Source organism: Alligator mississippiensis, chromosome 3, assembly GCF_030867095.1.
Source record: "Alligator mississippiensis isolate rAllMis1 chromosome 3, rAllMis1, whole genome shotgun sequence".
Lineage (NCBI taxonomy): Eukaryota > Metazoa > Chordata > Crocodylia > Alligatoridae > Alligator > Alligator mississippiensis.
In genome coordinates, this window is record NC_081826.1 from 126,608,811 (window position 1) to 126,752,989 (window position 144,179).

Below are 144,179 nucleotides of genomic sequence, written 5' to 3' on the forward strand. Positions count from 1 at the left end.
TGCACTCAAAACAGGGGCATGTGCTCACAAGTCTCAGAGAAATTTATTCTTTGATAGCATCATGGTCAGACTATCGGATGAAAATTCCTCAGGTTGGAGTTCACTTACTCAATGCATCTACAGCACAGCAAGTGAAGAGTCAAAAGAAATGGTATTTAGATGGGAGGAGGGGAAGAAATGTGTCAAGCACACTGAAGATAGATCCTGAAAGTGGCTGTAGGAGAGTACACACAGATTGGCTTCCCTGCTGCATTTCTGGGCTTGCTGTATAGGAGCCAAAGGAGCGGGGATGAGGAGGTAGGGCATAATCAAGTGCATCTTTGACCAGAAACATCAAGGTGATAGGGCACATGCCCCTAGAACAGGGGTGTCAAAAATACAGCCTGCAGAACACCATTATCTAGCTCTAGTGCTGCCCCACATTGCATACATGGTGCCTGCCCCAGCTGATTTGGGTCAGGTGCTACATGCAGAATGGGTCTTGGACTGACTGCTGAATGCAGTGCAGTCCCAGATTGGCTTGGTTGAGTGCCATATGCTGGATCCAGCCTGGGTCTGTAGGCCCAATCTGGTCTCCAGGGCCAGCCATGCACCAATTTATCCAGCTCATGGACCAACCCCACACCACTCATCTGGCCCATGGGCCCAGTTGAATTCTAACACCCCTAACCTAGATAGTCTATTAAAAGTTCCTGGAACATACTGGGAACAAGGAAGTAGAAGAGAAAATAGAAGAAAATATAGGGGAAATCTGCTTTTAGATTCGGTTCCAGCAGGGTGGAACTGGATGAAAATCTTAAGTAGTGGAAAGTAACTTGAGTAGAAGTGATAATACAAAGCTCAGCATTCTACGAAAAAGAGAGAGCAGAATTAAAACAACCAACCAACCAAACCAGACCCACAACAAAACTCAGGGAACTGGTAGGTAGAGTCTCCTGGGAAGATGATCAAAAGGATAAGAAGTTGGCTATACACAGCTGTATGTAGAAAATTCAGACCTCCAGTCTACAGTAAGTCTGTTTTTGGATTTCCAAACCATTCTTTAAAACTTTTAGTATGACCATATTCATTCACATACTACACTGTCAGCTTTTCAGAAAACCTTCAATCTAGAACTGGAGGGTGTGTGTTGTAAATGGAGATGTTCATGCTAGAATTGAGGCCATGGAGATGCCATAATGGCCTTAGGGAGCTGTGTTGCCCTCTTTTCCCTTCCTGGGAAAGGAAGGGGAGACTCAGTTGCTGCCAAATTTGTAGCAGGTTTTTTGCAAAGCAGACACCAATACCACAGCAGTTATTATGGAGTTAAAATTTGAGCAGCAAACTTTGCACAGAAAGAGCAAGTGATGCCGAAGAGTAGACTCTACTCCTGCTTCATGCAGCCTCATTCAGCCACAACTCTTGAAGAAAATCTGTCTTTAATTTGCCTTCCCAAAACAAAGTGCATCTTATTTGGGGGTGCATGGTATGATAGAAAATATGGTATTCCATAAAAACATACTAGCTTGCTTCTAAAGTACTAATACACAAATTTGAGCCAACATTTTGTGGTAGTTGAATGTGTTACTACTTCACCAATTTTGTTCCTGTTAAATGTTCAAAACCCTAAAACGCTGTCCAATTTTTAGGATCATTTTCATTTGCTTTTATGACTAGTGAATAATAACCCACTTATTGCACCTTGAAAAATATCTGAGTGTAAAAGGCTGCAGGGAAACACAAAAACCAACTGTATTAACACATATTCAAGTCACAACATAAGGTACCCCAAGGTTTGCAAATTTAGAATTCAGGTCATCTGGACAATCTTAAGTGCACTCCTTTTTGCATCTACATTATGATACTGTCTTCAAATTACATGACCACATATTTTTCCATGAAACCCATCTTATTCAATGGAGCCCCCCAAAAGCTGTTGGAGTGGTTACAAGTATTTAGTACAGCTTAATTTAATGAATGTGTTCCATACCAACCAATTTAACAGAGAACAAACCAACCTTATTTCACTAAGCGCACTGTTCCATTTGAGGGAAAAGATCTTCTGTGAAAAAAAATAAATGAGGTATTCCAAATGAATTGACCACTGAAGTTTGAATTATACCAAGTCTAAGACTGTCTTGTATGTTAATATGAAGCTAAATCAAGTCATACTTCATACCTTATGTTGGATGTATGGTCAATTATCTTTCCTAGCACATGGAGAACTTTAACTTCTAATAGTCTAAGCAATCAAACATAATCCTTCATAGACTTAAAGTTACTTTAGCTATGAACCTGTAGTTTAAAACTGAAAGCTTAAGAAACACAAAAATATTGTTTTATTCCTTATTTGTACTTCACAAAATTAAAATCAGCTGATTACATTTTGAAATCTTATGTTTCATTTCTTCCAATATTTCCTTCTAGAAAAAAAAAAAAAAAATCACTGAAAAGTTATTTCTGTAGGTTGAAGTCTGATACTTTGAACACTACTGTTTATTTGCAATATTATTTCCCACACATTACATGCCAGTGGGTTTTTTTCTGAGGATTGAAGAGTCCAGCTACTGTGTGATATACAGATATATAGACAGCGTGAGATGTATATCACACACTAGCTGGACATATCTATATAATGCCAACTTTGCCAATCTACCCCATATTGCTTAAATCCATTTTCATTTTTTACAACAGAACACCCGAGCTGTTTACAGATACAGCAAAATATTACATACAGAACCTTTCCCACAACTGAGCAAACAAAAGGTTACTCAAGTTTGACAGGTATGCATTTTTATTCTAACGCATTAAACAAGATTAAGGGATTAACAGAGTTGAACTAATGGTGACCCGCTAATGGTGATCCAGAATAAATGGGTCTCCCCAAGGATAAATCTCTGAGAACCCTAGGATTATTACAATAGGGACCTTAGTTTCAAATTAAATCAAAGTTGCAAATATTTGGAATTATGAACACAAGGTGCAATAGAAAGCCAAGGCATGCGTGTCACAGCTGAGTATACATAGGAAGGAATAGTGGGTGTATGCAACACTAGAAATAAACTCTTGGTATTATGTGGCTTACAAGAGAAATCTTTACCCGATTACTTCTGTATAATATCATACTGCAGAAAAGTTAACTGTTCCTAAGTTTAATATCCAGTAGTAAATTGCATCTATGAGATGTAATAGAAAACTTGTCCAGGGCCCCTTTGAAGATTGAACATTGAAGAAAAACTCAAAGAACGTGTCCAATAATGTACTAGGACATTTTACTTCATTCAAGTACAGCAAAATTTCACCAGTCTTAATGATTTGTAAAGTACACAAATATGTACATAAAAGAAAACCAAAACCCATCAAAAAGGTGGCCATATAGTATGTATGTATGTGTGTATATATATATATATATATATATATATATATATATATGAAATGTGCAAATTTATTTAAATGCAAGTTAGTTTAAACAAAGCATATATATGCATGAGAGAAATTTACAATATTAATGGAATGTATTGTACTATAGATATCTAAATGCTCTTTTATATCTACAGCCAGTGCAAACTTACAAGGCACAACTCATTGCTGACATTATAATGCTGTAAGTTACATTCAAACATATCTTAAAATTCAAACTCCTTTAAAAAAAAAACAAAACAAAAAAACCCCACACAACCATGGAAGTAACCCCTTGCGACTTCTTGCTCAGATGCTAGCCTTACCCCAGAAAGTTAAGCAATGAACAGATGTACAGTATGCCCTGGACTGATCAGAAAGGTTTTAAGTTAAACCATAACCTTAAAGTTTTTGGCCAGACCTCCTACTACTTCCTCCTCCAGTTTCTTGGGATCTGATAATAAAATTAAAAGATAATACCAGTAGTACCTCTCTTACAACATCTAATAACTAGCTATACTTGCTGGCCTCAACTATAGAAACTCCTGAGATAGTCCTCTAAAACTGTTTCAGTACATTTAGTCAAAACTGCAGAAAAATCTGAATTAAAAAAAAATTTAAGTGAAGTTTCTTCCAAGATACTTACATTTAATGTGTCTTTGCTAGACTGCACAGTGACAGGTGCCTACCAGCTAGCAGGGTTACAAACCCACAACTTGCTGTTTTAAGGCAATATTTCAACAGAATGGGGGAGGTGCAAATATTAGGTCAATATCACTATTTAACAAAGTACTGGTCATTATATAAATTCAAAAATCTTTACTCCCCATCACAGTGTTCTGTGCTTATTTGACAGGAAACCCCCACCAGCAATTTTTTAGCAGAAAAATGTATTGCATTTTTCTAAATGAGAATATAGCCATTATTATGCACGCACACTGACTGACACTGAGAATGCCTGACAGTTAAATGGGTCCTCTCTCACCCCTTAAAAAAAAAGGGGGGGGGAGGGGAAGAGAGAAGGAGGCCATCTTCCACTGGGCCTACTGGAAGTTCATGTAGCTTACAGTCACGTCTACAACAAATTATCTAAAAGCTAACATCTACTAAAATGTAACTAATGTTGTAAGGGGGTTCTAAATTTTTAATAGAATTTACCACATCACTTGCTTTGCAATATCATCCTAAAATTATACTCTTAATTTTACCTCTTAATAGAAGATATTTAATAGACATTTGAGGGAAACAGTACAATACAAAAGCTCTAGGGTCTTTTTGCAAAGATACCTTCTATTCCATGTGCAAAGTAAGAAGGGAGTGATTTAATTGGCAATTATTTGAAGTGCCATCAATAAGGACACAAAAATATTTAAAGCAAAAACAAGTTCAAATGATCTGCAATGATCTTTGGTTTAGCCTTCTTGACCAAAGTCTTCTGTAAACTTCTTCAATTTTTCTAGATCCTGTTCATTTACTGTTGGTTTTGTATTAGCTAATGACCTGAGCATATCAGCCTAAAAAGAAGGGAAAAAGGCAAAAGGTAGTTATAAAGCACAATTTAAACAGTATCACATATGATAATCAAATACACCCACTAAACATTTCTATCAAGATAGGCACAGAATTATAAGCCAGATTAAACATTTCCACAAGCACTTTTCACTTCCATAGATAAGATTTTATCTTGTGAAAACAAAGGGTCAAAAAGATCTCAGCAATAATTAAACCATTAAGAACTGAAATTTAATCCACTCCACCACTACCTTATACATGATTTGGCTTAACAATTTTTATTGGAAAGGAAGAAAAAATCCGGTGTTTTCTGTCTCGGTTCCTCATTATTCTTATTTTAAAATTGCAAAAATGTTTACTGAGAGAGGAAAGATGTTCCTGTGTACTGCACAGTACAATGCTCCAGAAAGCAAGTCTGTATGTAATGCAAATATTTTACTTGATCTCTAGCAAAGTTTAGTTATTCATGACTGATAGGCAAACTCCCTTGTTAAATAACATAGTTAACAAATCGCCAGCAGTCAGTATCGGTGCAATTTCAATCCAGCCATGTTCCCTCTATGTATACTCTGGATTTTCTTGGTCTACAGCATTTGATTTTTTGTGACCATCTCTCTAATCCTGCTTACCCCATTTGGAAAACATCTGCCAAGTGATGAGAGTAAGTTCACATGGTAAAAGAGCCTGTTTGCTTAGTTCTCAGTGACAATGCCATTTTAAAGCCAAAATGGGAGTCACAAAGGTTATGCTTAGCATAATATGTAGGTAGATTTAATTAGGCTGAAAGTTTCTTCTCCCAATATCTAAGTGAACAGGCCCAAACATCCTTCCAATACATATGACGCTGATACAGAAAGCAGGATCTTGTTACTGCTTACTTCATTCAGAACTGTACTACTAGATGTACCAGAAGTGTCAAAAATGTTTGTGCCATTCAACTAACAGAAACATTTAATAAGACCCTATATTTTTTCAGATACATTAAAATATACATGCAGTTATCTATGTTAGTGTCTAACACTTTCCTGTCCACGTCAAACAAGTGCATCCAGAAAGTGCAGAAACAAGTGCAAAGTCTGTTAACATCTTAACTGAAATTCCCTCAATAGAGAGGACTTTAACTTCAAGTAAAAGGTTCTAATGACACCCGCCTAGCATTTAAATTTGACAAAGTTCCTGAGATATACCCGATAGATGTTTTTTGGAAGAGATGCAACATGGCAATTGTTGCAGCAAAATCTCACCAATTCCCCCTTCCCACTCAGCCATGATGATGATTAATTTTTTTTTTTTGCTTACACTCTACCCTGCAGTTGTTGGAAAGAGTGACAGCACTAAGTGACACGCAATGAGCCTTGTGATATTGACTGAATTGAAATATATAGAGGAGATTCCTACCCTACAGACCAAGGCTGAATTAGAGAAGGATCTAGAGAATAATGAGGGGGAGGCAGAGCTGGGGGAAAGAAGGGAAGGGGAAGGATAGAACCTCCCACTAGCCACATTTGCTGGAAATGACCAGAAGCTATTGTGTCACAATTTAAAAAAATCTGTGAATAAGAGTTATTAATATTAATTTCAACCCTCAAAACACTAGCCTGCAAAAACAACTATTATTCTCTACACCAGAGCTGAGCTGGACAGAACTACTCAACATTGATAGCCTAGATTTCTCCTGCTCCATGGCCCCCTCCCACCCAGGGTGGAGGCAGAAGCACGAAGCAAAAGCTAGAGGAGCAAGAAGGAAGCTTGGTCACCTCAGCCACTGGAACGGTAAAGGCAATGGCAGCCAGGCAAGAGCTTCGGGGGGGGGGGGGGGGGGGGAATAGACTGTGCACATAACTGCTCATGGGGTGCCCATGGCACATGGGCTGCCTGTTGGACAACCCTTCTCTAAACCACAACAGAACTCAGCACCCTGAACCTCAGCACGCAAGTATGATAATAACAGGACATCAGTGACAACCAAGGGAGGAGTCTGCAGGATGCCAGGTGGGTGACAGACTGAAAAGAACTGAAGGAAAGGAGGAGCTAAATGGCAGCTCCATGGCAGCAAACAAGAAGAACATGAAGAACATATAAATATAGGTTGGGGAGAGTTGGCTCTCTTTCAAAATGACCGCAAACACAAACAGTCCAATGTTAGGACTGATGAGTGGTGCCAAATATGTTCCATACTTCTGAAACCAATCCACTGATTTAGAGGCCTCATGTCAGCTGCACACTGAATAGATTTTCTAGAAGTTGTGAAGGAACAAAATTAAAAAAAAAAAAAATAAAAAAATATACTGACCATGGAAACATGAGGCTCAAATAGCTTATCCCCTGGGACTTCCATCCATGTCATTTCAATGGCTTCAGGATCACCTGGAGAGCATGGGGTAAGGAAATCTACCAAAACATCTGGATTAGACCGTGATGGTCCTTTTACCTGGAAATAATAAATATTATAATTAAAAGTAGGGATTACTTACAGACCACTCAGACAAGCTTAAAAACACTACAAAGGTTTTTGTCACTGCATTACTACAGAAAAATGAGTAGCAAGAGAACTTTTCATATTTGCTTTGAAAGCCATGAGAAGGAAAGCACTGAAATTCTCATCTCCCTCCAGGCTCAAAAATCCATAAAAGCACCAGTGTTAATGCCTTGTCTTTCAAGAAGTTACTATTTACCAACTGCAGCTAAAATGTGGGAGGCTGTTAGGAGCCAAAACCATTAGTTAAAAATCTAACCAAACCATAACAAATATGAAATATTATGCTGGTTTTCTTCTCACTGGGAGGCTCCACTTCCTAGGCGAAGCCCTATGATATAAGCTGGACCTTATTTGACCATGTTAGTGGCAGTACTTCTCAAAAAGCACTGCAGCAGGTAGACAGTTGAAAGGCCACTTCCAAGGGTTAGTATGAGCTGCTTCCTTTGGGATTTATCAAGTCCCAAGTTCCTGTAGAAAGCCTGGAATGCTAGGAAAAAAAACCTTTTTGTATGAATATACTTCCAAAAGCAACTCCAGATTAAAGGACAAATCACTGGCATCCTTCCCACTCCCTGGTTAAGAAGGAGTAGATCAACTAACGCTAACAGGTTCCCACTGCATCTGGATATACACCCTACAGTACACAGTTAAGAAACACTCAGCAATGCCTTTTGTATGTTGAGACATTGTGAAGCAGTGTTTCAGCTCCTACGTTATGGGGCTTAACATGGAATGTGGGGACATCTAGTGGGAGAAAAGCAGTTATACCTTCTTCCAACCCATGTGCACATCTACATTTATACTGCTATGCTTATTTGCTATGTGTCCCACATTAAGGCTGTCAATTCTGGCTTACTTCATCATTATCTGTCATATTAAAGAGCCATAAGAATAGAACACACCTGCAGGAATTAAAAGGCATTTATGATGTAGCTGTCCAAAATAGCAGGAGACTGGACTCACGACCAAGGAGTACCTTCTGCTCCTGTATTCCCAGCTGGTTTTAAAAGGATGACGGTATGACAGAGGGGGTGGGGTCAGGGAGAAACGATATAATTATATCAAGTAGGGGGTGCACTGATAATGATTTTCTTGGTTGATACAGACAGCTGATGATTAACCAGTCACATTGGCCAAGGGTTATCCGATATTTAGTAATAGTGCAGGGCATTTTAAACTACTGACAAAAACTTTTTTGTTCATTTTGCATTTATAACACAAACCTCCTGCCTACTCCAGCACTCAATGAGGAAGATGGTGACTGCCTTATTCCCACACATGTTGCCCCCTTACCCACAGCTCCTACCCACAACCCCACTCTCTGTGCAGCCCATGCATGGGGTGGACCCGCATATGGACAGCAGGGCTGGGCACATTTGGAGACCTGGAGTACGCCACTGCCTGAGTGCTGGTGGGCCCCATGCAGCCAAGCTCCCGCGGCCAGCTGGGATAAGGTACTTTTGCAAGGGCACCCAGTGCCTGGTGAAGAGAAATATCCCTTGTGTGGTGCCTTACCCCACCCATGCCCAGCTCAACATCTCTGCAGCAGCCCTGGTGCTCAGGCCCCACTGCTGCGCACATGGCATTGCCACGCCAGTGGCAGCAGTAGCCAGTAACGATCCCTTCGATGCTAAGTGCGGCACCACGATGCGACTGCTTCCCAGCGCCCCTTCCACCTCCCACTGCTCTCGCTGGGACCTGTAGCTTGCCATGGGCTTGGGCTGGCAGTGGGGCATGGGGACCAGACTACACTCACCAGGGTGCTCCACGTACGCGGCCATACTTACTGGCCACAACAACCAAAAAACGCGCCAAAAATGTAATTTCTCCTTTTATTGGTGTCGATCCGATAGTCAACCTATATAAAACCCCTCAATGTTAACCTTTTAGTACTCTGAGAATATAATGTATTTATTATATAATGAGAATATAATGTATTTATTAATTGGTTTGCAGCATCTTCAGAACAAAGAATAGCTTGCTTTACATTTGGATAGTATGTACAGTAAAAGTTCTGTTAACCAGAATCTTTCAAGCCAGCATGCTCTACTAACTGGCATGCCGGCTTGCAAGAAAGCGAAACTGGAAGTGCCCCTGTGGCCTGGGGCAAAGCAGCCTGCTCTGCCAAGCCCCCACAGCTTGGGGGCATAACAGACTGTGTGGGGCTGTGCGGGGCCTGCCTCCCTGTCCTGCAAGAGGGGCAGGATGCGGCAGGAGGGGCGGAGGGACGACCCAGACATGGCGGGAGAAGCGGTGGCCAGGGCCGCTCAATTAACCGGCATATTTTGTTATCTGGCATCCCCCATTCCCAGGGGATGCCGGATAACAAAGCTTTTACTGTAGCTTCTTGTGGCCTAAAAGGTTCTACCATAAAATACGTAAATCAAAGCTAAAGATTTTTACATCTTCAATTAGAATAACCATATCCACTGAAAGCATAACCCTGGAAATGGCTTATGTTTTGGCTACAGAAGCCGTCTAGAGAAGTGATAACATTTTGGACAGAAATAGGACTAGTAGTACCATCTGTCCTCATGCTACTCTGAGTTGACAGCATTGAATTATTTGAGGACTGTAGTAAACTATGTCAGGAGAGTCATATCTCTCTGACCACCTCAAGGAATCTTACAGTTTGCAGACAAACATGAGCAAAAATGCCAGGTGTCAAGTTTTGGGGCTCCCAGATATGAATTAGACTAAACATTTGTCCAAAGTGTCACTTAAATAAAAGCTAACGAACATTTAAAGTGTACAGAGTATGTTTCAGATTTTACCTCATAAAGAAAGGAAGCAATTAGAAAATCCCAGATGAAGGATGCCTTAATGCAAGTCAACTACCTATATATTTACAAGAAATGCACCCTTTTGTACTGTTCTTGGTGACTGCATATTACCAAAAGGAAAAAATTAAGGTGAGAGAGACTACAAAAACTATGAACTAAAATGTCTTCATAAGGAGACAAGGCACCATACTGGGTCAGACCAAAGGTCCATCTAGTCCAGTATTCAGTCTTTAGCTGCGGTAGTAGATGCTTTAGAGGAAGAGCATATGAAGAGGGTATAATCAAGAATGATCCATCTCCCTGGCATCCACCAACATTGATTTAGGGATGTTAGAGGATACGTCCCTGACTTTTCTGCTTAATAGCTCTTAATGGATCCAAGACGCATGGATTTGTGTAGTCCCTTTTTTGAACCTGGCTAAGCCATTTACCTCCATAACCTCCTGTGGCAATGTGTGCCGCAAGTTAACTCCAAGTTGCACAAAAAGTCTTGGTGACTAGCAGCTCCCTATTCACTTTGCCCAGACCCTTCATGATTTTATGGACCTCTTATATCCCCCCTTCAGCCTTCTCCTTTCCAAACTGAACAGTTCTAGCCTTTTTAGTCTCTGCTGATAGGCCAGCTGCTCCCTGCCCCTGACCATCTCAGAAAAGCTTCAGAAGAGGGCAACTAATTCTACTGTATCCTTTTTGAGATATGGAGACCAGAACTCAGCACACGCTGATCAAGAAGTAGATGCATCAAGCATTTGTAGAATGGCATTATAGTCTTAGTTTTGTTTTATATTTTATTGGCTTTTTTTGGTCATCACTCAGTTTTCTATAAACATCAGCTCAGTGCAATCTACAGGAACTCCAAGGTCTCTTTCCCAAGCTGTAATAGGTAGTTCAGAACCTAGCACTGTATACATTAACTGAGGTTATTTTTCCCCCTATGCATTATGTTGCAGTTGTTGACACTTAAAAGTTCATCTGCCACTTTTTTTGCTCACTCGCTTATCTTGGTTAGATCTTTCTGCAGCTCATCTTCATTAACTTGTGATTGACTACCTAGAATAATTTAGTATCATCTGCAAACTTGGAGAGTTCACTGTGCACTCTGACTTCCAGATCACATAAGAAAATGTTGAACAAAACCAGACCCAGCAGAGTCCACTTCTGACCTTTTCCCCGGAAAAGTGACCATAGACCATTTAGCCCTACCCCTTCCTTGCTTCCAACACTTTTATCCAGTAGTCAATCCATGAACCTTCTCTTCAATCCTGTGCCAACTCAGTTTAAAAGCTTCTGGCGAGAGACCTTGTCAAAAGCTTTTTAAAAATCTAAATGTATTATGATAACTGGATACCTCTTGTCAACATGCTCAGAGAACTCCAGATTAGTGAAGCAGGATTTCCCTTTACAAAAATCATGCTGACTCACCCCTAGTATATCATATTTGTCTATGTGACTGATTATTTTATTCTTTATGATTCTAACAACTTGCTATGAATGGGAGGAGATTCACTGGTTTGTAGTCTACAGAATCATCTCCGAAGCCCTTTTTCAAGATGGGCGTTGTGTTGGCAACTCACCAGTCCTCTGGCACAGAGGCCGTTTGTAATGATAGGTTATACGGTATTGCCAACAGTTCTGTGGTTTCACATTTCTTCATAGCTATGAGAACTCGGTACTAAACAATAATCTAATTCTAGGCTCCAAAACAGGTTTTTCATCTCATACTAGCTCAATTTGTTGAGGATATTCCAATTTAAGCACATGCCAACAAAATCTCCTCTCCTTTTCTGAGATGGGAATGTAAGCAGTGACATTTTATTAAGACAACCTCCCTTTAGACCAGAGACTTTAATTAATTAAAACAAATACTGAATCGTAAACTGTAAGAATTGTATTAATAGAAAAAAGTAGTCATAAGAATCTAGTAAGAAAATATTTGACCTGTCAACAGACCAGCACTGTTTTAATTCAGGAAGGGAGATGGAGGATAGCACCCTGGTAAGGAAATTTTTTCAGACATCCGCAATATCTTATTAACACATACTCCCTGAACTGCTACTGTGGAGAACCCTGGGATACGGCATTTATTTGTAAAGTCCAGTAGTCAGGTTGTAGACAGATCTATGTATCTATACACTTCTCTCTATGACAGGGGTCATAAAGAAGTAAATAATCTACACACAAGCACACAAATAAATAGCGTACAAGGGTTATTGAAATAGGTTATATTTACACACACATACACACGTTGTGCCGTTGCTATTTGTCCTTCGGGAACTAAAACATTGACACTCACATGGAAGTGGCCACTGGGTTTCATAACCAGGCTAAAACCGTGCCCGAGGACCATTATTATAGATCCAATGCGCTTTACTAACTTAAGGTTTTTTAAGTATGTGAGGATGCAGCTTCATCCTCAAAGCAGATTTTTAAGCGTACAAGGATGGCCCTGCTTTAAGCGGGGACTTGCACTAGACAGGGAGTTGCTCCTGAGGTCCCTTCAACCCAAATTTTCTAGTATTCTAAGACCCTTGTATCAATGTCTTGGTATCTACTCTCCTTCATCCAAGAACTGGACTGAACTTGCTACTTGGAAGGTACACAGATATAAAGCCTAGCTTCAAAACAAAGCTTCTCAGTTTAACCTGGGCTCTACAGTACCAATTACCATGAATTTCTATTATTTATTTTTTTTAATTTGAGCAGAAGATACCATCTCTGTTGAGTAGCAGTGAGGTAAACCTTGAGCTTAAAAAATTAGAAGGAGAATTTGAATGAATTTGGCAGACTAATTTTGGCTTAGCAGAAGCCAAAGAAATGCTGCCAGACAGGTTATATGAAACCCATCCTACCTAATCCTGCATAGATACACTTGCACAAATTTCAGATAAAGGTAATTTAACACCTAGAAAAAAAAGGCGGCAGAAATAAGTAATTCCTTTCTTCCTGTTCTACTTTGAAAAGGCAGTAGGTAGAGACGATGGTACCTGCTCCTTAACTAGACCTACTCCATCCCTTGGTATGTATTCACAGATGTTTCTGACTTTTAATACATGGTTGATCATTCGTCCATACCCAAATGCATAAACTGCGTTTGCTGATTAAATGTGAAGCAGGGATTTTGATGCAACAGTTGAAGTTAGCCACTTTCAACTGACATGAAGAGTCTGCCAACTTTGAGTAGCAACCAAAGCCCAGATGAAATGTGTCAGTCAGGATAACTCATGAATACTTTGAGGGGGCTGGGTGCCAACGTGCATGGTTGACAGCCCAGAGGCTGCAAGTTTGAAGCCACAACAGAAGTGCTCACAGTGTGGCCCCCAACAGATTCAATGAATCTGCAAATTCTACTAAATACCTTGTCACAAGGACTCAAAAAAGAAAGACTTGGATCACAGACATTTCATACAATATAAACCCCCCATATGAAATACGAAACAAACATTCTTTCAGGTAGATTAAAAAATTAAAAAAAAAACAAAAAACTCAAAATTAAAAACAGGCAATTCTGCAAGTTACTTACTTTTTTAAAGTGAGTAGCCGATTGCACTTTCCTAACAGGCTGCATCAGTGCATCACGTACAATGATGCTTATATCAGCACCTGAATAGCCATCAGTTCTCTTTCCAAGCTCTCGATAATCTGATTCTGTCAGCTCGTTTGGAGTGGTCCCAAGATGAAGCCTGAACATTGCAGCCCTGGCATGGTCTTCAGGCAAAGGAATATAAATACGCTTCTCAAACCTTGTTTAAAAAAAAACAAACCCACAAACATTCACTCCTGTATTTGCAATGTAAAGTAGTTGATGCAAACTAGTATACATAGTTTTCTTTCTGAAAGAACTAGAGAAAAGGAAAGCATTCAAGTGTTACAGCTTTTCAAAGCATGGGTATAAAAGTAGAAAATACAAAATATTTAAAAAAAGAGACTATTTTAGAAGTTTGCTTGCTCTAGTAGCAAACATCCTAATTAAAATTACATAGATAATCTAACCTCCTATGCTTAACATTTTTCATAACTTTCAGAAATTTCCATTTGAGATAGCATTTTTTCACTGTTTGTCTAGGTACAAAGCTTAATCATTTCTAGAAAAATATCTAAAAGGAGAAATCCCTTTAACATTGAGTTCTGGAGTTAGAACCAGAAAATGTACTGGCGGGGGTAGGGAGGGATGGAAGATTTAATGACCCTCCACTACAAGTACCTGTTTAGTTTGTTTAAAAATTATTTGAATAAAGTTAGTAAACTAAGAGTGATGTCATTACTCTGCTCCAAGATGTTAGCAGTTAACCCCCCCCCAACCACTATAAACACGGTATCAGTAGATGGTTTTGGTAACTGCAGTTCTTTAACACAAGCATGGTGACTGCTCTGATTACTGGGATAATTTTTCACAATTAAAAAGATGACTATTTTATAAGCAGCAGTATAAGAGGTACAGGAGAAAAAAAACCCAGAGGAAAACTAAACATTTTACGGTACTGCTGTGTTTTGATAAAGAAAGTGAGACAAGAACTTGAGTTTCTCTCCCCCTTCCCTATCACGAAGCACAGCTCCTACAATGTACACAAAGACAAAACATATACCATTCACCATTAACCTACAGAAAATGAGCCAGCCAAGCCTACACGATAAGCAAAGTAGTGTTTTGGCAGCCAGGTTCATGGCATATGTACATAATCCAATTAAAAACAAACACACATCTCCATGATACCCATCTAAGAGCATGTACCATGTCACCCATGTTTATTCACCAGGTTGCTTAGCTGTGGATTACTGCATTTGCCTGCTGTTGAAACACTGTGGGATTGTTACCCAAGCTTTTTTGGCATGCGCTAGTACAAAGTATCAAGAGGGCATCAAAACGTATGGTGCAGACCTACATAACATTTAAAACTGAGGTGTAAAAGAGTTTGAAATGTTTATTTTTATTTTTTTTAAAGCAGCATTTTTACTGCAGATAGACACAAAGTAGGGATGTATCAATAAAGATTTTATTGGCCAATACCGATGGCTGATTATTAACCAGCCATATCAGCCGATACTGATCTGATGGCCGATTTACAGGAATGCAGCTGGGCAGCTTGGAGAGCAGCCTGCTGGTAAGTCTGTGGGAGAGGGGACAGGAAGGGCACAGAGGCTCCCACAGTGAGGGAGGGAGTGGGGCAGGTGACCCCAGGAGCGGGACGGAGTGGCAAGCAGCTCCCTGCCAATGTGTGCACCCTTGGATGAGGCATGTGGGGCAAGGGTGGGTTGCCCACTGTGGGCTCAGGGCCAGGAGCTGCACCAGCCTCTTTCCTGCAGAGAGGCTGAGCTGGGAGCGTGCTCAGGGTGGGTGGTGGTGGCACTGGGAGGGGGGGCCGCAGGGAATTTTGGGGTGGCCACAGCCCACCTCATAGCCACCCCTCCCAGAGTGATTGTCGCCTGCCCATGATGATGTTCTTAAGATTCACAGACTCAGCTCTTCAACCAAGGGGCACAATAAAATAAGGGATTGGTGAGTCCTCCACAGCCAAGACGGAGAGGAGCACAGAGCAGTCAGTGAATGCCCTCCCCTATATTCTGGCTATCGAATGCACCCTGTGGACTCCTGCCACCTGCAAAGGTCAGGGTGCGGGGATTGTTTCATTGTGGGATTCCTAGAGGACCAACCTACCATATACATATGTTGCAAATTAAAATAGTACCTGCTTCCTCCAGGTACATTTCTGTCCTTCTCCAAAGCTTTTTAAAAAATCACACTTGCATGTTTCTACACTTGCCTTCTGAAACGTTTCAGAGCTATTTCAAATGTCACCTTTGTCCACAAACACAAATGGTACATTCCCTGTGTATTTAAAATGATAAGATGCACTCATTCAAGGTTAGGGTGAAATGCATAGGTCAATTACATTGGTGGGAAAAAAAAAAAAAAGAGTATCCCAAGTGTCCCCACTGCATCCACATCACAAACCCACTGTGCTCTTGTAACAGTTACCAAGTATAAATTAAAAAGCCTGTGTGGCAAGCTAGTAGGTGTTTTCAGCTGAGATATACTCAAAACGACATGCACAGGAGCAGTATAAAGGGGCAGGTATTTGCAAAGCATCTGAAAAAGTGTTGCACAAGAACCATCAACTTGTCTATTTAATTATATTGAGGCAAGCATGCCCCCTTTATTCCTACATTTCAGATCTACTCTAAGAGAATTATTATTTTCTCTGGCTCATCATTTCTTTCATGCAAAATGATCATGACAAAACTGTTTGAGAACATTCTCAAAGTCATTAGAACCATCACCTTCTCAGCAGAGAGTTAAAAGAGGAAGTTTTGTGATTTACAGCAAAGCTGCATATTTTATACAGGGCATCCCAGGTTTTATCAGATGTTACCTTCTCCTGATAGCTGAATCCAGAACCCAAGGTATGTTTGTAGCTCCTAAAACCAGGATTCCTTCATTGTCTGCTCCAACCCCTATACCAGAAATAGACAACATTAAATAATGCAACTACTGTTAAGTGTTAAATAATTTTAAACTACTTCAAAATTTAATCGAGTAAAACCAAATTACCTTCAGGAACATTCTGCAAGGTGCGTTTCAAAAGCAAGATCAAGAAAGGTAATTGCTTTAATTAGTAAGATCCTTAGAAGACAGTAAATCTTACCTTGCATCTGAACAAGGAACTCTGTTTTAATCCGTCTAGCAGCCTCACTTTCATTTTCACTTCTTGACCCACACAGAGAATCTATTTCATCAATGAAGATAATGGAAGGCTTGTTTTCTCTGGCAAGCTGAAACAAGTTTTTCACTAATCTGGTGGGCAGGGGGGAGAAGGAAGGAGGGAAAAGCAAACAAAAGCAGTTGAACAGCCTTAAAGATGCAAAGATATTTAGCTGAAAACTTGCATCATTTCTTATCACGTCAACTGACACATACCAAAGGGTGGTAAGGCATAATAATGAGCACTTTCATGCATGTTCTGGGAATTAAAAACTATATCAAGTTTACTTTTGGTTGCCTACAAACTGGCTAGAACACCGCAAACCAGTAGTTCAGGAAATGTAGTCACAAGCTTTTCTATTATGAAACAGCAAAGTAATCATCTCTGCTCAAGAAACTTGGAAGGAGTAACATCAAAAAAATTATTTTTGTAAAAACATGGTAGCACTCTTTAGCTGAGGAAGGTGGCCAGAAGGGTTTGTCTATCCAAGAACCAGATAACTGTTAACCTCTTAACTGTCATATTCCTAAAAAACTTTAACTTCAATGATAACTGCAAGCACAACTTTCAAGGAAAGCTACTTTACTCTGAAAAAGTAAAAGGGGAGTACTTCAGAATTCCTGGTTTGTTTCTCAAATGTGTTCCCCTTACGATGGAAGAGCTACTTTTAACTGCCAGTTATTCAAACAACAAAAAATGTCACCCTAAAATCTTTTATATTCCATGATGCACTTGTTCTTTCCATCACAAGTGAATTCACTCGGGATGCATTTCAAATTTCACAAGTGTTAAAATCTGCATGTTTAAACTGTTGAATACAAGTCACTTTTCCTCACAGATTTAACTATCTTGAAACCACTGGCATAAGCCCGATAGTTCTTCCACCATCCATAAAACCTTCACAGGAAAAATGAATAGACAAGACTTCTATTTTTTCTCTGGATAAGTCTTAAAATTTTCTAGGCTTGTTTGTAGGCTAGAGATCTAAAAGCATCTAGCAAGTGTGTAAACGTTTTTCCTCTTTGAAAGCCACTTATCTTTCAAAAGCTATAAATAGTAAGGAACAAAAAAATACCTCACAGCCAAGGGCCATAAGGACAAAAGTGAAGGGTCCTGTTTGAACCACCTAACTAACTGCTAGGGAAGTAGCAAGCTTCAAGTGGACAAAAAGAGCTGCAGACTGCGCACAGTGTAGAGGGAGAGGAGCTAGTTTTAACTAGCTAAGCATTGATACTGTAAACAGCGTATTTACGCTACTCAGTGCTACAGTGTACATTGCAAACGTATCCCAGTGCAGCAGACAGTTTTACAATGGTGATTCACAGTCACCGACTACGTGATTTTTCAGAACCAAAGAGAAGCATTTATTCAGGGGCGGAGGGATTGACAAAAAAATATCAATCAATTTGAGCCACTTACTTTTCACTCTCTCCTAACCATTTAGAGACTAGGTCAGAAGAAGATATTGAGAAGAAAGTGGAGTTGTTGGCTTCTGTTGCCACAGCTTTTGCCAAGTAAGATTTTCCTGTACCAGGTGGTCCAAAAAGAAGAATTCCTCTCCAAGGTGTTCTTTTTCCTAAGACGGGGGCAAGGAAAAAGAAACACTCAAGAACACTGAGTCAATCATCAATTTGGTGAAGAGCCTGGATGGAAAAAATGGATCTCATTGGAGTGCATTAAATATGCTTATATAATATTATGTACTTTTCACTTAACAGAAGTTTGACATAATCTGTTAAGGTACAAATCTATACAGTGATAAATAATTGCCTTTCCAATTGTAGCAGATGTTTATAAGAAATACAACCTGAAACCTTGCTCTAACTTACATATGTGATGATGATGATGGTCATCTTCAAATTTAAAAGGATAAACATGACATCACTGGTTGGTTTGGTTTTTGTGAGCATGTGAGTGGCTGATCAGGCCAATTTATGCCTTGAATGGTCTGTGGCAAACTGAGTAAGAGATGCCGCTTTGGGTTGCTTGATCAACAGTGGACGTGCTGCTGTTGAGAGATTTACATTGTCTGCGCTTCTGCTCTGCCTCAGCAGTTCTCCTCTGCTCATAGACTGTAGCTCCAGTATAGATGAGGCTTCACCAGGTAGAAGGATGAGAGAGATTTTCCCCAAGACATCAGGTCAATGTTGAAACGTTTCAAGGATGACTTGAAAGAGTCCTTGAAACATTTCTTCTGGCCTCCCTGAAAGTGCTTTCCCTCCTTTAGCTCACCACAGAAGATCTTTAGCAGTGGGGCTCATCTGACATCCTGGTGATATGGCCTGCCCATGTCATCTGTGATTTTATCAATAGTGTGGACCCTTGGAATCCCTGTCCATGTAAGAACCTCTGTGGCTGGGACTTTGTCTTGCCATTTTATCCACTTGAGTTTCCTCAGACAGCCCATGTGAAAGCACCTAAGCTTCACAGAATGGCGACTGTACACTTTCCAGGTTTCCCATGTATGTGTCAGGATTGACAACATAATGGCTCTGTAGGCCTTCAGTTTTGTTTGCTGACTGATGCCTCTGCACTCCCACACATTTGCACATAGTCTGCTGAAGGCCAGGCTTGCTTTGGCAATTCTGGCATTTGTTTCATCGTTGATGTGAACTGCATGTGACAGCATACTGCTGAGACAGGTGAACTTGTCCACTGCCAAACCCTCCAGGGAGTGGACAAGTTCACCTCTCAGCAGTACAGGGAACACTAAATCAGCAAACAGACGATCATGAAGAGTCACTTTCTGTAACTTCATCTTTGCCTGTAGTCTCCTCAAATTAAAGAGGTTGGCCAGTCTGGTATCTGATGTCAATCCCAGTGTCACAGTCACAAAAAGCATCTGTAAGCATGGCACAGAACATCATACTGAAGAGGTTGGGGCCAACACAACCCTGCTGGAGTCCCTTGGTGACTGGGAATGGTTCAGATGACTCACTGTCATCCACAACATGAGCAAGCATGCCATCATGGAATTGCCAAGCCATCGCGATGAATTTCTCTGGGCAACTGAATTTTGCCATGATCTTTTAAAGGCCCTCCCAAATGACTATTAAATGCTTTTCATTAAATGCAATGCATGTCATGTACAGGTTGGAGTTCTGTTCCTGGCATTTCTCTTGAAGCTGACAAGCTGCAAACGTCATATATCTATGGTCCCACATCCTTTCCTGAAGGCATGCTGACTCTCAGGCAGGAGCTCTTGTTCAGTGTGTTGCATAAGGTGATTCAGCAGAATCCTGGTAAGAATTTTACCAGCAACTGACAGCAAGACAATACTTGATGGCTGTTGCAGGACTATTGCCTTTCTGCTTGTACAAGTGGACAATGGGTGCATAACTCATACTCTTGGAGTACAGTTCCTTGAATCTATGCTACTGGAAGAGTTCAGTCAGCTTCAGAGCCTTGTAGAGACTTCTTATGGTGTAGCATCTACCCTAGGCACCTTACCATTTGACAGCAGGTTAATTTCTTTCAGTCTCAGTCTGCATTGGAGAATCAGCAAGAAATATGTTAATGTCTACCTGGGGCAGTTGATCAATTGCCCCCTAATAGAGGACTTCTGCTTGAGGATGTTATTTAAGTGTTCTGCCCATCTTTCCAGTATCTTTCTTTTGGCAATGAGCAGTGTGGTGCCATCAGCACTTAGGATTGGAAATATTCCTGGTAACTGTGACCCATAGATTGTCCTCAGAGCATCACAGGAATTCTTCATATCATTCCTTTCTGCATAGGATTGAATCTCAACTGCCTTACTGCTCAGCCATGAGGGTTTGATTCTCTCTGAGTTTGCATTGAACTATTCTCTTGATGTTGTTGAAGGTTGCCTTCTTAGATATTGAAGTGCTATTTTCCAAACAGGCCTTATGGGGCCTATGTTTCTTGTTCAGTAGTCTCCTTGTGTCAGTATCTTTTTTATCAAACCAATCTTGATGTTTAAGTGTGGTGGGACCAAGGGTATTGGATGCAGCCAAGTAGATAGTCTTTGAAGGATGCCCAATTTTTTTGATGTTATTAGAGTTTACATCAATTGTTACTAGTTGGCTGCATAGTTCTTCAACAAATGCCTGTTTCAATTTGGAGACACTGAACTTTTTGGGTGTTTTATCTGCTTTATGGTCGTCTATTAGCTTAGAGACTATGAGCCCGTGGTCAGTCCAGCATTCTGCACTTCTCATGGCCTTTGTCACTGACATCCTGCCTCTTCTCCTCCTGACAACATAATCAGCGAGATGCCAATGCTTGGAGCACGGGTGTATCAAAGACGTTTTGTTGTGGTTTGGCAGGTGAAAGACTGTGTTGGTGATAAGGAAGTTGTGTTTGGTGCCTTTCTTCAGCAGGAGGAGCCCACTGCTGTTGCATTTCCCAAGACCATTTTTTCTGATGACATCTGGCCACGCCTGGTGATCTGTGTCAACTCTAGCATTGAAGTCAACAAGAATGATAAACTTGCCTGCCTTTAGCACTTGTGATAAGAAACTCTAAGTCTTCGTAAAATTTGTTCTCAGTCAGATCTGGGTTGGCTATGGTGGGTGCATAGGCGGTGATGATAGTTGCACATCTTGAGTCGCATGAGCGGGAGTCGCATGAGCGGGCGTCTGTCATCCACTCGCTTTGTGAGATCTGTGAGCTTGATGACTTGCTGTGTTTTGATGGCAAACCTTCTTCTTTACTATAGCCACTCCAGAAGAAGGTATAGCCAGCTCCTTTTTTCAGTGAGTTGTCCTTCAGCTTGGCAAGTTTCACTCAAGGCTGCTATTTGAATGTTGAATTTGGCCAGTTCTCTACCAACAAGAGCTTTTCTCTCTGATCCATCTGTTATATAGCCCATTAGCGCGCACATATTCCAAACACCAACGGCGAGTGGTGTCACCTTCATCTTTTTGTGTGATTTGTCCACTGCTAGAGGGGGATCCCCAGCAGCCTCAGTATGCTGACCAGGGTCAAGGATGGACAATGTTTAAGGCACCTTTTCTAGCCCCTTCCTTACACTATGGGGGTGAGCAGGTTAATCCTGTTCAGTCACTCAGGGGCTACCAAATTCTACTGCTGCTTCAGTCCAGTGAAAAGCAACCTTATGCCCAGAGCTGCTTGTGTGCAGGTCTGCAGCTACAGCTCGCAGTGTATCCACACGTGCTGCTTTGCTGCTTGCCCACTGCCATAGGCCTTGAGTGAATCTATGGGGGGTTTATAGACAATATCATCACCTGCGTGGGAGTTTGATTTAAATGAGGGAAAGTTGTGCAGTCACCCTCACCACCAGGGTGACAGTGTAAGGGATAACCTGTTTCTGAACCACTGTTTTGCCTTCTCAGTGTGCTTCCCCAGCAAGTCTATAAAATAGAAGCTCTTAGGCCTAATAAGCCATGGTCTTCAAGACCTCTCCAGCCATCCCGATCATTACATCAAGGAATAGCTACAAGAGCTCTCTCACCTGTGAATAGATGAGGAAATTTAATGGGCAATATCACTGCCTCTTTGAGTGCTTCTTTGGCTCCTTCAAGACCAGCAACATCATTCCACTTTACATTTGGTCGCTCCATAACAATCGCACCTAAAAAATAGGAGATCACAAGAAGTCAGTCAGTCACAAAGAACAAAACAAACAAGAAGGGAGGATAGACCTTGTACATACAACAAATGTAAACACAACTAGAGATGACCTGTTTCAACATGGACTGTTGCTACTTTGTAATGGTTTCCATAAACATTACAAGTAAGTATCTGCAATAAACCATACTTGATCATTGTGGTTGAACTAGTTCAGTTGGCTGGAAAGTGTGAATTTCTTACAGACAACTGCTTTTTAAATTTAATCTGACTGCATGTATACAGATAGCATCTACAAACTAGCCTCCAAGAACAGGCCTATCTGTTCCCACAAAACTTAAAAGTGTTTGCTTAAAGTGAGATGAAAATGTGTGGCCCAATGTATAGACTACTGGACTGGGAACCAAGAAACCTAGGTGCTATATTAACTGCTCTGCCGCTGGCATCCTGGGAAAGTCAGTTCACATCTCTGACTCAGTATTCTTATCTGTGCAATAGGATAACAATACTGAAATCCTTAATAAAGCACTTCAAGATTTATTGATGGGCATTATGGGTCTTGTTTAGGTGAGAAGGAGATGGTGCCCATTCTCTCTCACATGAACCCAACATCCAAATCAGTTCAATCGTAAACAGGCCTGAATAGTGACACCACAAAGTTAACAGAGTTTGTTTGATTTAATCAAGCACATCTTAGGTTCCCTTTTAGACTTTAAACTTGACCAGTATGACATTTGCCGTAACAAAGAGGTTTCAACTCAACTGGAATTTTAGAAGGTGCAGAAGTTGTTATTATCAGGCTGATTTGATATGACAACATCTTTAAATTCTAGAGTAGACAAAGCCACAGCTAAGAGAAATTTCCAAATATGAACCAAATGTAAACCAATTCTGACTTCAAGTCTTCAAGTAAAAGAAAAAAGTTTAAATTATTTGTTTTAGAGGGGTTTCTTTTACTTTTAATGTTAACAATACTGCATGTTTAGGAAAACGTAGATAGCATCTTGATTATGGAACTTGGAAACAGAATTTCTGGGATCTAGTCTCAGCTGCAGTGACTCACTGCAAAGCTTCAGAGCACAGAAAGGTTCGATGATTTGCCCAATTTCATCATCAACTCCACACCCTGTTTTAATTCAGTGGAGCTATGCTAATTTTCACCCTCTTTAGAGCCTTTGTTTTACAGCGTTTCTTCAGTAGTTTTCTTGCTTGCTAATAGACAAGCCACCTCCTTACTATGCAAAAGATTTAATAGGTGCCTATTCTCTTTCATTAATTTGTAACAGCCTACAACTGTTCAGAAGTATGCATATATCTATGATCATCCTTGCAAATTAGGATTGAAAGCAATACTCCATTAATTTTGTTTGGTGTCCAAAAAGTTACCTGTTTTAAAAGTTCAAGGACTCCATCATACAGAGCTATAAAGCTGAACAGCCAGAAAATAATTAGACAATTTGTGACTCATGAGTTTTAATCCAACTGCTCGTAGTTTCAGAGCAGAAGGTTCTTTTCCTAAATAAGTTCTAATGTCAATTTTCCTGCTTACTGCATCTGAAAAAGAAACTGTACATGACTGGATTTAACAGATTAGCACAGCAGAAAACTAAATCTTTAGACAAATATGCCTAAGGAAAGAAAAATATTCCAACTATGATATCAGGGCAAATTCCCTACTCCAAAGTGCTTCATGGCAGACTGAAAGAGTAATAATTTGTGTAATGTAAGAGACTTAACTGGTCCATGATACATATAGAAGAAAACATTCAGGAACCCATAGCTCTTCACTAGATTGATCAAGAAATTGGGTCAAAAAGACCTTCAAGATTAGGAGTATGGAACACCTCACTTGAAGACGGATGTTCATTGCTACCAGCCAGTTTGCACATGGGACAACAGTAGCCAGCTCCACTTTGTCGTATTTATCAAATTCTAATTGTGAATATAATACCTATACAATTAAAGAAATCACAAAAGGCAAAAGTAACAAACGGAAGCAAGTCTGTAAAGCAAGCCACAGGAAATGCTTATGGTAACACTAGTCAGGAATATTAATATCCTGGACAAGGGTGTTAACTAAGTGGATTTTCTGTTAGGTTAAAAACGATAAAATCTAAAGAACCTCTTGGTTCTCAAGATTTTGGTGCCATAAAAGATATTTTTAAAACTTTTTTTATTTTGTGGGAGGGAACCATGGAAGTGGCACTTTATGAAATTTCAAGTTTCTGGAACTAAAAGACAGAAGACTGCTTTTTGGAGGGAAGGAATTGAATCTCTACCTACAGTGGGCACTGGAATAAGATTGTACCAAATCCCTGGACAGTATTCAAGTGTCCTTCAGTCTTATCTGAAAATTAGGAACTGTCCCATAATAGGACAGTAGGAAGGAATGGATTTATATACAGAAACATGAAAGTCTGTGTGACACTGATCTAAATCAGGTGAAGCAGTCCCTGAAAACACAGAGGTGGAAAGTTTTTGGCAAGAGGATCTGATCTTGGCTATGCTCAAAAATCAGGCAGAGGAAGAATGAAATTGTCACAACCCAAAGTTGTGATTTTTTGTTTGTGTGCGCGCTTCGGCACCTCTAAATTATTTCCCGCCAAATTTGTCGCTTTCTTTGCACGGTAGAGTTCTCTGCTGCTAGAGAGAACTCTGGTGCAACGGGGGATTTCCCGCCGGATTGCAGCTTCTTTGCAGTGTGCATCTCTTTCTTGCACTGTAGTGATACACGTTGCAAAGAAGTTCCCGCCATTTGTATTAGGATCCGCGCCGTGTTATTGGCCGATTCCTAATTTAGGCACATGTGGTGGCTAGCGATTGGCTTGCTAGCCGTACAAAAGGCTTGTGTGGTTTCCGCCCAAGTTGGAGGACTCCACAAACATCCGGAGGAGGGAGGAAGAGAGAGATTCTGTGTGAAGATGTCCAAGCGCTATGGACCCTCGTGGACCCAACGCGCCTCCCCTAAGCAGGCAAGAGAGGCAATAGAACCGAGCCTACGGAGCTTTCGCTTCTCGCCTCTCCCCATCACCGAGCGCAATCCTAGACGTATCCCTTTCGTGTAATTTCGGACCCCGCGGAGCCTAGCAAACTCCGGGGGAAAAACTTATCGGACCCGCGGAGCCTGAATAACTCCGGGGAAGCTTTTCAAACCCAACTTAACCGGACCCATGGAGCCTAGCAAACTCCGTGGGAGCAATCGATTTGTCAGAGTCCTCCAACGAGGGTTCAAGCAGGAGCTGTGCCTGGAAACTTGTCCAGCCTACACCAATACCATCTTTGGGTGCAAGTAAACAACCTTTTCAATCAACCGTAACTAATTCTAACTCGCGTGCGCTAAACCGCTCCACGGCTCTCTCGCACCCTGCGTGCCCGGGCTGCCGCCCACAGCCTGCGTGCACTGGAGACGGGTCCGGTACGACCCCGGTTCGCCCCCGGCTTGCCCATGGCAGCCAGAATGGGATCAGAATCACCGCCGCGCATGGCGACGAGGGCGGGATTGGGGCCCGGCCCGCACAGAAGTCTTCTTGTGTTCAAACATCTTTTAGTAGGGAAGCACCAAGCCACTGGAGAATGTGGTATTATTACTGGGAAATTAAACTTGGAAACAATAGTCTTAAGTCAGAAAACTATCATTTCCAAATTTAATTTCCCAGTAATAATACCATATTTACCCATACCCAAAAAGACCTCACATTTAGATGATCTCCCTGTAATTAAGATTATACACATGGAAAAAGGTATAAATGTTATAATTATCCATGTCTAGAATTTAAATTATTGGAAGCTTGTCTTGAATTCATTCCCCCACTGCTGGAGCTAGGGGGCAAGCTGCAGAGAAAGTAGTGGCAGGGGGGCAGACAGTCTACTCCCGCTGCCTCTCCTCCCCTACATAGCCTGCTCCTAAGGCACTTGCCCCTCTGCCATCCTCATTCCTATCACCTGCCCTATGTGGTGGCTCTAGTCTGGGACACACGTCAACTCCAGCCCTAGCCAGGCAGCAACAGTGGTGGTGGCCCCCTGCCACTGCAGTCTTCCCCACGCTCCTCTCCCCTGTGCAGCTGCCTACCCCAAATCCAATGCCATACTCAAATCCAAGACAAGGTTTTTTGTTTTGTGGGGGCAGAAAAAAAACCCTTCAGTTTGGATTTGAGTAAATATGGTACTGGAAGAGCAGCTCTGGTAAACAGGCTCAAGCAGCAAGAGCCAGGTTATACAAGATAAGTAGTGAGAAGACTCCATGCTGAGGAAATAGGAACTAGTAAGTTGTATATATTTCAAGAAGCTCTTGGGATCTTTCTTGAGGATTTTTTTTTTGACCACACTGGACAAGAAACTGGATCCACAAAGAATGAGAGACCTGTTGTCAAGATTGCCAAACACAGCAATCTCCATTTTCCAGTTTGCAGATTCAGCAAGAATAAAAATCCATGACCACACAAAGGTGGCTTTAGCTAATAAACCCAATATGGAGAAATCCCACCCTATAAGAGAAGGTAAAAGAAAGCGGCCAAGGAATGAGTTAGAACTTAAAGTGTACGTAGAGTATCAAACTTTCATGATGAAAAGATTAATTCTGGCATTTCCAGCACTCAGACTGGCATTTATCATTTAGGATCAATTTGACAATCTGCAAGTCACTTAATGGAAAACTAGGACATTCTCAAAGTCAGGTAAGCACCACACACACAACAGAAGAGTAATCACACAGAAACAAATAAAAATACTCCCAGCATAAGTAACTGCTCACTGCTGCTGACAACCTTACACAAAATAAGGCTGAGAAGCAGTACTTCCCATTTGCTGAAAAACAAGACAAATCTCTGCCTAAGAAAAAAAAGTGAGCAAGCAAACACATTGAGTCATTTCTAAAACTAAAAAGGATCTCTCAGAAAGTTATACAAGGGGAAAAGCAGTAGCCAGGCAAACTGGCATCTCTATCTGCTCCATAAGGGCGCAGCCTGAAAGCTCCTGCTTACTGCAGCAATTTCTAGGGCCAAAATTCTCACTACCAGAACATAAGTAAAAGGCAAGAAAACAGAGTTAGTGTGAGAACCGTTAGGACCATCTCTGAAGGACTGTTATAACAAATTTTCATCCATATTTCCTAATCAAAGTTGGGAACTGGGTCCAGGCACCCACCCTTCCTCATCCATCATCCTACAATTGTATGCATCCTTCTAACGAACTGGGGTGCTTAGAACTTTCTTACCTGCTGCTTCTCTACAGCAGCAGAGAGAAGTGATAGAAATGGACCAGCTAGCCAGTCAGCAAAAATCAAATAAAGTTTGTACTAGACTGCTCCACTGACAACTAAATAGTGAAAGCATTTTAAACTTTATCCCTTTTTATTGTAGTGGTAATCCTTGGTCCTTTAAAGTGCTGGTGAAGATGGAAGGATCAGTTTTACAGGATTCAGTAAGTCACCTGGCAAATAATCCCTCTGGTCCTGAGTTGATTATCACTATGAGAGAGCCACAAAAAGGATCACAGCCTTCACTGACACATTTGGGCTAAATCCTTCGTGGTAACTCACTCATGTTAACCTGCAGAATTGTAGTGAGAGACTACAAAACAGTTATTAGCCAGCAAAATCACGTTATTTTTTATGATACTCTAATGTCAGAATGAACCAGGTGCTTGTCCTAGGCCCAAAGAGATTTCAAACTGTATTACTGATGTTTGACTGCAAAGATTTGTTCTGATTTTGCAACTGGCCATTTATGCATAGCCAGACTTAAGTTTCTATGGAAACACATGCCACCAAAATGAACACAAAAGAGTTCCTTTGGCAGACTGTTATTAAAACTGACTGACTACTTTACATGCTAATAAAAGCTAAAGAACATTACAAGCCAGCTGCAGCCAAGTGATAATGCACTGGTTATGAAAATCTGAATACGAAAGTGAAAGCAAGGATCGTGTAATAAAATGCCAAATTTCCAAGCCCCTCAGTACTAAAAATTCAACTGAAACTCTTCAAATCAGTTAAAAAAAAAAAAGAAGTTAGGACTACAAAAAACATTTTTTTTTGTACACAATGGTGAAAACTACTCCTTGCTCCGTTTTTTTTTTTTTGTATTACTGACTTTACTGTGTTTGAAATCAACTTAAAAATGCAAAAGAAATCAGCTCAGACAAAACATAATCACTAAAGAGATAAGAAATCCCCATTCACTACAACCACTTGTCTTACAGTCAATATTTAGAAATTGTTTGGATTTATCAACAAAGAAAATCATGCTAGCAAAATTCAATGGGAAAGAAGAGTACTTATAGCAGAAATTAGGTGGAAAGAAAACCACACAAAACCTTATGAAGACAAATAAAAACACTTCTATATGGAAAAGTTGAAGCATAGTGTTGGAGATCTGAACAAGGGAGGAAAAGACAAGATCATGCCTAAACAAAAACTGAAGTGAAATCCCTTTGTAACATGATGCAATATGGAGCTGGTAAAAAAGTGTTCCTGCACTATGGAAATTATGGAAACTGTACAACATGAAAAAGAAAGAAGCCAGACTCAACAGCGACATATATTTTCTAAGCCTTTGCAAGAAACACAACTTCATTCCCCGAGGACTAAACATCTACAATCCCCTGACTACTACACACAACTCCAAATATGCTTCCCAGCTATGCAGAAGAACTTCAGAGAAAATTAGAAATCATCTACTTCACCTACTTTACTCCAAAAGAGACCAACTCAGGAAGGAAATCGTCATACACTACAACAACTTAAAAGATAGAAATCCATGCATGTTCCCTGACAATATACAGTGGATACAAAGAGACTACGAAAAACTTTCTACAGCATTCATCCTACATAAAAAGAAGAAATGGAACAAATTACTTCAAGAACAAGCTCCCCAGCCACAAAACAACCATCAGAGGAACAACACCAACACCTTACAACATTCCAACCTCAGACTTGATGAAACTGCAAGCAGCAACCAACCCACAAATATTATCAAATCTCTCCACACACACGCTTACCAAAACTGAAAAATCTGTCCTTTCTAAAGGCCTAAATTTCTGTCCAGAAAAATACCCTAATAAAATACTTCAATGTGGAGAACTAGAAGAATTCTTCTGATGCCTGCACCTCAAAGAATATTTCCACGACCACACTGAACCCACTCCCAACAACAACTCATCCTCTGACAACATTCAGGAAAGGATCAATGCCAAAAAGCCCCAAAAAACATCAGATTGGACACCTCGCAGTGGACGAAACCCTAACCTTGACCACTACATTGACTACTTAAGGGAAAGAATGAACAATGAAATAATCAGCAACACGCGCCACCACAACAACCTCTCTCTACCAGAGAAAAAGGCCATAGAATCTCTAAGATCTAATCACCAAATAGTAATAAAACTAGCAGATAAAGGAGGAGCCATAGTCATCCTAAACTGTGAGGATTACATGAAGGAAGCCAAGAGACAGCTCTCTGACACCACCTACTACAAAGAACTACAAGAAGATCCTACTCCCCTTTTCACCAAAAAACTCAACAACACCATCAAATCATTTCCATCAAGACTACAAGAAAAACTACAGACCTTGATCCCCCCGCTACCTAACCCGGGGACTTTTTACATGCTCCCTAAAATCCACAAACAAGGGAACCCTGGTAGACCTATCATATCCAACCATGGGACCCTAACTGAGGAAATATCAGGTTTTGTTGAATCCATCCTAAAACCGCTTGTCACCCACAGAGCAAGTTTTGTCCAAGACACTACAGACTTGCTAAGGAAACTTAAAAACATAGACCACCTTCCCAGCAACACACTCCTAGCCACCATGGACGTTACCAGCCTATACACCAACATCCTACACCAGGATGGCATCCAAGCCTGCCTTACATATCTACAAGAACAAGATTACAACCCAGAATACAGACCCAAAGATATTACTGAGTTTATACACTTCATCCTCACACACAACAATTTCACTTTTAATAATCAACACTTCCTCCAGATGATGGTAACAGCTATGGGCACTAAAATGGCCCCACAGTATGCCAACCTTTTTATGAACCACCTGGAAGAAGACTTCCTCAAGAACTGCACCATCAAACCCTTACTATACCTAAGATACATCGATGACATCTTCATCATTTGGAGTGAGAACCTGCAATCTCTGATTGAGTTCCATCAGAAATTCAACAGTCACCATCCCTCCATCCGACTTTCTTTAGAATACTCCAGCACCAACATCCCCTTTTTAGACACAATGATCAGTATCCAGAAGGGTAAAATACAGACCACAGTATACAAGAAACCCACAGACCAACATACATATCTGCACAGAACCAGCAATCACCCGAAACACACCAAAAAAGCTGTGATATACAGCCAAGCCCTCAGATACCACCGCATCTGTACTGAAGAGAACACCCGGGATTGCCAACTCACCAATCTTAAAAAGGCTTTCACCCAGCAAGGACACTCCTCCAGAGAGGTAGATCACATGTTTGAAAGAGCCACCTGGATACCACGTGAAGAACTGCTGCAGTACAGAAGAAAACCCCCCACAAATCGCACACTGCTGGTTATGACATATCACCCATCCCTTGAACCTGTACGGAAAATCCTCAAAAAATTGCAACCCATATTAGAAAGAGACCCTATTCTTAAAAAGATCTTCCCAGAGCCACCCATCCTAGCCTTCAGACAAGCACCGAACCTCGCCAACCTCATCACCAGAAGCAAACTTCCTCAACCCCAGAACACACCAAACGGATCCAGACCGTGCCAGGACAAGAAATGCAAAACCTGCCCCCACATCTCCACCACCTCCACTATTACTACACCCCACAACAGAGCCATCAGCATCCCAGGATCTTACAGCTGCACCTCCAGGAATGTAGTATACCTCATCCAATGCACCAAATGCCCTGATGGAACATATGTAGGAGAGACCAGACAACAACTCCGCACCAGAATGAATGCACACTGGAAATCTATCAAAGACAGAAACACTCAATTACCGGTGGGGGCACATTTCTCACAGGAGGGCCACTCTCTCTCCAATCTCTGAGTCCTGATCCTCAAGGGAAATTTACACAACACTTCCCAGAGATGAGCCTATGAGCTCCATTTCATCAACCTGCTGGATACTAGAGATCATGGACTAAACATAGACACTGGATTTTTGATACATTACAATCTGCCTGGCAACTGACTCCCCAGCCCAGCCCAGCCCCTGGCTTCTTTATTTTTCATTCCATCCAGGAAGAGCACGCAGCAACTGCTGCAGCATCCTTAGCCTGACGAAGGGTTTTTGAACCCGAAAGTTTGCTTAATAACTATTCTCCAACCATTTGGGTTGGTCTAATAAAAGATATCAAATTCACCCAAGGAACCTTGTCTTCCTGCACTAGAACATTCATTTGGTATATCTGGTCATAACAGAGCCTCAAGAAACCTGCTCCCCTGTGCCAAGGGATTGCTGTAGGCAGAGATGTGAGGCAGAAAATTTTCCAGTCCTTTGTTTTTCTGTGGGAAATTTCCAGCTTTTAAAAATTCATTGTTTCATAAAATTCATTAGTAACAATGAATGGATGCCAATACCATAATTAGGCAAGCTTGGCAGTTTCAAAGTTGTAATTAATATTTTTCAGGCGATTATCCCTAGGAAGTGTATGAGAGAGTACATATATGTTTTATTGATTTGTAAACAGGAGGGTAAATACACTCGCATAATAATCCAAACCAAAAATCAAGTTATGAATTCACCTAATTGGCTGTGCAGGTCAAATCAAAACCAAAGCTAAAATTCTTATTTAATGTTAGACCGCAAGTGAAAGCAAAACCAAACCTAAAATTGTGATCAATTTTTGTTTTAATTTCAGTTCAGCAAACACACAGAGCACTGTCTCATTTCATTTCTTGAGTTGGGGAAGTTGAAAGTGTTTGCATAAGATCTGTTAGTTTTTTTAGTGATTTTGGTTTGAAGTAGTCATAATAATGCTTAACCAGAAAAAAAATGTAGCATGTGGCACCATTATAGTGAAGTTCAAACCACTGAAGGAAGGAAGAAAGAAAGTTGGTAGATGTAAATACTGCAGGCAGAAGTATGCTAACAATACAACAAGAATGAAGAATCATTTAATAACACATAGAAACTGTCTTGAAAGAGTACAAGCCATATACAGAAATCTAATATAACTAAGTGGTGGGACAACATCATCTGAGAAAAGTCTACTTCAGGAATCCTAGGCAAGTAAACAAATTAATATGTTAAACAACACACAGTATAAATTAGCATCTATATTGTTTTAAAACATAACTTTTAAAATTGTAAATGTAACCCTAGACTACTATTTATTTATTTAAAATATTTGTATCCTGCTTTTCTGCTTGCACTAAGCACCCGAAGTGGCTTAGCTATTTATCTATTATGTAATTAAAAAATATATATATTGTTAAGCCTAACTATTTCAACTCAGCAGAGTGAGCTTAGTCCTCTGGCCAATGGCAGAGACCAGACTATACTTCCCTTTGGCTCCACGGTCCCAATGCAACTGAGCAGCAAGTTGAGCAGCAGAGTGTTCTTTCTGGCAGGGAGGAGGGAAGCAAGCTCCCTCATGCTTCTCCTTCCGATAGGTGAGGCAAGACTAGAATAGGCTGAAATTAAGATCTTTCCCACCTTTTGTTGCAGAAACTTGGTAGCTTAAGTGAAATAGCAGATTTGCAAAAAATAGAAGATGAAAATGTTGAGCTGCCAGGTCTGGGGGAAGAAAAAGCAGGATTCTCTCCTTCAAGATCACTGTCACCAGACATGTGATCCACCACGAGTAGGTGTTCAAGACAGTCAAGCTTTTTATCAAGCTTTGTGAACAAAATGTCAAAAGAAGATCAAGAAAAAGCAGATGCACACATAGCTCGAGCTATGTGTGCAAGTGGTACACCTCTTTCCATAACTGAAAATCAATACTGGAAGGAACATTACAAACTAATTCGCCCATCATGTAAGTTACCGTCACGTTATTGCTATCGCCTTCTCTCTTAAATAGAGAGTATGACCGAGTTGAAACAATGGTTATTCAAAGGATTGGTCAAGCAGAATTGCTGACTCATGTCACATGGATGGACTGATAATACAAGGAAATCCTTTACTGAACATTATGTTAGCAACACCTGAACCAATATTCCTGAAAGCAATTGCTACCAAATCTTCTCATCATACTGGTGAATACATAGCCAAATTACTAAGTGAAGAGATTGAAAGTGCAGGTCTCTCCAGGGTACAAGCCCTTGTAACTGATAATGCGAGTAACATGAAAGTTGCATGGCAAATATTAAAGCAAAGTATCCTCATTTAATAGCACAGACAGTCCTCGGACTTACGACTCAATGGGTTCCTAAAAACCGCGTCTTAAGTCAAAACGTTGCAACTCAGAACCAATTTTCTCATAGGAAACAATGTTATAAATGGGGGGAATTGGTTCCTGAACCAAGGCCTGATACCCTATTTTCACCAAAAATATCCCAGAATGTACTTGATCAGTTACAGATGAGTAATATAGCTACATTAAAGTATTTATAATCATAAATAGCAATCATATTGATTTGGAAGGCCTTCTTTGAGGTGACTTTGCTGGACTTTTTGAAGGGCTCTTGGCTGGAGTCTTCTTAAGAGTCTTGGTTGCAAGTTTTTCTGGAGTCTTGTCTGCTTTCTTAAAGAAAATGTCCAAGCAAGTTTGGACAGATGTTCTCCAGGAAGACAAGCAACACAGTGAACTTGTTCACTGGCATGGCGTCGCAAGTCGAAACTGACGTCATAAAGTTGAAACAGGGTGTCAATTTATAAACGTTCTAACTTGAAACGTTGTAAGTCGAGGACTGTCTGTATTTGGATGTCTTGCTCATGTATTGAATCTTCTAGCAAAGGACACAGTAAGTGTGAATACAACGAAGAGAACATTGGCAAATTGCAAAGCGATTGTGAAGATATTCAATAATCATCATGTTGCCAATCAGACTTGGAAGAAATTACAGAAAGAGAAGCAGGGGAAGGAAAGTGCACTTTTATCGCCAGGAGAAACTAGATGGGGCTTGGCTACAAAGTGTTTACATAGCTTGCTGCACTTGCAGTGTGCTTTAATAGATGACACAAGATCCCAGATTATTCCCATGAAGATTTGTAAATGGATTCTCAACAACGTGTTCTGGGTTCGAGTTCAAGAAGCATTCAATATGCTACTACCACTTTCAGCGGCTATCAAGAAACTTGAAGGATATACACCAAGCCTTTCAAATACTCCAGAGATATTCAAACAACTGAAGGAAAATCTAACTGAGCTTTTGCCTTATTCACCTCTATCCAAAAAAGAAGTAAAACAAATGTTTACTAAGAGATCTGAGTTTCTCTCTCATTCAGTTCATCTGGCAGCAAACCTTTTGGATCCTCAACACAAAGGACAACATTTAACAGAAGATGAATTATCTACTGCTCTTGATACAATTATGGAAGTAGCTAAGAATGTCCTCAACATTGATCAAATAGCCATAATAACAGACATGCTGAGTACCACGCAAAAGAAAAGCTTTGGAGCAAACACATCATTTGGCAGGCAGCAGAGAATATGTCTCCTCTCACGGTGGAAGGGATACTGTAACACCCACCAACTGTTGTGCAGGATTGCTTTAAGGATCCTAAGCATTCCATCAACACCAACTTCTTGTGAACAGAACTAAAAGGCTTTCAGGTCAACCGAGACAAAAAAGAGGAATAGATTAACGAATGAACACACCACTAAGCTCGTTTCTATTTCTCAAAATCTCTTGCTTCTGGAGAACCATTCAGAAGCACAATTAGTGAAGAAGATGCAGCATGATAAGCTGCCCTTGCCCATAGACGCATTGGTAAAACCATCCTTTAGTGAAAGAGTATGTGGTTCAAGTAGATTTCCCTCAATCAGATTTTGAAATGGAACTAATAAGTAGGGCAAGTGATTCTACAGATGGCAACAGTGAAACTGGAGGCACCACAATGACTTCAGTGGAAGGAAGTTAAACTCGGCTGAAGTAGATGAGTGGACAACCACGGCATTTCGTGCAGTTCTTTGCACGTGCTAAAATGAGAGTCAACAGTTTTCAGTACCTTCAGGTTTTTTTCTTAAATCTAAACAAAAAATGGAAGGGAAGTACATGCTACTGTGCACTGTTTTTACATTTTTACAAGTATTCCAATAATTTCTTCCCATATAAAGCTTTGAATTTGTTTGACTATAACTTTTAAACCACACTAAGTGTGCTGTATTTAAATTTTTTCCTAATCAAATATTTCAGTTCAAATACTTGTAGTTATTGGAACATAAAATTAACATGGGGGTACTTTTTTAGTTTTGTTTACTAAATATAAGTAAAATAAACATGCTAAACCAGATGATGCTCTATTTAGGGCATTGGAAAATTTTCCGAATTCAACATTTTCTGGAAAACCCACATCTTTGGCTGCAGGCACAGAGAATAGTTTGCAGCGTTTTCCACTGGAGACAGAGGCAGACAAAATTAAGCATTCTGTTAAATTGCATATAATAAAGTCATATTTTCACAAACAATAAGTTTCTATAGCCAGGAGGCAGAGAAGGTTAAGTCAAATCCATTTGCAGATAAAATTAACAATTCTGACAGTTATTCAACAAATCACACGATAATATGATTAATTTAGAAAATTAAGTTAGTCTCAAAGCTACCTTGAAGCTGGTTCTGTAGTTTCTTTTTTTCAGGATCACCCGTCTCTCCTTCCCCATCACTTTCATTCCTAATTCAGACACAAATAACACGTTCAACGAAAATGAAAGACTAAGTCCAGAAGACAAGCAAAACGTTAGTAAATAGAAAAAAAGTCTAGCTCAAAGCAACAATAAATTTGGTAGGAGGATTCAGACAGCTGCATTTTCCTGGGTAGCTCATAAAACATTACTGGCTCTGTTCCTTTGCCTGACTGGCAGAAACAAAAGGAACTAAAAGCTGATGTGGAAGGAATTATTGGCTGGTAAAGAGGTTCTGTAGAGGGAATGCCAGATACACATTTTGCCGCAGTGGTATCATTCACCATTACAACCATTTTAAGCTGGCAGATTGTAGAGTACCTTGCAGCCCTAAAATCAGTACAAGCAGACAAACAAACCTTACTGACCACTACTTGTTAAGAATAACTCTAGTAGATCTGTATTAAGAGTTTCAGGGATCAGCTAATTCACTAAAAAGGCAAAATAAATGAACAACTTAACGGAAGATGTGAGTGCATTAAAAGAGACAGAAAAAAAGTCCTCTCTTATCACTCTCACAACTCACATTTTTCTTTTAAGTACTGAAAACAGAGGCATACAACATCTTTGCCATTCTCTGCACTGCACTAGATTCCTTGAAGTAGTCGACTTGTAGGAAAAATATTGAACCATGAACACTAACACAGGGAAGGTAAAAGAGGAACCAATTTTCACATCTGATCTTTTCCAAGATTCATACTGAATTCAATTAATAATTTAAACTACCCGTTCAGATGGATGACAAGCCACAAGCTGGGACAGTTTTCCTTACAACTCACTTTGTATTATGTCTTCATTACAACTTAAAACATAAATAAGAAATTCAGTACAACACAGACATATACTTGGGCTGGATGAATGGAGAAATGAGTAGATGAGACTAAGCTTTCTTCTCCTGAATCACCTATTCAACTCTGGTCTCAATTTATGACCTCAGAAACCTGCTAAGTATTTTAGAGTGGGTAAGAACTCACACAGGACACCACTGCTGTTACTTAACAGAAAGATTAAAAACACACTAAGATTAAATCAATCTGAAGTAACTTGTTCTTTTAAGTCATTCTTCTAGGTAAAGGTTGAGGTGTATTGGTAAAGCGGCACAGGAAAACTTGAAACACCAGTATTAAGCATGCTCTTTGTTTGATTAACTGTTGTACTTCTGTTTTTTTGGCATTTCCCATTAGATACATTTCACAAGCAATTTAACAAAAATTCCCTCTCACATGGTTAATGTCAGTATCAGTTGATGATGGAACATGAAAAAAAAAAAAAAAAAAAGCATTTTGCTTTATCTATTCTTAAAACATACCCTTTATCATCAGTTGGACCAGACTCTTTCACTGGTTTTGGTGCAGCCTTTTCTTTCTTTTTCAGATATTCCTTCAGTTTTTCTGCTCTGTCCAGATATTCTGTACATTTTGCTCTGATACTCTGCTTTGCTTTATCACCTTGTGCTTCATCTATAAAAATGGATGGTCAAATGTCAGTCAAAAAGCATACAAATCAAACAGAAGACATAAATAATTCTGTTTCAGTATTATTCAGTTGATTTTTTAAGATAACTGTCATGAAGTAGTTTCCCCAATCACAAGGGTAACTTAAAACCTCCATCCCAAATAAATATCATTATGTCCTACTTACTAAAATGCTAGGAAACATTTAGATACTTACACAGTTCCTACTCATGACTAGAGATACAGGTTTTCCATTTGGCACAGAAAAATGTAGCAAAACATGGATTTGGAAACTGCAGGTTTCCCCATGCAGGCTGGCAGAGTTCCAGCATTCTCTTGGCAATGCGCAGGGGGCCACATGCCCCCCCCCCCCCCCAGTTTTCTGCCCTCTCAGTGGGCGCAGGGCTGCAGCTTGGCTGCAGGCAGTAGCCACCTCCCCAGCCCAGCAGGCAGGACCTGGAGTGGGAGGGAGTGCCACACCTCCATGGCCGCTGAGGTGAGGTGCAGTGGCAGTGTAGAGTTGTGCCCCCCACTGCTACTGGGAGAGCAGGAGGAACCTCACCTTGGTGGCCAAGGCGGCGCAGGGGTCTCTCCTGCCCTAGGTCCCATTTGCTGGGCTATGAAGGTGGCTCCTGCTGGAGCTAGTCTGGCCAGGCTGCAGCCCCAAGCCCTGCTATAGGTGCAGAAATTCGTGGTGGGGAGGAGAGAAGAGGCCACATGCCCTCCCCACCTCAGGGATGTGTTGCCTATGCCCCCACACCCCCTTTCCCACACGTCACCTACTGGGGATGGGGCACAGCAGGTCAGGAGTGAGAGACAACAGCAGGGTTCGGGGGGGGGGAGGGGGGAGCACAGACTGTGGGTCAGGAATGAGAAGCACTGGCAGGGCCAGGGGGCTGTGCATTGGAAGTGAGGGGCACCAGCAGCACTGGGGGTTCAGAGTGAGGTGCACCAGCAGGGCCATGGGATTGGGAGTGAGGTGCACCAACCAGTGGGGACAGGGGACTGCAGGTTGGGAGTGAGGGACACTGGATGGACTAGGGGGCTGAGAGTTGGGAGTGAGAGGTAGGGGACACTGGATCAGGAGTGAGAGGCAACAACAGGGGCCGGGCACTGGCATATCAGGGCTGCTCAGTGTCACAAAGCAGCAGGGAGAACAGCCACACCTGAAGCCACATCTTGGTGAGTGAAGAAGGCAGGGGTGGCTCTGATTTTCTATGATAAAAAACACAAAATCAAATGCAAAAATATATAAGTATTTAGAATTTGTTTTATTATGATTGAGGCACTGTTAGGCTTCCAGACTGCTTTAACATTGTAAACAGATCAATAAAATATTGTGTTCAGCTGATACCTATATAAGCAGTGGTGTTTAATTTAAAAATAGAGGAAAAATGCAGAATTGAGGTGTTTTTTTTTAAATCAGAGAATTTGGGATTTTTAAACAGAAAACCAGGATCCTTGCTCATGGACCACTCAGCTATTTCTTTCTCCCTACTCTGTAGGAGTAAGTAAATAAACAAGAAACAATCAAGTTAAGATAAACTCAGTATTGGACTCTAATGCAAGAAGAGCTACTTTCAGGAAGAGAGATTCAGGACAGCAGGTTCATTTTGACTTGTGCTACCAAAAGTATGGTGGTACCAAGTGAAGCATTTTCAGGAATTGAGGCTTCACTCCTACTTTAGAGGCACAAGTTTTATTGAAACTCAAATCTCCATGGATTAAGTTTTTTGACTAATTTTGTGATGCCACTACAACTTGATCAGCCAGCAACACCAGTATCAAGATGCCAAGGTTAGACACAAAACATGAGGAAAGATCTTTCTGACATAGGGAAGTTTTAGATGAAGCCTGTTCTTCAAGTTTCCCTTCATCCTGCTAAAATCATTTCCACTTTACTTTGGTTCAGTTTTAGTTTTGACAGGATGTTCTGTCATCCAGATGCTACTTTCACCCAGGAAATAAGGGTGATGCTACTGTTCTTAGTAGAAAATCATGAGACATTCTATTGTGTATTGTCAATAAGGCCAAATTATCCTACAACCAATCCTAAAATCTTTACACAGATGCTGAATAATATCAAGGCAACTGACTAAGCTTTGTAGTATTACACAGGTAAGGGCTTTGGAGGTGAAGGAACACTCACATACTAGTATTCCAGGATGGATGCAAAATAAAGGATCCAAGTTAAGAGCAGTTTTGTTACTTCTACACACCTTATAGGCAGGACAGGAAAACTTTATTGACTGTATAAGATGCTTCATGTGCACATTACTATCCAAGTCCCCCCCCCAAAAAGATGCTCCAAATTATTGGCTGAATAATAGCATTTCTAGATCAGGCAGACTGCAATTAAAATCCCACCTCAAAATGGATTTTCTTAAGACGTAGGGAGAGGCATACAAGAGTAAAAGACAACACAAGAGGAAGCATAAAGACAACATTGGAAAAAGGGCTTAACTGAGCTGTAAAAAATAAAAAAACTAACAAGAAGAAAAAAATTTCAAGACAAATGAGCACTATAAATATTCAGCTGTACTGTACATGATCTGAAATATAAGGATAAACAACTTGTATTTTATGTAACAGCAGACATTGTTTGTGGAAAGACTCAAAAAAGGGGAGCAAGTTGGTTTGATCACAAAGAAAAGATGATAGCTTTCCAGTCTGGTTTGCTCACTATCACATGATTTTTGCTATATACAAAAGTATAGCTCTACCTGTCCACTCTCCTCACTGTGGCAAGTCATTCATAGCATCTGACAAACTAGGTGGCTGCCTATGAAAGCATATATATTTCTGAACTAGTTGGTCTCTAAGATGTCACCATGCCCTCTGCCTGACTTCAGACTAACAAGGCTAACTATCTCTCTCTATAGATCAGGGGTCGGTAACCCCTGGCACACTGTGTTGAGTGTGGCACACAAGGCCATTTTGCTTGGCACGCCATGGCCAGCCCCGGCTCCGGGTAGCTGCTGCCAGCGACGGAGTCTGGGCTGCTCCCGGCAGGGCTTGCAGCATCCCAGCTGCCTGCTGGGAGCAGCCCGGGATCCTGGCTGGCAGTAGCTCCCCAGAGCTGGGTCCGGCTGCAGCCGGGAGGCTCCAAACATCTGTGCTGGGCTCTGGCATCAGCTGTGCACCAGTGCGTGAAGGCGCGCCTCAGAGCGGGCAGTGGGGGAGGGGCCTGAGGCAGTGCAGCCCAGGTCTCTCCCCCGCTCCTGGAACAGAGGTGATGAGCCCAGCACAGCTGTTTGAACTCTGCCTGCTGCTTGCTGCAGCTGCCCAGAGCCCCGGCTGGCTACAAAGAGCTGTGCCGGGCTCATCACCTCCATGCCAGAAGCAAGGAAGAGACCGGGGCTGTGCTGCCTCAGGCCCCTCCCCCACTGCCCGCTCTGAAGCATGCCTGCATGTGCCGGTGCAGAGCTGATGTTTAAGCCTGGTGCAGCTGTTTGGAGCCTCCTGGCTGCAGCCGGCCCAAGCTCTGGGGAGTTGCTGCCAGTCGGGATCCTGGGCTGCTCCCAGCAGGTAGCTGGGACGCTGCAAGTCCTGCTGGGAGCAGCCCGGGCTCCAGCAGCTACCCAGAGCCGGGGTAGCTGCTGGCAGCCACAGAGCCTGGGCTGTGGGGCAGGGGCAGTAGGGCTGGGGGCACAAGCAGGGCATCCTGCCATGTACCCCTTGCCCTCATTTTGTTTTTCTGTCATGCCAGCACTCCGGTACCTTCCGAGGTAGGCATTGTCGTGTTTTTCAGCACTCCGGCCAAAAAACGTTGCCTACCCTCGCTATAGATGGTATGAGAGAAGTTAGCAACCAATGGCCTGTAGGCTGCATCTGGTCAATGGAACCATTTAATGTGGAACCTACAGACATAAAGCTTTGATAGTGAAGGGGGTTCTGGTGGTGGTCACTCTCCCCATGCTGCTGCAGAGAAACAGCAGCAGCAGCAAGGTCCTAGCACCCACCCACATCTGACCCAAGCTAGGTTATTCTGGCTCGAAACCTGAAAAGGTTACCAACCATTAGCAGAAGAGACTTAGTAGATCTCAGTAAAACACGTGATAATATTTAACATGGTGAACATTTTCTACCATGTAGACTGCTGTTATTTGTTACGTGGTCTGACTTTAAAAAACAAACAAACAAACTGTAGTTAAATAAATGGCTACAAGATTAAATCTTACATTTAACCACGTGGAGAAAATACTGCACAGCATGCTGGTACAAGTGGAATGCTTCCTCATAGTTTCCTGCTTTGTCTTCTTGTGCCGCCTTGCTAGCAAGGTCTATTGCTTTCTGTAAAACAAAGTGACGTGATTAAAATGACATTATTATGCAAGTGTACTCCAGGATCAGAGTGAGAATTTAAGCCACTGTTCCAAATGACTACTGATGCGTGGTCATTCCAGTATGAACATCTGTCATGTAAAAGAATGCAAGGCGCATGATCACATATTAATTTTGGCCTGTGACATGCACAGACCTGAGTATAGCATTCACATTTTAACAATTTGGAGATTATCGTATGTAAATTTATTTTCCCAGAAGCCGAAGTTAGTAAGTCTCTTCACAAAATGGAACTATTTAAGGACATGTTGAACTAAGTATAGATGAATATATGCAGCACCCATTGGTCCCATTCAAAGACTATCTGTACTCATTTTTACTTAAATGAAAAACAAATTATCCAAAATGGCATGGGAAGAATAATTACTAGTAGAAATATTAAGCTTGTGAAACAACAAAAGCTACACAGTTTTACTGAAGACTGACTGAAACGATTGTGCACGGACCTGAATAAATTCTTCCAGTACCATGTGAAAAAAAAAGTGTTAAAGGAAAAAAACCCCAAGCAGCAGGCAACAGGTGGACAAGGCAGGTCAGAATGTTTATATTTTAACTACATCATATAACTAAGTCTAAATACATTTTTGTAATAATTACACTAGATCAGGGGTGATCAACCCCCAGCCCATGGGCCAAATCTAGTCCCTGCTGTTGTGTCATTCAACCTGCGGGGAGCCCATAGGTTATGGCCCTGCTTGCTAGATAGCGCAGTGACTCATCCCAGTGGGTGGAAATAGTATGGGGCCCCCAGAGCCTGATGCTCTCCTTGCCTGGCCCCCCCTACCCTATGCCTGTGCATGTCCCCTCCTTCTCACATAAGTAGCTCTTCCTAATTCCCCCTGTTCAGCCTCTTCAGGCTTGACAGGACTGAAATGGTCCCTTAAGGCCTACAAGGCCTAGTTGCTTTGACATTAGTGGGGTAGAGTGCATTCACAGAGCTACCATACGCCATAGGCTATGTTGTTAAGAAACCTGCTTTACAGAGAAAAGGGTCTGATGCAGCTTGTTTTTCTGCAAGAGTTTGATTATAAAAATGCTTGTTATGAATAAAAGCATTTGTTATGGTGCACTCTGCCCATATCTGGAGCAGATGGCTACTGGTACCAAGAATAGGAGAAAAACAACAATAAAGTGAAGACATAACTCAAGTTGTTGATGAAAAACACTAAACTGGCTTAATTGGTAGCTACATGACTAAAGGACAACAAATATTACCCCCTTTTTCCTTCCACCATTCTCTCTCCTTCCCTTTCCCTCACACTAATGATGCCTGAGAACTGAAAACATCTGATCTCTCTTCAAGGAACCTTGACCGCTCTGGGACACCTGGACAGTTCTTAAGTCATGCATTATTAGGACAGTAATATGCAATTACTTGTTTGCTAATATTGTATCTATATGCATGCTTGGACCTAATACTTTATAGTACTCAATAACACTGATTTATTAAAGAGTTAACTGGGTCCTCATTTGGAGAGAATAAACAGGTCCTTGCTTGGAGAAAACTGAAGTATACTTTAAAGCAATATTGATTCTGCTGTTTGCTCTCTATTCATTTGGGAGAAGAATCACATACCCCCTGGTTCTTAGGGCAACACCCCCTTTCCCATGACAAGGCTCCCAGCCATGCTGACTGTAGGAAAAAACTTTATCCTGGACTTGAGTAAATTCAGTAAGTACCTTTGACAATTTGAGGCTTAATTCATGATCCTGTAATAAGCTCCTTTAAGCAGCTATTTATGTTGTATCTATATAGCACAATGTACTGCTGTGCATAGATACCTAAGCGTCAAACAGCAGGTGCTTCAACTTAAGGGCATGATTCTGCAATGGGCGCCATAAGGTGCCTGCATGGCAAAGGTAGGTAGTGCTTCATAGCTGTACCATGGCATTCTGCACAGACTACTATAACCTGCTTCTTAGGAGGGCTAATTAATCTGGGCAAAGTTCTGCACTAACGTGGCTTCTCTGCTTCCTGTACACAAGCTCTCTCTTGTATCTCTACATGGCACTTTTTTGTGCTGTGTAGATATGCAAAAGGTAAAAGTACAATTCCCTTGTCTCTGCATTCTTAGGGTATTCCACAGGTGTTAGCTTTTCTCCACTTTAAAAAGCAAAACTAAAAGTTTATTTTAAACCAGGTTTGTCAAAGCCATTTCGCCCCACAGGCCAGATGAGTAACCTAGGGCCACTCCCTGGACTGGATTGTGCCCATAGAACCCCTCTCCCCCAACCCACATGCTGGATCCAGTGTACGCAGCACCCATTCCAGAAGGTGCAGTATGTTCCACATATGTTGCCTATGCAGCGTCAATTGTGGCACCCAATCCAGCCAGTCTGGGACAAGCGCAGTGCAAGGCGTGGGTCCCAGATTGGCTGGAACAGACATCACTGAGGGGTAAACTGAGACACAGGGGCCATACCAGGGGCCAAGGGCTCACCAGGTCAGGCAGTAGTCCTTTGACACCCATTTTTAAAGAATATTACATCTCTGTAGATAAGCTATTACAAACAAGGAAATGAAAAAGCAGAAGCAGTTAATGCTACCAGAATTGCTCTCCATGTGCATGTTACAAGGCATCTTGACATACTGTTGTTTTCTCTCCCACAGTACAGTAAAATGCTTCCAGTAAGATGCGCAATGAATGGTGGGATTCCTTTATCTCACTTGCTAATTATTTTTATAATAAAATAAAAAATGGAGGAGTGCATTTCTATGGATACATATACAGCAGAACACTGAACTAAATGAACTATTTGACTTCCATGTATTTATGAAAACACAGGGAGCATGAGTAGCTTTGCATGATGCAACTGTTCCCTCTGCATGCTCCAGGCACAAATAGGATAAAACTGTTGCAACTTTACCTTTATTTAACAGTACAGTGTTTCAGTTCCTTTGTATTCTTACAAGAGTATGTAGAGGTAAGAGACAGTGCAACAAGAGACTGTGTAAGTCCTTCTCACCTTGAATTGGTAAACGGGAAAAAGTTGCATTGAACAGAGAACGTGGAATTAAAAGTGTGGTAGTTTGGCATAAACAGTATGGGAAGACAGGCTGTCCTTTGCACATGAAGGAAGTTTAGGATCTTGAGTACCTTTAACATTAGTGAAATGGTGATCACACAAATAGGCACAAATAATTTTAATCACACAAACAATCCCACTGAGATCAGTGTCATAATCTGCATATCAACCTCCACTCACCCCACAATGACACTACTTGAACAGTTTACAGACTATGGGGGTCCTAAAACAGCAAATCTGCACAACCTTTACAGGCCTCATTACTATAAAGAAGTACATGTTTTACTGCAAGTACTAAAACTGATTCCATTTACATTAACTGGATGACTCACCAGAGGTAAAATGAGCTAGGTGCATAAATCCTTTCAGGTTCAATACCTTATTTTCTTTTAATGTAACTCGATGGAACACAATTAACATAAAATATATTCTTGCAGGGTACCAGAAATAACCTTGTTAAAAATCTTGCCAACTCTTTCCAGCTTTTTTAAATATATAAATTCCTGGCATTAAAAATAAGAAAAAAGGAAAAACCTTTTATGAATGAAAAAAATAATCAGCAATGTTTGCATACAGCAACAAAAAGTTCACACCACCTGATCAATCAGATACTAAGTATGAAGGATGGTGAGGGCAGACAAGAGGTATCCGATTACAACAAGCTATTCTGTTAATTTATAATCTAATATATATATAGAACTATTTTATTTGCACGTATGTGGCAATAGCACCTAGATGCCAAGCAGATCTGGGTTCTGTTGTACAAGATGTTGTACAAATATTGTAAAAGTTAGTATTGCCTTTACTGTATTTCTGTAACTGCAACTATGTAAAACAGAACTGATAGAACAAAGTGCTTCTCTGAAGTAAATTGCTGTTATTACTGGAATTTAATGCAGTGCCTTCAAATTTAGAAGAAATTTAGCATCCACTGCAAAAATGAATATGGAACCCATGCCATCCTCAAGCATCTTATACCTTAATAACTTAAAACATCTTCTCTGATTAGGCTATCAAAAACATGCTTAGTGCATGAAAGAAATATAGCTTTGCATTGTTTGTGTGCACAACCACACTTTTGGGGCTTTTTTTTCCTCCTTTCACCTCCACATTTTCTTCAACTCTGAAAGAATGGGCGCTTTTCAAAGGCAAAAAAAATTGCTCCTTGTAAACCTCCTCCCATTTAAAGACCGTTTTGCTGGTAGTCTATCACAACTGCAGACTGGTAACACTTTCAGTCACAAAAACAACCTTATTGACTGTTTACAGACTCACTACTGCTCTAGGTTTCAGAGTCTTGGTATCTCAACAGATTCTTCTATAAAACAAGCCAGGGGAAGCAGGGACTGAATTCCTAGTACAAAAGGTAAGCAGGAAAAGGCCATCATACATCAGTGTTGCATAAAATGGCAGGGTTTTTTCCCCCCAGGGCTATTTAAGAGCTGCAATTATACTGGAAAGGGAGCCAAGGTCAAGGGAGGGAATACCTTGAGTGGTTTTCACATTTTCAACCAAATATTTTTTCTCTTATTTGTACAAACAAGTATAAAAACATCCACTTATTTTAGGACAATACACTAGTTTAGGACAATACACTCCATCCACACTTGTCCTACACCCAATTTTTCACATGCAGGCAAGTTACATACTAGCAATATGTTTGTACTGATCAGTTTCAACTACAGCATGGCTTTTCTTTTAACGCTCCTTGTGCATGCAACTGGAAATAGGCTCTCTCCGAGATGCCACAAACAAAACAAAGCTGGTACACAGCAGTAACTAGCAGAGATGAAAAAGTATTGAGACAAACTCTTTCATTGTTTGGTTTGTTTTGACTTTAGGGCTTGGGAACAAAAACATCACTTAATCTACCTGAAACCAAAAAAAAAATTTTTTTTAAAGAAAGACTGCAGCCATGAAGGGAAAAGTGAGTCTGTGTCCCATGAAAAACAAAGAATTAATCTTTGTAGTGTACATGCACAGAAAACCAGCTGTTAAAACTTATCCCCAACAAGTGAGAAGTTGTCAGGAGCAATAAGCCAATACAGAATTGAAAGAATACACATGACTGGCCGTTTCTGAAGCCCATTTAATACAGCCCGGAACCAGAAAAACTTACGCACTCCTTTCACAGATTTTTTAATTTATATATATAAAAAAATTCCAAAATGCGTGCATTTCAGGTCAAATTAGCCAAAAGCCACGTGGCCCTGCTACTAGCAGGTATCTTCCACCCTGGACATTTCAGTCTGGGGCTTCAGATACTTCCAAATCCATTGACAGGCATCTTATGTGCAGGCCCAAACCCAGAGGCTTGGGGCTCGGATACCCCCGAGTTTTGCTTGCCCTCAGCAGAGCAGTCCCTAGAGTATGGTGAATCAGGGCATCCCCCCTAGGTCTCACACATTGGGAGGGCCCTGCAGAGCTGGGCAGAGCGGCTATGGCCCCTCCTGTGGGGCCTGCCTGGGGCTGGCAGCTCAGCCCTGCGCTGCAGAAGAAGCATGGAGACCCCCCCCTCCCCCCCCCTTCCTTTGCAGGGCTACCATGGCTCTGTGCAGTGTTAAGGGGGCCCTGTACAGGCTGATCTGCCCTGGGCCCTGCACGCCTCTAGGGTTGGTTCTGGCCCTTAGCCAATGGCTGGAGAAGCAAGCTAGGGATGAGTCCCCCATTTTCATAAAGTTGGTCTGCAGCTGAGATCCTTGCCCTGGAAGCCGACCAGTGGGAAGCTACCCATGAGGCTCTCATAGGGAGCCCTACCTGTACTTCACCCTCCACTACACGTGCCATGTTAAATCCATTTTAGCTTGGGTATCAGACCAGTGCAGCGACTACACTCGATCTTACAGATGCAAACAAAAACCTCACATACATCTCCCAGATTGCTAGAAGCTCTTGCCCATCACTCTAACAACTCCATTAGACAGCTGAGCCTATCCCAGTGCAGTGAGACCCCCCCTCCCCCATCTGTACCACAACTGCTATTTTGGTGACACTGGGCCAGTGCCTCTCAACCTTTCTGGCACTCGAGGCCCTCCCCCATCAGACTCAAAGCCCCACTCCCCGGGCTCCAGGCACTCCTCCCAAGCTTGGGTGAACTGAATGACACTCAACTTCAAAAAACTCATGTATTTCTATGCCTGGCTCCTTGCAGAGGAGGCTAGCAGCCAGAAGGGGCAGGCAACCGGCAGGAACAAGCTTAAGCCTGCTCAGCTAAGCCGCTCGTCACCTCGCCTCACAACATCCTTCCAAAAACATTTTTTTTTAAATGGAGAAGCGATCCCCCTGCCTCCTGCCAGCAGCGCCCCCCCGGCGCTCACGCCGCCCCCTCCCGAAGCTGAGTCCTCTCTGACCCACTCGGCTTCCGAAGTACCCCCCGCTCGGATACTCTCAGCTCCACCCCCCGCCCCTGACGTCAGGCCTCGTGCGGCCCCCGGGGCTCGCGCGCCACAAGAAGCCGCGCGCACGGGGCCGTGACGTGAATCGACCCAGCGGCACCAACGAATCCCCTCCCCTTCTCTCCCCCGGCCGGCCCGGCTCCGCTGCCCTCCCCCCCGGGGTGCGAGGCCAGGCCCGGCCCGGCCGTACCTGTAGGTTGGAGTTTGTGCCGGCCATGGCGGCGCCGCGGTAGGCGCGAGCGGTGGGGAGGGTGCGGGTGCCGGTGGGGGAGGGGCCGCCACGCGCCCCCCCGCTGTATTAGCTGCCAGCCCGGATCGCCGCACTACTTCCGCATCCAGGATCGCCAGCGACTTCCGCTTCCGCCCGGCGCTCGCGTGACTGAGCGCGACTGACGTCACACAGCCTCGCCCTAGGGAGGGGGTAGAGTGGCGCGTTCCAGGGTGGCGCATGCACACCAGTGCCCCCAGCGTAGAACATGGCCGGCTGAGGACCGCCAGGCAGGTGCTAGGGCGTGAGGCTGCCCAGGTGGCAGCCTCGGGCCTTTCTGGCATAAAGATACTGAACTTGCTTGTGGTTGTTTCGAGCTCATGATCTGCGCCCCAAGAGAAAGAGGTTGTGTACAATCCTGAACTCTGCAAACTGGCGCCTTGGAAAGCAAAGTTTTCTGGTATCTAATGGAGGAACTATGGCTATTAATGCCTTCTTCAGGGCAGGGCCAGATTAATGTATAGGCAAACTAGGCATGTGTCCAGGGTCTTGGGCTGTGTGGGGCCCCAGTCCTTCCCTCGGCAGCAGCAGCACAACTGGCCCTGTCCACCTCCCTTCCCTTCTTTTCCCCTCCCTTCCACTGACCTTGCAGCAACGGGGGCTCCAAGCCCCACACCCCACAGGGAGCAGAGCTGGGGTGGGGATGGGGATCTTGACCAGCCCAGGACCCGCAAGTTTGTATGTCTAAGGCCCACTGAAGGGTTAATCCAGCCCAGCCTCAGGGAGCTGCAGTCTGGGAACCACGTGGTCGGAACCAACTCTTTCAATGGAGGTGAAGAAAGCACTGAGGGACTACAATTCTCAGGCTGAGTTTTATGGTGCTCGGGAAAAACTCCTTTAGCTCTGACCTGTGTCAGAACCAAGTGCGATCTACAGATGCCCCATTCTTCTTTTTCAATGATTTGAGTTAATACTGATTTCAAGTGATGAGTGCTAATCCTCTGGAACAAAGTTCTCTTTTTATGTTATCAGTGAGTGTGTTACACTGGTGAACAGGGACTTTCTTCTTTTAATTTCTTGGCCTGGTCCTATCTGTCTCTAGCATAATCTGATCTGTGTGCATGTCCCTCGCCCCACATGCACAAAAACAGCTCTTGGGTAATTGTGTTTCATGTATGAGTTGCCAAATGAGCAGTCACCCCAGCAACAGTAATGACACTAAGATAACATGTTACCTCCTGCAGAGTAATAAGGATGTGACTAAGCATGTGTCAGGATATAAACCAGTTTTATGAAAACATCAGATATACTTCAGATTTACACACTCCTACTAAACTAGGGTCATTTTTCTTCCTCATTTTTCTATACTTCCTTTCATTACCATCACAATAAATATTTCAGGAACAGTTCAACTGATTCATAAATCCCCTCCTACAATCTTCCAGGGGTAAGAAAAACCCAAACATAAATTGGTAGTGAGACAAGATTCTTCCAGTAAATGTGATATCTTTTATTAGACTTATTAAGTAGTTGGCAAAATTGTTCTTTGCAAGCTTTCGAGTACAAATACCCTTCTTCAGGAATAAGGAGAGCCTGCTGTTATTTTGTGTTCTGGAAGGAATAGAAGCCAATATGCAAAATGTAGCTTGAATAGTTTTTTTAAAGTTTGACAAGGAACAAATATCTAATTTTACAAAAAAGCAAACATACTTTGTTTTCAAACACTGTCCTAATTGTTCTAATGTATTTGAATCTAAGACAAGGGTTTTTCTCCATTCATCTTGGGGAACCCTCCCCTTCATCTTAGATTCAAGTACAACCCTGGCAAGTAGTTGGGGCCAGGGTGGTTCATGTGGCAGGTAGGGGGGTGCATGGAGCAGGGGGGAAGGGGCACACAGTGCAGGGGTAGCACAGAGGAAAGGAAGGCAAAAGGAGAGTGAGAGATGGGACATGCAGAGTGAGAGGAGCACAGTAAAAAGACAAGGGAGAAGAGGCATGGAGAAAGGGACTTATGGAGTGTGGAGAAAGTGCAGGGGGAAGGGGAGCACACAACAAGGGTAGCATAGGGGAGGGGTGTGGGGAAGGGGTGCACGGAGCAGGGGGAGCATGGGGAAGTGGCACACGGGGCAAGGGGAGCATAGAGAAAGGAATGCACAGAGCAGAGGAAACATAGGGAAAGGGCACACAGATTAGTTGGGGGAGTTGCTGCAGCTCTGGCCCTGACCTAACTCTGGTTGGAGACTGGATCTGGAGTCACTGCTACTGCCTGGCCTGCCTGGGTGCTTTGTGCCCCCAGCAGAGACAAGTCTAGAGCAGCTACAAAGGTAACTTGGGGGAGGGAGCAGTGGTGGGGGCAGGTACCAGAATGCCTGAGGGAGAAGTGACAGTGGGCAGAAGACCGGGGGGCGGGGGTGGAGAGGAAGGACAAGGAGTATAGGGCAAGCTGTCTGGTCCCCAGCTGCTGCTTTCCCTGTGATAATGGTGGTGGGAATGAAAACGACCCTCCAATAACTAGATTCTAGACATAGAAAACTGAAGCAAATTTATAATTATCCATATCTAAACTCTAATAATTAGGGGAGTCGTCTTAAATTCAAAGTTGTATTGGATTCAGGTAAATTTAATGGCCACCTTTGTGATATCAAGGCCCACAACCACTTGGCTTGCTAATTTTTTTATGGAGTGCCTTAAGCATACAGGGAACTTTATAAGAATGAAAGAAAACACGGTTTCCTGACCCAAGAATAGTATCTAATGTAGATAAATGATAAAATATCAAGCACAAGAATGGGGAAAGACTGAAAGAGAAGACAGCAGTGAAAGGCTAAGTTAGAGGTGGGTTTTAAAGAGGTATTTGAAAGAAAAGAAAAGGTCTTTTTTCCAAGCTAGCGAAGTAGCACAGATAATAATAAAAAGACAGAAGGATTTCCATTTATTTCTTATTTGTCTGTCTAGAGTGAGACACTGATCAAGTCGCTTTGCCCTCTCTTTTCTAACACAAAAGCTGTTAGCTGTTTCATTTGGAGAATCCACAAGTATGTGAGTAATAATCTTTCTAGTCATATTAAACTTGCAATTCTGGAAAGATAATTGGCTTTTGTACATATGAACCACAATGCAACCATCAGGAACAATGGTTTCAGAAGGGCCAATTCCAGAAGTCCTTGCTTAGTTATTGTTAATACAAAATTCCCATTGAATACATGGGTAGTTTTGCCTAAATGGAGGGTATGTTTGCACCACAGAATGCAGACTTTTTTGTAGAATAAATTAGTCCTCACTGAGCTCTTTTTTTGGCATGGCTAGACTATTTTCAATACCTGAGTGTCGCAGGGCACGTCAGTGCCTGGCTCCTAAGGAGTGAAAACTGCCAGGGAGAGAGCCCTGGCCGAACATAAGGGGGACAGCTGCAGGTTGCTGGGGCAACTAATGGGAGTCAGCTGGCCAGAAGGGGGCAGGGCCTGGCCCTTATAAAAGCCCAGGGCTGAGGCCAGGCTGGCAGTTCTCTGCCAGCAGCCAGAGAGGCAGAAGCTCCTGGGGGAGAGATGCGAGAAGCAACCGCAGGTACTGCTTGAGAGTCAGCTCCAAGATGTTGGAGCAGTATGGTTGTAGCCAGGCGGCTTATAGTTATGTTTCAGCCTAAGGGCTTGTGCTTTGTTTTGTTCGTTGAACCGGTTTGGGTGAGGCTATTAGGGGTTGGAGGAGGCCTCATAGGGGGCTCACGATAAAGTGAGGACCCCGGCGCCAGTGAGGGCGCAACCTACTTATAGGGACCTGCAGCAGAGTGCGGGGACCCCGGTGCCCAGGAGGGCGCAGCATACGGGGTGTATAGACCCAGCCCTAGGGAGGGGCATTTCTGAAGCCCCCAGTGTGGGTGGGGCGAGCTCCCAGGACAGGGGCCATTTTGTAAGCCCAAGCGGGGCACAGCCAGACGCCAGTGAGGGTGCAGTTTATAGGGGCATAGACCCCGGCCCCAGAGAGGGGCGATTGAGCCCAAGTGTGGGCATAGGGAGCCCCAAAAAGGGGGCAGCATAGTGAGTCCCCGAAAGGGGGTAGAAGAGAGATGACAGCAATTACATCTGCGAGGCTTGGGCTGCGGTATTAGGGGAGGTTGGAGCCGCAGAGCGCCCCCCCCCCCCCCGGCATCGGGGCATTATAATGGGCAGCCTCCCGCTAATTAACTAATTAACATCAAGACGTGGCAGGCGATAAGGCGGGCGGTTGCCGCAGGAACAGGTGAGCGGTCCACAACTTGGCTCGGAAGCGATGCCTGTTACACTGAGCTACCTCATTTAAACTCTGCTGTGCACTGCATGGTGCAGTGTAGCTATTTCCTGAGTAATGATTTCAGGATATGACCCATCAGTTCTAGGTAGACTAGCATATCTCAAATTACGTATCAAGAAAAGAGTGCTAGTTTGGTCTGGGATGGGATGCAAGTACAGTGTTTTGTAATTAAAGAGCTGGTCATCATTCAAGTTCATCTGTTACCACACTAAGTATATTCACAGAATGTTAATACCTAAAATTAATTCTGTTTTCTATTTTGGTAACTTATTAGTTCTACTATAATATGCTGTCTCACTGGCCTCATTGTGGTAGGCATTATGCAAATACATTGTTAAGGCAACTGTCACCAGGTAATGATGTTATGTAGAATATTCCAAGTACTTTGTGTATGAATAAATCATAAATGTTCCGCGTTGTTCGCTCTTTGTGGGAGAGTGGTCCTCAAACAAAGAACTATGCATACAACAGAGCATGGTTTCTGATTAAAACCTACCCTTGAAGCAGAACCACATTTAAGACACCAGTCACACTGGGCACCAGGCGTTAGAGTTGGGGTGAGACTCTTCAAAGAAGGCCCCTGCATGTTCTTTGATCAGTTTGGTTCCTGGGTTGGTATATATGTGCAATTAAAACAAGTTGCACTTAGTTGCAGGGTTGTCCAGCTGACAGCTTATGGGCTGCATCTGGCTTGCAAAAAGTTAACATGTGGCCCTTGGGCTCCTGCCTGGTTGCTGCTGACCCCATTGCTCAAGTCAGCAGCTGGGCTGTCTGGGGCAGAACAGCACAACGGGATGCCTGGTGAGCTTGCTTGTCTGAGTGACAGCACCTTTGGGGAGCTCATGTTGCTTGCACAGCAGCGGCAGGGTTGAGGGGTGAAATCACCTTTGTGGTGGTGGCAGCATGGGGTGGGGAGGCTGAAGGGGGATCACACTTCTTATGTGGCAGCAGTGGGGGGAGGGGGATGAATTGCCTCTGTGGTGGTGGCAGTGGGGAGATCATGCCACTTGTGCAGCGGTGGGGCATGCATGTGGTGATAGCCCTGGGAAGTCCATGTAGCCCTTGCTGAATGCAGACCATGTGGTGCGTGGTCTGGAGCCCACCACCTATGCAGTGCACAGTCCTTGGTGATTCTGCAGGGGGACAGCCCTAACTTAGGCTAGGATCAGACATTACACATAAACCAGTTTAAGTGATCAGAAACTGGTTTAAACTTGTAACAGAGCAGATGTTCAGTGCACATAAACCAATCTGAAAATGGCTGAAACTATTTTGAGAGAAACCTGGTTGAATGTAGCATCAGACTTAACTGATTTGGGTCAAACTGGTTTATGCACTGTCTGTCCCAGACCCCTTGCTGGTTTAAAATAAACCAGACTCCCCCAACAACCTGGCATGCTCTCTGGGCTGGGCAGGGCTCTCTGCTCCAAAGCAAAGCGGGCCCCTCCCCTCTGCTCCCTGGCTGGAGCTCTGCAGAGACTTGCAGACACAGAGCATCTGCCTGGCGTCTCCCTGCTAAACAGGGATTATTCCCCCTGCCCCTCTGCCTTATGCAGACACCTCAGCATTAGCTAGCAGACCGCATGCTGGCTACAGTCTGTGCTGTGGCAGATAGGACAAAGGCAGACAGGGTTTTTGGAGCTAATCAGCAGGTAGCTTAATGTCTGCCCTTGGAAGAGCTGTTTTAAGAAGAGCTCCATTAGCTAATGGAGAGAGGTTTTGTTTTCTTAATGGATTGATAAACACTGAGTTAGGGGTGCTAAACATTCCCTGATGCACAGCTGGGATGGGGTGGGGGGGGAGGAGGGGGGGCAGGGATCAGAGCCTCCTGCAGAGGCCTGGCCATGCCCCCCTCAGCTCAGCTCTGTGGAAGCAAAGGAGGGTTGCTCTAGTGCAACCAATTTGCCCACATCATACTGGGAGTTGCTATCAAAACTGGGAATTGAACCTAGGTTGCCCTAACTCCAATATAGCACCTTAATCATAAAATCTTCCTTCCTTCCTCCCTTTAATGTAAGTCATAGCCCTTTGGGCAAGGATCACATGGGCCTCGGTTATGGCATTAGACAAAACCCAAGCCCAAACAATGTTGACTTGCCTCTCTGACAGCATCAAGGACCATTCTCTGAAGGGACTGTTAAAGCATTAATAGGACCATTTTCACAGGCACAGTTTGAACATGGAGTTATATGATACATGACAAAGGCAAGAAGCTCCCAGATGACTGTAAGCTTCAAGTTAGGGCTTGAGAAGCTCTTAGGGATTAACTAGTAGTCAGGTTACTTATCGTGATGGTGTGCTGTTGTCCTGTTGTAAGCTGTTGGATAGACTAGAGGCCCTGTGCCCCTGACATTTGTCTTGCTAAGTCAGCAAAATCTTGACTCAGTAAGGCATCAGTTTTTAGCAGGCCTCTTTCCCGATTTCCCCATCCTTCTTAGTTTAATGAGGTTTCAGCTTTTAATCAAGTTCTCCCCTTTCCTTTCCCTTTCTGGAAGGTTACCAAGCTTGGTTGAGTTGCTAGGGAATTTCAAAGCCCTTACAGATCACACCTAGAAGATAAGTCAAGTGACATCTATCAGGAAGATACAGAGGTTTGAATGGAGGTTCAACAATAAGGGGACAACTAATTAGTACCCATACCAGTACAGCTGTATGGGTATCTGTGTAGTAAGAGGTGACGGGTTTTCTTATGAAATGATTAGGATCTGATTGGTTTCTATACTTATTCAATGTATAACAAAGGTATAAAAGATAAAAATGTTCTATCTTGCTTTGGACATGTAAACCTCGGTACATTTCCCAGACTGTACCCCTGTACATTTTCCAAAGGTAGGTGCTTACTTTTTAAAGATTTACCACCTACCTGCATGTTAATATATTTCAGAGCTTAGAATTGGTTGTCAGAGAGAAGACAAAACCATTTTTAAATTGCAAGTTGCTCTGAAGCATTTTTTTCATTCACAAACATCAGGTTTTCTTGTTTTCTAAGAGTGTCAGAGGTCAACAATTGAGTATTCTTTTGTTGTTTCAAAGCCACATCCTGAAGCCCCTTACTTTTTCTCAGTCCTAACATTGACACAGAAGCAACATAATAAAACTAAGTAAGAATCTCAGAACTTGGTTTCTTGCTTCAATTACCTGCAGCTCTATAATACTACAGCATTTTCTTAAGTAATATAGACTTTCCTGTCTATGCCTCTAGTATGATAATGGTATCATCTTATGGTTAAACACTATCATATTTTGCTTTTCAATATCTTTATATTTCTTGTCTTTTGGGACTGCTGTGTCACCTATTGGGCATGTCTACACATATATTAATACGCTTTTCCTAAGGCACATTGAATTTAGTACCTTCAATGTGAAGTACTAAATTAATGCACATTAGGCTGCCCTAATGTGTAGTAGTGCAAGTGCATGTTTTTAGGTGACTATTAATGTGCAGTAGCCTATTTTATGTAATAGTTTTTTATGCGCCATTTTAATGCGCAGTAAAATAGGCTACTGTGCATTAAAGTGCACTTGTAGGCATGCCCACTGACAAGATTCATTTGTACTTTTAATTTTTAAAAGCCACTCTACTGACTTGCACTTTAATAATATTTTGAAGATTCTTTAACAGTCATAATTATAATAAAAATCAATTTGTATCAAGTCCTAAACTGACTAAATCTATTATGGGAAGAGGGAAAGAGAAGGGGGAAGCAAGATCAAAATAATGGATTTTTGTGTAAGGCTACCAAGTGTTATGCATCGGGTATGGCAGTCATTGTAAAAAATAAAAATTGTTCGCAGATAAAGGTATCTTCTGATGAATCAGCCAATCTGAAAAACATTTTGTAATTTTAAAAAATGTCCCATTTTGATATTTTCAGAAAGCAAATGTTTGTTTTCTGGGTCCAAATAATTTTTTCAGTTAAATTTTTTTTTTTATAAAAATGAGGTCAACATCAAAATGAAATATTTTGATTGCCCCAGTGTAATGTTTTTTTTTGGTAGGGGGGAGGAGGGGTGGGAGGTGATTTAATTTTTGAAATTTGTGGTAATTTCACCTTTTTGTCCTGACTTACAGAAGAAAAAACATTATCAAATCTCAACAATTCCACTTTTTTCCACCCACTTCTAAAAGTTCCATGTCTGACAGCCCAGTCATACATTCCCACATCTCAGCTGGATTGTTATCCTAAAGCAATGGTTTTCAACCTGTGGTTCATGGACCCCATGGGGGTCTTCAGACTATGTTGAAGGGGTCTGCAAAAGATGATTATAGTCAATCAAAAGTACTTAAATACCTATATTTATGAGTCAAAGGAGTCTGTACTTCATTTGAAACTTTTTAAGGGTCCACAAATGAAAAAAAGTTAAACTACTACTGTCCTAAATCACAGCTGGGTGCAGTGGTGCCTTCTTACCACCTGGGGCTGCTGTGCACCTACTGAGCATAAAGTGCATGTCTACCCTGCCTTCTGACCTAATGAGCTCTTAGCTCCTCAACATTAACTCTTGCTCTTCCCCTAGCTGTCATCCAGACTAGGAAAAAACAGGCAAGAAGAGATAGATGAGTTGTGTTGGGGGCTCCAGGTGTCTCAGCATGGGTGGGGAGTGGCTGGCTGGGGTGCAGGTTGCCTCTGTGTGGGAGCTCTGCAGCATGGAGAAAGGGGAGCAAGCAGCCCTGTGCTGCCTGTTACCCCTTCTCCATGTGCCACTCCTCTGCTGGCTGGGGCACAGGATGTCTCAGCATGGGACGCCTCTGCAGTGCACAGAGATGTGCCCTGGGCTGTCTGCTCCAGTCTGCCTTTGTCCCAGTACACTGCATTTTGACATGCTTTCCAACAGTTTTTTGTTTAGTGGTTGGTTTTTTTGCTATTAGGAAATCCAGGTAGCAAATTTTGCCCCAGCGCTGTATATTAACAATGCGGAGCATGATTTAATGTGCAACACTTGTGGTTCGTGGTGCAGTATAGAAGTTTGCGGTGCTGCAAACCACACATGCCTGCATGTCTGGATCTGGTCTCTGAGTTTATATTGTGAATCATGTTTGCACACCTCACAGTTCTACCACTGGGTGGCATCTCATGACGTCTTGGAAAGTATATCAAGGCATCCCAGGCTACATTGGCACCTTGTTGAGAACCACTAAACTAGACAGATGTCTCTATTACTTGTATTATGGACCTCATGGGACACATCTTCACATGCGGGGGCGTGTGCTTGCAGTGGCAAAAAAAGTAGCAGCACAAATTTGTGCTGCTCTTTTTTGCTGCTTCACATGCCCTTGCACATGTGCTCTGGTGCGGCGCAAAATGCCCTGCTTTGGAGAAACTGCTATTTCTCTGGTGCTCCTGGCGTCCTGGAGGAGCTGGGGTGGAATTAGAGGAGGGGAGATGCTCCCCAGATGCAGATGGTGGAGGGGCCCTGAGCCTAACAACAAGTGTCTCCCTGATCTCAGGCTTATTGCACCCCATATGTTTAAAAAGCAGGTGTGCAGCTGGAAGTCCCTGCTTTTTTAACACACACCTGTTTTTTTTTTTAAGTTCACAGGGCACCCATGGAAGTGGTAGCTGTGGACCTCGGAACTCCCTACTTCCTGCTCCAGGTGCCACTTCACAGTGTAAGGGCATGGGGAGCTGGGAACTCCCAGCTGCTCGGCTATCCATGCTCTGCACCCCAGGTCCTGGTACACAGGGACTTTTAAAAGCACACCTGTAGTTGGGATCTTTCAACATTCCTCACCACTGCTGGGATCAGGTTTTATTTCCTTCTGGGATTAGATGCATATGTCTGTGCTCCGTGCCTCTTTGAGGAACCAGACATCTATGCCATATTCTAATTCGGTGGGGGTCAAACCTTTTGGCCAGAATACCACAAATTGATCCCCGCAGCCTCCCTCCGTGCCACTCTGATCCTCTTTCCCTGCCAGATCTACTGCTTTGATTTCTTCCCCTTCTTTGATCTGCCACATACCACACACATAGGCTGCCCATTCCATTTGTGGCTCTCAGGATGTAGGTTGGCCACCTCTGTTCTACCCTTTCCTTTATAGAGGTGGGTAGAAATTTGTATAGTAAGGAAGAAGATTAACACCAGATTTATGGGAAAAGGGGATTTTTTTTGTCATTTTTCTTTATATTTTTTATTTGCTAGCTTGATCCGTATACTATTGTTGCATGTTTTTTTTGCTGAATGCTCAGTCACATCATCTGTCATCTTATCGACTGTCTAATTTAGCAGCTTATTTATATGCCACCAGATGTTAGGCTAATTCTTCAGATCACTAACTGAATGAATAATATCCAGTTTTTAGGCAAATCTATATGAAAGGAGAACAAATGATGAACGGGATTGTTTGGTTTTGCACGCAGAACCATTCACTTCCAGTTTTTAGATCAAATTTTATGCTCACAGACTTATCAGCTCCTTGATGGCCCAGGTGAAAGAGTTCTAGCCTGTTCAATCTATTTATCTGCTCTTACAATTTACGTGAATCTATCACAAAACAATATAATTAGCTATCTTTCTAGAGGAACCAAAAGGTGAACAGGCATACAAGATAATTATTTTCTCATCTTAGAGGTAGTCACTCCAGAATGGTGCTTGCAAATCAACTGGTAGATTTTAAGGAACCTTTGTTGTTACTAAGGATTTTGTATTTGTCTATGGTTAGAGGACTTCATTTTCATACATGGACATAGGTACAAGCACTGTGGGAAGAAGGGGAAAAATAAGATGGTCAACTTTTTACTGTCCTTTTCAAGGTTGCAGCTATCATTACAAGGAATCGGGTATAATGAATGATCCCCTGGGAACATGACTGAGAGAAAAAAAGTGCTACCAGTGCTAACAGTGTGAAAATAGCATTGCTTTCCACATTCAAAGCAGCTTATAAACATAAGGGAGTGAATCCTTGGAACACCCTGTGCAGCACAGCATTATCATCTCATTTTTCCAATGAAGTTTGTTCAGGAATTTTCCAATGTTTTTGCTGAAGTAAGAGTTTGAGACACGAAAGCTTTTTTCCCAGCATGTTGAAACAAAGCTCTTACGAAGTGTTCAGAGGGAGTGGCAGGGAGTGTCAAGAGAACTCTAGGCCAAAAAGCTGAGTTAATGTGTGAGTAAACTGTCTTCAGGATTACATCCTACATATACTCTGAAAATCTGTCAATCTACCAATTTATTAAAAGGGAAGGCATGTACCTTTTATATGTAACTGGTGAATATAAGATTCAAGTTAAGCCTTAGCTCATGCTCTGCTTCTAGATTAAATTTCATGGGGAGTGCTCTGTGACTCTGAGTTAAATGTCTTAGCCCTTTTAAGCGTTCATAGGATTATAGGAAGTAGGGTCAGAAGGGACTTCATAAGGTCATCTAGTCCAGCCCCCTGCTCAAGGCAGGATCATACCTCACCGTCTCACCAAGTCTGTCCAACTTGTTCTTGAAAATCTGCAGGGATGGAAATTCCACATCATCTTTGTGTAACCCATTCCAATGCTTCAATAGTCATAGGCAGAAAGTTCCTCCTAATCTCCAAACTATTTTTTTTTCTACTGCATCTTGAGGCTGCAGCTCCTAGTCCAGTCCCTTACAGCCACAGGAAAAAGCCCAGCTCTGTCCTCTGTATAACTGCCCTTCAGGTATTTGAGATTATTATTATCAAATCACCCTTCAGTCTTCTTTCTTCAAGACTAAGTAACCATAGTTTGCCTTTCCCCATAAGTCATACTTCCCAGGCCTCTTATCATCTTTGTTGCTCTCTGCTAGACTCTCTGTCCACATTCTTCTTGAAATGTGGGGCCCAAACCAGGACAAAGTTCCTGCTGAGACCTCATCAGTGTCAAATACAGCAGAAGAACCACATCCCTTGACTTGCAAGAGACACTCCTGTTAATACAGCCCACCGCTATGCTGTTGGCTTTTTTTGCAACAAGAGCACAGTGCTGGCTCACATATAATTTATGATGCATTGTAACCTCCAGGTCTTTCTTCAGGTTTGCAGTACTGTAGCCTAGTCAACCTTTCCTCAGTCTGTATTTGTGCATGCAGTTATTCCATTTCCAGTTCAAGATTTTGCACTTAACTTTGTTGAATTTAATTCGATTGATTGTAGACCATTTCCTCCATTTCTCCAGGTCATTCTGGATCTTGGTCCTACACTCCAGAGAGCTTGCAACTCCACACAACTTGGCATCATCTACAAACTAACCAAGTACTTTATCCCACTCTCCAAGTCATTAATGAAGATGTTAAACAATACCAGACCCAGGACAGACCCTGGCGGGAAACCCACTTGATACCTCTTCCAAACTAGACATTGAGCAAATGGAGGACTAATGAGCTGAACACCATTTTGTAGTCACTCTTTAGTACTTTAGTCTCTGTTTCCTTAGCTTGTTGATGATAATGTGGGATATGGCATTGTCAGCTGAGGAGGCAGACTACTTTCTTGGGACAAGAAACACAATACAGTTAATATTTTAAATATAAGTAAAAAATCAGTATATTCAGCTTCTAAATTGAAAACATTTGAGCTATAATATTCTGGAAAATAGAAGTGACCTGAAAGAGGAGAACAAAGACTCCCCAGTGTTATGGCAATAGCTCCTTTGATACTTCTTTAAGGATCAAAACACTGTATATCATATGCCATTTCTTCTAATGTTTTTCTTAATTTAATTTCTGTCTTCCTAATTAAGAGTTAAAATATGAGCTCTCTAATCCATATGGGAGAAAAATGTTTATGGCATTAATATTTTACAAAGTTTGAATCTATTTATTTTTAACTTGGAAGAGATTCAGTTCAGAACGGACACACATTGCAAGTGCTTTTGCATTAAACTGAACAAGAGTTATTTAAAGAAAGTTAGATGTGGGTGTTAGTGGCACTGTTATCACCATTTGAGTGAGAGTAAGAAAATTTGCTGAGAAGGGAAGAGAACATTTTGATTGATGTTTTCTGCAAAGATCAGGCAAAGGCTTCATGGTTTCTCCTACCTTTCCAAGAGTAACTGACCCAGCCAGATGAAAGGCCTACTTCTGCAGAAGTCATATACCCTAACACTGACTTAGGCTGTTGTTAATATGGAAGCTCATTCTATGTTAGCACTAGCACGTCTACCCTGATAGTCCTGCTTATCCATAGAAAGGGGACAGAAGATGTTCTAGGTATTTATAAAACCAAATAATAACATAACATGACTGTGTCTGTTTTGTCTCGGGCACCGTAACTCCATTACCAGCTGTTAGCTATCATGGTACCATCTGCAAAAATGAGTTTCTCTTTATTATTAAATTCTAAATCATACCCTATAATTTTACTGTGCCTAATCCAGACTGACAGAGGTGTGAAAGTGGTAGGTGTCTGTCTGTTGACTTCAGTGGAATTAAGGTGTGGTCCATAGTGCTTTTCATAAAGAGGCCTTCTGAATCACTTCACAGTGGACAAAGTTCTTTTGTCCTAGCTCCAATGGAAGTTTTGCTTCAGTAAAGACTGCAAAGTTTGGCTTGTGATCACCTTCCCAGCCTGAGCAAAACCCAAGAGCCACAGTGAACAGGCAAGACTGGCTGTTGTAGAAATAGAAAGACATTCTTTGGTTTTCTATTCCTTCCATTTAGACAATTCTAAATTTTAGAGGATCCTGAAAGTCAGCAGGCCCAGATGATTTTCATCCAAGGGTGCTGAAGGAATGGGCCAGTGTCATAGCAGAGCCACTGGCGCAGCTATTTGAGCACATGCTCAGGTCAGGTCCCAGAGGACTGGAAAAGGCCCAATATGATCCCTATTTTCAAAAAGGGGAGGAAGGAGGATCTGGTTAATTATAGGCCGGTTAGTCATACCTCTGTTCTTGGGAAAACCTTTGAAACTATTATCAAGGATAACATTTGTGGGAGCCCAGCAGAAAAAATAATGCTGAAGGGCAACCAGCACGGGTTCATAGCAAGTAGATCCTGCTTGACTAACCTTGTTTCTTTTTATGACCAGGTCACAAAATGCTTAGATGCAGGAGTCAAGGTAGATGTCATCTACTTGGATTTTAAGAAGGCCTTCAGTACAGTATCTCATCCTATTCTCATAAACAACCTGAGCGGCTGTGACATAAATGATTACACGGTCAGGTGGGTGGCAAGTTGGCTTAAGGATCATACCCAGAGAGTGGTGGTGGACAGGTCAGTATTGACCTGGAAAGATGTGGGCAGTGGGGTCCCCCAGGCTCAGTCCTTGGACCGGTGCTATTCAATGTCTTCATCAGCAACTTGGATGAGGGTGTGGAGAGCACTGTCCAAATTTGCAGATGACACAAAATTAAGGGGTAAAGTTAACAGACTAGTAGGAAGGGATTGAATCCAGGTGGATCTGGACAGGTTGGAAAAGTGGGCAGAAAAGAATAGGATGCGGTTCAACAAAGACAAGTACAAAGTGCTGCATTTAGGGAGAAAGAATCACCAACACACTTATAGGCTAGGGGATGACCTTCTCAGCAGCACAGTGGCAGAAAGGGATCTCGGAGTCGTAGCTGACTCCAAGATGAACATGAGTTGTCAGTGTGATGAAGTGATTAGTAAAGCTAACCGCATTCTATCATGCATTAGCAGGTAAATCACAAACAGGTCCAGGGAGGTGACATTTCCCCTCTGTGGCACTGATGAGGCCGCAGTTGGAGTACTGCATCCAGTTCTGGATGCCGCACTTCAAGGGGGATGTGGATAACCTTGAGAGGGTCTGGAGGAGGGCCACTCATATGGTTAGGGGCCTGCAGGTGAGGCCCTACTGGGAGAGACTGAGAGACCTGAATTTCTTCAGCCTCTGCAAGAGAAGGCTGAGAGGTGATCTTGTGGCTGTTTTACAAATTCATTGAGGGAGGGCAGCAAGAAATTGGAGATGCTCTGGTTACCAGGCCACTCCTTTGGAATAACCAGGAACAACAGCCACAAACTGACAGAGAGCAGATGTAGGTTGGACATTAGGAAGAACTTCTTCACCGTAAGGGTTGCCAGAATCTGGAATGGGTTTCCAAGGGAGGTGGTGCTCTTCCCCACCCCGGGGGTCTTCAAGAGAAGACTGGACAAGCACCTCGCTGGGGTCGTCTGACCTCAGTGCTCTTTCCTGCCCAGGGCAGGGGATTAGAGTTGATGATCTATTGAGGTCCCTTCCGACCCCAACACCTATGAAACAGACTCATGAATATTTTAATATTTTTCATACTGCAGTTGTACCTTATGGATCCCATAGGTCATGTCAGAATACTGAGATGCAATCATGCACTGCACTAAGTATATAACTGTTTGGATTCAGAAAGAACTTAAACAAATGCATGGACATCCAAGAACTCTTGGGGACCACAGCTGCAAATGGTTCTCTCTGCAGCCAGGCAGGTCTGCTGGCAAGTACAGCAGTGTGGAGGAAATAAACCAAGTTAACTTTCTGGGATAGGTAGTGTCCCACTAAGCAGAGAAGCAAGTCCTGACATGCTGAAGAGCATAGTCTGTGGTAGTCATAGGCCCTTCGTCTGGAGGAAAAGGGGAGGAAAGTTATCAATACTCTTCCTCATGTATTTGCACAGGGATTGGTCACTGTCTGAGCTTTTCTGGAGGAAAATCAGTCAAATGCATACAGGTACCACTGCAAAATCACTCTAAAGCACTGCTTCAGAGTAAAATTAAATGAATTTAAAATGTCCAGCCCTTTGACCAGATGCTGTTCAGTACTGAGAAGTGTAAAGTGCTCCATCTGGGGAGGAAAAATCCACAAGAAACTTACAGGCTCAGCGGTGCTACACTAGCTAGCACCATATCCAAAAGGGACCTGGGGGTCATAATTGACTATAAAATGAATATAAGCCACCAGTGTGATGCTACAGCTAGCAGAGCAAACAATATGCTGGCATGCATCAACTGATGCATCTCAAGAAAAACTAAGGAAGTTATTCTTCTGCTCTACTCAGCATTGGTGAAGCCACAGCTGGAGTACTGCATCCAGTCTGGGTGCCACATTCAAGAAGGATGTGGAGAAGCTTGAGAGTCCAGAGAAGAGCCACTCATATGATTAGAGGCCTGAAGAGAAAGCCATATAAGGAAAGGCTGACAGATATGGGACTATTCATCCTAGAAAAGAGAAGACTTTGTGAGGATTTGGTGGCAGCTTACAGATATATCAGGGGCTAGGTGAACAACTATTCAACAAAGCACCCCAGGAGCAACAGTTGTAAACTCCTTGAAGAAAGTTTCAGACTGGATATAAGGAAAAAACTTCTTCGTGGTTCGTGTGACCAGACTTTGGAATAGACTCCCAGTACTCTGGAATAGACCCCTGGTGCAGGCATCTACCCTGGAGATTTTCAAAAGGAGACTGGACACACACATTGCTGGGGTTATTTAATTCCAGCAGCCTTTCCTGCCAAGAGCGGCGGGGCTAGACCTGATGATCTTATGAGGTCCCTTCCAGCCCTAAATTTCTGTGAATCGGTACAACAGGCTTGCTTTCCTCCCCCTGTATGTGATCACACAAATATCAGTTTAGATGCGTCCTGGAACATTGGTTTTGCTCAGAAGATCTTTTAATTGCCTAGTGACTCCTATTTTCTCTTTCAGACTCTTCCTCTTCTGGTCTGGTGATCAGGTAACTTCACTTGCTAAAAGCAAGTACTGCTTTCCTGCTGGAGCATGTTGCTGCTTTTGAGAGCCGGCAGGCAACAGAAACTCCAGTCTGAATCATTTTCCTGCTATGCAGGAGTTGCCATGAAGGATGATTAAGGGAGGGGAGGAGGGAGGGAAAGAGAGAGAAAGTACGCACAAATTAGATTGGGAAAGTAGGAGTGGTGTTAATGATCAGGTGAACTAACAGATTCTTTGTGCTCTGTGAGGTTGAACTATAAACACCTAGTTGTTTCTGGCGTGCTGATTTTGTTTTTACCTCTGTTCTTTTACCGGGATTACTGCTCTGAAAAGTAAGTGCTGCTGAAAAATTTTACTAATATCTAAATAGTACTTGAGTGCTATGCATTGTAAAATTTTATTACCTGGGTGAGTAGGATAGAAAAGCTTGTAAAAGAAATTAAACATTTCGAATCCTCACAATGCCCTGTTCAGTTCAGAATTATGAAACATTCATTTCATTGCATTTCTGTACAGTTCAATGCAGGTTTTTTATTACATCCAAAGCCAATTACTTTTACTAATTTACATTCCCTTCTCACAGAAAAGGTATATTGCTTAAGATAAAATCAGTGGCTGTAGAAAGGAAAGGGAATGTCTAAAACCTAGACATTTTCAATTGTATAAATTAACTTCTTTGTGTCAAAACAAGCTGATTGTATATTGCATTATGATTAATATAATGTGTATGTTGTTAAGGATTTAGACTGTTGCAAAAGGAATTTTCCTGTACTTGTCTACATGGGTATGTACATTTTACTCTGCTTTCTTTACATTATTAATCTAATGACTAATCCTTATTAGCTTGCATTGCAGGGATGGGACATTAGCTTAAAAATTTTCATTTTATTTTCCACATGGTTCAAAATTTCACTCCTTTATATAAGCAAAGCAAAAGCTTTGTTATCTTTACGATTTACCTCTCTTCTTTCCAGAGCTACTTTTCTCTCTCATAGTCTGGACTTGGGCTTTTGTTCTTTTAATAAAATATTCTCAAAACTTCTTGCTCCCATTGAAGTCAATGAATCAGAGACAATCATAGTTTTCACAGTTAGGTCCTTTTTTGCACTTTTGGTTGGTCTGCCAACAGGAGTGCTAGTCATCTAATTTTTTTTTTTTTAAGATGCACAAAGGCCTTTTAGTAGTTATACCTTACTTCCTTAATACCAATCAGTTATGACTTGAATTGAGACAAGTTAAATGAGTCACTCAAAATTATTTTAGAAGATGAATGGCCTCCATGTCAAACAGGGGGAGGGATTGTTGCATGCTACCCTGCTCAGTGACAGCTCATTGAATTTCAGGCTTGAAGGCACTATTAAAATGCTCAAATCTGAGCTCCAGAATTTTAAGTCCATTGATTGCTACCCTGCAGTCCTGGGAGCAGGAATGCAGGCAAATGGGCTTACATTCAGGGACTTCTACTCAGAGTAGATGGGCATTTTCCAGGACCGGTTTATTTTAGTTTTCTCTGTTGTGATGGCCAAGTGTATCCATTTGATATTTTTTGTGCTGTTGGCACTTCCCGTTAGAAACTGGTCTGAGACCACACTCATTCCTATATAGAACATTTTGACAATGTTAAAGTCACTGCCAACTTTAACTTGGCTAGATTCAAAGTAGGAATCCCAGGGCACATCTACACATGCATTAATGTGCTTTAGTTAATACTCATTAAATGTAGTACCCCCAGGTACTTTTACACATGCTCCAGGGGTGGGGAGGACACCAATTTAATTAGAGCGGCTCTAAGAGCCGCTCTAATTAAAGCATCACAATGTCTTCTGTATCGGCGTCCCCGGTTTTAAAATGGCACTGGGGGTGCTTGAACTAAAGCTCATTTAGTGAGCACCCTTCCCCCACCCCGCACCACTTTTAAGCATGGGAACGCTGATACACAAGATGCAGAAGGCTGCTGGAGCGCAGCAATTTCCATGTCCCAGCAGACTCAATTAATTGAGTCTGCTCTGACGCGCTAGAATTCTAGTGTGTCGGAGCAGCCTCCACACATGTGTAAACACCGTTCATTGTGAGGTACTAAAAAAATGTGCATTAGCCTGTCTTAATGTGCATTAAAGGGCAGAGTTTTAAATGACATTTAATACACATTAGCTTATTTTAATGTGCGTTAACTAAGCAGCACAGGATACTTTTACATGTGCTCTGGGAGGAGTGGGGGGCACTTTAATTAAAGCAGCTCCAAGAGATGCTCCCCCATATTCAACTCTTTTGTTCAAACTGGTTTTTTAAATGATCTCTGAGGAAGCCAGTTGCTCTCTGGCTTGACAAAATAAAAGAACATATTCATTGTAGCAATTAGGTCACCTTAAAATTTGCTCTGTAACATCACAGATTCCTTCTTTATGTGAAACTTATTTTATAATGTGTTGCCCTATTAATCAATCACAGGTGGGTGGATCACAGGTGAACTGTGTCTAAAAAATAGCACTCTGCTGGAACAGCTCTCTAAATGATGACTTAACCATATCTTTGAGTGAGGATGGGTACAGGACTACTATAAGCAGCAGTTCTCTTAATCCCCAGTCCAGTTGTTTTCTTGACTCCTGCCTGCTTATGGATTCCTAGCAGTTAACAATTTAGATGCGTCTCCTTGCTGCTTGCCATTTTGAATGTGCTAATGTCCTAGGTATCCAGGTTGTAGCCATATTGGTCTAGAGGAAAAAGCAATCAGGACTCATGGTAGAGGTGATATCTTTTTATTAGACCAACTAGATTTTGCAAAAAAAAAAAAAAAAAAAAAAATTTAATTGCAAGCTTTTGGGCCCAAACACCTTTCGTCAGGCATCGGAGAAAAGATTGTAAAAGTTCTCCTGGGTAGAAATGAAAATGCATATTTCATAGGAGAGTTGAAGGTGTGGTAAAATCTCCTGTTTGGAAAAGTTCATTTTAAATGCAGGTTAGGCTCAGGGAAAAGTTGGAATAGTCTGTTTACCTCAAAGTTGTTTGGTGGTAAGCAGGATGTATTCATATTTCCTTCTGGTTATGATGTTTCATATTTCATAGAGGAGTAAAAAAGTGGAATGCTCTTCTGGGAAGGCATTTCTCATCTGGTGAAGCGTCTCTGAGCTCTGTGGTTGAGGCTCTGTGATGATGCAAATTATCTCGAGCAAAGGCAGAAGCGGGGAAGCCCTAGGAGGATATGGGGCACCCCCTGCCTCCTAGCCTGGAAAGTGCAGGGAGGCTCAGGGGCCCTCCCACCAAACACTGCCCTTCTATCATGTTGAAGAGTGCTGTAACTTTATAGTGCTATAAAAAGGACTCTATAGCACTGTAAAACATGCACAGAGCACTTCCATACACATCTTTGCTCTGGAAACTGAACACCAGAGCAAAAGCATCCTATATCTCAATAGGAGGCACATATTTACCCTTAATCCTTGTGAAAGGATTATGAAAATCAGTTAGCCGGTGGCTTAAATATTGGTACATGAAGGAGAAATGAATGCAAAAATGGTTTTCTTTGCTTTGAGTTCCATCATTATCTTCCATTTCTGATTCACTTCTGCCTAACTCTGATTCTTTTTTTTCCCCCCTTCTTCCACCTTTTCTCTCCCTCACTTGTTCCTCCCTCCTCACTCCTTCCATTTGAGTACAGTAGACCCCAGCCAGGATACAGATACTTCTCATACTCTGTTTTCTTTCATGCTTCCTGCTCTCCATGCTGGTCTCTCAAGTGTGTTTTACCATTCAGTACGATGCACAGTACTTTGATGGATTAATGATGACAGCCTCAGAGCATCCTTTAATCTGTATTGAGCCTGGGTAGATTACTGTCCTCAAATATGGTGTACTGTCTTCTTCCATGGGTCAGAAGAAGGCTTCAGTGTGTCACTTTGAATCCAGGTAACATGAGGGTGTTACATTTAAACCCCTCTGGTAGGCAATGTTCTACTGCCAGACTGCTGAGAAAAGAGGTAGAAAGGGTTCCTGTAGAAACCTGGACAGATCCTTCCAGACATTTCAGTTTCTCTCTCTTCAAGATTTAGAGTGAAGGTCATGTGTTTGTTTGATTGTTGTTGGGGTTTTTTTTGTTTTTTTGGGGGGGGAGTTGTTTAATTAAATTTTTTTTTTTTTTTCTTACAAACTGCTTCATCCATCCTAGCTGATGCAGGAAGGAATGCTCACAAGAGTGAAAATGGATGAGAGGATATTGCAGAGCAGGAACAGTGGGAAGGATATCAGACTTAAAATTCCTTTGCAAAGGGATATGGAAGAATTAACAGAACTGGCCTAAGCCCTGGAGCCCATTTAAAATGTCGGTGTACCAGACTGTCCAACCCTGAAGAACATTGGCTTCCATGAAAAAGTGTGCTTTCTTCCCATCCTAACTCTTGCCCTGGGGGTGGGTTTAAATGAGATTTCTATGTAGGGTCTGGACATCAGTCTGACCTTCTTGCTTCTTCCCAGTAGGAATACATGGGGAAACAAGACCAAACCCCAAGGCTGTGGCAACATGCATAATTCCAGCAGGAGGTGGAGAGGGTCAAGACATCAACAAAGGCTTCCTGTCCTGTTTAAAAGACAATTAGAAGTAGAAATTGTATGAAAAAAGTATTTTTTCCAGGCTCTTCTCCTTTCCCCCTTCTTTCCAACTGCCAGAAGGATGGTATCTTTACCCTTCTGTCTTGATGCTAGCTTCAAGAGCCATGACTCAGAAAGGCCTGGTTATAGCCATATACAGGTAGTCCTCGACTTACAATGTTTCAAGTTACGTTTTGCACTTACAATGTTTATAAATTGACACCCTGCTTCAACTTTCTGACATCAGTTTAGACTTTACAACACTTGATCTGACACCACACCACACCAGTGAACAAGTTCACTGTGTTGCCCATCTCCCTGGAGAACATCTGTCCAAACTTCCTTGGACACCTTCTTTAAGTAAGCAGACAAGACTCCAGAAGACTTCAGCCAAGAACCCTTCAAAAAGTCCAACCAAGAGCCCTTCAAAAAGCCCAGCAAAGTCACCTCAAAGAAGTTCTTCCAAATCAATATAATTGCTATTTACAATATAAATACATTAATGTAGCTACATTACTCATCTATAATTGAGTATAAAATTTGGGGTTATTTTTGGTGAAAATAGGGTTTCAGGCTTTGGTTCAGGAACCAATCCCACACTTATAACAGTTTCCTATGGGGAAAATTGGTTCCTACTTACAACATCTTGATTTAAGACATGGTTTTCAAGAACCAATTCTGTTGTAAGTCTGAGGACTGCCTGTACCCAACTCTCCAGCTTTGCTTCAATGAGGAAGGATCCTGCCCAAATACTGAAGGATCAAATGGAATATTGCTCATATTTTGTGCCCCACTGCATGCCATTCTTTCATAGTCTGCAACTTTCCACACAGGAGCCAATGCCCTCTGTCCTAGAGGCAATCTGATAGGTCTTTGCCTGCTATTGAAACCTTTGTAGAGCAAAGAATCCAACTGTCTACTACCACAGAATAGAACTAAATGAAAACACTTTTGGATTATAATCCATGGCAACAATCTTTGCTAAGTGCAATTGGACAAGCTGGTAAATCAAGCATTGTTTTTTCTCCTCTCAGTCTAGTATTTCAGGGAAGATGAGGGAGCAGGAGCCTTTTTTAAATACTTAAAGAATGGCAGTCAGGTCACTAGGAAAAAGAAATAACAGTAGAGAAATTTACCCTCCCCAAAATCCAGACTCATTCAATAAAAACGACTTCAAAAATACAATTAATTATTGAGTAAAAAATGAAACATTCATGCTATACCTCCGGGTTACAGTTAAGGAATACCCTACTACAAGACAAGATTGAAGCACTGGAACAAATGTATGATTAACAGTATCAGGGTTACCAATGAGAGTAGAAGAGAAAGAAGAGTTTCTTTTTGCACTTGATTTCCTTACTTAGTAAATCAAGTAGCTTACCATTAATTAGCTTACCATTAATTCATAAATATTTCCTTCATAGAACAACTTTCATTATGTCTGAAAATAGTAATGCTGTAAGAGCTGTGTAGAATTGTTTATCAACAGACTGAATGGATACAGCAAACATTTTAAAGGAGATCAACAGTGCTTATTGTGGCCTAGTGTCTAACATACAGCTAAGAGCCTAACTACAAATGACAGGTCAACTAGGATTTAGATGTAATATTGTGTTTTGATGATGAATAGGTTAGTATTTAAAAATAAATTATTTCAGAGAATTTAGTCCTGGAAAGGATGATAGTTGTGAAAAGCCATGTTCTTAGTGACCTGTTGGGTCTGTCTGTCACACCTGTGTACAAATTACCACAAAACATATAGCTGGGACCCCTTTACTTAAAGCAATCCAGAATAATTCCTAAATTCATTATGTTAGATTGGTGAAAGGAAACATGTCTGAGAGTTGGGATTGGTGAAGGAAAATAACATAAACAACTTAGGAAGGGATATGTGTGGTTGTGTGTAATGTTTTAGATATACACAGCCACAAAAGGTGCATGTGTGTGTTTAGTAAATGCATAAGAGAGAAAAAGAATCTAGATGAAATAAAGGGATTGTTTTAGCCTGTTATTTACTCACATGCCAAATTACTTTTTCACTAGCAGTTTGGTGCCTTTCAACCACTTGAATCCACAATATCTTGTAACTGTTTTATCCTAAACTGTTCACATTTAGGGTGGCTAGTCTCAGCTATAGCACAGCCATTCACTACTAGCAACAAGCCATACTTGTCTCAGAGGACAGCATGAGTGCATTGAGAAGCAGAACCGATTACAGTTCTTGGGTAGGAGCTGGAACCTAGCTCTCTGCCTTATGCCTCACAATCCACTTGAGGTGTGTTCCCACTTTATGCATTATGTTACTGCTGTTCCAAAATATGACAGGGCACTGATAGCAAATGCATACCAAAGCATTTGGTGTGTACTGCATGATTTCTGGAAAGTGAGTGACTACTTTAGATGCTGGCTGAAACCTAGAATAAAAGCCTTGTGTAAAAAAAAATCTCACACCTTATTTGGGTGTTACTTTTATCAGTTATCAATAATTTTACATTTCCCCCTCAGAATGATTCTGTAATATTTCTATACAGTGGGGGGAAAAAACCCACTCCAATATTAATTGCTGTTGAGAAAGCCTGGCAAGGATGGAATATCAGTTGTGTTTTTCACACAAGAAACTGGTGTTATTCTATTTGGTGACATCACATTATTAAAATGCATAGTATATTTTAATTATCTTTTTATACTGAGTCTTTTAGGCAAATTATTTTCAAAATACTTGTTGAATTTCATCTGATTGATTTCAGACTATTTCTCCAGTTTATCATTTCTCCAGGTCATTCTGGATCCTAGCTGTACCCTCCAGAGTGTCTACAACTCCATCCAACTTGAACTTGGTGTCCTTCACAAATTTGCTAAGTGTGTGCTCAAGTCCATCCTCTAAAGCACTGCATCATGTTGCAATGTGTACACAGGGTGTTGAGAGATGTTCACATTCCTGCTTTAACTCACAGTGCTTTATTTAAAGCATTGTGAATTAGAGCACTCCCCTGACCCAACAGATATTCACCCCCCTCTGCAGGGACCAGATCGTACAGAAAATGTCACTTCTGTCTGTGCCCACAAATGTTAGCATTTATCCTTTCAAAAATTCTTCTGCAAATAGAAATAAGCATGTATAAATTTGGACAGAAATGTGTTATAAGTTACAATACTGAAAAGATGTACATTATGTTACAAAGAGCATACTATCTTTGTCGCTATGATTTTCCTTCATAAGTTTCTTCATAACCTGCTGTTTATAATCAATGAGATTTTCTGGTTATGATGTCAATTATATGAAATTGCCAAGTAAATGTTAGAGACAGCAATAAAATATTAAATCATTAGGCGAGTGAGAGACCTCTTTCTAGTGTAAGAGCCTTAAGGCTTCCTCAAAGTTTCAGGGAATCTGTCACAGCTTATTCCTTTACAAGTGTAATTTTGACTTTCTCTTTCATTTTAAGAGAATAACATGCTGGATGTGAATATTCAGGATCATACCGTAAAGTTTAATTGGGAGGCACGTGTACCCCTTGTAATAACAGGAACTAACTCAATGTGCAGTCACCTGTGCTACTGTGCAGTAGTACCAGTGCATGCCTTTTTAGTGATGCTTACGTTCAGTAGACTGATTCTACTGTGCATTTGTGTCTCATGTAGATGCACCCACTGTGCCTCACCATGCATAGTTCCATCCTGAATGGACCAAGCTTCTGCAACTGCTGTTGATGATGCTAGGCTGACATCACATATTGTGCCACCAGCTGCTGATGGGGATAACTGTTCTTATATTGTTCAGATTGCCCAGAGCACAGATGTAACACTCAGGCTTCCAGGTGGGGCAAAATTGCAATACCTCAGACCTAGTCTGAAAGGGCAGTTATTGCACTCATCCAACTCTTATTACATATTTATTTCTCAATCATGAGGAAGAAGTTGGTGCGCAGCCAAGAAGTTTCACAGCATGAGCTACTGGTATGTTTTTAGTTACATCACTTTTTTCCTGTTTCAGGATGAGTATTGATGCTCTGCAACTAGCAAACACTGCTTTTGCAGGTGATGTCTTCAAAAAACTGTGCGAGAAGGACAAAACAACCAACATTGTTTTTGCTCCACTGTGTACTTCAACCTCTCTGGCTCTGGCATACAAAGCTGCCAAAGGTGACACTGCAACCCAGATGAAACAGGTGAGTTTCTTGCTTAGCTGTAGAAGTATGCCATTGGCTGGTGTGGTCTGTTTCTTTTTTACATATTCCTTTCAAAGCTGCACTCCTTTGCTAGGTAATAGCAAAAGTTGGTAAATAGTAAAAGATCTTTTCATAGCAAAAGCTTGTTCAACACATGCACATAATGGGACAGATTCTAGTCTACGTACTGCACATTTAAGGGGATGTAGGTACCTAAGTGGGATTCTATTTCACCCTGTGGAAGTCTCTGGAAATCTATTCACGCAACTAGTTTTGTAACACACTGTCATCTTACCCTTAAGATTGACTCATAAAAAAGCAATAAGGAGGAGGAAGACCCACCCATCTTTTGCATTAATAAAATTTTACATGGACTCGAGCAGGGTGCAGTAAACTGCAAGTAGGTGCCCTACATCCACTTAGACACCCAATTGGTGGAATAGTATCTGGCGCAATGTGTATATGTGGGAAACAGCATGATTTATATCAGGGGTGTCAAACTTTTTTGGCCTTGTGGTCCAGATGAATTATGCAGGGCTGGTCCATGGACTGGATCAGACCCTTAGACCGGCCTGAATTCTGGATCCAGCTTGTGGCCTGGAGTGGGTGCTGTATGCAGGTAGGTCCTGCTCTGGTTACTCCAGGGCTGCACTGCACAGACTGTGCTGCCACAGGCTGTGCTACATGCCCCTAGAGCCACTGCCGTAGGGGTGTGCTGCACATGGTAGCCACTCTGCTGCTCTGGGATGTGAGCTGCAATGGGTGCCATCTGGCATGCCCTGCTTGCTGCTTATGGATCACTCTGAGACTCACAGGCACCACTGGGAACTGCAAGATATGGCTTCATGTGCTGGACCTGGCCCATGGGCTGAATCTTTGACATCCCTGGCTTAGATGGTGCCATGATCTACTGAATTAATCCATGCATGCATTCATAACAAAGGCTCCATTGTGGCTTAGGCTACAGCTGTGACTACTACACTTTCTGGAGAATAGCTTCATCCTGAATCAATGGACTTCTAACAGCTGGGTGTATTAGCAGCATGAAGGGGGAAGTGGCAGAGTGGATCAGATGACTTGCTACAGTTCCAAAGGCATGATCCAGGCTATGCTATCCCCCAGTTGGCCAAGGTATAAGGAGGTACTTGGTCATTTGGACTGGGGAGTTGAGAGTGACCAGATCTGATATGAGCCACAGGGATATACAGGGAGATAAGCATAACAAAATCTGTCATTAGTAACAACACCCAATTCCAGTGGTGCTGAAATTCACCCTTTCCCCTCACTGACATTCATTGAAAGTAGCTGAGAGGCTTAATGTGGCAGTACAAAGTAACACCAAAAGCCATGATTTTTCCCATCGCTGGATCTAAGTACCAGAGAGATGGAGTGATGCAGTATCAGGCTGCTATAACATGATGTTACACTTATACTTGGTGAAAGATTAAGTTGCACTGAAGGTTAGGGAGGCACTGTTTGCATTTACATGGCAACATGCAATGACATTTAGGATGCAGACAGAAGTGCAGTTCCTGGTCAATTTCTATGAATTACCATGAGTTAGCCCGATTTCTCTGATCCAACAGATGGATCAGGAGAGTGGAGGATCAGTTCCAATTTGGAACTGATCCAGGGAGAGAGGCTGTGTCTTCCCCTGGCTCTGTCCCCCGCCCCAGCTATGTTGCTGTCTCTGGATGGGATGGGGGAGGAAGTAGGGGAGGAAAGTCTTCCAGGGTTTCTCAGCCTCGCTGGACCTGGGTCAAGGGCAGATAGATTGGAGCCCCCCGCCCAGATGTGAGGCTCCAATCCACTGCCTGCCTCCTCCACCGAGGCTGAGAAAACCTTAGAAAAGACCACTCTCCTCTGCTTGCAGGTAGGCTATAGTTTTGGTACAGAAAGATTCTTTGTACTTACACTATAGAAATCAAGGTAGGTGTGGTATTTTTAAGAAAGTAAGGGGTGAAGCTTGGCCATGACAAACTTGCAATTGTTATAATGGCACATCTGGAAAGATGACAACCTCATGTTGTACACTCTCACACCTTCTGAGGAAAGAACCGGATGGCAGAAAGTGCCTGTGCTTTGCTACTTGAAGGATTACATGAAAAACTAAGCAGAGCACTTTTTTTCAGGGCTAAACATTTGTGATTGCAGATAGGAATATACCCATGCACCAGAAAAGACACACCCGACTGTGGCATGAACATGAGCACATGAGCTACTCCACTTGCGTGAGTAGTCCTAAAGCTCTTATTGAGACTCAGCGAATCTCATGTAGACACGCCTATAGTGATGTTATTTATAGTTGACCCATGACAGTTATCAAGCCAAGCAAGAGGTGTAACATCTTAACATGTTTTCTTGTAGGTACTCCATTTGGAGAATGTCAAAGATGTTGCCTTTGGGTTCCAAACAGTAACATCTGATGTTTCCAAACTCAGCAATTTTTTTACATTAAAAATGGTCAAGCGGCTTTATGTAGAGAAGTCACTTGACCCGACAACGGTAAGTAATTCAAAAATGAAAGAGAGAGACAACAAAACTTTTGATATATATTGCGTTACCAACATGTTGACTGGCTGCAATCTGAATCCAACCTTAAAGTTAATTTAGTAAAGGCGGTTTCAGTTTGGCTGTTCCTGTATTCTCCCCTGAAATAAGATTTATCCATTAAGACATATTTCTTTGGTTTATTTAGTATAGATCTTATTCTAATGCCTATCTTGTGGTGCATCTTGTATAAGTTTATTAAAAATAAATAACTGCTCCCTAGCCATGCTATTTTGGAGTTTTAGAAAGTAATCTCCCTCTACTAGAATAAATAGAATGGCACCTTATCATAGAATATTTAAATGAAAACTGTAAAAGAGTAGAATCAAGCCATAAAATTCAGAAATGTCAAAGTGCATGTACAGCTTTAATCCTTCTACAGAATAATATTGCATACAAGCATACTAACTTTCTGACTGTTAAGCCAATTTAATTTTTTGAAGTCAACTTAACTGCCAGAGCATACACGCATATGTTGAGCAGAATTGACTTAAATGTGGTACAAGATAATACACCTGCTGAGGTGTATTATCTTAAGTCGCATTAGTTAAGTCAACTTAGCTCACAAGATGCCTGCCACCATGTCAAGGAGGTATACTTGTGTATGCTCCAACATAACTAAGTCAACTTAAGTTAAGCTAAGTAATTTTATTTTAAGTCAATTTAGTATGTGTGTATGCACCCACTGGCCATGTCTGCATGAGACACTGACTGCTCCGTCATTACTGCATAGTCACGTAGTACGTGTATAAACATGTACTAAATGACTGCGCAGTAACCAGAGTTACTGCGCAGTAGCTTTGCCAAATGGCTTTTACATGATGCTGATTGCACAGTAGCTTGAGACTGCTGCGCAGTAGCGTTGCATCACGCTCCATGCCACGTGATACTACTGCACAATAGTAATGAGCTAGTGCACAGTCAGCATCTCATGTAGATGTGGCTACTGTCTTTTACTATACCACCACATCAGCTTTAAATTATTACTGCTTGAAATTGCTTTTACCTATGAAAATGTAATAGTCAAGAGATATTTACTCATTTAGTCTACAGGCTGGATCTCTACCAGTCCTTCAATGTTTCATCTAGATGTAGTCAGATTTTCCTCAGTATGGGATAGTTTCTGTACAAGGAAAATATGGATTTCAATCACAGTAATTTGAAAAAGGATACAGCAACAGCCTAATACTTTAAACCATTTTGACTCAACTCTTGAAACAGATGCGATAGAATTGATGTTACTTTAAGTGGCTTGAAATTATTTAGAAGCCCTTATTATATCCTTTTTTGCAGGACATATTAGCATTTCATAAATTTGTGTCACCTGGGTTAGGGACAGACATTGCACATAAACTGGTTTGAGTTATCAGAAACTGTTTTAAGCCAGTAACAGAACAGATCTTCAGTGCATATAAACCAGTTTAAAAATGTCTGAACCTGGTTTGAGATAAACCTGGTTGAATGTAGCATCAAACTTAACAGATTTGTCTCAAACCAGTTTATGCAATGTCTGTCCCAGACGCCTTGCTGGTTTAAGATAAAACCGACTCCCCCACCATCCTGGCATGCTTTCTGGGCTGGGCGGGGCTCTTTCCTCCACAGCAGGGCTGGCCCCTCCCTTCTGCTCTCTGGCTGCAGCTCCCACACAGACTGTGGGCTGCTTCCCCTCACCATTCCCTGCTAAGCAGGAATTCCCCACTCCCCTCTGCCTTGCCTTGCCAAGTCTTTGTATTAGCTAGCAGACCACATGCTGGCTGCAGTCGTGCTGAATCAAAACCTAGAATCAACAGGTAGTTGGTAATGTCCCTCTATTGTTTTCTTAATGGGGTGATAAACACTGAGTTAGGGGTGATAAACACTGTTATCAATTCCCTGCTGGGCTATCAGTAATCTGAACATCCTGCTGGGGCCCCCCCTTCCCCTCCCAGTTTAGTGCTGTGGAAGGAAGGGAAAGCTGCTCTAGGACCCTTTGGTTTCTAGCCTGAGCTACTTCAGGCAAGTGCCTGCATTTCTGGGATGTCTGTCTGGTTACAACACTGATTTAGCCTAGCCAGGTTAGACTAACCTGCAAAGACTGAATCAATTCAGGTTCAGGCTTTTTGAATGTCTGTCCCTAGCCCTGTTGATTCCAGGAAAGGATCTTTTAAGCAGAAAGCCATTCATTTTCACATCCTGAAAAAACAGCTGAAAAACCAGAAAGGCATCTTTCATGCTGTTGTAAACACAATTTTTAACAACTTAAAGGCATTTTAATGTAATTATTACTGCATCTGCTGCCCTGGCAAAGTCTCCTCAGGGTACAATGCTGGGTGCAGGGTCTGCATCTGCCTGGCTCCTATGGCTAGGCTGTGCAGGGCTGCATCTGCTGTGGGAAAGACTTCAGGGGGGAGAGGGCCATGCCAGTACCCCTTCTAAATCAGTGCCCAGGTCTGGTGCCTTGCTTGCCCTCCCTGGTTACACTACCAGGAAGGATCCACTCAACTTGCTGTCACGGCGCGGGGTCCTGCAGGAGGGCCGTGATCTCCTCAAGGCTCCCTTCCCATGCCAAGTTGGCCCAAGAGCACCCTCAAATTCTTGCCTGCCACATCTTTGGTGTTCAACTATATTAGGGAGGCTGCCTTCACATCTTCTTGGACACGGTTTAGATGTAATCCGAGCCCCGTGGGCTCCTGGACCCCTTTGTGGGCCCCATTCTATAGTGGGTGTTTCGGGGCACCCTAGCCTTATGGGCTATGTGTGGCTCCAACCACCCCTTTACCACGCCCCAAGCCTCGCAGATGGAATAGACGTTGTTCGGTCTGGGCCTTGTTTATAATCTGGCCCCCTTGTCCTCTCCAGGCCCTGCCTCTTTCAATCTGCGCCCTCTCTGGCGCTAGAGCTCTCCACGGCCCTGTCTCACTCTGTGCCCCCTCTCCTGGGCTTCTCACAGTGCTGCCCTCTCTCTGGGGCTTCTCAACTGCCCCTTTTCTGGGGCTGGGGTCAGTGCACCCCAAATGCTGTGCCCTTGCTGGCACTGGGGTCCCCACACTGCTGTGGGTCCCCTATAAGGCCTCCTCCAACCCCTAATAGCCTCACCCAAACCACCGGTATTAGACAGTAAACAAAACACAAGCCCCTTGGCTATAACATAAACTGAAGCCACCCGGCTATAACCATGTTTCTCCCAACACCCCAGGGATACTCCATCCTTTACCTGGCTCGGGCTGTACCTGCGGTCAGGCCTCTCCTCTCAGCTTTGCTCCAGGAGAGCTCATTCCTCCCTGACTGCTGGTAGGAAACTGCTAGCCTGGCCTCAGCCCCTGGGCTTTATATAGGAGCCAGGCCCTGCCCCTTCTGGTCAGCTGACCTCCTCTGGTTGCCCTGGCAACCAGCAGCTGGGCTCATCACTCCCTTCTTAGGAGCAGTGCACCTGAGTGCTCTGCGACACTTGCATTAATAGTTTTTCAGGGACTCAAAAAGACTGAAACAGAGTAGTACTTAGGCACTTACATGCCTAAGAGGTGGAATAGAATCTGACCCTGGGTTTTTGCTGATCTATAAGGCCCAAACCAACATTGTTGGGTAGCAGTAGTATTTTCTCTTCTACAGAAGCTTCTCTTATTCAACACCCCTTCCCCAACAATAGCAAGCTGCCCTGGTCTGATAATATATGTTGGGACCAAAGATTCCGTCCCTCTGAGCTTTGCTTTATTAAACTAGATCAGGACAGAGTATTAGTCAGAACCAAAGCATGGCAATAATAATACAAACATTTAAAAAAAGGTTTATTGGTGTTTTAAATTATAAAGCTTGCAAGTGACTGGAAAACTTTGGTTTATATATGTGTATATATACACACACATATACACACATTACAAACACATACATACATAAAATTTTAAATCACCTTTGGGCTAAGTCCAAGCATGGAAAATTTCAGTCACAGTGAGTTTTTGGGGAAAAGAACATGGTCTCCAAAGAGTCATAATAATGCAAACTGCTTTTTCAGCTGTTATCATAATGAATGTCATTATGCATCTACTATATTAAGCTTTTCAAATATTTTGTTTTAAAGAACAGAATGCTGAGGAACTACAATGTGAATACTCAGGCTATTTTAATAATGGGCCACAAGGTCCATAATGTTTCGTTACTTTTCCCCTTAAACTGGCAAAATGCATACTTTCTAAATACTATAAGGGAGTGTATTCTCTGGCTTAACTCCATTGAATCCTAATGACTGAAACCACTTATAGGATCTCTCTGTGTTAAATGTACCCATGTAGTAGAAACACCATAGCAACAGGATATTATCAGAGATGAACCTGGTTTCTTGTGCCTCGCAGGACTTCGTCAGTTCCACAAAGAGACCTTTTCCTTCTGAACTAGAACTAGTAGACTTCAAAGAAAAACCTGAGGACACCAGACAGCAAATCAATAAATCTGTTTCAGAGCTAACTGATGGTAAGTATAATTTAGCTCTCATTACCTCTTTAAGGAGAGAATTCTATTTCCTTGCAGGGATGGAGTGGGGGGGAGGGGAGGGGGGAGAAAGAGTGCAGTGGTGCAGTTGAACCACCCCCTTTGATTCCTCCTTCACCCAAATGATAAAACCAACTGCTTGGGAGGGGCAAGAGAATTTCTTGTCAGGCAGGCTGGGAGAGTCTACTGACTTCATGGTTCCTTATCATCCCTGCTTCCTGCTAATCTCTCTTCACTCTACCGGTACTAATGACACTTTCTCCTTTTTTTTATGATCTTAATATTTCACTATTCAAGTGATCTTTTCTTCTGAAATTGTGCTGTCTGTTAGCCCTTCCTAGTAATGTCTCTTCTATTTTACAGCCCTGCAGACTGTTTTTAGCTCTAGCTAAAATCCTTAACTCAGGTGTAGAAATGATTGACAGAGAAGTATTGGAGGCATCATCCAAGATACTGAAGGCTAGATGTTTTATGAATCTTAATAAGAGATGTACATTTAACTGTAATGACTTCAGGACTAATGACACCCTACTTTGCTGTGTTTTTTTTAAACTTCAAACATACTCTAGCAAATTAGTGCACATTCCAGTAGTTATATTTGTTGTTTTCCTTAATCTTAAAATGAATAATATAGTGCTAGTCCTTTACCATATTAGTAAAGCTTCATGTTTCTCTAACAGGTGTAAAATATGTTATATTATTTGCGAGGGTGTGCTACACCAAGTGCACCTGCATTTTCAAAATCCTAGATCTGCCCATGTTTCCTTGCAGTATTTTCTGTTAACACTGTCAGATATAAACACACATGGAAAGCAAACAGAATAATATTGTAGTAGGAACAGTGAGAATTAGTAATGTTACACCGTTTGCAATTGCTTGTTTTCGTTACTATATCTTTTCAATGGGCCTGACTGTAAAAATCCTTCCTTATCCTAGAATCCCTTATCCTAATCCTACCCTTCTTTAGCTTCAGTGGGTCTATTTGTAATAATAATTGTTTTTGATTGTAAGAGTTGCACATTGTGATCTAAATCAGTGGGGGGGCAACCCTTTTGGCAGGCATGTCTCAAGATAAACCCTGCTTCCTCCCCAAGTGTCAACCTGATCCCTTTCCCCTGCCCAGTCTGCTGCTGTTTTCTGGTCTATCCCCTGTGCTCCCTGCCTCATCCGTTGCTCTGCTTTCTGCTCCCTGCTCCATGTCACCCTCCATCCTGTGCTCTGGGGAGGGTGGGGGGAGGAGGGTGCTTTAATTAGAGTGGCTCTGAGAGCTGCTGTAATTAAAGTGTCCACAGCATCTTGTGTATTCAGCATCCCCATGCTTCAAAATGGCAGTGGGGGCATTTTAATTAAAACTTGTTCAACAAGCTTTAGTTAAAGCTCCCCTGCTGCCATTTTGAAGCACAGGGATGCTGAATACACAAGACATGGAGGCTGCTGGAGCAGGCTAATTAGCACGCTTCAGCAGACTCTGTTAATCGAGTCTGCTCTGACGCACTGTAATTACAGTGTGTCAGAGCAGCATCCCCACACATGTACAGGCATCCCTTTTCTGCCATGTAGGAGACCTGGGTTTGATTCCTGGATGCACATTTAACTATAGCCATCAATGTACCAAATGGCTGGACTCGGTCTGACCTTTTGGATTCTGTCTCAGTGACCTAAAGGAGGGATAAAAGGTCTGGGTAGCCTCCACTCCTCTGTACTCCTGCCTAGGTGTATGCGTCAACAGTCCTGGTGATCTCTCATGCATACACCATGATCCAGAAGGATTGATGGGTGCCTACCATTCTTCCAGGTCTGCCACAGATGGGACTTTTTAAGTGCCTTACAGTACCTCCACTTTTCCAGATTCTGTGAGGAAGCCAAGTCTTAAGCACTGTTCATTCTATTCCTCTCTCAGGTAGAATTTAACCATCTAGAACAGGAGTGTCAAATACATTCAGGTCTCTGGACTTGTCTGTGGGTTAGTTTGGGCCACACCAGAGATCATGTGCAGGGCTGCCAGTGCAGCGGAGCACCACATGCAGTGTACACCCTGTGCTAGCCCCGGAATGGGCCTGACACATGCTGTACGTGGTGCCCTATGCTATTCCTGTGGTGTGCAGGGCTGGACTGGCTGTGTACACTGCATTTGGCCCAGGGAGCTGGCACATGGTGCATACTATGCCCCATCAGCATGGCCTTGTGTGCTGGCTCTGGCACGGCCCAGTCAAGACTAACCCCAGAGACAATGTGCAGGGTCAGCATGGTATGGGCACTACCTACAGCATACATTCCATGCCAGCCTCCTCGGCTGCGTGTAGGGTCTGCAGTGCTGGGTCCAGCCCCTGTGTCAGACTAGCTCTGTATGCTGCACTCAGTGTGTGAGATCTGTTTGAGACCCACGGGCCAGATCATACTGCCCCATGAGCTGGATCTGGCCTGTGGGCTGTATATTTGTCACCCCTGATCTAGAAAGCAGAATATATTTTACAGCTTCTTGAAAGGTCATGGAGTACTTGGTCGTGGACTCTAACAAAAATAGTGTTTCTTGCTTTTTCATTTCTCTGGCTTAACCTAGATATTGGCAGCACTAGCTTTGAGTCCCTTTCAAGTTTAGCCCTAACACATTACAAACTCATCTCACAGAATTAGAATATTGAAAACAGCAGCCTGCTAAGGCAGTACCTTTCTGTGTCTGGTACCTGAAATGCCACAGCTCTCAGGGGCTTGTTACACTTAGGGCATATTTTATTTAGATCATCATAAGCATTATGATGACTTAAAGTTTTCTGGGCAGTCTCATGGTAATGCTTACAATGATCCCAGCCCTCTAGACAAGGCTGGAGATGGGTGAGCACTTGATGAACAGCTGTTTGTAAGTCCCAGACCTGGCACCACATGAGCTGTTTTATCTCCATGGAGCAGTGTCATGATAGCGTAACACATTATTTAACACCATGTGGAGATACTCCTTGCCCCCAAAGTCCTAAGTTGACTAACATACCACATGCATTCTTGCCTGAATGTGTAGACCCTTATGCTTAAAAGATCCTAAGCAGGGGTGACTGGTGCCTCCTGAGTCTGGGGGGAGAGGGCACAATTTGTGGGTGGGCCAAAAGCCCCATATCCACTCTTATACTTCTGTGCCGCGGCTTAGTGCCCCCCCCCCAACACGCTTCCAGCCTGTGTGGCAAAAAAATTGCCCCATTCTGAGCAGAGCTGAGTTGGTGGCCAATCTCAGGGGGGGCATGTGCCCCCCATGCCTCCCCTACCAGTCACTTGTGGTCCTAAGTCTAACATGTGACAAAGACCATATAGCTGCACTTCCTAGTTCTCCTCACCCATACTGGGTCAAATTCATTGCTGGCATAACTCTATTGCTTCAGAGTTTAACAGAGGAAGAAGTTGGCCAACAGTCCTTAACATTTTTCTAGGAAAAAATCTTAAGCAACAGTAAAACGAGACCATTTATCTAAAGTGAAGTTTCAATAATTTTAAGAAATTGGTTTTATTACTATAATAAACTCAGAGCAGTGTAAGTCATCTGTATGCCATAAATGATTTTTTTTATGATATGACATAATTTAGCAAGTCAGATCCTCTCCTCTTTCCCCCCCCAACCCGGACTGGACTCTACACAATAAACCAGAATTAGGATGTTTCCCTCTTGAATTATCATTTCCCATTGACTAGCTACTGTCAGCTGCCATTTTCTAGCAGCATCGTCAGATATTCAGACAGTGAAACTTAAACTGAGGGCCATTATTAATTAAATGTTTCAAAACATGCCAACAGGTAAGATGGAGAACATTTTGAGTGAGGAGAGTGTAAACGGCCAGACTAAGATCCTCCTGGTTAATGCAGCTTATTTTATAACAAACTGGATGAAGAAGTTCCCAGAGGCAGAAATCAAAGAATGTCCATTTAAAATCAACAAGGTATGTATACAAACAAGTATCTGAATACTTGTGTATCCAAATTAAATACATGTTTGTGAATACTGAAGTAAGCAAATCCTGACACAGAGGACTAGAAATCTTCAGTATTACCATGGTGTCACTGAGCTCTTGTTTGGGGGCCTTAAAAAAGATAGTTTTAACCATACTGGTAGCTTTGTATAAACTTTTCAAAGACTTAGAGGAGCCCCCAACCCAGCTGTTCACCTGATCTGAAGGAGAATCACCAAATGTATTTCTCGCTGTACTCTGAAGCTTGCTCTGGTGCATGACGAGAGAAGGAAGACTTCTGAGGAGAGAAAAGGGGGTTCTGGTAAGAACAGCTGGTGGTGAGTCCAGTGAGCACAGGCAAAGCTGATCATTAACTGCCCTTGGAAGAAGTCTGTTGAGCATTCACAAAGGTGACTTTCTCAGGGATTATAACCTGTACCAGAAATAGCATCCAAAGCTAAAAGTAGCCAGTGTGGGGCAGAAAATGTAAGTATATAAACCTGTCACCATGGGCAACCGGTGCCTCCTGAGTCTGGGGGCACACTAGCGGCCAATCACCAACCAGGAGCAGGTCCCCGGAAGTGCCGGCGGCAAACCAGAAGTGCTAACGGCAAAACCGGAAGTGCCAGCGATGTTTCTCTCGGTGCCCCCACTTGGAGCCTGGCCAGCGAGGGCTAATCTTGAGGGGGGACACAACATGTGCCCTCCCATTTCCTGCTACGCGTCACTAATGCCTGTCACAGTTGTTAGGCTACATGTCCCTTTTCTGGTCTCTCTTGGAGTACACTCTGTCAGATGTGTAGCCTGCCTTTATCTCAACACTGGTGCATCCATACAAAAAGAGGCTCATGCAAATCCTATCCATCTGTGCCTGCTGATATGATCTAAACCTGGAAACACACTGGTGAGTCTCCTTGGGGATCATCTCCAGTTACCACCCTCAGACATGGAGACTGAGGGCTTGAGGGAAGCTGTTAAAGGGATGAACACAGAATGGCCTCACTGATCTATTTCCATGTTTGTAGGGTGCCTGAGGAGATAGGTGGTGTGAGCAGGATGTCCTTGGTCCCATTTGTATAAGGGCTTTGTAATGTTGACGAGACCTGTCTCACATAGGGTGCAACTCCCACATTCTCCCTTTCTTTGACCAGGCTCTAGACTCTAGCACTCTGCATCAGCTATGCTTTCCCAGTAAGTCCATCTAGGTTTGGCCATTGTGGTTCTTAACTTCAGAAATCTGTGGCTAAGGATGAATTTGGTGACTAGGCTGCTTTTGGTAAATCAAAATGGACAAAACTGTTCAAATAAAAAGCTTGTTCACTGAAAAAAAAAAATACACCTTTGGGTTAGTTGAAACAACTTTTGAAGGTGCCAAGCTCAACACACATTTTCAAACCAGAAAAGGAGTTTTTACTCTGAAAAAACTGAAACAAAACGTTGATGGTTTCAAGGCAAACTGTTTTAATTTTGTTTTGACTTTGTTTTGAAACAATATTTAAACTAATGTAGTGTTAGGAAGGGCAAAACAAAAATGGGGAGGGAAAGCTTCATTTCAGGATAGATGGAACATTGTAAAGACCTGAAAATTACTTCTTTTTTTTTTTTTTGGTTTTCTTTGGGGTTAACTTGAAAATTGTAATTTGATGATTTTTTTTTTGTTTGTTTTCACAGTGAAACAAAAATAAATTATCCCTACATCCCTATTGTGTTTCAGCCTTTGATACATCCTCAGGGATTTATGCTGGCTGAGACTGCGCTGCCCTTTAGGCAATACATATGCTCTTAGCCACAAGGCCAGGCAGGCCCTTAACTTCAAGTGAAACACAAGGTTACTCATTCAAGCACACATTTCCTCTTTCTCTTTCTCTCTCTTGTTTATGAAGGTAAAGGGGTCCCAGATTGTTCCCTTTGTGTTTTACAGACTGAAACCAAACCAGTGCAAATGATGAACCTGGAAGCTACATTTTGCTTAGGCTATGTAAAGGATTTAAAAGTCTCTATCCTTGAGCTCCCTTGCCTCAACAAGCATATCAGTATGCTCATTTTGCTACCAAAAGAGATTGAAGATGATACCACCGGCTTGGAACAGGTAAGGGAAACAGACAGCATTTACATGGGCGTCCCTGCATGTTTATTCCTTTCCCTTCTCCACACCTAGTGTGGTGTTCATGATATAAGAATTTCTAATGCAGTCAAGTGTCAGATTGTTTTCAGGTGGGAAAATGAAAGGCAGGGATAGCTGAACTAAAATCTATGAGAGACAAGGGCCTCAGTGCTTTTCTAAAGCCCATGAGGTGACTATAAACATTATATAATGCCTACATACTTTTCAAAATGTAGTTTTCATTTTAATTGAATGGTGACCTGGCCATTAGAGCGAAGCACTTAGGGTCAAGGTCCATTCTACCTATGAGTCATCTAAGAGGACTTAGATGCCTAACATGCGATTCTATCCCACGCTAGTCAAGTCCCTGAAAAATCTATTTATGTATCTACTTTTGTAACACTGTCATCTGATTAAGACTGAATCACGAAAAAGCAATGAGGAGGAAGAGGACATTCCTTCAAGGGGGTTGGAAAGATTTCTTTTTCCACACCCTTGAACCAGCTGCTAATTTGTTTCCTTGCCTTGTTTTTTCAGCTGGAAAGGGAGCTCACCCCTGAGACACTAGTACAATGGACCAATCCCAGTGTGATGGCCAATACCAAAGTGAATGTATTTCTTCCAAAATTCAAGGTGGAAGGGGATTATGACCTGAAACCTGTTCTGGAAAGTCTGGGGATGACAAGCATTTTTGATGAGAACACAGCAGATCTCTCTGAAATGTGTGATGCTAAAGATGTGGTTTTGTCAAAGATCGTTCATAAAGTCTCTCTGGAAGTAAAGGAAGAAGGTGGGGAATCTAGAGAGGTACCAGGTTATCGGGTCCTACAGCACAAAGATGAATTTAAAGCTGACCACCCATTTATTTTCTTGTTTAAGCACAGCAAAACTCGCAACATTATTCTCGCTGGCAGATTCTGTTCTCCTTAAACAGGGCATGCTAATTAAAAAAAAGCAGAATTACATTTATGGTGATGCATGTCTCAGTAAAGCTTTGCATCTTGAGTATCACCTTTGAAAGGTAATTTAAGATTTTCATTTATCAAACAGGTAGTACAATGTACTTTTCATATGCAGCAGTCCTACAAAATACATACAACTTTAGTTTCACGCACCTAAAGTAAAGGATGGGTCAGCACAAAGGAAGTATGATGAACTTCTTCAGGAAATATCCCAATATCAGCAACCAGCCTGGCTGTTTCTCTGATGCATTTCTTTTTCATAAACACAATGAATTCTAAATCAAACTTCCTAACAGATGATGAACCACAATTGGTAAGGGCTCTGGAGTAGCATACAAAGAGCTAGCTTGTTCCTATGAGTTTTCTTTGACCAGGCCCAAAATCTCCCAAAACATGGAAATGGATTTCTGCTGCATAGAAGTTGAATACTTTGAGGTCCAAGGTTATAGCCCCTATCTTCAAAGTGACTGCACACTAGGGTACCTGAATGGAGCCCTTAGCAAGAGTCCATTTAGGTTCAGCAGTGTAGCTATCCAGTCTCCTGTAGATTAGGGCTGATGGGTATAAAACAGCATGATAGTCCTTATATTTTCCTACATGTACTGCATACATTATCTAGGGATAAAATAGTCTATACAAATAATTCTTTATACTTATAACAATGGGATACTCATCTGATGACCTTAATGGAGCTATGTAAATTTACACAAGTATAGAATCTGGCCCTACAGATTGGACCTTTCTTAATCATGGTCCTTTAATTAGGAAACAAAGATAAGTTTCAGGTAAGAAGAGCCTATGTTGTGCATGGTCTGTGAACATGAAGATAGAAATCTGTTACTGAACCAAGCCTTTGCTATGCAGCTAGTACTACCATGCTTTCACTTTGTGTTGTCTGTAATTTCTAACTTCAGAGTAAAAGTAGAAATTGAAGTTCCATGCACTTAGTATATAATATATAAAGAGGAAATCAGATGTTAACATGTGTTAGATTCAAATTAAATGTGACATCTCTGTAAATTGGATAAATTTGAGTCTAAAAGTCTTACTGCTGCCTGTGTTTAGTATTGTTTACCTTTTATCATTCAGAATAAAACACTTTAAAAACTGTCTTTTCACATTTTTAAACGTTTAAGACCAAATTCAGTTTTCTGCTATTGTCATGTAAACTCTTTGTTTCTGAACTGTGGGTTTTAGGAATTTAACAAAAAGGTATTTTGGATAGCAGGTTTTTTTAAAGGGTAAGAGTAGTGTTAGCAGCAGCTGGAAAGCATGCCTTTTCCAACAGTGAACTTGTTATTAAAAAGCGGGGTATTTACTAAAGCATGAGTGAGGGAGAGATACACAATTGTAATGCTTAGTTAAATGCTTCCAGTTGCTGTTTTGATCAAAGATAAAAGCAAGAGTTTTGTTTTTTTGCTGGATTTTTCTTCAAATGAGTTGTCAACAAAGCATCTGTAAAACCTCCACATGGAGAGCTAAAGGATCCAGGCCTATATTGGTGAAGCACTCTAATACTTGGAGGGTGCATCTACATGAGACATTTACTGTGCAGCTAACTAATTAACTGTGCAGTAAACATCTTGGTATCTACACGTGCCCTCATTAGGGCACACAAAAATATAAGTACTTGTATATAAGCACTTGTAAATACAATTACTACCCTGCTGCGGGGATGTTGTGTATAGCAGCTCATGTGTATATGGTGCCCTGGGTGCCTGGAGCACAGGGTGCTTCAGCATGGGACTGGCTGGCAGGCAGCCCCTGCACTGAAGCACCCTTATGCCTCAGCCAGCTGCTCTGCAGCACATGAAGCCCAGTCGGCGCAGCCCTGGGCTGGCAGGCTGACCCCACTGGATTCCCTGCCAGTCTGTCCTGCTCCAACCCGGGCTCCACGTGCTGCAAAAAAATAAACTCCATAGCAATGTGTTCTGAGGTTTATTTGTGTGCATTAATCACATGTGTAGGCATACTCAGATAGAAGGTGTTACAAGAGCACGAATTATAATTATTCCACAAAACATTGCAGCTGAGAAATAGAGGAATGGCGAACACTGACTAGAAGCTGTGCCTACTAGCTTGTCTGAGGCCAGAGAAAGGGAAACAGTTCCCTTCTTAGCAGACTGCAAATCTCTCTCATCTGAACTGTTACTTTTAATGACAATCAGATGAGTCTACTCTACTCAATACAGAGGAAACCAGCTGACTGGCCAATCATTTTAAATGTCACTGTGAATGGCTTGCCACCTTACAGCTATAACAATTATAGTTATAGTTACTGTGGCTACAACCACGAATTTTCCAGTTCCTCTTCTAGCTCCTAGCTCTTTCCTCTTCTAGCTCTTTTTCAAGAAGAGTTGGAAATTATTTGGTTTGTAAGTCTTCACTTGCTGCAACTCACTTGCTGCTCAAGTTCTAAGCAGAACATCAAACACATGCTCCTTCTGAAACAATTTAAATATCAAGGATCCTCAGGCCTAATGCCATCTCACCTTTGACCTGCTATCTTATTAGATCTCTCTGCCTAAGCCAGGTTGTGCCCAAGGGCATTAATAAGAAATGTTGAATGAACTCTGGCTATAAATATTGTACGAAGTACCACAGCAGATGGCACAGTTTCCTCAGAGATACTGCAATGTGCCAGAAGTTGCCAAGGGAGTTGTGATAAATTTCATCTACCCCATGGGGTGCAATGACAACATGCCCATCCCTTCAAGATCATGGGGTGCAGTGGCAGAAGGGCTAAGTTGCCTTACAGCAGCTAGAAGCATGCATTTGAGTCTTGCACTGGACTCTTGCCAAAGGCTGCCCCAAGTTGACCCAGCTGTAAATAGATGCCTGGTCATGCGGGCTGGTGAGTCAAAGGAAGAGAGAAGGCATGTCTACATGTGTATTTAAGCGTGCCTAAATTTAGTGTGCATTAACTTAATGTGCATTAAGCAGGTTTAGGCAGGCATCTACACATGCGGGCTTTAAAGCACATTAATGTTGTGTGCAGACTGATTTTGGTCTAAAGTTAGTCCTAAATTAGTCCACACACACACATACAGCGTTAATGTGCTTTAATGCGTCTACACATGGGTTAATATTTGCACCTAAATTTGATAGTTGCATTTTCCAGCATCAAATTTAGACACGAATAGCCTAAATTCACCATTTTTAATGTGCATTAAGGGAGCGCACATGTAGACACACACCCTTAACATGTTTTAACTTAGGCTAATGCGCATTAAAGTGTCATGTGTAGATGCATCCAGAGGCAGTTAGCCATGTTAGCCTGCAGCCTAGGAAGCAGGGTAGACTTGTACCTTTACAGGATAACTCAAAGATGTATAACATAAGCTTTCATAATCACAGGGCCTACCTAGATGCTGTGGAGGGACAGCAGGAAGCAAAGTTGCTAAAAAAAAAAGCAGTGACTAGTACAAGGGGTAGGGAGTGAAGAGGACAAAGGTGGGGACACTACTGAGAGAGGCAAAGTGGGTAGGAGAGGAAAACAAAGTAGCTAATGCAATGAGGGATATAGAGCACTGACAGGCATGACACCCCCCCCCCCCCAACAGTGCTTTACCAGAAGAGGAAGCGCATTAGTTTGACCCAGCTCCCTAACAGTTATATAAACTGGGCACTTCAGCAGAGCTTTTTGACAATTTTATCTAAAGCTGATTCAATCAGCTATTAGATACAAGTGCCAAAAAGCCCCGCTGAAGCATGCAATCTATACAGACATGGGGTGAACTAGGTCAAGCTAACACAGTGCCTCTGCTGGGCATGTGCTGCACTCAGTGTGGGGGTGCACTGAGCTGAAAGTAAAGCACTGTTTGTTTGTTTGTTTGTTTGTTTGTTTTTCCCACATCTGTAAGCAGCCATAGTTTATAAAAAATAATCTAGGTAATGAGATAATCTGTAGTCTCGGTTTAGACTACACTAAAACACAATCTAGTAACACTAGCTATACCACTCTTGTCCATCATTAGCTATAGAAACTGGTGTGCCTTAGTCAAGCTAGCCTGATTGAACGCTCAGTTTAAGAGAAAATGTTGGCATTGACCAAAACTATTTTGCTCAGTCATGCACAGCACTCCATGTCCACACCGCCATCTATGGGATTTGCATAGCACTGCAAGCATCTGGCTTCAGTGTACAAAGCCTCACAACAAAGCCTCAGATTTGAAGTGATGGGAGCCCCAGGGAGCCCAAGAAGGGTGGCTGTGCCTTAAGGAAACGATCCTTCGGGCACAAAGCGAGACGATCCCCATGCGGGGTAAAAGAGGGAAAGGGGCCAGGAGGCTTCCCTGGCTGACCGCAGAAATCCAGGGCAGCCTACGGGCCAAAAGGGGAGCACATAAAAAGTGGAAACAGGGAGAGATCACCAAAGACGAATATGCCTCCTCCGCTTGTGCTTGTAGGGAGGCAGTTAGATGGGCCAAAGCTACCATGGAGCTGAGGATGGCATTCCAAGTAAAGGACAACAAGAAATTGTTTTTTTAGATATATAGGGAGTAAAAGGAAAGCCCAGGGAGGAATAGGACCCCTGCTAAATGGACAGAAACAATTGGTGACGGACAGGGGGGACAAGGCTGAACTCCTCAACGAGTTCTTTGCCTCAGTGTTCCTAAGCGAGAGGCACGACAAGTCTCTCACTGGGGTTGTAGAGAGGCAGCAGCAAGGCGCCAGACTTCCATGCGTAGACCCTGAGATGGTGCAGAGTCACTTGGAAGAACTGGATGCCTTTAAGTCGGCAGGCCCGGATGAGCTCCATCCGAGGGTGCTGAAGGCACTGGCCGACATCATTGCAGAGCCACTGGCGGGAATATTTGAATGCTCGTGGTGCACGGGCCAAGTCCCGGAGGACTGGAAAAGGGCCAATGTGGTCCCCATTTTCAAGAAGGGGAGGAAGGAGGACCCAGGAAACTATAGGCCAGTCAGTCTTACCTCCATCCTTGGCAAAGACTTTGAAAAAATTATCAAGGCTCACATATGCGAGAGCCCGGCAGGACAAATTATGCTGAGGGGAAACCAGCACGGGTTCGTGGCAGGCAGATCGTGCCTGACCAAACTAGTCTCTTTCTATGACCAGGTTACGAAATGCCTGGACACAGGAGGAGGGGTGGATGTCGTATACTTAGTCTTCAGGAAGGCCTTTGATACGGTATCCCACCCCATACTGGTGAACAAGTTAAGAGGCTGTGACTTGGATGACTACACAGTCCGGTGGGTGGCGAATTGGCTGGAGGGTCGCACCCAGAGGTTTGTGGTGGATGGGTAGGCTTCGACCTGGAAGGGTGTGGGCAGTGGGGTCCCGCAGGGCTCGGTCCTTGGACCGATACTCTTTAATATCTTCTTCAGCGACTTGGACGAGGGAGTGAAGTGTACTCTGTCCAAGTTTGCAGATGACAGAAAGCTATGGGGAGAAGTGGACATGCCGGAGGGCAGGGAACAGCTGCAAGCAGACCTGGGCAGGTTGGACAAGTGGGCAGAAAACAACAGAATGCAGTTCAACAAGGAGAAATGCAAAGTGCTGAACCTAGGGAGGAAAAATGTCCAGCACACCTACAGCCTAGGAAAAGACCCGCTGGGTGGCACGGAAGTGGAAAGGGATCTTGGAGGCCTAGAGGACTCCAAGATGAACATGAGTCGGCAGTGTGACGAAGCCATCAGGAAAGCCAATGGCACTTTATCGTGCATCAGCAGATGCATGATGAATAGGTCCAAGGAGGTGATACTTCCCCCTCTATCAGGCGCTGGTCAGACCGCAGTTGGAGTACTGCGTGCAATTCTGGGCGCCGCAATTCAAGAGGGATGCGGATAACCTGGAGAGGGTCCAGAGAAGGGCCACTCGTATGGTTAAGGGCTTGCAGACCAAGCCCTACGAGGAGAGACTAGAGAAACTGGACCTTTTCAGCCTCTGCAAGAGAAGGTTGAGAGGCGACCTTGTGGCTGCCTATAAGTTCATCATGGGGGCACAGAAGGGAATTGGTGAGTATTTATTCACCAAGGCGCCCCCGGGGGTTACAAGAAATAATGGCCACAAGCTAGCAGAGAGCAGATTTAGACTGGACATTAGGAAGAACTTCTTCACAGTTCGAGTGGCCAAGGTCTGGAACGGGCTCCCAAGGGAGGTGGTGCTCTCCCCTACCCTGGGGGTCTTCAAGAGGAGGTTAGATAACCATCTAGCTGGGGTCATCTAGACCCAGCACTCTTTCCTGCCTATGCAGGGGGTTGGACTCGATGATCTATTGAGGTCACTTCTGACCCTAACATCTATGAATCTATGAAACATGAGACAGAACTAGAATTACAGAAAAACAGGGCAGGTAGGGACCTCAAGAGTCCATTTAGCATAGCCTTTTGCTCAAGGTAGGATCAGCCCTGACTAAATCATCCCAGATAAACGTTTCTCCAAACTGTGGTTAAGAATTTCCAGTAATGGAGATTCCACAACCTCTCTAGGTAACCTATTTCAGTGCTTAGCTACCCTCAGAGTTACAAAGCTCTTCCTAATACACAACCTAAATCTCCCCTGTTGCAATTCAAGGCTGTTAGGACATGTCCTGTCCCCTGTGGACACAGAGATCGGCTTCCTCTTTATAACAACTGTCCCCCCATAGTTAAAGGCTTCTCAAATCCCTCTCACTTTTCTTCTGCAAACTAAATAATCCCCAAACCTTTCAATCTCAGATGATCTCTAATCATTTTTGTTGCTCTCTGGATTCTTTCCAAATTGTCCACATTGTCCTGAAGTGTGGTGCCCAGAACTGGACATTGTGCTCTAGGTAAGACTTCACTGATGCTGTATTCCATGGAAGAATCACTTTCTTTAACCTTCCTATAATTTTCCTGTTAGTACTTCTCAGATTGCTATTACCTTTTTTTTTAAAACAATATTTTACTGTTGACTTGCATTCATCTTGTAATTCACTGTAACTCCTATTCCCATTTCCAGTTTATATTATTGTTTGTGGCAGAAGCTGTTTGTGTGCTTCTCTTGCCTGGGGATTTCCCTCATCCCTTGTTCCCTGTCTTCTTGCTTGGACCTGTGCCTCACACCGAATTACTGTGAACATACTCAACATCGTATTTGGCAATGTTGCATGGAAAACTGAACATATAATTTGGAAAAATTACAAAACTATTTCAAGTCACATGCCCAAGAGCCACATTTTTCATGAGATATAGTTTGGGGGGCTCAAGCTTGGCGGTTAGTACTAATCATTTTTAATTAGCCTGGGCAGACATTAACTGTGGTTATTCACAAAAGTTTTGAGATCTTTTGGATAGAAATTTCACTTTAAAGCCTAGATGCATGATCCAAACCAGACAAAATCTGGAATAAGCCATATAGCCATGAGATTACCAGAGGAAAATAAAGATCCAGGTTCCAACTGAAACCAGTGGCAACCCTCCAAAACAAACCAACCATCCAACCAACCAACCAACCAACCAACCCCGTGAGCAGGATCCAACTCTATATTGTAGCACAACGCTTGTTTTTCTTGGAATTATCTAGCCAACTATGGAAACATTTGTGTTAGCTTTGAGATTGGTCCTTGCATTTAGGTTTTGTAGAAATAACAAACCTGTGACAGGTGCCAATCTTACAGACCCTATTGAATTAATTGTTTCAGAGTAGTAAGGCTGGAGTGTTGTAGCCATGAAAGTCCAGGAAATGCCAAGAGACAAGGTTTTTATAATAGCATAACTGTTGGACAGTTCCATGATCTGACATTGCTTTCAGACTATGTATCAAACCACCCCCAAGAAACAAACAAACAAACAAACAAACAAACAAACACATTTATACAGTGCTCCAGGGGAGGGCAGAGGGGTTAGTGTGGCTCTGAGAGCCGCTGCAACTGAAATGCCGACGCATTTCGTGTATCAGTGTCCACGTGCTTAAAAATGGTAGTGGCGGCGCTTTATCTAAAGCTTGCTGAATGAGCTTCTTAAGCACAGGGATGCTGATACAAAACACTGGCGTCTACAACATGCTGGAGTCTGCCAATACAAGACGCTGCAGTCTGCACAGTAATTACCACTCTCCAGCAGACAGTTAATCAAGTCTGCTCTGAGCGGTGTAATTACAGTGCATTGGAGCAGCCTCACTGCTTGTGTATAGGTTCCCAAGTTATTGCAGATTAGGTGCCCTGGGGTATTCAGCAGCCCAGGACACTGCAAGCCACACAGAAAGGAACTCATAGCATGTCCTCAATTTATCTGTGGAGCCATTTCCTGTTGACCTGAAAGAGTTCTGCCCATTCACTTCAGGCACAAATTTGGAGGGGATGGACACAGGCAGGACAGAACTGCAAGTAAGTCATTTAGCTTCCAAACAGAATGTCAGTTCTAACTTCTGCAACAAGACCACTGCCCCTGGGGAAGTTGTCACACCCCTTGGTTGCTTCTCGACTCCTGCTCTGCTCTAACTCTAAAGTCCCACTGTTTGCTCTCACCTGCCATACTTTGATCTTATGAATGAAACTTGGAAAGTGAAGCTGCTCCAAGGGTCTTGGAGTGACCCACAACCCGTCTTCTTTACTCACAGATCCCTCTTGGACCCTGCTGCTCATAGCCAGTCGTTCCCACTATGCTGGCCCTCTTGGCCTGTATGTGCCCCTCAAGGGCTCCCATTGCCTTAGGATTAATCATGGCCTCCAAACCTCCCCTACAGCTGTACCTATGCCTCGCAGGTATTTCCTGTCAACACTTAAGTAGGCACCTTGCCCCACACCACAAGACCCCCTTGATGGGGGCCTCAGCCTTCCTGGCATCCACCACACTGTTCAGGCTGGTCCCTTTGGCCTAGACCCACTACATTGGGTCTGGATCCCAGTGCCCCAAGGTCCACCCCCCATGGGCTTGTGGGCCCCCACACCCCTGCTTCTATCCTTTCCCTTCAACTCTAGAGCCAGGCTGTTTGCTCTGGCTTATATGCCACCAGAACCTGGCCCCCTTCCAGTCATGTGACTCCATGGGCACTCTGCAGGTGCTTTCTAACCTGCTTGGCAAACCAGCCTTCAGGATGGACTATAGTAGCAGATCTAGCATTGCAGTAGTTCTCTTGCTGCTTCCCCAGGTTACTCTCCTATTGTACTACTGTACTATTGCTGTGCTGCCAGCAATAAGCATGTATCAATTAAAGAACTTTGGCTGCTTATCCCTTTACAACTAGTCGCACTCCTGATTGCCTGGGCACAGTCTGCCTCTGTTTTCTCTCTCTCAGTAACAGGAGCCATAGGTTCCCTGTTACACTTCTGTCTAAAGTCTTACTTACACACCCTGCTCAGTTTCTCCTTGCCACAGATGACTGGAACATAAATGTGATTCATAAATTTAATAACAATGCAAGCATCACTTCTAATGGTTAATTATGATTGAGTTCTTCACATTCCAGTAGCCCCTAGAAGCTGGCACCCTATTTTAAATCTGCTGGGCAGAGTGAAAAAATGTAAGTAAGCAACGGCATGAGAGGCATGGATATATTTGGGGGGTGATATTTTCACTGGACCAGCTACATGGGTGGGAGAGATTTGAGACAAGGTTTCAGGCATAAAGTACTCTTCTTCAGGTCTGAGAAAGAAGCTTGAGCTAAGTAATGAATAGAATAATGGCCTGTGAAAAATTCTGTATGTAAATAAAAACAGCCCACTATGGGCAGATATAAGATTTTGAACAATGGGGTGCAGGCGGTGAGGTGTGTTATCACATATAAAACAGCACGTATTTTTCTCCAGCTAAACATTAGATAGACGCTTTACTAATATGCTGGGGGCATAGGGCTGTAATATTCAGTTTAAAATTGAAACAAAAACAAATATAACTTAATTGAAATGAGTTAAAAACCAATCTGCAGGGCTGTGAAATGGAGCTTCATTACCAGGAGCAGCGAACAGACAGCAGGACTGCAGAACAAAGGATAGATTGACTGGTGGAACATCAAGACCATTAAACATAAGAGAGGGTTGTTAACATCTGTGGAATGAACAGTTTAGAAGGGATCAGGGAGATGATAATGAACCATGAAGTCAATGCCTGCACTGGCTGACTAGAAATGCTGGTGCCACTGTCAGGCAGTTGATTTTAAACTTTGGTGAACCAAGAATCAAAGTGGGGTGCACCATTGCCCCTCCCCCCAGGTGCACCTCTGCAGCCCGCCAACCTTTCCAGCAGTACCAACAATTGTTACTAGCTACCTGCCAGTTTTATTTACATATAGAGTGAGCTATGGTTATTCCTTCCTCTGGGAGGTGAGGATCTGGCCCTGAATGGGGAATGCAGCAATTAGATCAAAGCTAAGATTAGACACATGAAAAACAATGGTTTTCGTACAGGAGAAATTGCTGTGGCTTTCTTATTTGGTTATTATCTTCAATTGTTTTCAGATACGAGTAAACCAGTAAAGATGATGTACTGGAGGGGCATCCATGAAGCAGTCATGATAATCACAGGTCATCTTTAGAGGCTTGGACTTCATTACAAAGCCAAAAACCTTGTTCTGTACATGCTGCTGCCAGCAGACTACACTGACTTAAGACAGATACAGATGATATACCTAGTTTGTTATCACCAATATGAACACACAAGATCTGTCTGCATACCTGGACAGACAGCATTGGACAAAAATACCTTCATTAACCTTGTCCCCTTTCTTACAGGGTATGAAGTAGGTTGAATATCAGAGAGGAAGGCATGTTTTTTTAAAGCATTCCTGTTTCTCTTGATTTTCCAGAAAATATGGGAGAGAATTCATCTCAAAATGGAAAACAATGACCATGCAATCTTGGTCAGCACATCAGCCATTTAATTGTCAAAATAGGGAACAATGCCAATGTAAACATGGTCAGCACATACTTGCCATAAATAGTACTCTCTTGTTTTTCAGAGGAATTAATACCTCTGCAGGCTAGTCTAAAGGAGAAATGTAGTAATTTAATACTACCATTATATATCACTTATAGGCAGATCCATAGTGGATACCTATCAGTTGCCAAACTTAACATTTGACCTTCTTCCATCATGTTCCTTCAGCAGCTATGCCACTGATTTTAGTAGTACAAGATCAAACTAAGTCCAGTTTTGATGTCTACTGGGGATCCAGCTTTCACGTCTATAGAGTTGAATTTCGTTCTTTTTTAAGGATGGAGAAATAGGTATTTGGAAATATTTAGTAGACTACATGCTACTGTTTCCAGCATTTGTTTCCATAGTACAGATTGTAGTCTACATGGTAGCTACAGTGTGTGAGAGAAAACCATTTGCCCACCTTTCATATGACTCAGTATCTTTCTGACTCCTAACCACATGATTCAGATTCTCATTATTTTTGTTCATCTATAGTTGAAACAGGGACTTGCATAGGAGAAATTAATAGCCTGGACCCACCCACATCACATCAATATCAGCAATATGGAAGAATTTCTCCCCAGCTTCAACATGGAGAATAAAAATCAACTCAACCCATATTAACGGGAGCTTGAAATGACACATGCGTTTAGCCAGAAAGAGTAGATTTAACTAGAATGAAAAAAAGAAAGGGGCATTGTGAGCCAGATTGTTCATCAGGCTTACATAAATATAGGTAGTGATCTTGGGTAGAACCATGAAGCTGCGGCAGAGGTGACAGGAACAGGAGGCAGGGATCCAGACTGGATTTATTAGCTGGGCTAGGAAACTGGGAATCAAAGGTAAAAAGGAAACTAAAAACAAGGAATCAGAAGTCCAAGTTATATGATAGATAGTGTATATTTATATATGTAGTGTACATTCAGTGTTTATATATTGTTTTATATACATATATAATTAAGGACCGAGTTACAGTGAAACTAAACATTTTTTGCAGCTTCATTACGGCATAAAGAGCAAATTTTGCAGCTATTTCCTGGATGTGCTCTGCTGGCCCCAACCATTGGTGCTGATTGGCAGAGAGGCCCTGGTGGCTGTGCTGTGAGGCCAGGCTGTGGTATAATTTCATAGTTTCATAGTTGGTACGGTTGGAAGGGGCATGAGCAGATCATGAAGTCCGACCCCCTGCCATGCGCAGGAAAGAATGCTGGGGTCAAGCGACCCTGGCAAGGTGTCTATCTAGCCTCCTTTTGAAGACCCCCAGGGTAGGAGCGAGCACCACTTCCCTTGGAAGTTGGTTCCAGATTCTTGCCGCCCTGACTGTGAAGTAGTGCCTCCTGAAGGCTAGCCTGAATCTACTCTCCATCAACTTATGGCTGTTATTCCTTGTTACTCCCGGTAGTGCTTGGGGGAACAGGGACTCTCCCATTGCCTGCTGGTCTCCCTTGGCCAGTTTATAGACGGCCACCAGATCCCCTCTCAACCTTCTCTTGTGGAGGCTGAACAGGTTCAGGTCCCTTAGCCTCTCCTCGTAGGGCCTGCCCTGCTGCCCCCTGCTCATGCGGGTAGCCCTCCTCTGGACCCTCTCGATGCTGTCCACATCCCTCCTGAAGTGCGATGCCCAGAACTGGACTCAGTACTCCAACTGCGGCCTAACCAGTGTCACATAGAGGGGGAGGATCACCTCCTTGGACCTGCTTGAGATGTATCTGTGGATGCATGACAAGGTGCAGTTAGCCTTCCTGACTGCATCCTCACATTGTTGGCCCATGTTCATCTTGGAGTCAATAATGACTCCAAGGTCCTGTTCTGCCTCTGTGCTGAGGAGAAGGGATTTCCCCAGCCTGTAGGTATGCTGCTGGTTCTTCCCCCCCAGGTGCATTACCCTGCACTTGTCAGTGTTGAAACCCATTCTGTTCTCATCCGCCCACCCCTGTAACCTGTCCAGGTCTGATTGCAGCCTATTCCTCCCTTCTAGCGTGCCCACTTCTCCCCACATCTTGGTGCCATCTGCGAATTTGAACAGGGTACTTTTTACCCCCTTGTCCAAGTTGCTGATGAAGATGTTGAACAGTGCAGGCCCAAGGACCGAGCCCTGGGGAATGCCACTGCCCGCATCGCTCCAGGTCGAATAAGACCCGTCCACCACCACTCTCTGGGTGCGGCCCTCCAGCCAACTAGTGACCCATCTGACCATGTAGGCATCGACACCACAGTTGCCTAATTTTTTAATGAGAACGGGGTGAGAGACAGTGTCGAAGGCCTTCCTAAAGTCCAGAAAGACTATGTCCACTACGACACCTGCATCTAAGGATTTTGTGACCTGGTCATAGAAGGCCACCAGCTTGTTCTGACAGGACCTGCCTCTAATGAACCCATGTTGGTTGCCCCTAAGCACAATCTCCCCTGCTGGTCCCTCGCAGATGTGCACCTGGATAATTTTCTCAAAGAGCTTCCCGAGGACCGAGGTAAGACTAATTGGCCTATAGTTTCCTGGGTCCTCCTTCCTCCCTTTTTTGAAAATGGGGACCACATTGGCCCTTTTCTAGTCCTCTGGCACCTCACCAGAGCACCATGAGTGCTCATAAAGCCGTGCCAGGGGTCCCGCAATGATCTCAGCTAATTCCTTCAGCACTCTGGGGTGGAGGTCGTCAGGATCTGCTGATTTGAACACATCCAGTCCCACCAGAAGTTCCCTGACTAGGTCCTCACTGACCCTGGGCCTGGCTGCACCTCCCCTGGGACTGTCGGGGATCCTGGTGAGGGGGGTGACCTGGTCCCTGCTCAGAAAAATGGAGGCAAAGAAATTGTTAAAGATATTAGCTTTGTCGTCTGGTGTGACCACCAGATTTCCTAGTGTGTCCTGCAGAGGCCCCATGTTACCCAGTTACACTGACATTCTGCCCACCCGAGCTCCATGCTCCTGCCACGCCCCCCAAGTGTGGGCCCTGCACTGCCGCTAGCCCCAGCCCCATGCTCCCTGCCCCCACCTAGCTGCAGCTCCTGCTCTTCCCTCACCCCCACCGCTTCCCTACCTGCTGCCTGGAGCAAACGGGACACTGGGGAAGCCAAGAAGATCTCCTGGCAGCTGTAGCAGCAGGAGCCGTACCCAGAAGCTACATGGTAGTGGGGCTGGGCCCCTCCACCCATGAGGGTGGGAGTGAGGCACAATAGGGTGTGTTGGGGGGGGGGGGGATGTATACTGGTCACATCAGAAATATGCACTATTGAGTGGTTAAAAAAGAAAAGGGAAAAAAAGCTTTGTGTGTTGTTTTTTTTTAATAAAGACATATCCTCTCTAATCTAGCTCTTTGCATTACAAGTGGGGGTAAAGCAAGTGATGGTAAACCTGGTCTGTAGAAAAACATTTGGCTTTTCCAGCATAAGGGAGTCCTCAGCAGCACAGAGAATTGCCATACCGGACCTCAAGATCTTCTGTCAAACCTGATGATTTAACAGTCCGACTCATTAATCGTTATGCTTCCCTTTCTGGTTACTCTGTCACAGCCATGTAGAAAAGTGAATGCAAACTAAGACATGTTTGTGCATGTTTATGAGTGTTTCTAATCAATGGAGGGATCTGACTAGGATTTATTCTCAAGAGAAAAAACCAAGATCTCAGCTCTTTCACTTTCTGTTATTTTTGTATGTTTCTTATAACAACAGTAGGTAGAAATTTTCCAGCCAGAAGTATAAAATTGACTGAGTCTCCAACTATGTTAAGAGACAGAAAAAGTGACTAATATTGCATTAAAATATTACTGTACACACAAAAAAATTCCCTGATGACATTAGTGACCTGCAATAGACCAGAAGACAAATTGGAGTGTGAATTAAAATTATATGCCTACTAGTGGAAGTGGCTAAGCCTTTATATTGCAGCAGTCCACAGGACACCAAGCCAATTGAAACAAGCTGTTAACATCAGATCTGCAGAAGAGAAGGTAAATATTGTTACAGTTTAAGCTTTAGTTTAGTATTACTACCTCTATGATTGTAGACAGGTTTTTTTTTATAAGAGCATTTCTGACGAGCAATATTTGTTTTATTATTGTTCACAGAATATGCTATGCAAAAAAAAAATTCACATAAAAAGTGGTTCTTTCTTTAAGATGTTGACTAATGTGTTATTTGTGTGCATTAAAAGGAAGGCTGTATTGCTCAGGTTTACTTAGTGCGTGTAGCAGTTAAATATCAAGACCATCTAGAATTTCTGGGTGTGTGTAGATGAAACAGGGGCCCTAAATTGAAGCGGTGGGTTTTAAAAAACACTGCTTCAATTTAGGGCTGATTAAACCCCCATGTCGTGTGCACCCCTGCTGACTTACCTGTCTCTCTGGTGGGGAGAGAAGGGCGAGCTGCTGGTGGGTGCAGCAGTCCCTGGGCTACGGGGGGGCTGCTACTTCTCCCCACAGCAGCAGTGGCACCTGCCCCCAGGCACCTGTTTCAGGTGGCCCCGGGGGCGCACCGCAGCCATGGAGGGAAGCACCAGGACCCTGCACAGCTCAGGCAGGCAGGCGGGGTCAGGAGGTGGGGGGAGTTCAGGCATACTGCTTTTCTTGGGCGCAGCCTGCTTTCCCAGGCTGCTGCCAGGCTGCCTGCAGGGCTTCCTGCAGAGCCCCTGAGCTGCACGGAGCCCAGTGCTTCACTCCGCGGCTGTAGGAGCAGCAAGCTCCTTCAAGGAGTTTTAGTTTGCTGCGTCCCAAGTCACTGAAGGAGCATTATGCCACCAAATTTTCTGCGGTGGCTGGAATTTATATGCAATACGCCACTGAGGTGTGCAAACACCGACACCATTAAAGCAGCGCCAAAGCATTTAGCCTGCTTTAAAGTGTCATGGACACACGCCTCTTGTTTTGTCTATGCACGTTTTCTGGAATCTCCAGGAGTTTATTTTAAAAATGAACACGGCACCTAGATTATCAAAGAAAAACAGAATGGGTGGGTCATGCTTGCATCATTCCAATGACATACTATCTGGTACATTTTCATTCGCTACAACAAGCTGATTCCTTTCATTTTACTGGGCTGGCAATTCTGGTTCAGGTAGCCCTGAAGTATATCTGATAGAAAAATTTCTGTGGATTTAAGAAATAATCCATTAGTTCACCGTACCATTTTGGGAGACAGTATTAGTATTACTAGCCTCAGGTAGATGAAGGTATAGCTCTAGCTCCTGCAAGTAGAATTCAGGGAACACAGGAAAAAAATCTTGAATACTCTGGGGAATAAAATGAATCACAGCTCCTCTTGTTTGAAGGTATCTGGGTTGGCAGGCTGTAATTGCAAGTATCACTGGAAACCAAATCTTCTTAAGTACTAGCAGGAATAAATCCTTTTCCAGAATACCTGCACTAAGACTTCTCATGCTCAGGATATATAGTTATTTGCATTTGTGAATACGTACCTTTACACCCCTCTGTGGCTACCTGGACAGTCAGTCTCTGAAATGTATTTTTAAGAAGTGCTACTTAAAAGAGACAGATGGTGTAGGTTTTCCCCACAAAAGGAATTATTATAGTAGTGCCCAAGATACCAGAGAGACAAAGAAAAAGACACTCATTTGGGCAGGGTCTACAAACTGAAAAATACTATTGAAAAAAGAGCCTTCACCCCTCTCTGGGGAAGTCATATAGCGGTGTTCACTACTTCACTTAGCAAGGTACCAACCTGTTTAACCAGTATATTTCATAGTTTCATAGTAGCTAGGGTCAGGAGGGACCTGAAGAGATCATCTAGCCTGATCCCCTGCCACAGGCAGGAATGAATGCTGGGTTCACAAGACCCCAGACAGGTGATCATGCAACCTCCTCTTGAATTTGCCCAAGGTAGGGGCGAGGACCACTTCCCTGGGAAGTTGGCTCCAGATTTTGTCCACCCTAACTGTAAAATATTGCTTTAGGGTGGCCAAAACCTGAAAGGAACTTCCCAGGGAAGTGGTCCTCGCTTTGTATGAAGCAGATTAATCCTGAAATATTGCTCACTTTTGGCTTCCTTGCTATCAAGGTTGCTGAACTTCTATGCTGAGTAAGAGCCAAATAGTCTTATACCTTTAGTTCAATTAAACTTTCACATTGGGATTTTTAAAATGTATGTATCATTCTCTGAAATAAAAGAGGAGAAATATGTTTAACTAGGATTCCAATTGATTTCATTGAGACCAGAAGCCTTCCCCTGAGTTGAGATTATAAAAAAAATTTAAAAGACGACCAGACCATGAAGAGTGACATCTATAGGGTATGAGTCTGCCCTCATTGCAGGCATGGATAGTCTGTTGATTTCAGTAGCTGTTGATTGCATAAAGGCTGAACTGGTGCCACATTTTTTGAAGAGCCTATTTCCATCTTTGTTGCATACACAAAACTCCACCATGACTGTAATGAGAACTATGTGCACAGTATCTGTAGAAATGGAGAACATCTCCAAAGAGGTCCTAATACGTAGAACATAGGAGGCCAGCTTCTTTTCTGGTCACCAATTTCAATTTCATGACGGAATTTGGCACATTATTACCAATACAGGGCAAGAGCTAAATTGTCTGAGTATCAGATTTAAACGTTTTAAGCTAGGAACTCCAAAACTACAGATCTGAGCTACTGAGGCACGTAAACCCCTTTGTGTTGTGGGCAGGTTTCAGTGAGACCTAAAGATCCAGCTCCTTCTGTGCCAACAGTGGTTAAAGACTGATTCATGGGAGACCTTGCTGATTAGTATAGATTTAAAATAACTTCTCACAGCGCTGTTGGGCATGAGGATTACTCAATTAATTGTTTAGGGCACATTTTGTTCCTGGAATGGAAAGGTGGGGTGTACTGGATTATGTAGGATTATAATTAATGCTGCTCAGGATGTCCAGGTGCCTTTGGGCAAGAATATTTAAGAAACAAATGTAAATTGGACGAACAATGCAAGGGTAGGACTAAGTAAATAACAATATTAGTTTATATCTTCATTTTTATAAGGGGAGAGATGAGCTGATACTGATGAAATGCAAGTTGCAGTTTATTATGAAATGTTAGGTTTGGGCAAGTCACAGGAACTTGCCAGTTATGATTTCAATGCTCTGAGGAGCCAAGAAGTCTCAGAAAGGCTTTTCACTTATCAAGATCTTTCAGCTAAGAAGGCTGAACAAGAAGAGTATTGATTTTCTTCTCCTAGGCTTTGCTGATTTCATCATGGACTTGCTCAGCACAGCAAATACCAAATTCTGCCTAGACTTTTTCAAAGCGCTGAAGACAGAAAACACTGATAAAAATATCTTCTTCTCCCCTTTGAGCATCTCAGCTGTCCTGGGCATGGTCCTCCTTGGTGCCAGAGGCAATACAGCCAAACAGATAAAAGAGGTAGGCTTCTTACATTTTATTGGCATAGGTCTGGTAGGTGTCATTATTTGTTACTTTGCTTACAATATCCAGAACTCCAAAAATATTCTGACAAGGCAAAAGCTCCTAAGTTATAATGACCAAATTTACAAAATACACATTCTTTTTTTTTTACTTTGATCCTTTCTGTCTATATGTTGTTTCCTATTAAAAAGATATATATAATATTGTGAATCAAGAGAAAAACACAGAGATGAACTAGTGCAGGGGTGAAAAATTATTTGGCCTGGAGGGCCACTTAATGAGTTTTGGTGAGCTGTTGAGGGCTGTGCGCGCGCGTGCGCACACACACACACACACTCTCTCAAAGACACAGTCTTACTTACTCAACCCACAGTCAGGTTGAGGACAGCAGTGGGAGGTGGACTGGGAGCAGGAGCAGGAGCCTGCCTGCTCCTCCCCGCACCCCATCCTGGCTCTGCTCAGCTTTGCTGACACTGACAGGAAGGAATGGGGCTGAGAGCCACGCTGAGCTGGGGGGTGGAGCAGGATATTTGCAGCTCCTTGCAGCTGGGCTGCAGGGTAGAGGTAATGGCCATGACTCTTGGCCTTCCCCCCACCATGGTGTAGACCCCAGCTGGGGTGGCCAGGGTGGGGGTCTCAGGTCCCCACCTCATTTGCGCCCTACACCCCGCTGCCCAGTAGGTTGGGCAGGCCTCCACTGGCATGGCAGGGGATGCTGGATGGAAGCAGCCCTGCTTGCCTGGCACTTCCAGAGGTGGACCCCATCTCTTAGTCTGCCACAAGGTGCTGGGTGGTGGGGATGCTTCCAGCCAATGTCCCCCACTGCACTGGCAGACACTGGAGTTGAAGCTGCTACGTGTGGGCCCACCCCTCAGCTACTGCCTCCTAGGGAAATGTTTTCCCTTAGCTGGTCCTGGTATATTATTCAATATACAAGGCTTGAGGCAATGCCACAGCTTTGTCTTAATTCATTAAAATAAATCTAATCAAATTCTGTAATAGGTGTGGCTTGTTCAGTGAACACGTTACTGCTTGAAGAACTGATTGTGCCCTATCATTCACCAGTCAAGACCTCAGGATGGTTGATGGACTTTCTTTCACTGATGGCTACTAGAAATGTCTCAGGCCTTCCCTTTCCATAAGGTCTCTTTAAGAGAACCTGATCTCCGTTTAAATGGAACCAAGGAAAGATGGAGAATTGGGCTTTCCCTAAGCAATATGTCTTTACTGGCTTGCGCTGAATTTGTAGTGCTCCATTTCAGCTCTGAGGTATTGTTCTATATTGCATACAACTACAGAAACATGGCATTTATGTTGCAGGTGTTTCACTTTCATGATGTTTCAAGTACTGCAACTCCAGGAACTGGAAGGACTAGTCAAGATGGCAGTGCTGAGGTGAAGCAGCGGATACACCCTAGCATCTTTCTTTACAGAACCAGGCAGATTCTCCTTTATGATGCCTTATATATTTACACTAAAAAGAGCACACAGTTTTGCTGTTTAACAGGCATTGTCAGGTCATGCTTTTAAACAAATAATCCCTGTCCATCAATGTATAAAAACCAAGACTTTTTTGGTCTTGGTTGAAAACTAAGAATGTGACAACCTGAAAATGAATTATTACAATTAACTGTGAAAGTGACCAACTTATTGGCTGAATGGTCTCATGTCTACACTCATCTCTTAAATCTGGGATCAAAAACATTTCTGTACTCACTCTTCCATGCCTGGGATTGTCTGGTCCCTTCCTTTTGGGTTTTTTAACAAAAAAGTCCTGGTGAACTTTAACAAGTCCTAGTGATCTGTTAGTTGAGTTCTTTTTTTTCCTGCACCCTTGATTGCTAACTGGAGGAACCAAAGAAAGAAGTTTGCAAAAACAGGATTTAGGCAATACCGGATCTTGGTATAATTGCACTGTGGCATCTTGGGCTGAGTATGATAGTGAGAAGGTTGGGAAAGAAAAAGCACATTTTCAAAAGGGATGGAATAAACCTGGGAGGCAGCTAAATATTAATCATTAATTGATTTTTTTGAATAATGGGGGGGATTCCATGGCATTTCAGCCCACAGGAGATCAGGGCCAGGGTCTTCGAATTATACCCAGAATTGTTGAATTGTGGAACGTGTCACAATTCAGACACCAGCTGGTGAATATCAGAGTACAGATTGTGTATCACGTGACTTCATAAAGAATGGCTGACCTCACTAAAGAATTATTTATTTTTTTGTTTGAAGTATGAAGCTGAAGGAGTCCATCACCAATTCCAGGCACTCTTATCAGCAATTTACAAACCCAACTCAGATTATTCTCTAAGCATTGCCAACAGGCTATATGCGGAGATCACTTTTGCACTTTATAAGGTAAGCTGCAATGGTGTCCATGTTAATAGCCAGTGAGGGTAATACGTTCACTAAACTTACTGTCTGTCTTAAAATATAATGGCCTTCTATCAAAATGGCACAATTAGGGCATTTCCCATCAAGATGTTCCATGTATTTGTATATATATTCCCATTTTCAAAGAGGAGTTGTGGAGAAGAGGATAGATAGATAGATAGATAGATAGATAGATAGATAGATAGATAGATAGATAGATAGATAGATAGATAGAACTATAATCATATTTGTTAGATCTGGTTGATACTCATCTGTGTTTTGTAGATATGTAGATTTAAAATTTTGTTTCATTGCAATTCAGAAGGAGAAATACTTTCACAATTTCCCACAGAAAAGTCTGTAGATAGAAATCTAAAATGAAATGCTTGAACATTTTCAGTTCTAGAGAAATGTTATTCTAGACCAGAGGTGCTCAACCTCCAGCCCACAGGCCGTGGCATTTTGCCTGTTGGGCTTCCTATAGGTCAGGAAGTTTGGCAGCAGGGGAGTGGTGGCCATTAACATGGCCACCCTCTTCCCTGTCAAATTCCCAAACTCCAAGCCCCATATGGCCAGTTGGGGCCAAGCCAACTTGTGACCTCATTCTCCCATGGGGCAAGGCCATAACACCCCCCTCTGCATCCTCCCCCCCCTTCTGGATCAGGGCTAGGCCACTCCATTCACTCCACGTATGGCAAGGTTGTGGCCTGGTCATACCCTCTCTTCCTCCATAGGGCTGGGGAATGCCTGCTTCCTCCCATGGGGCCAGGTTGGGCCAGGCCATGCCCTCTTCCCCCATGGGACAAAGTTGGAGCCAGGCCATGGCCCCTTCTCCTCCCACCTCCCAGGCCTGGTCCATGACCCCTTTCCTCTCTGCAGGTCAGGTCAAGGCCTGACCACAGCCTCTTCCCTCTCCATGGGGCTGGGTCAAGCTCCTTTCCCTTGTGAGGCTGCATTGGGACCAGATTGCCCCCTGTCCTCCCCTCTGCATGGCCAGATGGTGCCCTCCATGCCCACCCAGCTGCCATATTGGGAACACCAGCTGAATCCGGCCTGTGGACAGACTGGGCACTGCTAATCTAGCCCTCTGGGCAAAAAGGTTCTACAATTCTACAATTCACCACTGTTCTACAATTCTTAACGTTGTTACCCTTTTATGTATTTTTGGTATTTCAGGATGTCAGTATCTCACATGATGTACTACCACTGACTTACCTGTATGACAAAAATAGAATGAGTCAAGTACAGTCATATAACACATGCAATACTACTAACATATCATTAAATAATTAATAGTAACAAACTGCTGAGAGCCCCTAAAATAAGATATAAAACAACATCGCTTGAGATAACATTTCTTGAGAAAAATTCATTAAGAAAAATTTCTGTGGGAATTTTGCATAAATATCAATACATTCCAAAACAGTTACATTCTGACAAAAACAGTATTTTCCACCAAAACTTTTCCAACCTTTCCAACTAGTTCTACTTGCTAACTGTTACATGAACTTCAGTTTTAACACATAGCCTGAGGCAGAACCTGCTAATGCTACCAAGTAATTCTAGATCAGAGTAGCAGTACAAGAATGTTAAGGATGCAAACAGATTATGTATTACTAAATTACTTATGAAAGGCCACGTAATCTCAATTCCTCCCCCTTCTGTGTACATATTATAATGAATCTTTACCTGACATAATCCCAGAGCATTCTTCCTTCAGGCTTATTCAGTGCACAATATGAATGAGGTAGGTCTTCCATGTTACTATCAATTTCCCTGACCTTTGAAATCCAGTGACTTCTATATGGTGAAGTCTGCATTGCCAAACCCACACCCTGACTTCTATTCAACTGTCCTGCAGCTGTGCATATTCAATCAGTAGAAATTCGGAAGAACAATTAGAAAAAAAATCATCATCATGTGCAGTGTTTAAACGCACTTGACTCGGCCAACTCTCAATGGCTTGTCTCTGGACAGTGAAAAACATGTGTCCAAGCCAAATATTTTCTTTGCTAAGTTGTTGGTTTCTAATAAAAGACAGTAAAGCTGTAAGCTTGGTCACAAATATACCGGTATGTTAGTTTTTTATAAAACCAGCAGAAGTGTACTTTTCCTCTCTTCTTTAAACAAATACTCACAACTGGCTAACCTCTTTTTTTCCTGCTGCTTATCAGCAAAACCAAGAAAAACTATCATCTGGTAACAGGGACTGAATTTGGAAAACATCCACCTGAAAAAGTAAAATTTGACAAAAGTCCTTTTCAATGGGAATAACTAGGCCCACATATCTTTCCTCAAAGCTTTCCCTGTGCCTAACGGCTATAATAATAGTAATGACCATTTTTAAATTTACCTACAGTGCACATGCTTCTGTCTTAGGCCACTGACTCCTGTTACAGTTATCATACAATTAACTGGTTAATACATTTAGACAATACATTTAGACTGGCTACACATTCAAAGTAATTATCACATGATAAAAATAGCCTTCAAGCTAAAAAAAGTGGCTAACCAGAGACAAAAATATTGCTTGAAAAATGCAGAAAATGATAGCTGGTTTCTATCAAGCTTTAATTGGAACATGTGGCAGCTCATACATTTGGTGATAACTCTTTGCTAGGTCCTTTGGCACCCCAAGGTGCACTGCTTCCTACCTGACCTACCAGCTGCCAGGGCTCTGAATACAGTCCTTGGCTGTCAAATGCATTCCACTCCAGTGTGGGGGGGATTCCTTTTACACTCAATTCCCTCCTCCCTCAACAGAGAGCAATGTGGGTGGAAGCACTTCCTAGATGAGAGCAAGGTGCTGGAGATTTCCTCTCCATACACTGAGCAAAGCACAGAATGCAGGGGAAATAATTATCCCCACAGCAGGGAGCTCAGCATGCAAGGAAATTCCTTCTCCCACGTAGAGCATGGACAAGAGGTCTCTTTCCCTCACGTTGAGCAAAGCACGGGAGGTGGGGGATTGAGGGGAGGGGAGGGGAAATTACATCCCAAGGAGTCAGGTGCAGGGAAATTGCTGAGTTGAGCTGAGCAAAGTGCAAGGTGAGGGAGAATGCCCTCCCCAGCAAGGAATCTGGCACAAAGAGAGATAGAGGGAACTTCCATCTGTGCTCCATGTTGGGGAAGGGATTTCCCTGTGTGACGGGCTCCATGTTCAGGGGGTAATAATTTCCCCCTTACCCTGTGCTTCTCTCAACGTGGGGTGACAGAAGGAACCCCTCCCTTTGCCCACCTCTCAGGTGTTGGGGGGGGAGTAGGAGACTTTTCTTAGCTAGGTCCTATAACTCTTACCATTTGCTGAGGACATGGGTGACTGGTGCCTCCTGAGTTGGGGTTGGGGGCACCCACAGAAGCTGCCAGTGGTGCTGGTGGCGGGGACAGGGCTGGCAATCACCTGCAGAAGCTTCTGGTGGTGGTGGTGGCCCTGTCGGGGGGCATGTGCCCCCCTGTGCCTCCTTACCAGTTGCCTATGGCTGAGGACCAGTGTTGAGCTTGGAGAGCTCCTCCAGCTGGTCATTGGCACCAGCAGTGCAAGCTGGCATGCCATGCTTTTCCTCTCTGGGCAGCCTGCATTTTGCATGTGAAGTGCTGGACATTGCACAATGGTTTCATAATACGAAAAAAGCCATGCTGCAATTAAAATACCACCTGCCGGTGACCGTACATAGTGGTTCATTGCCTATATAATTTCTACACCAGAGACAAAATTAAGTTTGTTTTAATTTAAAGCCATGAAGGTTTGGTACTCAACTCACAACTGTGTCTCTGAAAATAGTCTCCTGGGAGTTAAGAGAGACTATTGGCTGCTCAATGTTTTAAAAAAAAATCAGACACATGTCTAATTATGTAATTAAAAGCTTAAAGTGAGGTGCTTTTTTCTGGCCTCATCTATTTTTTCCTGCAGTTTATAATTCTGAGTTGTATCTTGAAAATATAGAAAGCTGCTAATATAATGGATGACACAGAAGGTAAATCATATTTGGTAGAAATATGTATTTTAAAATATGCAGAAAAGGTTCCTTGGGTGAATTTGATATCTTTTATTAGACCAACCCAAATAGTTGGAGCACACCAACTGCTGAAACTTCCTTAGCCTGACAACGGGTTTTTGAACCCGAAAGCTTGCTTAATAACTATTCTCCAACTATTTGGATTGGTCTAATAAGATATCAAATTCACCCAAGGAACCTTGTCTGCCTATGTCCTTAGACCAACACGGCTAAAACCTACAGCCCTGCAACATATTTTAAAATATTGTTTTCTTAAAAATTCTTTCTGTCAAAATTGTGTTTAGACTAACCTTTTTTTGTTGATGTTTTTCATTCGTATCACGCTATTGTGCAATATAAACTGGTTTTGAAGATGGAGTTTTTGGCCTGATTTCTGTAACAATACGCTTGTCTTTCCTACCTCACAGCAATATTTAAGCTGCACAAAGACACTGTACCATGCAGAGCTAGAAGAAATTGACTTTGTGAATGCTCCACAGGAAGCCAGAATAAAAATTAACTCCTGGGTAGAAAATCAGACAAATGGTAAGAACAGGACATACATACTATATTAAGTACATATTCTATCAGAATGAGTTAGGAATATAGGTTGGAGGTGTTTCAAAACTAATTTAGGTGGAAGACCCTCCACCTTTCTTGTTAAAGTTGAGAATACAAGAGTAAAGGGGCCAGAGAGAGCACAATCAAAGACGAGTCTGGCTTTGTAGCTCAGAATTATGGAACTCACCTAGAAAGGGGAGTCCTTCATTCTTGCCCTGGAATTTAGGATTTTTTCCATTTCTTTTTAATCAGTTATGGTTTTACATTCAAGTCACACATGAAACTGGTTTGAGTCTTCATCAAGGTTCCTATGCTCTATTATTGTTAAGTGTAGATGTATATATTTGAAAATTTTTATTTTAAAACCTTATTTTAACTGTCTTACAAAATAACTCCATTATTAAAAGTTAGCTATAGGAGACTGACTGAATCAAGTACGTTAATTCACTTTAATTCATTATTTTAAAAGGTAAAATAAAAAAATTGTTCCCTTCTGATGCCTTTAACGAAAATGTTGTCCTTGTGCTGGTCAATGCTATCTACTTCAAAGGAAAGTGGGCACTGAAATTTGAGAAAGAAAAGACCAAGGAAACAGCTTTCAGGCTGAACAAGGTACAATATGGATAAGGGCCAAAGAAAATAAGGTGTGTGAGGGGTGGGAGGGAGGTAGAAATTCCTTCCATTTCTTGGCCGGTAGAGTGAGGGGTAACCGCCTTATTTCAGACAACTTCAACAACCTAACATGCAAATATAGTTAGATTGTTACCATTCCTATCACTTTGGATAGATGCTGAAAGGAGTTTATATTTGGGGAAGTTTATATTTGGGTGTTAAAAGTTGTTAGGAGTTTTGCCACTAACGGGGGGAGGGGAGAGAAGGGCATGGGAGGCAGGGAGATCATGGCAGCAGAACAGAAGACTTCATTCAATGAGAAGTTATATTCTTATGTAAAATTTAGGATACTACATCACTCAACAAAGAAAAACATGACTTAGCTTGAGATTAATATGTTTAAGATGAATATTATAACCTTATATTAGAAATTTAGCAAAAAACCCAAAAAACAATGCAGGGAGCTTGAAATGCCATTTTCTTTAGCATATGGACATTTCTTTAGGGTGTCATTTTTAAGTTTCCTAGTTTCTATTAAAATAAAAATAAATTGGAGAGAGAGAATTGGAGGAAAAGATACCTACCTCTAGGATCCAGGTAAGGTGGATCTTGCTTTGTCTTAGGCTCCTGCTGCATATTACATATATTACACAATTAACTGGTTAATTGCACATACATTTAAACCAGCCACAATGCAAAGGAATTTTCACACAATAAAAATGACTATCCAGCTATAAAAAAGTCAACCTACTATAAAGTTAGTGCTTTAAAAGGTGTAACAAGTCTATAGCTTGTTTCTATCCAGCTTTAATTTGAATGTGTAGCAGGCCCCTTAACTAGGTAAGGTAATTTATAATGATCAGCAACAGAGAGGCAGGCAAGCATAGTGTACAGCTCTGTAGGTCAAATAAGCTCAGAGATACATTTAGTGCTTGAATGTGTATAATTCAAACTTTGAACATTCCTAAGAATATGCTTTCTGAGTTTTGATAACTCAAGCAAGATTTAATACCAAGCCAGATATAGATATCTTCTAGGAACTCAGTATCTTCTGCTTTTTTTCTTAATACCTGTTGTGTGTATTACAGAATGAGATAAAGAGTGTGCAGATGATGTTTCTGAATAGTACATTCAAACTGGCCATCATAAAGGAACCTCCTCTTGAAGTGCTGGAGCTCCCATATATTGACAATGAATTAAGTATGTTTATTCTTCTACCAAAAGACATTGGTGATAAATCCACTGGCCTAGAACAGGTAAAGGCTCCATCTCTTATAACGTATGTGATGGCCCCTGTATACCTTGGCTCACACCTTTGTATATTTCCTATTGTCTGAATGGTAGAGACAGAAAGTAATTAGCAATAGTAGAGTTTCATTATATTTTCTCCCCATTATTGTGGGCTATGAAGGAACTCCATTACTAGATGTAAGCACAAGCTTGCGCTGTTCATATGCTTGCTGAGTTCCTGGACATGAGTAGACATTTCACCATTTTTTAACAATGAATCTGATCCTAACTTAACCTTGTAGACAAAGCAATGATCAGCATTAAAGCAGAACCTGTTTATTTTTCTTAATATTGGTATAATTTGTTTTCAGTGGACAAAATGTAATATGCAAGATACTGCTGATTAAGGCTGGCTGAATTTTTCTAATTTAAAAAGTTATTAAATATATAATTTTGATGAAAACATAGGACAGTCATTTAATCCCCCCCGCCCCTGTTTTAACAGGAATGGGGTTGGAATTTTTCAAATTTCACTGAAATGGATTAAAAAAGGATTTACAACATTTACAAATGTTTTCCCCCTCCTGCTTTTCTACCAGCTTTATTAGCAAAACTCTATGGGCATATTTACACATACATTGAGGCTGCATTGATGTGCTGTAAATACAGTGCATGGTAATTACTGGAGCATGGTAATTACTGTGCTCTAGCAGAATCCAGCATCATGTGTATCAGCATCCCTGTGCTGAAAAATGGTGGTGGGAAGCTCATTTGATGAACTTTAGTTAAAGCGCCCCTGCCACCTTTTCTCAGCGTGGGGATGCTAATACCTGTGACAGTCTGGATGCTTTAATTATAGTGGCTCTTAGAGCTGCTCTAATTAAAATGCCTCCCTCCCTACCCTCTCAGCTCCCAGAGCATGTGTATAAATGCCCTATGACATTAATCCAGTTTTTTTGTTTACAGAATCATACTTGGCATTGTAACCGTAGTGTACCATTTTCTTAACATCAGTTTATGCTCTACTCACTCAGTTCTTTGGTTCTTTCAACCCATCATAATGTGACTTTGTCTCTTTTTATTTACCTTTGCAGCTTGAAAGTGCACTCACCTATGAGAAATTAGCAGAATGGACCAGCTCTGTTAATATGAACAAACAAAATGTGAATGTGTATCTGCCCCGGTTCAAAATGGAGGAAGGTTACAACCTAAAGACAATTCTACAAGTTATGGGAGTGCTAGATATGTTCAGTTTAAAGTCTGATTTAACAGGAATGTCAAACCTTGCTGGACTGTATGTGTCCAGGGCCTTCCGTAAGTCTTATGTGGATGTTAATGAAGAGGGCACTGAAGCAACTGCAGGTTCGGGGGTTGTGGTAAGTCGAGGAAGTGCTCATGATTTCAAGGCTGACCACCCCTTTCTCTTCTTTATCAAACACAATGCAAGCAACAGGATTCTCTTTTATGGTCGGTGCGCTTCGCCCTTAAACTAGAAGACTCTTAAGAAATAGCAAGTCCCTTCTCCCCTCAGTGTCAAGGTAGATCTTAATATTTACATTTCAGAAAAATGTGTTGAAATCTAAATGTTAAAATCTATTAAAGATGTTTCTCTCTCTCTCATCTTTATGCTGGTTACAGTTTGACTATTCAGTGCAGCCATCTGCAGACATTAAGAGACAAAACCTAAGCTGCTTACTCTACATTTACTCTACCTGTACTAAGGAGAACTGCCATCCACTGCAATGCTTTTTAGTTTGAGGAAGGACTGAGTAAAAGGGTCCAACCGATGCCCCACTTTACCTAGGGGTAGATATTTGCCTTAATGATTGTATTAATGACCCAGGCCCAAACCATCAGAAAACCTTAAGATACAAAGTTCTAAGCAACGTCTCCCTCCATTTCTTGGCATTCTACCACTGTACCCATGCTACCACTGCTATAAAGAGGAGTGATTAGGATCATCCTTGTGGAAGAGGACAGCAGTAGTGGTAACAGAATAGGACTTCCCTCCCATTCTGTTAATGAGGGGAAATATCTGTGCAAAGGTACCTCCTTCTCTTCCTCCTCCATCTTTATCATAGATGAGGATTTATAATCTAGGTTTGAATAAGGATTTCTGGATTTGGTCCAGTGAGACATTTCCTGGTTTGAGTTAGTAAATCCTTTAATGGGTCAGGGTCTTCAGTGTTGAGATTATTGTGGGGCATTTTGCAAATACTCAGTACTCTGATTTCCTGGTAAAATTCCATGAAACAGAATGCAGATTTCAAGGTAGCTCAGATTTCTTTCTGATTGCGGCTGAACAGCAACTGGCTCCGAGTTGTCAATTTATAAATTTCCAAATGTAACTCTAATCTAAATTGCAAACAACTTGTCCACATCCAAAAAAGCAGGGGCCCCTTATTTGTACCTCAGGCATTGCAAAGCTGCACCTTCTGCTTTGAGAAAGTATTGCAGAATTTGTAAAGCGTTTTTCACTTTTCTGTATTGGGTATTGTGTCCAAATATGAAATGTTTCCTGCTTAAAAATACTCTGTATCTATTTAGTCATATGTACTGAGTTTTGTGGAGGTTGTTTCATGTTTATTTCTAAAATAATAAAATAAAGAAAATGCAGCCATTATTGGACAAGAAAGACTGATGAATATTAGCCCATATTTTATCCAGATTATGGTTAATGCTTTCAAGTGACTTAGACACTGAAGGACTCAAGTTCTGTTTTGAAGAGAGAGTCACTTTGGGTGCTAAGAGAAATGATATTTACCATGTGATTGCCCCCCTAAAAGTGCTCTACTGCTGTGCCCTGACAGAAGTGCACAGCTCCAGAGTGCTTTAAATGTGGCCAACCATATGGCTAATTAACCCTCATCTAATGAGGGATCAACTGAAGGTGCTCCAAGGTGGAGCACCTTAGGGAACCTCTGTTCCCTAGGACCAGTTTGTCACCATGATCAGGGCTGGGCTGATTCAGTCCAACTCCTCCCCCAGTGTTGTCTGCAGGAAGGGGAGGGAGGGGGAGGAAGTTGCAGGCTAGGGCTTGCCCAACCTGAGTTGGAGCAGGGGGGGCTGGGAGGGAGGGAGTAGATTGGAGCCCCACTGCCTCATGCCCCTTCCCCACTTCATTTCAGGCTGGGAAGCAGCTTGCAGCTCCCCTCTTGCCCCTCCCTTCTAATAAACAGCACCAGAGCTGGGAGGGAGGACAGGGCTGCATTAGCCCAGCCCTGATCCTGGGACAAGCAGGTAGGTTCAATCCCCATCCCCTCAACACAACAGGCAAATGTCTGGTTGGTGCTGGGGGAGGTCACTAACTCAAAAAGTGCCATGAGTGAGAGTGGGGACCTGTGAGTCTGTCAGCACCCTTTAGCACTTTTAGAAAATCTCTCCCCAGTCTTGTCTTAGGCTTTTCTCTGGTTTATTTTACCAGGATATCGGAAGAGCGCATCAAAGTGCACTTGACTAGCACTAACAAGCTTCAAGCCTTCTCCAACTATTAACCTGAAACTTCCCATTTTAACAGTGCTGGCTATAAAATATTTCCTCCAAGTGTCTTTATTCAATGCTTTAGGCATAAATTATTCAGGGAGCCATTTTACATGCCACAAAACTACATTTCTTTAAAAACCAAAGAAAATCATTGAGTAAACTTCCTCCAAAAAAAAAAAAAAAAAAATCAATCCTTGTCATACCCAGATCAGTTTTTCCCTCAACCCTCTTGTCTGAGATGAGGAAAATCTTTTCTTGGCTGATAGAGTGCAAACCAGCAAGAGAAACATATGTACTCCCAGTTCTCTGAGGAGTTTTAGTTTGTTGCCCCTACAGCTGCGGAGTGAAGCACCGGGCTCTGTGCAGCTCCGCAGCTCTGCAGGAAGCCCTGCAAGCAGGCTGGCAGCAGCCCAGGAAGGCAGGCTCTGTCCAAGAAAAGCGGTGAGCCTGATTCCCCCCCACCCCAGAGCCTGCCTGCATGCATGAGCTGCGTGGAGGCCAGTGCTTCCCTCCATGGCTGCGATGCCCCCAGAACCACCCGAGCTGGGTGCCTGTGGGTGGGTGCCACCTGGGAGGGGGGAGGAGGGGGTCACTGCTCCCGCAGCCCAGAGACTGCTCTACTCACCGGCAGCTCATCCTCTCCTCTCCACCGCCAGAGAGGCAGGTAAGTTCGGGTGAGTGCACGACATGGGGGTTTAAAGGCTCCTAAATTGAAGCAGTGTTCCTAAAAACCTACCACTTCAATTTAGGGCCCCTGTTTTGTCTCCACATGCCCTAGTTTCAATAAAAGGGCAGTAATCATGGAAGTGTTGCAACTTCTACCTGGCTTCTGTCATTATGCAACATAGAAGAGAATTGGAGGGTGGTCAGACAAAGGTTTTTCATAGATTCATAGGTTGTTAGGGGTTGGAAGGGACCTTGTAGATCATTGAGTCCAGTCCCCCTGCACTAGGCAGGAAAAGACTGTTTTGAAGATCTCCAGAGTAGGTGACTGCACCACCACTGAAGGGAGTTTATTCCACAGTCTGGACACTCTGACTGTGAAGGAGTTTTCCCTGGAATTGAGCTTGAAGCGGCCTTCCAGGAGTTTGTGTCCATTGGTCCTGGTCTTCCCCAGGCGTGCCCTGGTGAACAACTGTTCATCGAGTTCTTGATGTACTCCCTTGATGTAGCAGTAAGCTGCTACCAAGTCCCATCTTAGCCTTCTCTTCTGTAGGCTGAAGAGGCCCAAGTCCCTCAGCCTTTCCTTGTATGGCTTGTCTTGCAAATGGCCTAATCATACGGGTGGCTCTTCTCTGGACCCTCTCAAGTTTTTCCATGTCCTTGTTGAAGTGAGGATCTCAGAACTGGACGCAGTACTGCAGCTGTGGTCTCCCCAGTGTGGATTGCAGTAGGAATATTATTTCCTTAGTTTTGCATGATCTTCAACGGTTAATACATGCCAGCGTGTTGTTTGCCCTGCTGGCCACAGCATTGCACCGCTGGCTCATGTCCATGCGATGGTTGATCACTACCCCGGGTCCCTTTTGGCCATGGTGCAAGTCAAATTGTTGCCACTGAGCCTGTAGGTATGTTGGGGATTGTTCACTCCCAGATGGAGCACCTTACACTTCTGAGTGTTGAACTTCATCTGCTTCTGGTCCGCCCAACTCTGTTCAGGTCTGCCTGTATCTGCAACCCATCTTCTTGCATGGCCACGCTTCCCCATAACTTGGGTGTTATCTGCAAACTTGGCCAGCAAGCTTTCACCCCCACATCCAAATCATTGATAAAGATGTTGAAAAGCACCAGCCCAAGCACGGACCCCTGAGGGACACCACTGGCCACTTCTTGCTAGGATGACACAGATCCATTCATGAGAACTCTCTGGGTCTTACCATGTAGCCAGGTTTCCACCCACTGAACTGTTGAGAAGTTAAGCCCACAATCTTCCAATTTTTTCACAAGGATATCATGGGATACTAGATCAAAAGTCTTTTGGAAGTCTAGGTATATAATGTCGACCTTCTCTCCCGTGTCCAGGTGGCGAGAGACCTGTTCGTAGAAGGAAATGAGATTGGTAAGACAAGACCTACCCACGATGAAGCCATGCTGGCTGTCATTCAGAATCTTACCCTCATTGAGCATATCACACATAGATTCTTTAATGAGTTTTTACAGAATATTCCCTGGGATAGGTTAGGCTGATTCGCCTATAGTTGTCTGGGTCTTCCCTTTTCCCCTTCTTGAAGATGGGCACAATGTTGGCCCTCTTCCAATCCTCAGGGATCTCCCCTGTGCACCACTATTTCTGGAAGAGTTTTGCCAGGGGTTCCGCAATGACCTCTGCCAGCTCCATCAGCACTCTCAGGTGAAGTCCATCTGGTTCTGCTGATTTATAAATGTCTAGCTTTTCTAGCTGGCTTTGCACCAGCTCAGTATCCACAGTGGGAAGGCTATCATTCCCACCATGCCCCTTTGATCCTTATCTTGCTTGTCTTTCCCGTTGATACTGTGAAATACCGAAGCAAAGTGGGCATTCAGGAGTTCATTTTTTTCCTGAGTGTCCGTTACCAGCTGTCCCAAGGTGTTAAGCAGGGGCCCCACGCTTCCAATTTTTTTCCTTCTGCTCCCTAGATACCTAAAGAAGGACTTCTTATTGTCTTCAACTCCCTTGGCTAACTTAAACTCGGTCGCCGCCTTAGCTTTTCTAATCATTTCCCTACAAGTGTGGACCACTGTTGTATAATCCTCCTTGAGGACTCTCCCTAGCTTTCACTGTGTGTACACCTCTTTTTTCTTTTTCAAAAGGACCGCAATGTCCCTATTGATCCAGGAGGGCTTGCCAGCCCTTCTGCTACCTTTCCTTTTCATTGGAAAGGTTTTCTTTTGTGCTTTGAGGATCGTGTCCTTGAGGAATGGCCACTCTTCATGTACCCCATTCACCTTCCATCCCTGGTCCTGCATCCTGCCTCCCCTACTAATCCCCTGAGCCTGTTAAAGTCAGCATTTTTGAAGTCCAGGACTTCAATTCTGCTAGTTGATCTGATAACATTGTGGTGGACAGTGAACCTGATGAGCTCATGGTTGCTATTGCCCAGGCTACCCTCAATGTTCAAGCCACACACCAGATCATCTCCTTTGGCCAAGACCAAGTCTAGGAGAGCAGTACCTCTGGTTGGTCCCTTACACTTCCTGGGTCAGAAAGAGCTCCTCAATTACAGTTAAGAAGCTAGATGACTGATCTGACTTAGCTGAGTGTTCCTCCCAATCTATGTCTGGGTAATTGAAGTCGCCCATGACAACCAAGTCCCTTGCATGCATGGCTTCTGTCAGTTCTTGAGAGAAGTCCAGATCAAGCTCCTCCCCTTGGTTTGGTGGCCTGTAGTAAATGCCCACTGTTTGGTCTCTCTCACCTCACCCCCACCCCGGTCCAACTTTGACCCAGAGGGTTTAAAGCTGCTTATCTTTGGAGCCAATGTCAGCCTCCAGAAAGGTGTACTGAACCCTCACATTGGGAGCTACCCCTTCACCTTTTCTCTCTGCTTGGTCCCTTTTGTGCAGGGTGTAGCCCTCTATGGCTATGCTCCAATCATGTGAGGAGTTCCACTTTGTTTGAGTGGTACCTAGCAACCATAGGGGAAAGAGGAGAAACATGATAAAGTCAAATCCTCTGTGTTTTCATAAGGTCTGGCTGTTTGCACTTTTACATGCATGTTTGGCGGCTTCAAAAGGTAAGAGCAATACTACCCAAATATGAGGTGTATTGCATGCCAAAGAGAGAACGGGACCCCTTGGAAGACAGATTTATTTTTTAATATGCAAACAAACAGTAGGAGAAAGTCTAGTTCAGTAACTTATTGATCTAAAGAGACTGAGTTAAGACTGTGTTTTGAGGAGCTTGACAGAATCTCTGATTGGAGACAAGCAGGGATCCTGGTTTCCTTTAATTAAAAAAAAATCCCCAATTTTCAGATTAAAAAAAGTAACCCAAAATCCACATTTTTCCATGATTAAAATGAAACACCACTATCTCTCTCTCTAATATACTTTTATATATTTTAATATATAGTATTTAATATATATTTTAATATATTATTATGTTATGTAGGTAATATATTAATACGTATTAAAATAATATATAATTTTAATATAAGATTTCATAGATTTCATAGACATTAGGGCTGGAAGGGACTTCGGAAGATCATCGAGTCCAGCCCCCCGCCCAAAGGGCAGGACGTCAGCTGGGGTCATAGGATCCCAGCAAGATAAGCATCCAGTTTCATCTTGAAGGTGTTCAATGAAGGCGCTTGAACAACCTCCGGCGGCAGGCTGTTCCAGACCTTGGGGGCTCGGACAGTAAAGAAATTCTTCCTTATGTCCAGCCTGAAACGATCTTGTAGTAGTTTGTGACCATTCGTCCTCGTCATCCCTTGGGGCGCTCTGGTGAACAAACGTTCCCCCAGATACTGGTGATCACCCCTGATAAACTTGTAGGTGGCCATCAGATCACCCCTGAGCCTGCGCTTTTCCAGGCTAAAGAGCCCCAGGGCTCTCAGCCTGTCATCGTGGGGTCTGCTTCCCTGACCCCTGATCATGCGCGTGGCTCTTCTCTGGACTCTCTCAAGCTTCTCCACATCCTTTTTGAATTGTGGAGCCCAAAACTGGATGCAGTACTCCAGCTGCGGCCTCACTAAGGCCGAGTACAGGGGGAGAATGACGTCCTGGGATTTGCTTGAGAAGCATCTATGGATGCAAGCCAGCGTTTTGGTCGCTTTACTAGCCGCAGCATCGCATTGCAGGCTCATGTTCATCTTGTGGTCAATGATGACCCCCAAGTCTCTTTCTTCCATAGTGCTAACCAACATAGCACTGCCGAGCCTATAAGGATGCTGCGGGTTTTTCTTCCCAAGGTGGAGAACCTTGCATTTATCGGCATTGAACACCATCAGATTCTCATCCGCCCACTTGCTGAGCCTGTCCAGGTCAGCCTGGATCACCCGCCTGTCTTCTGGCGTGGATGCTTTGCCCCAAAGTTTGGTGTCATCGGCGAACTTGGCCAGTCCGCTTCTGACTCCAGTGTCCACATCGTTAATGAAGATGTTGAACAGTATGGGTCCAAGGACAGAGCCCTGGGGGACCCCACTGGTCACAGGACACCACGATGAGTGACTTCCATCAATTACTACCCTCTGGGTCCGACCCCGGAGCCAATTTTCCAGCCAGTGGATCGTGGGGGACCCAAGGCGACAATTGGCCAGTTTCTCCAAGAGACGATCATGGGACACCAGATCGAAGGCTTTTTTGAAGTCAAGATATATGACATCAATCTCATCTCCCTTGTCCAGGTGATAGGTCACCTGGTCGTAGAAGGAAATGAGATTGGTCAAGCAAGACCTACCCGCAACAAACCCGTGCTGGCTATCCCTTAAGATATTGGCGTTGGCCAGTCCATTAAGGATGGCCTCTTTAATAAACTTTTCTAAGAGAGAGTAATGATTCATTTTAATCACAGAAAAATGTGGATTTTGGGTTACTTTTTTATATCTGAAAATTGGGGATTTAAAAAAAAAATCAAAGATCAGAGATTCTGTCACACTCCTGAAAACAGTCTTAGCTCAGTCACTTTAGATCAATATATTACTGAACCAGACTTTCTCCTATTGTTTGTTTGCATAGTAAAAAAGAAGTTTATCTTTCAAGGAGTCTCATTCTCCCTTTGGCATGCAGGTAAAAGTGCAAACAGCTAGAAATTCTGAAAAGACAGAGGATTTGACTTTATCATGTTTCTCCCCTTGCCCTGTGGCTGCTAGGTAACCCTCAAACTTTTGTCTGACTGCTCTCCAATTCTCTTCTATGTTGCCTAATGACACAAAGCAGGTTGCAACACTTCTGTGATTACTTCCCTTTTATTTAAGTGAGTCTCTCACCCAGACATACCTCCCTTAGTGTGAACTGAAAATTGGGGTTTTTTTTATCAGAGAAAACCAGGATCCCTGGAAATAAGATTATTTGTAGTGTTGCAAATACTACATTACAAGAAGCTACTGCATGTGGGAGATTTGTCCCTAGAAAGACAGTCAGATTTACAGGGCAGCAGAAACTGTGAAGGCCCAGGCTGAGAAGCAGATTGCACCAGAGGGGGTCATCCATTCATTAGGCATGAACAAATGGGGTCAAAAAAAAGCTCCCTCACACGGTGACATTTTCCATTGGTAAGAAGTTCCCTCACAGGATGGAACTTTTCATTAACAAAGAAATGCAATTGTCAGGATATAGGAGCACTTCCAGAGACCTTCCAAGACCTAAAAGAAGAGATAGACATGGACTATACCTACTTTAACACTGGAAATAGAAGAATGAGGTTATCTATAAGCAAGCTCAGCTAATCAGACAGTAAAATTCATTCTCATTTGTGCCTGCCTGTCTTTATTAAACCCAATGAACACTACACAGAAGTCCCCTGATCTGCACTGTTTTACACCAGATATGAATACAGTTCAAGGTTCTGATACAATAAAACAAAAGATTGGACAGCTTTGGAAGGATGTTTCAGATATTTCAAGTTTTTCTTGTGTCTCAGCAGTTTGGTAGCTGTCAATGCAGAAGTGTTGTGCAAGGAATATATTTCCTACCAAATATGTGCATGATTTGAAAGGTTACATAAATCACAGGCTACATCAATCAGATTAGACAGTTCTGAGCACAATTGGCTTAATTGGCAATGGTAGTTTAGGCCAGATAAAAAAGGGAGAGGGAATAAAAACCAAAACCTAACGGTCACTCAAAACCTACCTGTCTAAAGACAGGAGCCTTCTATTTCCCTTCTCCACTCTTCTGGTAGCACATTTAACCTCCATGAGTTTTCAATGGTACTACAATTATTTCAGCCACTTCTTTAAGGACTCTAGGACAGAGGGTTTCAATCCCTGGGCCACGGCCCAGTGCCAGGCCATGGTGGGTCAGCTGCCAGTCCACAGCACAGTTGGCTGCTGGAGCAGAAGTGGCCACGGACCGGCAAACTCCAGCCCCCCAGAGCCGGGTGGAGAGGCCACAGCTCCTTCCGCAGGGCCCACGGCAGCACAGGGTTTGGCCCACCCCACTGCCCAGGGTCGGGGGTATTCTTATGTGTCTTCCGGCTGGAAATTCTGGCTGCGATCGGCTGTGACTGCTGAGCCGCAGTTTGCCAGGCCACAGCAAAAAAAACTTTGGGAATCCCTGTTCTAGGATAAATGTCATCATGCCCTAAGAAGTTAAAGCCGTCTACTCAATAAGTAAAACTTCACCTATTCTTTCTTTATTCTGGGCTAATTATCTCCCTATCACTCTGCTTCCTGCTGTTAAGTGTGAATGTTCTGTGAAGGTTAGGGTAACAAACAAACAAACAAACAAACAAAAAACCACCTTAGCCTTCTCTTCGTTATCCACTATTTTTACCTCCCCATTAACTAAGGGGGCCTATTTACTTGATCTTCTTACCTTAATACATTTATAGGAGGCTTTTCATTGCCTTTTATCGCTCTAGCTAGTTGTATATTAAATATATTATTGCCTAATCATTGTCACTTAAAAAAAAAGCTCACTATTGCTGCATTAGGAATAGACACAGTCTCCAATTAGACTTCATTAGTCTAATTAAACCAGGAAAACCAAGCACACACCTCCTCACACCCATTTTGGGGACCTCCCTGCCTCAGAATTAAGCAACCTAGTGAAAATGGCAAAATTACTTCAGTGAGAACAGAATGTGACCCATGTCCTTGACAGAGTCATCCATCCTGGTGCTGAAGATTTTTTTCAGCTGCTGCATTTTCATCTCTGACACAGTCACTACACGATAACTCCAGGATACAAACTGCATCTGGTTCTGCTTGGTGTTTCAGCAATGATTTGAAACAAAAATTGAAAAGTGGAATGTGGGGGAGGGTGGAAGATGGGTTATGGAGGTTAAATGAAATGAGGGGGTGCATTTCTGCCACCATGGAACACTGAAAAGAGAAACATTAATAACACCTTTTGAGTCAGTTCCAACACCCTTCTCCTCAGCACTGGAGAAAGTCTCTTCTTTATACCTTCTTCAGGGAAGGGATATGAGAAAATTCCAAATGGGCCTTAGACAAATTGAGACTATCAGTCCACACAAATTTCTCAGGATACATTCACCCAGCAGCTCTCAATCTCTTTCAGCAAGCTTCCTCCTTTTGTCTGTTTCAGGTTAGCTTCCTAGGAAGCCAGGGGGTCCGGGTGTCTCTTGTCTGTCTGTATCAGACCTCTTCTTTTTTGAGCCCCAGAGGGCTAGCAGAGCTGATCATACTGAGACACAAAAATCTCAATTATTGTCAGAGCAGGGGCTTCCAATTAGGAATAAGTACTCATTATAAAATAAACAAAGACTGCTTTCAATCTAAGGATGTAGGTACTGATTCAAGCAACGTAAATTGCTGTGAATACAGCATAATGGAGTGAAGCACCAGGATTTGTTTTCAGCTGTTCTAGCTATTGCCCTACTGCCCAGCTCACTGTCCCCAAGCAGCGCTAAACTTTTTATGTGCCCAGGAAGCCCCCTTACATTAATTAATATGATTGCTAGTTGAGAAAGGCAGTACAGTATCCAACATGGGTGGAGAGGGGAGAGTTAAAGATCCAGACCTTTTTTTAATTGTGATACTGACATCAACATTATTGACAGAAGGTCATACAGAAAAGGGGCTGAGTTAGCCTTGCTGTGAAGATGTTGTACTTTGAACTTAACACCTAAATTTAAAAACTCTAGCACCATTGTTGTATGTGTATCATAAAATACTTAGAAGAAGCTATAACTTTATTTTGAGTCCAGTTGTTTGCCATTAGCTATGAATCAATAGTGAACTGGAATCTTGGCACCTCCAAAATTTTTATGCTATTTTTAAATTCTAATGAGTCAGCTACCTTGAAAAAAGGGGGAAAATTCTTGCATTTATAGATTTTAAAATATTTAAATGCACTATAATTTGCCAGTTGTTTGCCATTAGTTATAAACAGGAAACCTAACACCTTCCAAATGTCATGGTGTGACTTCATTTCCACTGCTGGATCTCTAAAATTCTCATGCCATTTTAAAATTCTAATGAGCCAGTTGTCTTTGAAAGAAGACATCTGGAAAAAATGACTACCCCTCAGTGGAGCTCTAGATATTGGAAGTAATGAATCTTTAGCAAAATTTAGGTATTTCGCTTCTGACACTTTTAACTTGTACAACTGAAATGCATCTATCAAGCTATTTGTTAATAAGCCAAAACATGCAGTAAAATCTATGGGCTATATATTGGTTGCTATAACAAAAGCAAGGTGACAGGGAAATGATCAGCCAAACAGGAAATCAAGACATGGGTGTATACAGTCACATACAACAGAATCAAGAAGAATACAATGCTATTAAAAACTAATAAATGGTGATGAAACAACTCTATTAAAGCCCTGAGGCAAAAGAGCACTTAGCCACCCCAACTGCAAGGGGCCTGAAATACCTTCCTTTTGTTGTTCTTAAGTGAACAAATGGGTGATCATAATAAATGCTAGTATTTTGTGAGTACAACCCTGGGATCTCCACTGTTCGTCTCTCCTATTTGCTTGCATTTAACAGGGTGTTCCATTATCCACCTTTGAACGATGAGCATGTCCATGGGATGAGTCCAAAAGTAGTAACATAAATGCACAGGCTTGGGCTTCTGACTCACATTCTTTTTACAGTTCTGTGTAGTCTGTAGCACTACAAGAAGCAGATCACTATGGGATGCGCAATGTGCACAAAGTCTCTGGCTCAGGCATGGCAAAAGTATGCTCCTTAGCCAGAACATGATAGAGGGCTGCTTTGTAGCTCTCCCCTTGTTGCCCTGTGGGGTCAGGCCAACTCTCAGGATCTCAATATTGCATTGTTAGACAGGAGGGTGTGACACAATTGCACATATACAAACACACAAATCAATTAGGTGTATACACACACACACAATGAGCTTAGGCACATACACATCTAAACCAGCCTAGGCACTTGCATACCTATCACCAATTCAAGCACATACACTATAGACATGCACATACACTATTATCATGCACACAATGCCATATATATATATATATATACACACACACACACACACACAACCCACCTAGGTAAGTTCCTAACTTGGATGGTACAGTGTATATGTATGTGCTTGGGGTATCTGGGGGAAGGTGCAGGTGAGAGAGAGAGAGTTAAAGTGTAGGGAATTAAATTTGCCAGAACTGAGATTAGAACCGGTAGACTAGAGAGAAGCTGGCTGAGGAACTGAGGCTTGGGTTTACTTAAGGTAGACTGGGGCTGGAAACTGAGGCAGACAGCTGAGATACAGGGGGGGCGATAAGTGGTGGCAAGAAGGAGACAGCCAGGAAAGAAACTGAGGCAAAAACCTGGCTGCTCAGGGGAAAAGGAAAAGGCAGGGGGGGATAAGACACTGGCAAAGAAACAGGGGGTTTGGAGGCAGAGAGGAGCTCAGGACAGGGGAAAAGGAAAAGGCAGTGGGGATAAGACAGTGGCAAAGGAACAGGGGGTTTGGAGGCAGAGAGGAGTTCAGGACAGGTGTTGGAGGTAGCAGTGAGCCAAAAGCAGGAGAGGGAGAAATGAGACAGAAGTTAGAGGGGTGAGGAGCAGAGATTGGAGCAGGGCCAAACGACAGTAATGCAAAACCCAACTTAGGGGTCCAAATAACAGTTTTATTACACAGACAACACACTACACAGCCCCAAGAAGTTATTGGTTCACACACACACACACACAAGCACTCACAATGGCAGCAGGAGAAAGAGACTCAGTGGAAGGGCTGGAGTCCAGGTAGGGAAGAGAAGCAGAGTCCAAGTCCTTGGTTGAAGAGGGGTTGGGGGGTGATAGCTACCTATCCAGGCTGCAAAGGGGTCCTTGTCCAGTAGGTGTTGTCCAGAGTGGGGTCACTGGCAGGGCCTCTGGGTGGATAGGTGGTGTGGCATGGTGCTGATCCAGATGGAGAGGGAGTCCCACTGGGTCTGTCTTCACTGCCTCTTTTTATAGGGGCAGACCTTGTGTGACCCTAGTAACAAGAGGCATGCCCAGGCAAAGGTCAGCCCCTGGCGTACTGAGCATGTGTGCTCCATGCAGGCATGTGCAGTTTCGGGTGTCTGTAATGGTGGGATACAATGGTAGAGTTGCTGGTACTGCAGGGTCTTTTGTCTTTCAAATGCTGGGTTCTTGTATCTGTTCCTGGGTGAGGTCTGTGGTTCCTGGATGAATCAATGTGAGGTGATGGCCCAGTCATTACAGGCCATTCAGTAGAAAGGATCTGTGTCATCCTGGCGAGAAGTGGCCAGTGGTGTCCCTCAAGGGTCCATGCTTGGTCCAGTATTTTTCAACATCTTTATCAATGATTTGGATGTAGGGGTAAAGAGCTCACTGGCCAAGGTCAAGGATGACACCGAATTATGGGGGACCGTGGTCACACTTGAAGGTAGGTTGCAGATACAGGCGGACCTAGATAGGTTAGCAAGTTGGGCATATTGAAACCAGGTGAAATTCAACACTGAGAAGTGTAAAGTGCTCCACCTGGGGACGAAAAATCCCCAACATACTTACATGCTTGGTGGCGCCAAACTGACTAGCACCACGACTGAAAGGGATTTAGGGGTAATAATAGATCATAGTATGAATATGAGCTGTCAGTGTGATGATGTAGGCAGCAAGTCAAGCAATAAATACTCTGGCATGCATCAACCAACGCATCTCAAAACCAAGGAAGTGATTTTACCACTTTACTCGGCATTGGTGAGACTATAGCTGGAGTACTGCATCCAGTTCTGGGCACCGCACCTCAACAAGGAGATGGAAAATCTTGAGAGAGTCCAGAGAAGAGCCACCCATATGATCAGAGACTTGCAAGGCAAGCCATACAAGGAAAGGCTGAGGGACTGGGACTCTTCAGCCTAAAAAAAAGAAGGCTGAGAGGGGACTTGGTAGCAGCTTACCACTATATCAGGGTCATACATCAAGGGCTCGGCAAACAACTATTCACCAGGGCACCCTTGGGGAAAACTAGGAGTAATGGCCATAAACTCCTGGGAGACCATTTCAGGCTTAACATTAGGAAAAACGTCTTCACAGTCAGAATGTCCAGACTGTGGAATAAACTCCATCCAGAGGTGGTGCAATCACCTACCCTGGAAATCTTCAAGAGGAGATTGGACGGTCACCTGGTTGGGGGTCACCTGGCCCCAGCTGTCTTTCCTTCCTAGTGTTGGGGGGGTAGGGGGGAAAGGAGGGCTGGACCCAATGATCTTGCGAGGTCCCTTCCAGCCTTACAATCTATGAATATTCTGCTGCCCTGTCCCTCCCTGTTGCCACTGGCAGTAACAGGGACAGGGCTACTTGCAAGCTGCCCAGAGTTGGCAAGGGCTGACCAGTGGTTTCTGCTGTCCAATCAGGTGCGCCATGGCTGCAGCCAGCTGCAAGCTAGTCCCTACAGGGCTTCATGACAGCTCCCAGATGGACAGGCTGTCAGGAAGTCTTTATAGACATTAGTGACTGGAAGGGACCTCGTGAGATCGAGTTTGGCCCCTCTGCTATAGTCGGTTGGCTATTGTCCCCCTTGGTGGCAGGGGAGGGAGAGCAAAGCACTGTGGGATACTACAGGTTAGAGAGACCTGTGCAGATGTTAAATGTGTCACAAAACAGTTTTGAGCTACAATGAAGTTGCCAACTCATTTCAAACAACTTATTTCAACAACTTCTTTGTAGTAGAGTTATTTTTTGTGGCAACACAGTGCAAGAATGTGGCCATTCACATTTTGTCATGCAAAAGTCATACATAATACAACAACAAATGTAATACCTACCAGAACCCTTATGTGGGGTGTGCACAAGCCATTTCTCCATAAGTTCAGCTCATCCAAGGTGAGGAATAAGCTAGGACTAAAACATTCTGCACCTCTTCCTCATCTCCAGGTTCAAGAGCTAAGAAGGGAACTTACAAAACTCCTTTTGTAGATGAGCCTATGACCTTCACTTCATAAAACTAGTGGATACAAAAAATCATGGGGATGTGTAGATGAAATGAGGGCCCTAAATTGAAGTGGTGGGTTTTAAAAAACATTGCTTCAATTTAGGGCCAATTAAACCCCGTTTTGTGCACACACCCTACTGACTTACCTGCTTTTTGGGACAAAGTTAGTACACCGGAGGGCAGGGAGCAGATTCAGGCTGACCTGGACAGGTTGGATCAATGGGCAGAGAGAAATAGGATGCAATTTAGTAAAGATAAATGTAAGGCACTCCACCTGGGAAGGAGGAACCCCCAGCACATCTATAGGTTGGGGAGTGTCCTTCTCAGCAGCTTGGAGGTAGAGAGGGATCTTGGAGTCATAATCAACTCCAAGATGAACATGAGCCGGCAGTGTAACGAGGCCATCAACAAGGCCAATCGCACCTTGTCGTGCATTAGCAGGTGCATGACTAATAGATCAAAGGAGGTGATGCTCCCCCTCTATGCGGCACTGGTCAGGCTGCAGTTGGAGTACTGTGTCCAGTTTTGGACACCACACTTCAAGAGGGACATGGGGAATCTCAAGAGGGTCCAGAGGAGGGCCACTTGCATGCTTAGTGGCCTTCGCGATAGACCCTATGGGGGGAGGTTCAGAGAGCTGAACCTCTTCAGCCTTCACAAGAGACGGCTGAGGGGAGATGTTGTGGCCGCCTATAAACTTATTAGGGGAGGTCAACGGGGAACAGGGGAAGCGCTGTTTACTAAGGTGCCCCAGGGAGTGACTAGGAATAATGGGTGTAAACTAGTTGAGATTGGATTTAGGTTAGATATTAGGAAGAAATTTTTCACAGTAAGGGTGGCCAGGATCTGGAATGGGCTTCCAAGAGAGGTGGTGCTATCACCTAGCTTGGAGGTCTTCAAATGGAGGCTAGACAGTCACCTGGCTGGGGTCATCTGACCTCAGTCCTCTTTTCTGCCAGGGGCAGGGGGTCGGACACGATGATCCATTGTGGTCCCTTCTGACTCTACAAACTGTGAATCTATGAAATCAATTTGCATCAGTACACAGTATGGGCAGGGGCTGTTGAGACACTTAAGAAGATGGTTACTTATAGGGGTATTTTAAATTTACAAAGATGCAATAATTCAAGAAATGGGACAAAACTAGTTAGCACCTCCAAGCCACAAAAATGCACTGATTTAGCTTAGAGGAGTCTGCAAATCTGATCATTATCTATTAATCTCTTTAAGGTAAAGGAGGGAGGGAAAGCCTGTTGATTAGTCTGTACAACATCTTAGTAGTGCAGGGGTTCCAAACAGACACAGTTGTACTTTCTTGCAACTGTGTTGTGCCCTTGATTTTGTCCTGTGGGTCAGGCCCAGTATCTCTGCCTGAGTAACCTCCCAAGTCTCAGTGCTATGTTACAGAAAGATCTCACAAAACCCAGTGAGAGGGACTTATAATGGCAGAGGAAATTCAACACTCATAGATGCAAAGGAGTATTCAGAAAGAAAATAACTCACTATTATGCATATATAATGATGGGCTCCAAATTAGTTGTTAACACTCAGAAAGATCTTGGATTCATTGTGGATAGTTCTCTAGAATATGTTCTTTGCATGCAGCAGTGGTCAAAATGACAAATAGAATATGATGAATTGTTAGGAAAGGAACTGAAAACAAAATAGAAATCATCATCATGAAGTTACCTTGTACACAGATGTTTGGGCACAGTGCCTATTCATGCCACTTCAAAGAGTCTTTAAATACCTGAGGGACAATTACAGGTGGAGATGGGCTTCTCTCGGTGGCTGTAGGAGACAGGACTAGAAGCAATGGGCTTAAGCTGAAGGAGAAATGTAGGCTGGTGATTAGGAGGAACTTTCTGTCTACTCAGGTAGTCAAGCATTGGGACAGACTAGAAAAATTGTGGACTCTCCAGAGTGCGTCTACACAAGTGTGGAGCAGGCTGCCCTGGGCAGGAGTGGGCAGGGCTCAGCCCATGCAAAGTGCCATGGAGGCAGACACAGGCTGCATACAATCAATTGGTGGGCCATATTTTGCCATCCCTGGTTTAAACTACACTAAAACACAATCCAGTTTCATAGTAGTTTGGGGTCAGAAGGGACCTGAACAGATCATCTAGCCTGACCCCGCTGCCCCCCACTGGCAGGAGCACACGCTGGGATCACACAACCTCAGACAGGTGTTCGTCTAACCTCTTTTTGAATGTACTCAAGGTAGGAGCGAGGACTACTTCCCTAGGAAGTTGGTTCCAGATCCTAGCCACCCTAACAGTGAAATAGTGCCTCCTAATCTCTAACCTAAACCTATTCTCCAGCAGCTTCTGGCCATTGTTCCTCGTCACCCCAGGTGCTGCTGGGGGGAAAAGGGCCCTTCCTATTTGCTGAAAGTAATAATAACTATACCATTTTTGTGCATCGTTAGCTATAGAACCAGGTATGTCTTAATGACACTAGCCTGATTGAATGTTCAAATTAAAAGGAACCTTTGACATTGACCGTAACTAGTTTGCTCAGTCGTGCACAACACTTTTCTTCCACACCTCCATTTATGGGATTTGCATACCATTGTGAGCATCTGTCATCAATATACTGAACCTCAGAACATGAGGCAATGTTGGAATCAAGAGAAACAGGGCAGGAAGGGAACTCAAGAAGCCATCTAACCTAATCTCTTGCTCCAGACAGAATCATCCCTGACTAAATCATTCCAGACAACTGTTTATCTAACCAGTGGTTAAGAACTTCCAATGATAGAAATTTCACAACCTTGTATATTAAGAGGAGCTTTCTACTGAAATAGACTACCTATTTCAGTAGAAAGCTCCTCGTAATATACAACCTCAATCTCCTCTCTTGCAATTTAAGGCTGTTTGTCACTAGGGCTGTGTGAAGCTTTGGCAGCCGATTCGATTTGGAAGAGATCTGGCACTGCTTCAGGGAGGGAGGGGGATGGGATGCGTGGGATGCGGGCGCGGCAGCACCGGGAGCGGGGGCTATGCCATGCCACTGCTTGCCCAGCAGGGTGGGGGGGCGGGTGCAGTGGAAGGCACGGGGAACGGGGGCTATGCCCTGATGCCACTTGCTCAGCCAGGGTGGGGGAGTGGGGATGCGATGCAGGTGCAGTTTGCTCCAGGCAGAAGGGGGCAAGCAGCAGTAGGGCATAGCCCCCGCTCCTACTGCTGCTGCACCCTCATTCTGACCCCCCGCCCTGGCTGGGCAAGTGGCGGCAGCACCTGCATCCCATGTCCCCCTGCCCTGGCTGGGCAAGTGGTGGGCTATGCTCTGCTGCTGCCTGCCCCCTTCCGCCCGGAGCGAGCTGTACCAGCATCCTGCCTCCCAGCCCCACCCCCGGCTGGGAAGCGGCAGTAGGGTATAACCCCCACCCCAAGTGCTGCTGCACCCGCATCCTGTGCCCCCCCATCACTCTCCTCAAGATCTGCGCCCCTCTACCCCGGCTGGTCAGCTTGTCTCAGTCCCAGCCCTAATCACTCCCTCCCCCACCCCCAACAGACTTGCCAGCTGGAGGCAGCCGTGTCCAGCATGGTGAGGACTGCTGCCTGTTTAGTCTATGGCCGAATCTCCAAAGTGGTGCTGAATATCTGGATTCAATTTGGTAGAATGGAATCGGGACAGTGATTCAAATCTCTGAATCAAATCACTGTCCTTCTGAATTGGCCAAATCCAAATCTGAAGCGAATACTTGCCGCTTTGCACAGGCCTAGCTGTTACTATATGTCCGGTCCCCTGTGGACACAACACAGAGATCGGTTTCCTCTTTATAACAACCTTTTTCATATTTAAAAGACTTCTCAAATCTCTCTTAGTTCTCTTCTCTAGACTAAATAAACCAAAAATCTTTCAATCTCAGATGACCTCTTATCATTTTTGTTACTTTCCTTTGTATACTTTCCAAACTGTCCACATCTTCCTGAAGTGTGGTACCCAGAACTGGACATAGTGTTCTAGGTAAGTCCTCACTAATGAAAGAATGCATGGAAGAATCACTTTCTGCAACTTGCCTACAATTTTCCTGTTAATACTTCTCAGATTGCTATTACCTTTTAAAAAAACAGACAACAAAACAAAACATTTTACTGTTAATTCGCATTCATCTTGTAATTCACTATAACCCCCACATCCTTTTCTGCAGTACTACAGCCTAGCCAGATACTTTCCATTTTGCATTTGTACATTTGATTGTTCTTCATGAGTTTAGTAATTTACACTTGTCTTTATTAAATTTCATCCTATTAATTTCAGTCATTCTACCACTGCCTCCCTGAGGCTGACCCTCCCTTGGCTGCCTTTCAGTACAGTAGTCTGGGCGGTTTCTTATGAAATGTAGATTCAGATTCCCTCAGGAAGAGGCAGAAATTAACCCTGAGTATTTCACACCCTAGATAAGGGCTCTGACCACTGGGTTACTGGATGAAGGTTGCTGGATAATCATCATCATTCTCAGGGGTAGTCTAAGAGTTCAGACCTTCCTTTGATACTCTATGTTAGAGAAATCCCTGCCAAACTCCTTCTAATGCTGTACTACACTAGTGTTACACAGGTTTTACAAGAAAAGTATCTGTCTCTTCCTCGCTGTTAAAAAGCTGGAGTAAAGTGTAAGTATGAATATATCAAAAGGTAAAAAACACCACACATGTGCTATTAATGCACTATAGGCTCAGTGCTCATTAAAATACTGTGCAGTAAGCCTTCCCCAGAAGCACGTTTACATGTGCACCCTGGTGGGAGCAAATCTGCTCCCAATGGGAGCAGCCCAATACAAGGCTGCTCCTGCTCTACTCTGCCCCCCTGAAGAACCCAGGGAGAGCTCCAGGCTTCCCCGGGGTGCTAGTCCAGGGGCTGGTAGGGGACATGGGGCCAATCCCAATGTATGTGGGATCAAGAAAGCTCTGCAGCTGCAGCAGCAGCCATCTCCTGGCCTATTAGGAGGTGTCCTGATGGGTACGGGGCCAGGAGACGGCTGCTGCATAATGGGAATTTTCCCTCCCCCTCCCCTAATCAGGGGCTCACTGGCAGCTGCCCCAGAAGTGGGACAGCTCCCAGCCTGGCCCTTGCCGCTGCTTCTGCCACTTCTGCCTCCCAGGGTGCAGACCATGGTAGTTAACGCCTCTAACTCTTTGCTTCCTCAAGTGCTGCAAATTAATGTGCACAACAAATTACAGCTCTCTTATCTTCTTTTCTATTAAAAACAAGGTTGTAGTATATGACTGACAAAGGATACATATCACTCTGCCGGGAGGAATCACACCCAATAGGTGCTAGAGTTCATTTTGAGAACTTTGTGTCGTGAAAAAACACGTGTAGAATTTAGGGTCAGGTCAGTAGAAGCTTTTATTCCGTAGGAGAGAGCTCAGAGTAACATGGATTCACCAGCACTTCAGGGAGGTCTCTGCCTTTAAACTGAATCATTCAGTTTATATAAGCTTTTAGACTGTTACACAGGACATGATTGCAAAAATAAAATTCTCTGAGAAAGCAGTCAAAGGCAACTAGCAAGCACTCTTATCTCAGGAAGAACAGGCACATGCTTTTTTTTTGTTGCTGTCTTCAAGGCCCGGGTGAGTGAAACAGTTGCAGGGGAATTACATAGAACAAACGCTTTCCCTTTGTCTGCTCTAATATGCAGAGCCAGCAATTTCCCACTCAGCTGTCACAGTCATCTTACGACTCGTATAACGTAAGTTTAAGGCATTCATTTTGTTTGATTCCACATTTGCATCTGTCCTTATTCTTAGCTCTTGCCACTTTCCTTCCTTCCCTCTTCCTAACAGCAAGGCTGGCTTTAGGATTGATTCCATGGACAATGTTTAACAGATGTATGAAACAAAATCTAATGCCATATCACACCTACCAGGCTATGTATACTTTACTCCATACTACCATAATGAAAAACTGGACTCTCCTCCACTTATTTTCCATTTGTCATTGCCAATGTTTCTACTCTCTGGTTGTCATATCCACTTCACTCTAGACAGCTAGGCTTTACTCCCCATCAACGAAAGAGATTCACAAACAATACAAGATGTACTGAAGTTGGTGCTCTTGCTCATTCTTTCCCTTTCCTTGTACTTTCTCTTCTCCTGTCTGCCATTTTTCCTTATTTCCATAACATTTTCTCTCCTTTTCTAACCCTTCATCTCCATGTTGTTGTTTTTCCCCCTTATATTACTCTTTTCTAAGAATTTTGTCTAACCCATTTTACTGGGTGTCCTTTCCTGTACTTCTTGCCCTTTTCTCTCTGCCTTTTTCTTTTTTCTCCCTCAGACCTCTATTCTTTATCTTTCTTTTCCAAGTCTTCTCCCATTCATTCCCATATACTTTTTTCTCATTCTTTCTTTGTATTTTCCAGTCCTTCCCCTTTTCTCAGTGACATGCCAAGCAGTTCCCTAACCTCTTTCCCTCTGGACAGTCATCCATCCATACACAGTTTCCTTCAGGACGAGCCCAGGTTCTTCGGTTTGTGATCAGCAGATGTTGCCAGCATATTTAAGCTGCCAGACTTGTCATGCAACCTCCTCAACATGAAGCTGTATGAGAGGACAGACACTTCCTGCTGCACGTTATTACAGGATAACGGTCCTTCAACATAGCTAATTATTAATGGTATTGCCGAGAGAGGGAGTGGCAGAGGCTTTTATATTCTTGGTTCCACACAAGCAGGCTCTCAGAGATCACCTCTCCAGCTGGTCACAGAAATCTCTCAAGACAAGAAGGTAATCAATTTTATTCTTCAAACAATCACTTTTACTTGTTTACGTAGCGTCACAGACGAGAGAATTCTGTATGCTTGCAAAGTAGGCGTCATGTCTACAGGTGGGACAGAGAGTTTGATCCCAATGGGCCAGATCCAAAAAGACCCAAGGGACTTTTTGGGTGTCTAAAGGAGGAATTGGGTACAGTTTTTAGACACTTCGGTCCAAAACAGGGATCTCCAAAACCCCTGCTCACCTGCTGCCTAAAGTCTATTGGCAATTTACATTTGGACTTTCAAGTTCAACAGAAGTCTAAAGTGCTTCTGGATTGCCCTGGCTTGTCCTGGTGGAGGAAGCGGTTAGGTTGCTAAGTTTGGCTGGGATCCAGAAGATGGATATTTGTCTCCTTTAGTCACCTGAGGCACATATTTAAATCCCTAGGAAATAATTTCCCAAAACATGGCCCAAAGCCTCAAGGAATCAGCAGGGCCAGAAAGGAATGGAAACAAATCATCCTTAAGGTAGGTGGCATGTAGGAGAAAATGGCCAACTGGAAGCAGTTGGAAAGCCTTTGCTACAAGACTTTTCCAGGAGAAAAGGCATTTTGAGGAAACCATTTTTTCCCTACAAAACTGCTTAAATTTTTGGAGATTTCCCATCAACATTTCTGTTTGTTTTTGGAAAACGTCTTTTTTTCTGTGTTCAAACATTTTTTTTGGCTTTTTTTTAAACATAATGTCAACCGACATGGTCAGAATTTCTCTTCTGGGGAAACACTGAAAACATTTATTTTCATTCCAATGAAAACAACTGAAAACAGCAGTTTTTGCTGATGTGGAGATTCTGATCAGCTCTGTTTCAAAGGGCTTTGCAAAAACAGGATAATTTGTATTATTTCATTTTAGAAATGAGAAAAATGAGGGACAAAATGTAAGTGTTGTGGTGCTTTTTGGTTTGGAATGCATGTTTTCTGGCATTTTGGCCAGACCACAGCTACTGGAACAAGTTCTTGCTCAGTGAAAACTACTGCAGTGCAACTCAATAGAAACACCACTACAGCAAGTGAGAATCCCATAGTAGATAACTTGTAAGGCAGGAGTGGGCAAAATGCAGCCTGCGGGCCGGATACAGCCCGACAGGCCATTCTATCCAGCCTGTGGGGCCCCGAAAAAATCTAGAAAATTAATATTAATCTGCCCCTGGCTGCCTGTCATGCGGCCCTTGATGGCTTGCCAAAACTCAGTACGCAGCCCTCTGCCCAAAATAATTGCCAGATGTAAGGCAACATAGATGCTAGAACCTGCTTGCTTTGCTGAGGCCTTTATTGAAGTTAGGTGGCTGGGTTTCATGAACTAAACTGAGAGGATTTGGGCTAAAGTTAGTAAGAGTGGGAAGATTATGGACATGAGCACTGGATTTGCTCACATCCATAAGAGCCAAACTGACATAGCCAAGTACCTGTAGTATCTTTTCCTATTATACTCTCCTTCCACAATGATAGCAAGCTGGTTCTGTCCTGAAGTATATATTGGGTCTGAAGATATATTTTCTTTGAGCTTTGCTGTGTTAAACTAGATCAGCATAGAAGGTGTCAACTGTCAAGACAATATTTCAAATGAAGGCTACCTACTTCATAGTCTGCAAAGTTTCTAGGAAGTGCTAAAATTTGAATGGAATGAATCAGAATAAAATACAATCTGAGATATGGATGTCTAGAAAAGTCTCAGTTGCTTTTTCTTAAATTCACTCTCATAATGATTAAATTGATTATAGCAGTGCTGGTAGCACTAAAGAAAAATCCTTCAAATCACACGGACCTTCATGAAACACAGGCTCACAGAATTCTAGGACCTACATAATACTGAGCGTCAAGGGATGACTGGGATATGAGCAATCAGGCTTGACACTACAGGGTCATGAGCCAGGAGGCACTAGTTAGGAAACAGAGATCTGGATTGGAGTCAGGAGCTAGAAACAAGCATTCAGGGATTAAGTACTAATTCAGTCTAGAGTAGGGGTGGGCAATTATTTGGGCTGGAGGTCCACTTAATGAGTTTTGGTGAGCTGTTGCAGGCCAGGGGGTAGGGGATCTGACCTGGCTCAGCACAGCAGGAGGGCAGGGAGCAATTGGTCCTATCCGACCCTAGGCTGTCTGCCACGCACCAACCTCCAGGGCTGCAGGACAGAGAGGGCAGGTGGGTGAGCAGTGTCTCCATGGGGGACTGGTCCAGGACCCCTATGGGCAGGGCGTGCTCTGCTGGGCAGATGGGATGGGGCTGTGGGCAGGCGAGGAGCATCATCTGGAAGCAGGATGGCCAAACAGGGCCGGGATTATGGGGCGCTGACAGTGTGGGGCTGAGCCCTGGGGCAGAGTCGCATGATCCCCCCCCTCTATGTCCCTGCAACCAGAACCAGTTTTGCAGGCAAGGATATGGGAGCAGTTCAGATCTTGGCCCTGGCCTCACAATGTCACCTCCTGCAATCCTGGCCGCAGCCCCCACTGGCCCATCCTGCTCCTGGATGCCACTCCTTGCCCACTCATGGCCCCATGCCATCTGTTCTCTGCCCACTCATGGCCCCATGCCAGCTGCTTGGCTGAGTGTGTTTGGCACCCCTAGCACTAGGTGCAGGGCAGACAGGCAGCAGCAGCTGGGCAGAGCAAGCTGCTGCTGCAACGGCTACAGGAAAGCCAAGTCTGGTTGCTGCACTGCCCTTGCCCCACTGCATGCTCAGGGGTGGTAAGACTAGCCACACGTGCCATGACCCAGGCTGCCACCCATGTCTGTGCCGGGCAGGTCCAAGGGAGATGCCACAGGCTGGATAAAATCCCGTGGCAGGCCGGATATGGCCCGTGGGCCATATTTTGCCTACCTCCGGTCTAGAGCCAAGCACAAGGGAAGTACCTAGGAAGGCATCTGTGCTGATGAGTAGCCTCAGGAATACCAACAGGTCAGATGTGTCTGTCCAGGCAGCCACACCCAGGCAGGTAATTGGGCCCAAATGGGAGTAGTTAGGCAACTGGCAGCTAGGTCTACTCCAGTAATCAAGGCTGGCTGGGGGATACAGTCTGTCTGCTGCTCTGATTCCCAACACTCATTTTTTTTACTCCCTCCTCTCTAATAATTCTTCAGTATTAACATACAAAGTAGATAATTATTTTCTAAAAGTAAACACTGGTAAATTAAAGCTCATAATGACTACTTGATATGCCCAAGGTAATATAGAAATTTGAAACCAGAACTCGGCTGGTTTACACTGCCAATGCTTTATTGAAGTCAGTAAGATAACTTAGACTACCTGCCTCATTATATCATATCCAGGAGAAGAACTATAGTCCATTGAGTTTAACCAGCAATATTATTACTGCCTTCCAAAATGCTCAATTAGATCAAATTTTGCAGGGAGATGCCCGATTTGTGGCATCAGATTTTTAAAAGGTATGTAAGCACCTAATGCCCACTGATTTTCAATAGGATTTCTTTCCCTAAATGCATTAAAAATCTGGCCTTAGGTGCCTTAATCTCCAAGGGTTTAACTTGATTTGCAGTAGTACACAGTATCCTGAATTCAATTATGTAACCCTTCTGCCAAGCACCTGTCAGCAGCAACAAGGGCCAGGTTCAATTTTGGGGATACTAAATATATTTTACCTTGGCTCGAGCCCCATCCAGTCTACATGGGAAACACTAGACAAAACACTAGGGTGTCCATTAAAACTAGCCACCCTTCCCCTGCAAGCAGTGTAAACACAAAAACCAAATTTATTACAAAGCATAAAGAAAAACAAAAGTAAACACTAACTATAATTTTAAAACACTACAAACTACAAAACAAAGTCTATAGGTGACACTCTCTTTGTGGGGTCTTTACCCATGCCCAGGCAGTCTGGGACTTGGGACTCCCCAAAGGGTAGATCCGGGGGCCTGCACCCCTATACCTGCCCTTCAGCAATGGGATGGAAAAAGGGGCCCATACCAGACAGTCCAATGAGCTGCTTCATGGGTCCACTGCACCATAGGGAGCTGCTAGAGAGCGTAGATCTTTCTGCGCTGCAAAGGGCCCCTTGTTGTTCCCTGCAAAACTGTAGCACAGATCCTCAGTTCCACATGGTGGATTTGAGTGGTGAACTGCAGTTTTCATCAGCATATCACACCCCAAAGTTTTTAGTCCTAATCCAGTTCTGCTGGGACAGGAAACTGCAAGAGAACTCAGAGAAAAAAACCAGCCAAACAGCAAAAGAACCTAACCAGCAACCAGGCCCAGACATACAGCAAATAAACGTTCAGCAGGGCTCAGCAACACAGCTACGCTGAGACACAACCGCTGTAAAACAATAAAAGGGGGACTCAAGCCTGTCCTGCACCCAGGCCTGAACATACAGCAAAAGAGCACCAGGCCTACTTGGCTGCAGCCTGGACATACAGCCTCAGCCACACTGCTAGGCTAAGACCTAACAGCTTGGAAACAATAAAACAGGGGGCCAGGACTATTTTGGCTTGGGCCTGAACTAGCACTAGCGCCCAACCACAGCACTTGGTTGGGGCATAAACTACAAAAAGGACAAAAGAAGGCCCAGGCCTATTCACTGGGCCTGGACCGGGCAGCAAAAAGCCAACCAGGCCTATACACCAGCGAGGCCTGAATAAGCAACAAGAAGTGCCAGGGCCTCACCCTGGCTCAAATCTTCCAGCCAACATCTGGCTGGGGTTCAGCCCCACACCAGTGGGCTGAAATGCAGCAGCTGTAAAACATCAAAAAGGGCTTATGGGTGCAGCCTGGACATGTAGTCTCAGCTATACCACCATGCTGAGACACTACAATCCCCAACACAGTGACTGCTAGGACCCAGTCTCCTGATCAGTCTCCATTAGGGAATGATACACTCATGGCATCATCCCAGTCAAGGCCTGCACAGCCAGTAGCTACCAGGACCCTGTTTCTCAGTTGCCTGCACTAGGAAGGGATGCACTCATGGCATCCTCCTGCTCAAGGCCTAAGTGGCCAAAACAGCCAGCAAAACACATAGCTGGGGTTCATCAACAGCTCTGCTGAACCCAAAAGAAGTTGCAACAGCAACTAAAACATGCCAGGCTCTCAGCCCTGGCCCAGAGCATGCCAGCAGACCTGCCAGGCTCCAACCTTAGCCAGTTTGCTGCAGGGATTGATGCCCTCCTGCATGGCAACATCCCACTCAAAACCCAAAAAAACAAAAGGGGAAAGGACAGGGAGAGAACAGAGGTCTCAAGCCCTGAGACAGACTTTCTCTCCCCCTATCTGAGGCCTTCCCTTCACAAAGCTTCAGTCTGCCTCATCAGTGAAAAGCCATGGGGGGAACCCCCTCCATAGGAAGCAGGCCCCTCTGGCTCCCAAATCAGCATTCAGGCTTCAGCAGCCTCAGGAGGAAGAAATAGAGAGAGGCCAGGTGGCCTCAACCTTAAATAACTTTTCTGACTTCATCCAGGGCCCCAGCCAACAAGCAGTCTCCTTAGAACATTGTTAAAGCAAACCGATAAATTCACAGAGGGTTGGCACTCCAGGGTTTGGCCAGTCACTCAACTGGTTTTACAGGTTCTGTTGAGGAATCTCAAGACAAAGGGTCTGGACACAATAGGGCAGTAGGGGGAGGTGGTCCTCACCAGTCCTATAAAAAACAAAATATACAGCGCCAACAAGATACACCAACAGAGTACTAGGTTAGACTGAGCTACAGTGAGGTGGGTTGGGAACTGACT

General features: G+C 43.2%; 3 protein-coding genes and 1 long non-coding RNA gene across 6 annotated transcripts; 2 read left to right on the forward strand and 2 right to left on the reverse strand.

The window, feature by feature from the left end:
• Window positions 1-2,750: 2,750 nt before the first annotated feature.
• Window positions 2,751-48,764, reverse strand: VPS4B (vacuolar protein sorting 4 homolog B). The gene is made up of 11 exons (XM_019490334.2): window positions 48,601-48,764; window positions 41,826-41,937; window positions 37,500-37,650; window positions 36,113-36,180; window positions 22,285-22,404; window positions 18,270-18,426; window positions 16,794-16,942; window positions 16,521-16,602; window positions 13,673-13,892; window positions 7,184-7,321; window positions 2,751-4,892 (listed from the first exon to the last, which is right to left on the reverse strand). Exons 1-11 carry the CDS (start codon window positions 48,625-48,627, stop codon window positions 4,791-4,793), a joined length of 1,326 nt encoding a protein of 441 aa, XP_019345879.2. The 5' UTR covers window positions 48,628-48,764; the 3' UTR covers window positions 2,751-4,790.
• A 3,293-nt stretch (window positions 48,765-52,057) lies between these two features.
• SERPINB5 (serpin family B member 5) lies at window positions 52,058-89,377 on the forward strand. Of its 2 annotated transcripts, none has more exons than XM_059724383.1 (7): window positions 52,058-52,182; window positions 74,087-74,261; window positions 76,629-76,766; window positions 81,137-81,254; window positions 85,050-85,192; window positions 87,123-87,290; window positions 87,843-89,377. In XM_059724383.1, the coding sequence occupies exons 2-7, from the start codon at window positions 74,088-74,090 to the stop codon at window positions 88,233-88,235; spliced, it is 1,134 nt and encodes a 377-aa protein (XP_059580366.1). In that variant the 5' UTR covers window positions 52,058-52,182; window position 74,087; the 3' UTR covers window positions 88,236-89,377. The 2 variants fall into 2 exon arrangements, with proteins under 2 accessions (XP_059580366.1, XP_006276274.1); XM_006276212.4 differs by lacking the exon at window positions 52,058-52,182 and adding an exon at window positions 65,724-65,843.
• Window positions 68,254-80,078, reverse strand: LOC132249378 (uncharacterized). Of its 2 annotated transcripts, XR_009460856.1 has the most exons (3): window positions 80,005-80,078; window positions 77,850-77,934; window positions 68,254-70,081 (listed from the first exon to the last, which is right to left on the reverse strand). It is a non-coding gene; the product is annotated as an uncharacterized LOC132249378 (long non-coding RNA). The 2 variants fall into 2 exon arrangements; XR_009460857.1 differs by lacking the exon at window positions 77,850-77,934.
• Window positions 89,378-106,193: 16,816 nt separating the features above from the next.
• LOC102575578 (leukocyte elastase inhibitor) lies at window positions 106,194-117,852 on the forward strand. Its single transcript, XM_006276213.4, has 7 exons — window positions 106,194-106,452; window positions 107,776-107,850; window positions 108,691-108,816; window positions 113,255-113,372; window positions 113,857-113,999; window positions 115,088-115,255; window positions 116,324-117,852. The coding sequence occupies exons 1-7, from the start codon at window positions 106,285-106,287 to the stop codon at window positions 116,720-116,722; spliced, it is 1,197 nt and encodes a 398-aa protein (XP_006276275.1). The 5' UTR covers window positions 106,194-106,284; the 3' UTR covers window positions 116,723-117,852.
• The last annotated feature ends 26,327 nt before the right edge of the window (window positions 117,853-144,179 follow it).

What these genes read in the sequence shown, in the direction of transcription:
- VPS4B (XM_019490334.2), bottom strand. Translation starts at nt 48,627, where the DNA reads ATGGCCGGCACAAACTCCAACCTACAG. An exon ending in GGTCCAACTGATGATAAAGG is followed by an intron (nt 36,181 to 37,499) that starts GTATGTTTTAAG and finishes TGTCTGAATTAG; the next exon opens with GAATGAAAGTGATGGGGAAG. An exon ending in ACTACAGAACCAGCTTCAAG is followed by an intron (nt 22,405 to 36,112) that starts GTAGCTTTGAGA and finishes CCTATTTTTTAG; the next exon opens with GTGCGATTGTTATGGAGCGA.
- LOC102575578 (XM_006276213.4), top strand. Translation starts at nt 106,285, where the DNA reads ATGGACTTGCTCAGCACAGCAAATACCAAATTCTGCCTAGACTTTTTC. An exon ending in CAGCCAAACAGATAAAAGAG is followed by an intron (nt 106,453 to 107,775) that starts GTAGGCTTCTTA and finishes TTTATGTTGCAG; the next exon opens with GTGTTTCACTTTCATGATGT. An exon ending in TCACTTTTGCACTTTATAAG is followed by an intron (nt 108,817 to 113,254) that starts GTAAGCTGCAAT and finishes CCTACCTCACAG; the next exon opens with CAATATTTAAGCTGCACAAA.
- SERPINB5 (XM_059724383.1), top strand. Translation starts at nt 74,088, where the DNA reads ATGAGTATTGATGCTCTGCAACTAGCAAACACTGCTTTTGCAGGTGAT. An exon ending in GTCCATTTAAAATCAACAAG is followed by an intron (nt 85,193 to 87,122) that starts GTATGTATACAA and finishes TGTGTTTTACAG; the next exon opens with ACTGAAACCAAACCAGTGCA. An exon ending in ATACCACCGGCTTGGAACAG is followed by an intron (nt 87,291 to 87,842) that starts GTAAGGGAAACA and finishes TTGTTTTTTCAG; the next exon opens with CTGGAAAGGGAGCTCACCCC.